Source organism: Peromyscus maniculatus, chromosome 9, assembly GCF_049852395.1.
Source record: "Peromyscus maniculatus bairdii isolate BWxNUB_F1_BW_parent chromosome 9, HU_Pman_BW_mat_3.1, whole genome shotgun sequence".
Lineage (NCBI taxonomy): Eukaryota > Metazoa > Chordata > Mammalia > Rodentia > Cricetidae > Peromyscus > Peromyscus maniculatus.
Window position 1 is genome coordinate 52,039,775 of NC_134860.1, and position 138,986 is coordinate 52,178,760.

At 50.0% G+C, this 138,986-nt stretch overlaps 7 protein-coding genes, 1 long non-coding RNA gene and 1 other non-coding gene across 15 annotated transcripts in view; 5 read left to right on the forward strand and 4 right to left on the reverse strand.

Moving 5' to 3' along the window:
- Mrpl52 (mitochondrial ribosomal protein L52) overlaps nucleotides 1-308 on the forward strand; it is a 2,862-nt gene extending 2,554 nt beyond the window's left edge. For all 3 annotated transcript variants that reach the window (XM_006988480.4, XM_006988481.4, XM_016007000.3), the window contains one exon: nucleotides 133-308. In XM_006988480.4, coding sequence (XP_006988542.1) covers nucleotides 133-279 — 147 coding nt within the window. In that variant the 3' untranslated portion in view covers nucleotides 280-308. The remainder of the gene's footprint in view (nucleotides 1-132) is intronic.
- A 2,179-nt stretch (nucleotides 309-2,487) lies between these two features.
- Mmp14 (matrix metallopeptidase 14) lies at nucleotides 2,488-13,145 on the forward strand. Its single transcript, XM_006988482.4, has 10 exons — nucleotides 2,488-2,903; nucleotides 6,549-6,697; nucleotides 6,999-7,121; nucleotides 7,459-7,766; nucleotides 8,572-8,733; nucleotides 9,477-9,637; nucleotides 9,823-9,961; nucleotides 10,086-10,236; nucleotides 10,728-10,843; nucleotides 11,209-13,145. The coding sequence occupies exons 1-10, from the start codon at nucleotides 2,796-2,798 to the stop codon at nucleotides 11,544-11,546; spliced, it is 1,755 nt and encodes a 584-aa protein (XP_006988544.1). The 5' UTR covers nucleotides 2,488-2,795; the 3' UTR covers nucleotides 11,547-13,145.
- A 17,173-nt stretch (nucleotides 13,146-30,318) lies between these two features.
- Lrp10 (LDL receptor related protein 10) lies at nucleotides 30,319-36,052 on the forward strand. Of its 2 annotated transcripts, none has more exons than XM_076544988.1 (7): nucleotides 30,319-30,460; nucleotides 30,755-30,799; nucleotides 31,409-31,556; nucleotides 33,280-33,470; nucleotides 33,579-34,596; nucleotides 34,803-34,932; nucleotides 35,031-36,052. In XM_076544988.1, exons 4-7 carry the CDS (start codon nucleotides 33,437-33,439, stop codon nucleotides 35,616-35,618), a joined length of 1,770 nt encoding a protein of 589 aa, XP_076401103.1. In that variant the 5' UTR covers nucleotides 30,319-30,460; nucleotides 30,755-30,799; nucleotides 31,409-31,556; nucleotides 33,280-33,436; the 3' UTR covers nucleotides 35,619-36,052. The 2 variants fall into 2 exon arrangements, with proteins under 2 accessions (XP_076401103.1, XP_006988545.2); XM_006988483.4 differs by having other exon boundaries at nucleotides 30,325-30,460; nucleotides 31,409-31,544.
- Nucleotides 36,053-41,834: 5,782 nt separating this feature from the next.
- Rem2 (RRAD and GEM like GTPase 2) lies at nucleotides 41,835-46,749 on the forward strand. Its single transcript, XM_006988484.3, has 5 exons — nucleotides 41,835-42,534; nucleotides 43,691-44,035; nucleotides 44,249-44,322; nucleotides 45,227-45,434; nucleotides 45,764-46,749. The coding sequence occupies exons 1-5, from the start codon at nucleotides 42,432-42,434 to the stop codon at nucleotides 46,042-46,044; spliced, it is 1,011 nt and encodes a 336-aa protein (XP_006988546.2). The 5' UTR covers nucleotides 41,835-42,431; the 3' UTR covers nucleotides 46,045-46,749.
- Nucleotides 46,750-74,744: 27,995 nt separating this feature from the next.
- Prmt5 (protein arginine methyltransferase 5) lies at nucleotides 74,745-85,068 on the reverse strand. Its single transcript, XM_006988485.4, has 17 exons — nucleotides 84,699-85,068; nucleotides 83,955-84,073; nucleotides 83,562-83,647; nucleotides 82,674-82,808; nucleotides 82,101-82,213; nucleotides 81,924-81,973; nucleotides 80,134-80,297; nucleotides 79,474-79,635; nucleotides 78,793-78,870; nucleotides 78,646-78,704; nucleotides 78,440-78,562; nucleotides 78,181-78,356; nucleotides 77,163-77,272; nucleotides 76,854-76,947; nucleotides 76,595-76,711; nucleotides 76,258-76,322; nucleotides 74,745-75,498 (listed from the first exon to the last, which is right to left on the reverse strand). Exons 1-17 carry the CDS (start codon nucleotides 84,806-84,808, stop codon nucleotides 75,346-75,348), a joined length of 1,914 nt encoding a protein of 637 aa, XP_006988547.2. The 5' UTR covers nucleotides 84,809-85,068; the 3' UTR covers nucleotides 74,745-75,345.
- Nucleotides 85,069-85,154: 86 nt separating this feature from the next.
- Nucleotides 85,155-85,227, forward strand: Trnar-acg (transfer RNA arginine (anticodon ACG)). Its single transcript has one exon. It is a non-coding gene; the product is annotated as a tRNA-Arg (tRNA).
- A 589-nt stretch (nucleotides 85,228-85,816) lies between these two features.
- LOC143267378 (uncharacterized) lies at nucleotides 85,817-97,434 on the reverse strand. Its single transcript, XR_013042391.1, has 4 exons — nucleotides 97,083-97,434; nucleotides 88,272-88,463; nucleotides 86,178-86,331; nucleotides 85,817-85,912 (listed from the first exon to the last, which is right to left on the reverse strand). It is a non-coding gene; the product is annotated as an uncharacterized LOC143267378 (long non-coding RNA).
- Nucleotides 97,435-103,376: 5,942 nt separating this feature from the next.
- Nucleotides 103,377-115,425, reverse strand: Haus4 (HAUS augmin like complex subunit 4). Of its 3 annotated transcripts, XM_076544991.1 has the most exons (11): nucleotides 114,632-115,107; nucleotides 114,241-114,331; nucleotides 112,826-112,899; nucleotides 110,938-111,080; nucleotides 110,718-110,849; nucleotides 109,971-110,105; nucleotides 106,710-106,806; nucleotides 104,721-104,866; nucleotides 104,489-104,619; nucleotides 103,976-104,044; nucleotides 103,377-103,831 (listed from the first exon to the last, which is right to left on the reverse strand). In XM_076544991.1, exons 3-11 carry the CDS (start codon nucleotides 112,878-112,880, stop codon nucleotides 103,654-103,656), a joined length of 1,086 nt encoding a protein of 361 aa, XP_076401106.1. In that variant the 5' UTR covers nucleotides 112,881-112,899; nucleotides 114,241-114,331; nucleotides 114,632-115,107; the 3' UTR covers nucleotides 103,377-103,653. The 3 variants fall into 3 exon arrangements, with proteins under 3 accessions (XP_076401106.1, XP_006988549.2, XP_076401104.1); XM_006988487.4 differs by lacking the exon at nucleotides 114,241-114,331 and having other exon boundaries at nucleotides 114,632-115,425; XM_076544989.1 differs by lacking the exons at nucleotides 112,826-112,899; nucleotides 114,241-114,331; nucleotides 114,632-115,107 and adding an exon at nucleotides 112,605-112,818.
- Nucleotides 115,426-129,426: 14,001 nt separating this feature from the next.
- Ajuba (ajuba LIM protein) overlaps nucleotides 129,427-138,986 on the reverse strand; it is a 10,242-nt gene continuing 682 nt past the window's right edge. Inside the window, exons 1-8 of one of the 2 annotated variants that reach the window (XM_006988488.4) lie at nucleotides 138,309-138,986; nucleotides 135,335-135,436; nucleotides 133,661-133,728; nucleotides 133,504-133,566; nucleotides 132,230-132,360; nucleotides 132,092-132,143; nucleotides 131,289-131,357; nucleotides 129,427-130,864 (exon numbers count right to left, since the gene is read on the reverse strand). The exon at nucleotides 138,309-138,986 is cut by the window's right edge and continues 682 nt beyond it. In XM_006988488.4, the coding sequence (XP_006988550.2) occupies nucleotides 130,739-130,864; nucleotides 131,289-131,357; nucleotides 132,092-132,143; nucleotides 132,230-132,360; nucleotides 133,504-133,566; nucleotides 133,661-133,728; nucleotides 135,335-135,436; nucleotides 138,309-138,986 (1,289 nt within the window). In that variant the 3' untranslated portion in view covers nucleotides 129,427-130,738. Of the gene's footprint in view, nucleotides 130,865-131,288; nucleotides 131,358-132,091; nucleotides 132,144-132,229; nucleotides 132,361-133,503; nucleotides 133,567-133,660; nucleotides 133,729-135,334; nucleotides 135,437-137,535; nucleotides 137,669-138,308 lie in introns of those variants that run through there. The other variant, XM_076544992.1, reaches the window with a different exon arrangement.

Below are 138,986 nucleotides of genomic sequence, written 5' to 3' on the forward strand. Positions count from 1 at the left end.
TTCCCCTCCCTTCTGTCCAGTCTGCAGCATCAATATCCAGCTGAAAACCTCTGGCTTCTGGGGACAGAGGATATCTGCTCCATGGCACACTTGAGCCCCAGATGTTATTTTTTCTTTTCCTGTCTGTTTCAGAGGCGAGTTGTACTGCTGACACAGGAAATGGATGCTGGATTACAGGCCTGGAAGCTGAAGCAACAGAAGCTGGAGGAAGAAAGGAAGCAGGAAAATGGTCTTAAACCCAAAGGGATTTCACTGAGAAGCCCACTTCCACATCAATAAAAAAACAGCTCCATTCCTGCTTTCCCAGACTCTGGCTTTCATTTCTGTGGCCTGAATGCTTTATCCCATGCAGAACGAAGCCGTTTTTCCCGCCATTTGTATTGACAGCAGAAAACCTCAAGCACCAAGAGGAACTGACAATCACTGCTGGGAGGCCTGGCCCAGAGCCCTCAGTGCTCACTCCACTCCAGTCCGGCCAGATCTGACTCAGGCTGTTATTTTGCCCCTGGTACTTGAGAACAAACCCAGAGCTCTGCAAAAGCTAACCATGCCACCACCCTACCACTTAGCCTTGCTCAGGGATTTTCTTCTTTCTACTTTCTTTTTCTTTTTTTGGTGTTTTGAGACAGGGTTTCTCTCTGTAACAGCCCAAGCTGTCCTGGAACTCACTTTGTAGCCCAGGCTGGCCTCAGCCTCACAGAGATCTGCCTGCCTCTGCCTCCCAAGTGCTGGAACGAAAGGCGTGTGCCACCGCGGCCAGCCTTGCTCTGAGATTTTAATCCTTTCCCATATTGGCCATAAGGCCGACCCAGTTAAGAGTAGCAGCTGCTCTGTGAAGGACGAAAAGGGGCAGCACCAGTTTACCTGTTCTTACCAAGGTACTTGAGTCACATCTCAGCTCATAACCATAATCAGCTCAGTTATGTGCAGTTGGCACTCAATAAATGTTTTGATGAAAAGGGCTTCCCAGAGGGCAGAGAGATGGCTTATCAGTTAAGAGCACTGACTGCTCTTCCAGAGGACCCGGGTTCAATTCCTAGCATCCACATGGCAGCTCACAACTATAACTTCAGTTTCAGGGGACCCAACACCCATGGCCAAACACCAATGCACATAAAATAAAGAGGGAATTTGCTGTGGATTTCAAAAAGGGCTTCCCATTGGAGGTCCTTTTTTCTTTCTGAGAAAGGGTCTCTATATAGCTCTGGCTGGCCTGTGTCCCGGATACATGGTCCAGGAGACACTCACTCTGGAAAGCTGACATAGAATTAAACTTGTGTGTTTAGTCTCCCGCTGAAGGACTTATGTTCTGACTGAATTCCAGAGGTTAGTTGAAGAGGGGTCTGTACTTACCCCTACACAATGCCACTGTGGCACTAATACCCACTGTCCACCCCTTGGAAACTGCCCATGACCTGGCAACCATTCGTTTTATTGATCCTGAGCCCTCCCCTGGATTCTGAAGGCAAGGACCTTTGTTCCCGGTCCAGCACTGAATGTTGGCCTTGCATCTTCCCACCACAAACCTGGTTGGTAGTTGTGGATTTCTGGAGCTTCCTACCTGACCTCCTTTCTGCCCCCTGCTTGACTGCTTCCCTTCGCTAGCTCTCCCTCCCTTCCTCTCCCCACTGCCTCCTTCCTCTCGCTGACCAAAGGCAATTCTTGGAGCTTACATTTCGCTGATGGTCGGGTTTTCTGTCTCCCACACTTTTCCTGCCTCTGTCCCTCTGCTTGGTGTCTTTCCAGATCTAGTTCTCAACCTCTTATCTCTCCCTTTCTCCCTGCCAGCTTCAGCCTGTCCTCCCCTTCCCTGCATACCTCTCCTTTTGTTCTCAGAGCCCAGCCATCGCGGAAGCTGGGCTCTAGGGAACTGTCTCCAGTGTCAAGACTTAACAAAACTCCAGAATCCTAACCTCCAACCCTTCCTCCTCCAACAATTCCAATCAGACTTTTATTTGGCTTTCCCCAGTTCTGGGACCTTGAACCCTTTTCCTATTCTGGCAGTTCACACTTAATGGAACAGCTGGATTGCAAAAGCCATTAATGAAGGGGTGGACCCCCAAATTCAAAGTAATTGTGATTGTTGTTAGACAATGGTTTTTGTTACAATTGTAAGTTTGAGGCAGGAGGAGCAGGCTGTCCACAGATCAGCACACAATTCCTCCTTGTTAGTAAATGCCCCTTCCTCACGAGCGTTGAAAACTCCATGTCACCACCATCCCTAGCCATCAGGCCTCCCAGTACTTAACACTCTGAAGTGAGACATGCTGAATACTACGGGAATCAGGCCACCCAAAAAATGCTTAGGAAGAGAAAGTCTTCCGCATCCCGTCCCCCGGGACACCCAGGCTCCTAGTTAGTTGTTGGCGGTGGCCTCAACCCCTGCAGATGGCAGCCTGCACCACAGAAAGACAACTTTTTTCCCCCTTCTCTCCTGCCTGCTCTTGGCTGTAATTGGATTCAGGCTGAAACAACCACGTCCCCACCAGGAAAGGAGGGCATTGGGGCGGGGGCGGAGGAGAGGCTGTGGGAGAAGGGAGGGACCAAAGGAGAGAGCAGAGAGGGCTTCCAACCCAGTTCGCCGACTAAGCAGAAGAAAGATCAAAAAACGGAAAAGAGAAGAGCAAACAGGCACTTTCAGGAGCCATCCCGTCACCTCCAAGCCGCCTGCGCTCTAGGAATCCAAGTTCCGTGCCTTCCGAAGACAAAGGCGCCCAAGGAGAGCGGCGGCGCGACCCCAGGGCGTGGGCCCCGCCGCGGAGCCCGCACCGCCCGGCGCCCCGACGCCGCGGACCATGTCTCCCGCCCCTCGACCCTCCCGCAGCCTCCTGCTCCCCCTGCTCACGCTCGGCACCGCGCTCGCCTCCCTCGGCTGGGCCCAAGGCAGCAACTTCAGCCCCGAAGTAAGTGAGCTCCTCCGGCCCTTCCCGGAGTTGCGCCCGCCGGGTAAGCGAGCCCGGGGGTCTCCAAGGGGACAGCCCCCGCTGAGAGCAGGGCTCTGGGGGGGTTCTGCTGCTCCGGCCTTTCTTTTCCCTCCCGATCTGCAAACTTGCAAGTCGATCCAACTTTTGCCTGCCTCCCACAAACCCCCTCCGCCGCCGCCGCCGCCTCTTTCCCATTCCCCCCTTCCCTGGAAGAACTTTGCAGCGGGGCCTGGGCCTCGCTCTCCCGGGCTCTGCGCGCACTCTGGCACCAGGCAGGAGCCTCGTAAACACTGGACTCCGCTCCGACCCCGCGCCGTCCGGGCCGGTGTCACACGCGAGCTGTTCCATCCGTTTGGCAGCGCTCAGGTGCCCGCACGGGCGCATCTGTACCAAGTGGGGCGTCGGGGGCGGCCGGGCGCTACCCGCCAACCCTGGACCGCCCTCGGTGCGGGCCTCGGGCCCTGGCGTCGAGGATCACGGCGGGCCGAACTTCCGCGCACACAAAGCTCTTCTTGTGAGCCTCGGGGCGCAGCCTGGCCACCGCCTCCACGCGTCCTCACCCCAACCGGCGCCTTCGGGGCGGGGGGGGGGGCGCTTTTTGTTGCTAATTGTTTTTCTGCGTTAATTACTGAGAGATTGGGGGCGACTCCTCTCTTGGGGGGAGTAGCTCGGCGGCGAGTGAGTTGAGGGCCGGCCTGGGTCACCCTCAAGCGTCCCAACTGACTTGGTCGCCCCCACCCCCAACCCTCCCAAGACCATAGCCCACCCCGGTCCTGAAGGAAGCTGCGTGGGAGTAGTCTGAGGAAGTTTTCCCTCCTTCTCTTATTTTGGGGTGAAGGTGGGGAGATGGATTTAATCAGCTTCTTATTTTGGGCCACCCAACCCACTCATCCTGGTGAGGACCTGGGTGTGGTAGGGAAGGGCTGGGAAGGGCTCAAAGTGCAGGATACGTCTGGATTTGACTCCCTCTGCTCTAGTCCCAGGCCCAGGCCGGATCACACCCTCCGAGGTAACGTCTCCGGGGCACACGCTGCCTGTGCCCCCGAAGAGACCTGGGGCTCCTAGGAGCGGAGCCACACTTGTCCATAGAGACTAGGAAGAGTAAAATCCTCCCTGAGACTGGAGACCGAACCCAGTTGTCAAAGAGGGGGTGACTTTCCCAAGCCTGAAGCTCCCGTCTTAGCCCCAAAGAGAGAGTGCCTAACAAAAGGAACCTCTGGAAGACTGCCCACTGCCAACTTCTTTTTCCCCTCCCCAGCCTCCACTAGGTCCCCTAGGGGAGGGCCAGCAGCCCTGGCTCTGCCCTAAGTGGGTCATGGTCGTCCCAGAGCCAGAACCACCATTTGCTTCTGGAACACAGTAGGGTGGGAAGCCGAGGGAGGGCGGGGCAGACCCAGAAGAGGCTAGAATCCAAGGCTTGATGGTGAGCTGGAGAGCCCCCACCCTCCGGGCCGCCTCGACTTTCTCCTAGGGAATATACCCTGCCCTTACTGATCAAGACAATGCCAGCCTACTGGGTCCTGCCACCCAACGTCTCCAGGTCTCTTCTCCAGGCCCCAGGCAGCGAGGTCCCTTTCACCAGGCCTCCGCGGCTCCACACCAGCTCCAGGACAGTGTGTCTGGTGCTTCACCCTTCCCCCCACTCAGCCGCAGACACCAGAGTCCTCTCCTGCGGTTCCAGTCTCAGAGTCTGTGGTTCAGGCTTTGCTCAGAGCCTGGCTCTGGGAGATGGAGAACGAAACATGCCCAGTCCGGGAAAGGAAAATGATGGGGACACTTTCTTTCTTGGCTTTGTGATACTCTTCCCGGGAGTCCCTTTTCCTTGACAAAGCATCCATTTTTCTCCACGGGGTACAGGGCAGGGTTTATGAGTCTCCTTATTTAGACCTGCCTATCTCTTGAAAGGCTGGTAAAGGGATTTACCCAGAGCTGTGATGCTTCTCCACCCGCCGGCCTCCCTTCTCCATCCTCCTCCAGAAGCATGCCTTCTCTTTGGCTAAGAGAACCTTTGCTCCTCCTAACTTCCAGCTGTGGGGGAGGGGCGGGCCACTCCTACCCTTCCCTCAGCCCTGGGGCAGCTGTTACCCCGGCAGGGGTCAGAGCCTACAGGTGAGCCGAGGAGCAAAGGGAGTTCCCTGCATACTCGGCACACGCCACAGCAGGCCTCTGGAGGGCACTGGCAGTGTGGCATCAGCCAGCACAGGTCAGGGCAAGCCTTCCGATCCGAGGGAACGGGACGTTCGCACCCTGCGAGGCCCCTCTGACATACAAGAGGTTAAACTCACCGGGGCCCTTGAGGAGGGTTTTGAGAAACAGGTGATGCTAGGGTTGTTTGGCCTTGCTTATTGGCTGGGGGAAAGGCTGGGTTGTTTACAGCTCAGGCCCTCACGTCAGCCTTGAGGGGAATCGCTTCCTGGAACGATGTTGCAATTCCTGCCCCTGTTGGGCTCAGGTCCTAAGTCAGCTGCTCCTGAATCACCCCCAGACCCCACAAAAGAGCACTGCTCTACCACCCATGCCTAGGCCTGAAGGGGGAGCAACATGTGGAGATAAATCCATCCTAATAACCGTGGATAGGGGATGCAGGACCCGAGGCAGCTTTTGCCCTTTTCCCCTCCAAATGCCCATTCTAGGCAACGTGAATCTCCCTCTGAACTTGCTATCTGGGTCATGTCTCCCTATAAAAGAAGCCATACATAGCATGGCTTGCTTGGCTTTCTGAGCCTAGATCACTAGGTCATAGAGTATTTATTTAGGGTCATGGCTGATTAGCTACCACCTCTAAAGAGCCCAGCTTCTCCATCAGCATCCAGCCTCCACCCTGACTCCTTAAAAAGATTTCTGCTGTGAGAGGTCCTCGAAGTGTGGCACCTCAGTTCCAGGAACTCCCTCACCCTGTTCAGAATCCCTCACCCTGACTCTACTACTCTACCTGTCATGGACATTTTCAAATGGGACATGCCATCTTTGCAAGGACTGACAGAGGAGAAAAGTGCTGGAGAAAATCTCTAGGGTGTGGGGATGGCTTATTAAAATGCTTGCTTTGCAAGCTTGAGGGCCTGAATTTGAACCCTGGTACCAATGAGAGAGAGAGAGAGAGAGAGAGAGAGAGAGAGAGAGAGAGAGAGAGAAGGTGGCACACACTTGTAATCTCAAGGCAGAGACAGGCAGTTCCCTGAGGCTTGCTGGTCATCCAGCCTGGCCTAAGAGGTGAGCCACAGATCCCAGTGAGAGACTGTCTGAAAAAGAAGGTGGACAGCTCCCACGGAACACACCAGACATTGACCTTTGGCCTCCACATGCATGTAAACACAAACCAAAAGCATCCTAAAACTCTCTCAGTCCATCAGTCCTTTCATTTATATGAGTACTATAGCCGGTCAGGACCAGTGGCTCTCCAGCCTTAGAGCCGTCTGCTCCCCATCACCCCTGGGGACAAGCCACACTGAGGTCTAGGCTATAGAGTTCAAGTCAACAGTTAGCCTGAGAGTGCCTGCCAGAACCAGGCCTGGAGCCCATGTTATGTCTCACTAAGCCAAGGACGCCGGCCAGATGCTGCGGAGAGGCAGGTGGGCCCCCTGGACCAAGAGGAAAATTCTCTAAGCCACACTCCTCTCCCCACAGGCCTGGCTGCAGCAGTATGGCTACCTACCTCCAGGGGACCTGCGTACCCACACACAGCGCTCCCCCCAGTCACTCTCCGCTGCCATCGCCGCCATGCAAAGGTTCTATGGTTTGCAAGTGACAGGCAAGGCTGATTCGGACACCATGAAGTAAGTTCCTGACATCCACTGACCACACCGAATACCAGAAACGCTGCCCTTGATGCTGGCCCTAGGCCAGTATCCCAACCCTCCCCCCCCACTCCCCCACCCCCGTTCACATCACTACCTGCCCTTTCCCTACACCGCCGACAGACACACACACACACACACACACACACACACACACACACACACACACAAAGCCCCACCCAACACTGACCTTGGGGCCAGAGGCCAGGACCCGGGGTCAACTGTAGCACTCCAGCCTCTCCCCTGGAAGGCCTTTTTGACCCCAGTGTTTCCACCCCAGGGCCATGAGGCGCCCTCGCTGTGGTGTTCCAGATAAGTTTGGTACTGAGATCAAGGCCAATGTTCGGAGGAAGCGCTATGCCATTCAGGGCCTCAAGTGGCAGCATAATGAGATCACTTTCTGGTGAGTCCAACAGCCTAGAGATGTGTTGTTCTCGCATCCACTACCCTTCCCTGTAGTTGTAAGATGTAGAGACAGAGGTGGCCTGCGCTAGTCTCCTCCATTCTCAGGGAGTGGGAAGGAAAATGGCTGCAATCTGGCAGAGAAGTGCCGTCATTTGGGGGATGCCCTCTAGTGCCAACACCCCTACGCCTTTGGTTCTTGGGACTGAGATATCAAGTACGCCATGGCAAGGGAAGCAGGTCTGGCAGGGTGGCTGGGCAGTTCAGTTAGTGCTGGGAGAGAGCAGGGAACTGCGCCTCCTTTATCCCAACACTCCCCGTTTCTACCCTCCTGTCAGCATCCAGAATTACACCCCCAAGGTGGGCGAGTATGCCACATTCGAGGCCATCAGGAAGGCCTTCCGAGTGTGGGAGAGTGCCACGCCACTGCGCTTCCGGGAAGTACCCTACGCCTACATCAGAGAGGGTCATGAGAAGCAGGCTGACATCATGATCTTGTTTGCGGAGGGTTTCCATGGCGACAGTACACCCTTTGATGGCGAAGGGGGCTTCCTGGCCCATGCCTACTTCCCAGGCCCCAATATTGGAGGGGACACCCACTTCGATTCTGCTGAGCCCTGGACTGTCCAAAATGATGACCTGAACGGTGAGTAAGGGAACCCTGACTTCCACCCTGGGCAGAATGTGCAATCACTTGACTGTAGAAGAATCTAAGCCAGCAGGGTGTAGTAGCCAGCCGGGTCTACATAGTAAGTTCCAGCCAGCCAGGGCTTCAGTAGTGAGACCCTGTCTCATAAGTCAATAAAGTTAAAAAATAAATCTAGCCGGGCGGTGGTGGCACATGCTTTTAATCCCAGCACTCAGGAGGCAGAGGCAGGTGGATCTCTGTGAGTTTGAGGCCACCCTGGGCTACAGAGGGAGATCCAGGACTGGCACCAAAGCTACACAGAGAAACCCTGTCTCGAAAAACTAAATAAGTAAATAAATAAAAGTGCTAAGGCAGGAGGATTGTGAGTTTGAGGCCTGCCTAGACTATATAGCAAAACTGTCTCAAAATAAACAACAAAAAGACCAACAAACAGCTAAGTACTGGTCACACAAACCTTGTGTGAAAGCAGGAATTATATTTTAAGCTATTTATAGCTGTATATTTGGTCTGCTGTCCCTACCTGACTGCCTTGCCAATCACAGACTTAAAAGCTTCCTTTCCACCCACTTTTCCAGGCAAAGATGATGCCTAGTTTCTGGGAGCAACTGAGCCCCACAGTATAGGTTTTCTTGGGATTAGAATCCTGCCCCAGGGCGCCCCATTCCACCCAGAGGCGGGTAGTGACTGGCTTTGGGCTTTCTGAACCAAACAGGAGACTGACCCTCAAGATCCGATCTTCCTGTGGTGGGGAAGCAGGGAGCCTAAGAAGGGACCCAAGCTCTCACCATCTCCATCCCAACAGGGAATGACGTCTTCCTGGTAGCTGTGCATGAGTTGGGCCATGCTCTAGGCCTGGAGCATTCCAACGATCCCTCTGCCATCATGGCGCCCTTTTACCAGTGGATGGACACAGAAAACTTTGTGCTCCCTGACGATGATCGCCGCGGCATCCAGCAACTCTATGGCGAGTTATCCATCCCCGCCCTGCTCCTGTCTCTGCTCTTGCCCCTTTTTGGTCTCTGTCCTGCATTTTATCTCCCTAGTGCTGTGACATCTGTACACACACTACATACCACCTTTTACTGCCTCTATCAGCTCCGACTTTTTAAAAGTTTTTGTATAGGTATAAGTGTAGTGTGTAGTGTGTGTGTGTGTGTGTGTGTGTGTGTGTGTACCACATACATGCCTGGTGCCCATGGAGGCCAGAAGAGGGCGTTAGATCTCCTGAAACTGCCATGTGAGTTCTGGGAACCAAACTTGGGTCCTCTGTAGGAACCACAAGTGCTCCTAATCAGTCAGTCAGCCATATCTCCAGCTCCATAGCTGCCACTTTTGAGTATACCCAAGCTAACTACTTCAACCTTCTCCAAAAACCTGTTTACACTTTTTAAAAATATATATTTATTTTTATTAGAGGTGTGTGTGTGTGTGTGTGTGTGTGTGTGTGTGTGTGTGTGTGTGTGTGTCCACAGAGGCCAGAGGCATCCGACTTCCTAGAAGTGGGGTTACAGGTGGTTGTGAGCCACCTGTCAGTGCTGGGAACCAAACTCACATCCTCTGCAAGAGCAGTGTATGCTTTAACCACTAGCCATCTCCAGAGCACCCCTACCCTCTTTGTGCCTTCTAAGGGTGCTGTCTGTTTATGTGTCTGTCCTTCTGTCCTCTCTACCCCGAAGTCTGAAGTGCCACTATTGTTCTCTTCCTCAGGGAGTAAGTCAGGGTCACCCACCAAGATGCCCCCTCAACCCAGAACTACCTCTTGGCCCTCTGTCCCCGATAAGCCCAGAAACCCCACGTATGGGCCTAACATCTGTGATGGGAACTTTGACACCGTGGCCATGCTCCGAGGAGAGATGTTTGTCTTCAAGGTGAGAGAGAAGAAGAGGGACAGAAGGGACAGAAGGACGCTCCGCAGGGGAGCTGGGTGGAAATAGTCGTAGAAGGACCGAGAACTAACGCCATGGGCCTGAGCTCAGTGGGGGAGCTTTGGGGACTGAAGAAGAAAACTAAGGACAAGACGTGATGGGCTCTCCCCACCTTGACGGGTTTCTAGGAGCGATGGTTCTGGCGGGTGAGGAATAACCAGGTGATGGATGGCTATCCGATGCCGATCGGCCAGTTCTGGAGGGGCCTGCCTGCGTCCATCAATACTGCCTATGAGAGAAAGGATGGCAAGTTTGTCTTCTTCAAAGGTAACCAGGTGTTTCATAGACTGGAGAAGTTGGGAGGGTCTCCTTGGGTGAGCGGATTCCGCTTGAGTCACAAAGACCTCAGGGTCGAGTTGAACCCAGGTTCTTCGCTCCTCTCGTACCCCAGGAGATAAGCACTGGGTGTTTGACGAAGCTTCCCTGGAACCTGGGTACCCCAAGCACCTTAAGGAGCTAGGCCGGGGACTGCCCACTGACAAGATTGATGCGGCTCTCTTCTGGATGCCCAACGGGAAGACCTACTTCTTCAGGGGAAATAAGTAAGACCTCCAACCCTTAACCTCCAAGCCTCTCCACTCAGAAACTAATAACCACCACTGCCACCCCGCATATCCTTGTCCCTAAATTCTGAAGAAAGGCCCCCTTTTCCCCCAAGGTGTTGCCCTGGAACTGGCTAAGCCTTTCAGTTGCCTAGCAATGGGCAGTTTTTCTTAGTGCTGCCTGAGTGGGATGTGACCGGGTCACCATTTCAGACCTGGTCATTTGACGCCTCCTGCCCCCAACACTGTGTCTCCACCCCAGCCACCAGGCACTGTTATTAAGGTCTGCTGGTGGCTCCTTACAGCCTGGACCGTCCCTTCCTCCTCCTCCTTCCGCCTCTTTCAGCTGCAGGCTCTCATTACTCAAAACCCCTGTCCCCAACCACGTCCAGAGCCACCCTTTGTCCCCTGGTGCACTCCGTCATGGGTCTGCTAAGCTCTGAGGGCATGCCCAGGATCCACGCCCTCTCCTTTCTCTCCCCCCCCCCCAGGTACTACCGTTTCAATGAGGAGTTCAGAGCAGTGGACAGCGAGTACCCTAAAAACATCAAAGTCTGGGAAGGGATCCCCGAGTCTCCCAGAGGGTCATTCATGGGTAGCGATGAAGGTGAGCGGGGCAGGGGAAACCGTGTGTACAAAGAAGGGTGGGCATGGGGAGCCGGGGCAGAACAGAAAGACAGAGCGTCTGCTGGGAGACATTGATGATGATAGCAGTGGGGTCCTTGTCGATCACCGGGAACCAGCCAAGTGCTTTCCTGTGTAGTACCCTCAGTCTCCCCACCCTTCCAACCTGGTGCTGTGATCGGCTCCATTTTCCACTTGAGGAAGCAAATGTGGAGGAAGGTAGAGCGGCCGAGCTCAGCGGGCCATCACGCTAACCGCGCTTTCTTCTTTGCTCTCTTTGGGGCCCGTGTGGACTCTGCCCCTGCCTTGCTTCGTGCCGCCTGACACCGCCCTCCTGATGCCCCGCAGTCTTCACCTACTTCTACAAGGGGAACAAGTACTGGAAATTCAACAACCAGAAGCTGAAAGTGGAGCCAGGCTACCCCAAGTCGGCTCTCCGGGACTGGATGGGCTGCCCCTCCGGGGGCCGACCGGATGAGGGGACTGGGACTGAGGAGGAGACGGAGGTGATCATCATTGAGGTGGACGAGGAGGGTGGCGGAGCTGTGAGTGCGGCTGCCGTGGTCCTGCCCGTGCTGCTGCTGCTCCTGGTGCTGGCCGTGGGCCTCGCTGTCTTCTTCTTCCGACGCCACGGGACCCCCAAGCGACTGCTCTACTGCCAGCGCTCACTGCTGGACAAGGTCTGACCCCCACCGCTGGCCCACCCGCTTCTCCCACCAGGACTCAGCCTCTGAAGGCGGCAGCGGCGGCGGCAGGTGGGCTGCTCTCACCCACCCTGAGCTCCCTCTCTCCCTCCAGCCTCCCTTCTCAGCCCCTAACTGGCCCCTCCTACCCTCACCCCAGCGTTGCTTCATCCATAGGTGGGTCCCCCCTGAGGGCTGAGCAGGAAGGTAGTCCCTTCTGGCCTCTGGCCCCCAAGGGAACCTCGCAGCTTGGTGTGTGTCCGGCCCTATTTGAATGTTTTCAGGGCTCTGCACTTGAAGGCAAGACCCTCTTGGCCTCACGGGCAAAGGCCAAAGGGGGTCATCTGCTTCTTTTCCATCCCCTAACTACATACCTTAAATCTCTGAACTCTGACCTCAGGAGGCTCTCTCTGGGCATGCGAGCCCTGTAAGTACCAAGTGTACCCAGTTGGCAGCCTCCTACCACTCTGACTAACAGGAATCTGAGAGTGTGTGTTGGGAGGTGGAGAGATTTCTCAGCTACCCTAAAGACTTTGCTTTAAAAAAAAAAAAATCGCTCAGTGAGGGTCTTGGTGGCTTGGACAACCAAGTTCCTCTCCACAAAGATCTGCCTCTATTCAACCCAGCCTGGAGAACTTCCAAGGAGCCTGAGCCATTAAGGACTAAAATGGGTCTGAGGAAACCCTTGGCAAACCTGGCCCCTCCCGAATGTTAGCCTTGGATGTCGAGTTCAAGGCTGGAAGAGCTAAAAGCAGAGGAAATGGCCCTGGGTGCAGAGAGGTCAAGGGAAGGCAGCAGGATCTGGAGCATGGGGGATGAGCCTGGAGGCTCAAAGCAGAAGAAGAGCTGTTCAAACGCAGGTAGCTGGGGCTGGGACCCAAAGATTGCAGCCAGAGGAGGCAGGAAATGAGGTGTGCTGGTGGCGGTGTGTGCCCGGGGGTCTGGGCAGACTGCAGGGCGCTCGCAGGCACTGTGGTACCCAGGAGTGGACACATTCTGTTGGATCTCTCAGAGAGGGTCTTAAGGACACGGGACTCACAGAGGCCGGAGGAGGCTGTCAGTGGCCAGCCTTGCTCAGTCTGCCTCACTACCCTAGTGAGGCAGGTGTCTGGGTGCTCCTGGGTAGGGTGGGCCCCTCCCTTTCCTGATGCAGGCCCTCCTCAGCCCCTGTTCCCTGTGTCCTGCCCTTCCTCTTCCCCACCCAGCTGACCCATTGGAAGTCTCCTTCAGCCACTGAAGGTGGTCATGGTACTGGGGACTTGGGAGAGTGAGACCCTGTGGAGGGGGTGAGGGAGAGGAGTGTCTGGGTGGGGGTTGGGAATAGGGAAATCGGGGTGAACGGTGCTGGAAGCCCAGCTAAATTTCTGTCTTGTTTGGGTTTTTTTTTGTTTTGTTTAATGTATATTTTTATTATAATTATTATATATGAATGCCATTCAAATCGTTCCTTTTTGTTAACAAGGGGCATGGGGAGGGGTGGGGGAGGGGGGCGGAGGCAACTGACCCCAGAAACCTGCAGGGCGGGGCTGGGTCAGTGCCCTCTTAAGGACATTTTTGACCTTGTTCAACCTTTCCACGGAGAATAAACTGTGTTTCACATTCTTTGTGTGACTATAGCTTGGGGTAGGGGTGAATTTGATGTGGCCAAGCAGGGCTAGGAACAGCAGACATCAAAAACAGCATTTCCCACAATGTGGGGCCGAGCTGGAGTCGGGGAGCAAGGCATACCCCACTAGAAGTTCTAGGAGAGATTGGCAGAACTTAGCTTCCTTCCCCCAAATCCTTAAAAGGCTACCTTTGAGACTCAAGGCTGCCAGAGACAGGAGGAAGTGGTCAAGTGAGGCCATTTGGAAAATCTTCCTAGATTGCATTATTCTGCCGTGTGATCCGGCCACAGACACTCCAGTTTCCTCCTACATCTGTCCCTGCAGCAGGGGCATTCCCATGATCACATTAGACTGAAACTCTGTGGTAGGCCGGAGGACCTGATGTTCTTCTAAATCTGGGTACGGTGGTGCACATTGTACTGTCAGCCCGCTGGAGACAGAGGCAAGCGTAGTTCTGGGAGGTTAAAGCCAGCTTGGTCTACACAAGTAAGTTCTAGGCCAGTTGGGGCGGCTACACAGTAAGACTCTGCCTAAAAATGAAAAAAAAAAAAAGAAAGAGAGAGAGAGAGAAAAAAAGGTGGTGGTTTTTCCAGGCCTGGGACTCTGATGTTGGATCAGGAGATCAGGAAGGAGAAAGAAAAGAAAAAAAAAAAAAAAAAAAGAGGTGGTCCCATGGTCTCATCTACTGGCTGTGTCCTGCTCCTGGCGGAACAGTGTTTCTCAGTTGCCCAGAAGACCCAGGACCCTCAGGTTGGAAGGGTAGAATAACAAGGCTTTGTTTCCATTTTCCATAGAAACTGCTGCCCTAGACAGGGTTCCCAGGCTGTTGACCCTCCCTTCCTCCGAAACCAGCCTGAAGGGAGGGGTCAGCCCAGTTGCTGAGTCAGCTCAGCTGAAGGAGAGGGGGGGAAGGGGGGCCCTTCTCCCGCCTTCCCTTCCTGCCTCAGCCCAGTCTTCCCTGGGCTCCTGCCCAGGTCCTCCACAGCCTGCCTTTCAGAGCCTGGCCCCACCCATTCCTCTCCTCTATCCAGCTGCTCTGCAGGGTGGTTGGCATGATTGCTTTGGCAGATGGGGTACGCCACCTCCCTGCCAGCCAGCAACCCTGACCCCAGGCATGGTCACCTGTGCCTCCCCTGCCAACAGCTGTTTGGCAGGCCTGTGTGTCTCAGTGAAGTTAGGCATCAGCCCCCAACCCCCACCCTCACCAGAAGGAATTGGGACTGATAAGGTGGCCCCGGGGGAAGTCAGGGGCATCTAGGGGTAGTCAAGTCCATGCATGTGACAAAAAAAAAAAAAACTCAAAAGATGAGCTCATGGCCCCTTTGTGTTTTTGTGGTCCACATATGGAGGCAATTACAGATGTTATCCAGAGGGAATTCTGCAAAACACAGCTGGAGCCAGTGGAAGAGCCCAGGAGTGGGGGACTGCCAGAGGGAAGAGGTGGGGGAACCCAGAGTTGGAGTGCGGTTTCCCCATCACGAGGAAATTGTTTGGCCGGGATTCTGGAATCACAAGATGCTCTCTGAAGCCAAGGGGGAGAGATGGGAACGCAGAACTGGAGACAAAGGGGGATGAGCTGGGCGATTGGTTCTGCACGGACAGGACGGTGGGGTGGAGGCAGAAGGGTCTGGGGCTGAGGATGCGCCTGGACCTGCCCACTGTGCTCCATGACGTTGCCCAGTGACCTTGGAAGATGCCTTCGTGGTCGTAAGGCCCCACTTGAGTGAGCCACCATGTCGGGATAGGGTGACAGGAAGCCGAGGGCCCTCTGGCTCCCAAGGACCTGCACACTGTTTTCACTGGCCTGGCCCATTTGTCTGCTGGGCCTGACCCAGTTTCTATGGTTCCAAGTTCCTTTATTCGAAAGCAGCTCTTGTGAGCTGGGGCAGCCAAGTGGAATATGTGAGGAGGTTTGGGCGGCCTTGGGGACGCTGGTCTAGGAAGATATTGGAGTGGGAACGAAGGCCAAGAAGGGGCAGCACTTTGCCCACCAACACACCCCACAACCTGAGGTGGGGGTCCTCTTTTCATCACTCCCCTTTGCCAGGGATCCTGCCACCCACTGGTCCAGAGCCTCCTGGGCTGCCAGCCAGGCGGACCAGGGAAGGGAAGATCTTAGAGAAGCCACACCCTCTGAAAGAGAGAGCGTGGGCAAAGGGGCATCTCCACCCACTACAATCTGCTTAGCCCTGCTGGTCCTTCCCTGACCCTCTCCCAGTGCCTCCCCCCGCCCGAGACACACACACACACACACACCACCGCAATCTAACAGACTTCCCAGCAGTCTTTCCCTTCTGCATCCACCTTGCCCTTGCTGCAGGCCGGAGAATGGCAACGGCTGAGGCCCTCACAGTACAGAGCAACACAGAGGCCCTAACACAGACTCCTTTCACACACAAAGAAGCTGAGCCCTGCAGGTCACGGTTCTTTAGTCCAAATTTAGGCCCCACATCGGGGACTAGGCCTGTGCCTCAGTGGTAGAACATTTGCCTAACCTGAGCAGTACTGAGTTTGATCCTCAGTCCTGCAAAACCAAACTAAAACCCAAACCTAACCGGGTTGTTTTTCTCGGCAAGCAAATTCTGACAAGGTTTCTTGGGCGTCTCTTCCAGCGTGGAGCCACGCAGCTGGGTAACTTCACGGGAGTGTGCTCTGGGGAACCATCAGTATATCTGTGTTTCCTTGTGGTGCCGTGAAGCAGATCAGTGGAGGCGACCGGAGTGGGCAAGAGGGGGCATGGGAGATGCGCCTCAGAAAAGGAAGCCAGTTTGCAGCCTACCACTTGGCTTCTCAGGGGCAGGGGCAGGTGTTCTGAAGGAAGAAGGTGCTACCAGCTGTCAAAAACCAGGAGGACACCAAAGCCTTCTGAGGAATGACGACCATTCTCAGAACCCCCAGAAGACTCCAGCATTAGCTCAGGCTATTGTCCCACAGTCCCTGAACCTCCTTTGTACCCATCCCCAATCCAAGTTCACCTCCTTTAGGAGACCAGTTTTCTACACCTAGACCTAACCCTAGGACTTCCTGCTTTTCCCCCCTCCATCTTGGGGAGTTGAGGAGACCCAGTGGCAGCCTAAATTGGGGGGGGGGGTGCTAAACAGCTAGGGCCTGGAAGGCAGGCAGGCCTGACTGGACAGAAACCAGCTTCCCAATGAGCTCACACATACTTTCCACGCTGGCCCAGCGCCAATGGCTTAGTGCCTTCCAAGCCTGCCTTCCCCAGCCAGGCTCAGCCCCTCTGTCCTCCCTTGCCACTAGACCTGGGGTCCACAGCAGGACCATTAGATGCTTCAGCCCAAGGTTGTCATCACATCCCCAGGGGGCAGCTTCCTCTGCATCCAAGCTGAGGCCAGAGGAAGCCCCCCACACACACACACACACAAACCAATTATCCTCAGTCATTGAGGCCATCCCAGCTTAAAAGAGATCAGTTACTTCCAGCTCACAAAGACCCATTTCTGGCTGGGGATGTACCTCAACTGGTAGAGGACTTGCCTAGCCTGAACTGGATCCCAGCGCCATAAGACGAAGATGTTGTGGCACACTTCCATAACCCTAGCATTCTGGAGATGCAATCAGGAATACCAGAAGTTCCAGCTTGGGTTACAAGGGACACTGTCTAAAGACAGACAGCTACACCTGGGTAGAAAATGACGCAGAACGCAGACAGAAGAGGAGGCACTGTAGTGGATGTCGGAAGGGCATCCTCTGAGTGCCTGAAGTAGCTCGCTGACTCAGGGACCAGATGGACCTCAGCATGGGTCATATCCTGCTCACTCATTTACTGAATTTCCCATCTCAGGCACTTCCCTAACTCCGGGAAGGATGGTGTCCAGTGGGGCAAGACCAGGCTGCCCCAAAAGAGGACCAAAAAAAATTGGCTCCTTGCAAGTTAGAGAAAAACAATAAATGATTATGTGTCTATTATATCACTTAAGAAAATAGAGCCAATATCTTTTTCGTTTGTTTGTTTTTTTGAGAGCCAATATCTTTAAAGGGCCCCTGTGTGTTCCCCAAATTCTCTCCTGTAGAGGTACCAAGTCCTTGAATGTTGTACTGTTTCCTAGCCTTTCTTGCTTTTTAATGTTTATTTTTATTTTATGTGCATGAGCATCTTGCCTGCGTGCAAGTGCCACTGCATGTGGGTGTAGTTCCCACGAAGGCCAGAAGAGGGCATGGGATTTCCTGGAACTGGAGTTACAGACCATTGTGAGCCTCCAGTGTGTTCTGGGGGCTGAACTCAGGTCCTCTTCAAGAACAGCCAGCAACCTTAACCACTGAGCCATCTCTCCAGCTCTGAGGCTCTCCTGTTTCTCTACATGGGCCCCCCTGTGGTTGGTCTTGTTCATTCCCTGTTGTTTTTCAGCTTTGCTCATGATGGTACGTGTAGCTACAATTCACTTAATGGCTGTATCAAATTTCCCTGTATAAATACCTCACAGTTTTGTAGCTTCGTATTTTCATCGGTATGTGGATTCACCAGGCTTGATCATCTTAATGCGGTAGAGCAATAGCTCACCGTCATCTCCCTTTGTATTTCTGTAAATCCTAATGAGGTTGAGCATCTTTTTTTTTTCTTTTTCTTTTTTTTTTTTTTTTTTTTTTGGCTCATTCATGCTTTTGTTTTGTTTTGTTGAGATAGGTTCTCACTATGACACCTAAGCAGCCCAAGAACTCCTGATCTTCTTGCCTCAGCCTTCTAAATACTGGGATTACAGGCCTGTCCTGCTGTACACACATACACACACAAGTGTATGCATTGATTTAGACGCACGAGCTCATGTCAGAGTCTGTCTCAAAGGATCAGAATAAAGGGTAGAAGCAAGAGGATCAGAAGTTCATGGTTATCCTTGGCTACATAAGGATACAATAATGAGTGTTGGGGGGGGGCGCGTGTGTGCATGCTCATGATGGGGGTGGGCATGCACGCACAGCACACCTTTACATGGGTTCTGGGCATCAAACTCAAGATGCCAGGCTTGTGTAGCAAACGCTCTTATCAGCTGAGCCATCTCATTTGCCCTCTTTATATATTTTTAATGCAAACCCTTTCTCAGTATTAAAAAAAAAAAGCAAAAAAAGACTGATGCCTCAGAAGACTTAGAAGATTCATGTACATGCCCCAGGCTCCAGTCACTTTGATCCCTTTGGGACCAAAGTCCCCCTTCGCTCAGCATCCAGTGAGGGACATGCAGTAGTGGGCCAGAGGGCAAGCTCGGTCCCCAGAATATTTTCTGCATCTGCTCAGTGCCTGGTTTTGTGCAGGGACGTGGTTGCCCTGAAGATACATCTTGGACACAATAATGCCTCTGTGAGTATTCAGACATGGCAGAGAATTCTTATTTACCTACCTACCGACCTATCTAAACAGGATCTCAAGCAGCCCAGGCTGGCCTCCAACTTCTTGTATAGCCAAGGATAACCATGAACTTCTGATTCTACCCTTTTTCTGTTCCCTAGAGACAGAGTCTGACCTGGAGCTCATTCCATGAGCTCCTGCATCTAAATCAATATACATACATACATACATACATACATACATACATACATACATACATAAATGGAGCTGAGGATGTAGCTCAATAGTAGAGCCCTTGCCCAGCATAAGGAAGGGCTTTCTTGGGTTGGGTTCCTAGTATGGAAAAAAAAGAAAAGTTTACGGAAAGAAATACATCCAGGGAGAAGCTTACACCCTACTTTGCCACTCCAGGATTATGCCCTCTACCCCCGGCCTGTCCTCACTCTGGGAGTTAGGCTGTGTTGGCCCAACTATTGAGGAGATTTTAAGCCTTCAAGTGCTACAGCCAGCCCAGCCTTTACCCAGTCCTGGAAGGCCAGCAAGGTTTCCCTTTCTACATCCTTCTAACCTGTATGACAGACATCTCCAAGTGTCTCACTACACTTTACTGTCCCGGGCCACAGAGGCCAACCCTCCCCATCCCCACCTTGTGCAAAACTGCGTGTAAGTTCCACAAGAAGGGAAGCTGGGAAGGGAGCTAGAGGAGCACCCGTCCCACTCTGTGGGGCCCGCCCACCTCGACAGCAGAAACCAACTGGGCAGGGTTTGCAGGGTGGTATCGCCCCCTTGTGTTCGATGTTAGGACTGGAAGTCGACCCTGGGGAACCAGAACCTAGCCAGGGTAAAGCAGGTCGGAGTCAAGGAAACCACCAACCTCCCTCCCAATTTCCCTGTTTCCTCTCTAGACACCTGTACTTAAAGGGGTGGAACTATGGGCCAGACGGGGCCCACAGCTGTTCTTAGCCTCGCAGCCACCGAGACAAAAGGTCAGAGTTTCCGTCACTGTCCCGTCCCGAGTCCCGGTGCGGGGGTTGATGGGCAGCCCTCACTAACTCAGGAACAGAGAGAGGGCAGCGGGTGCGAGCCTAAGTCCGCAGGAGGAGGCTTCTCTGCACCCCACCCCCAAGAGTTTCGAGCTGTCACACTGCCCACCTATGGGCTCCATAGACCCTGATCATTCCGAGACGTATGTGCCCGGGACCCTGGGGTCAGTAGTCCACTTAAGACTGTATTCCTGAACCCTCTCTAGCATCTAGCAAAATTCGCTTCATAAACTACCCATTGCCCTTGTCTTCTGTGAAGCTAGACATCCTGTCTCCCATGAGTCAGGGAGTTAGGAAGGAGCACCAAAGACCCTGACGACAAGCTGTCCTAACCAACGTAGGCAGGCCCCCGGCTTTTCTACCTCATCTTTACTGAGCAACTAGTAATACAAAGGGTAGTCGAACCGATGAAAAGACATCACCCAAGACTGTGACCAGCAGTCACTGACTTGTTGATTAATTCATCCCTTCAGTCATTCACGCAGCAAGTATTCCCTGAACACCAACACATGCATCACTTGTAGTACCAAAGACATAATAGAAAGCAAATGACTTCTGCTCTCCTGGGACATCTATTCTTGTGAGTGGAGCGAACAGCAAATGTAATAAATTAGGAAAATATATAATATATTGGATAGCAATACGTGGTGAGGGGGAATTTTAGATGGGGAAGGGAGATACTGTTTCGATGTGGTTTTAGATGGCGTGGCTAGAGAGGGTCCCACTGGACTCTTGGGCTACTAGCACACAAGTCATGTAGTTAGTTCTCAGGAAGAACCTTCCAAGCAAAGGGAATGGCAGGTGCCAAAAGCCTGAGATGACAGCATGCCTCTCATGAAATCTACAGGGAACACGGCAGTGTGGCTGGACAGGAGGAGCAAGGAAGAGAATTGGAAGAGCAGAGGTCAGATGGATTCCAGGGCAAGAGAACACAGTGCCCTGCAAGTCACTGTGACGATGTTGGCTTTAGTTTGGTTGGTTGGTGGTGGGGTTTTGTCTTGTTGATACAGGGTCTCAGGTATCCAAGGCTGGACTTGAACTCACTTTGTAACTGAGGACAACTTTGAACTATTTCTCTTACCTCCTGAGTGCTGGAATCATAGACATGATGTCTGGCAAGAACTTAGGCTCTTATTCTGACTAACAGGAGCCTTTGAAGTGGAAGAAAGGCCATTTTAGTACGATGCAAATAGTATTATTTCAGTAATTCAATGCAGTCTGGCCAGAGCAACCACCACTGCCACGTGATGCTTACAATAAGCGGAGACAATCCTTTGATGCTCTTGTCTTCAGGAGCTAGAAAGACTGAGATCGGTGTTAATGAAAACTTAGGTGCCTCGGGGCAGCTTTAGATCCACAATGGCCTTTTATGAAGACTGTTAAGGGAGGCAGGGCTCAGTGGTTAAGAGCACTTGCTGCTCTTGCAGGAATCTGGGTTTTATTTCCAACACTCTCATCAGGTGGCTCACAAGTGCATGTATTAACCGCAGCTCCGAGGATCCAGTGCCCTCTTCCGGTCACCACAGACACTTGCATGCACGGGATGCACATACACTCAGGTACACACATGAAAATAAGTGAATCTTTTCTTATTTCAAAGGCGGAAGTGGAAATGTATAGGAAAGGGGGACTATTTTGAACTGGGAGAAAGGCTATGCTTGCTATACTGGGGTTTAATCAGGGCGGTTAGCCTGAGTTGTGTAGAAAGTAGGGGATGTGAAGTGAGGGAAATTCAAGCGGAGTGTTGAAGGTCTCTGCGCCTGGAATCCATGGTCCTGGTACTCACATCTGGTTATTGTCTAGGTCTTAGCTGGGTCCATAGACATCTGAAGACTTACCTCCAGGGGGCTCATTCCTCCTCTGCCTGTCAAGCTTGCTCTGGAAGTGGCGGGGGCTTCTGCTCCTGAATTGCAGACCTGTTGAGCTTCTTGAGTGTCCCAAAGGCAGCAAAGTGGAAAACCGATGTCACTTGTTTTATGTTACTCTTGGAGTCGCATGCTGTCCCTTTTGCTAGGTTCTATCAAGAAAAAAAGTTAAAGCAATAGGTGTTGGATGGATGGCTCAGTGGTTAGGAGCACTTTCCTCTCCTCCATATGGACCCAAGTTCTGTTCCCAGCACCTATTTTGGGTGGTTCACAACTACCTGGAACTCCAGTTTTAGGTAGATTGGAGCCTTAGACCTCTCTAAGTGTGTGTGTGCACGCGCACACACACTGAACAGGCCTATGAATGTGGCTCAGTAGTAGAATGTAGGCATTACATGCATGATGCCCTGAATTTAGTTCCAAAGCACCACTGTTACCAATATTTAAAAAAAGAAAAAACTGAACACCTCTGTTCTTTAGCATTCAGAAAAGAGAAATTATCCCAAGGACATTTGTGGGTACAGCTTTCATTTAACAGAAACTTGGTATGATTCACAGGGAATCCACAAAAGTTTTCTTTGGAAAAAAAAACTAAATCGTTTTATTTTTTGCATACATGGGGGGGTGCACACACCATAGTAGAGGTCAGAGGACAACTTGTGGGAGGGAGTCAGTTCTCTCCATCCACCATGCGGGTCCCAGGGATTGGGCTCAAGTCATCAAGCTCAGCAGCAGATGCCTGTAATCACTCAGCCGTCTCACCAATAAAAGATCCACAAAAGCTTTAAAAGAATTATATTGGCAGAATTCCTGCTGGCTTAGCTTGAAAGAAGCAAAAATGATACAAAGCGAGAAGCAACCTTTGGACCACCAAGTTCTAAAACCAAAAAAGGAGGCTGTAAAACCTCCAGGAAGACGGAGGATAAAGAGCCCACTATTGGAGCTAAGCACTGTGAAAAATTATGCTCAGGTCTTGAGTCCTCATACCAACGGCCAAGCTGTCCCTTTCTGGACTTGGGATATCTACAGATTAGGGAGTACTTTGTATACCTCACTCCCTTTTGTGAATAGGAATATCTATGGACGTTTTCCTACGCTCATCTTGTTTCCTAGCCTGCCATTAGGTCTTGGTAATGGGTGGAAACAGGGAGGATAAGGATTCTATTGTGTTCATAGGTCTTCAGATCACCACAGTTGGGAACCCAGAAGCTGTCCATAAGGCACTAATCAAGAAGAGCCCCACTGTGTCTCGGCTTATTTTAAAGTAACAAGATTCTGGACTTTGAATTGATATGATGATGGCTTGAGCCTTTTGAGTTCCTCGGGAGTGTTAGGCTCATCTGGGTATGTGGGACATGGATCTGGGGGGGAACAGACTATGGTAGGCAGCCTTCGGGGTGGACCCAGTGATCTGTATCTTTGAACATTTCCACTCTTATGTACTCTCCTGCAGTGCATAGGGCTTCCTTGTATAACTAAAGGGATGCTGTGGAAACGACAATGTATGGCATTTAGTTAGTTAGTTTCTCTCTCTATCTCTATCTCTCTATCTCTATCTCTATCTATCTATCTATCTTTGGTTTTTTCGAGACAGGGTTTCTCTGTGTAGTTTTGGTGCCTGTCCTGGATCTCGATCTGTAGACCAGGCTGGCCTTGAACTCACAGAGACCCACCTGGCTCTGCCTCCCAAGTGCTGGGATTAAAGGCGTGCGCCACCACTACCTGGCTTAGTTTTGCTTTCTTGAGACAAGGTCTTCCTTTGTAGTCCTGGGTAGCCTGGAACTCACTACACAGACTAGGACAGCCTTGAATTCATACGGATCCAAGATCTTCCCGTCTTTGCCTCTGAAGTGCTGGGACTAAAGGGGTGTGCACCACACCGGGCCTTCTTAGTCCTCTTTCTATTGCTGTGATAAAACACTCACCAACAGCAGCTTGAGGGGAAAGGGTTTATTTGGCTGACACATCCCAGGTCACAGTCCATTGAGGAAAACTACAGCAGGAACTCTGTTTGAACCCTGGGTAGGTACCTGGAGGCAAAAAACCAAAGAGGCAAGATGCTTACTGGCTTGTACCTCAGGGCTTGCTCAACCTGTTCTTCTGCAATCCAGAACCACCTGCCCAGGGGCGCCACCTCCTACCACGGGCTGGACCCTCCCACCCCAATCAATAATCTAGAAAATACCCTACAGACTGCCTACAGGCCAATCTGATGGAGGCAACCCCTCAAAGAGATTCCCTCCTTCCAGACATGTCCAAGATTATGTCGAGCTGACAGAAACCAATCAACACACCAGGAAAACATCACTGAGCGGCATCCCCAGCCTGGGAACGTGACTGCTGAGACGGTGTCAGGGGCACTGTGCTTCCCCTTTGCTCCCTTGTGGAGTCTTCATTTGGAGGCGCCAGCTGCCTCGGCATAAGGACACTCAGATAGTCTGTGAGGAGGCTCACGTGGAGAGGGACTGGGTCTTCCTGCCAACAGCTTGCCTATTTGTCAAGCATAGAAAGGAACTCTCTTGGAAATGTAGTTTCCAGCCCCAGCCAAACCTTCGGATGACTGCAATAAAACCAAAGACAGGCAGGCTGGCTCCAGAGTCCAGTACTATTTCCAGTATGTTAGCCTGTGTGTGTGTGTGCGTGTGTGTGTGTGTGTGTGTGTGTGTGTGTGTGTGTGTGTTACTTTTCCACTCTTGTAGTAAAACACCATGACCAAGGCAACTTATGGGTTAGAGCCCATGATAGTGGAGCGAGGAATAGCTGAGAGTTCACATCTTGATCCATGGCCATAAGACAGAGAAAGAGACGCTGGATATCAAAGGAATCTGTTGAAGCCTCAAAGCCTATCCCCATGACACACCTCCTCCAACAAGGCCACACCTGCTAATCCTTCCCAAACAGTTCCACCAACTGAAGACCAAATATTCAAACATATGAGCCTAGGGGGGGGGGGCATTCTCATTCAAACCAATACAGCGTGTTCCTGTGCCTGTGTGTGTGGTGCGTGTGGTGCGTGTGGCCAGATCTGACATTGGTGTGTCCACCTCTACTGCTCTCCATCTTATTTCTTTGAGACAACGTCTCTTATTGAACCAAAACCCACCATTTTGGTTAGGCTGGCTAGCCAGTGAGCTCTGATGACCCACCTGTCTCTGCTCCCCAGTCTTGGGGTGATAGGCCTGAGCTGCCACGTCCAGCTTTTTATGTGGGCGCTGGGAATATTTGAACTCGGGTCCCTGTGCTTGCAGAGCAAGTGTTCTGATCTGCGGAGCCAGAGTCTCGTGGATGCCAGACTGGACTCACACTCCTGATCTTCTTCTCTCCACCCTGAGTACTGGTGTTGCAGACACACATCAGGTCTGGCTTAGGGGGTGCTGAGGTGGGGGGGCCGGGACTGCGTGCATGCTGCTGGAAGCATCCTACTTCCACAACCCCTGCTTCTGTTTTCGTTCTGAGACAGGTTCTTACCATGTTGTCTGGACTAGTCTCCAGCTCCTGGGATCAGGTGACCCCATTTCAGCCTCCTGAGCGATGGGACTATAGTGTACGCTGTCACACCCAGCTGGCACGTAAGCTGCCATGCCATCAGTGACATGAATCACTAAATTCACTAACTTGCCTTCTTTTTTTGTTTTTTTTCTCTTTTGGGTTTGTTTGCTGTTGTTTTTCAAGACAGGTTTCTCTGTGTAGCTGTGGCTGTCCTGGAACTCACTCTATAAACCAGGCTGGCTTTGAACTCAGAGCTCCACCTACCTCTGCCTCCTGAGTGCTGAGTGCACCACCACTGCCCGGCTTCTAACTTGTCTTTCTACAAGCAACACTTAAGTCATCTGATCTTAAATTTTTCTTTTTTTACATGTATCTATTTGGGGGGGGGGATATGAGTACAGATCCCCACAGAGGCCAGAATACAGTATTAGATCCCTGGAGCTGGATTTACAGGTGGTTGTAAAGTACCTGACATGGTGTTGGAAACCAAATTCAGGTCCTCTGGACCTCGTAACCACTAACTTCTCCAGCCCCTTAGCTGACCTTTGAGTGAACTGGTATTTTTAACTGAACTGCAGGAGTTTGCGTTTTTATCTCTCTGGCTTCGTAAACACTTGGATCCATCACTGGAGGCTGTCAGATTCTGCACACTCCTGGGGAGATGCCTCAGTGGGGGTGTTGGCTGCATCTCCTGCTGCTGTGATGGAGTATACTCACCAAGGCAACTTAGGGGGAAAGGCGTTTCTTTTGGCTCACAGTGTGAGGGTACAGGCCATGATGGCAGGGAAATGCTGGTGGCAGTAGCTTGGGGCAGCTGGCCACATAAAACCCACAGTCAGGAAGCAGAGCACCGTGATTGCTGGTATTCAGGCAGCTTCCTTCTTCTTATGCGGTCCAGGATTCAAGGGCAGGGAATGTAGGGCTTCTTCGGCATGGGTCTTCCCATCTCAATGAATCCAATTAAAATAATCCCTTCACAGGCCTGAGTGGAGGCTGACATTCTAAACCATCCCTCATGTGGTTTAGACTGGAGGCCTATCTCCTAGGAGATTCCAGAGCCTGTAAAGGTGATCAGCAGTATTAACCATCACACAGGGTAAAGAACTTGCCACTGAGACTGGATCTCCCAAACCCCTGTGAAGCGGGATCCCCGAAGGCTTGCGGCCAGCAAGCCTGTTGTAACAAGGTGAGCATGAGGAGGAGATTGTCCCCTGACCTCCACACTCACACTGTGCCATGCACACATCTATATACATATAATCGTATACATAACTAAAAAGAAGCTTGAAGAAGGCCAGGAGGCAGCTCAGCAGACAAGGGCACCTGCCACCAAGCCTGCTGACGTAAGCTCTATCCCCAGGTCCCCTAGAACACAAGGAGAAAACTGACACGTGGTCCTTTGACATCCATGTGTGTGCTACAGCACACGAACGCACAGAAAAAAATAAAAGATGAAAAGAGATCTGTAGAGTCCTTCTTCCTGTGTCTTCTGTCACTGAATTCCAATTCCTATCACCTTAAAATCTGATTAACTCACTTTCTACATCTTCAGGGAATTAATGTTTATATGTTTGTTTGTGTTAATATATGATTTGGTTTTATTTATTTATTTATTTATTTTTGGTTTTTCGAGACAGGGTTTCTCTATGTAGCTTTGTGCCTTTCCTGAAACTCACTTGGTAGCCCAGGCTGGCCTCGAACTCACAGAGATCCACCTGCCTCTGCCTCCGGAGTGCTGGGGTTAAAGGCGTGCGCCACCACCGCCTGGCCAATTTGGTTTTATTTTATGTTCATTGGTTTTGCCTGAATGTATGTCTGTGTGAGGGGGGTCAGAAGCCCTAGAACTGGAGTTACAGACAGTTGTGAGCTGCCATGTGGGTGCTGGGAATTGAACCCAGGTCCTCTGGAGGCACAGCCAGTGCTCTTAACCGATGAGCCGTCTCTCCAGCCCCTAATGTTCATATGTTGATCAGCTCTCCTAACTGGCATCAATTCTAATGTATTTACTTTGCATACATTCTTCAACCTGAAACTGCTACTTGTGCTATCTATCATTCAGCTCGTATCTCCCTTCCTATTGGCTCCAACCAAATAGTCTTAGTTTATGATACGACCCAAGGAATACTCCCCAAAAGAGGATGATTCTAGAATGATATGTTTAATTTTGGTGAACTATGCCACGTACTAGTGATGACCACTGCTGGTCAAGGAAACAGCCATTCAAAATAGTCCAGTAGAAGAAACCTGGGCTCACACACTTTGGTCACAAGACAAGAAGAAATCAAGTTGGCACTGACGAGGAAGCTTCCTCCCTGCTGAGTAGCTTCCATGGTACTGGAAGGTGCTCGGCAGACTGCTGGGGTAAGCCATATCTGCAGTCTTAGCACTGGGTGGCAGAGGCAGAAGATGAGGAGTTCAAGGTGAGCCTCAGCTACAAGAGACCATGCATCAAAACACTAAGGAGAGGAGCTGGAGAGATGGCCCAACAGTTAAGAGTGCGTGCTGCTCTTCCAGAGGGCAGTACCCAGCACCCACATACAACGGCATGTAACTCCAGCCACGGGGGATCTGATGCCCTCTCCTGGCCTCTGCAGGCACTCACACATGATGTGGCACACACACTCATACTCACATACATAAATACATGCAAATCTTAGGTACAAAAAAAGGGGAGTGTATGGGAGAAATGTGGACAGATAAAATGAAATTGCTAAAACACTGGAAGAAGGAGATGCTGAGAGGAGCTGAAGAACAAAGGAGGGAGGTGGTAAACCAGAGCGGCCAGAGGCTAAGCTACCCAACCAGAGCTGGAACCGGACAAGGAGCTCCTGACACACCCAAAGCTGAAGCAGGGGTTTAGACACATCCTGGGTCCTCCTTCCTCCTCCCTGCCCCAGTCTTCCCCCAATAGCTGAGGCTAGACCGAAATTGTTCTGAAAAGGAGCCTGGGAAATGCAGTTTGCACAAAGAGGTAGAACAAAGCCGGGCGGTGGTGGCGCTCGCCTTTAATCCCAGCACTCGGGAGGCAGAGGCAGGTGGATCTTTGTGAGTTCGAGGCTAGCCTGGTCTACAGAGCGTGATCCAGGAAAGGCGCAAAGCTACACAGAGAAACCTTGTCTCGAAAAACCAAAAAAAAAAAAAAAAAACCAAAGAGGTAGAACAATGAATCTAAAAACAGGTGAATGATGGGCAGATCACTTCTTTCCTTATTCACAAAACAATGTTTGTTTGTTTGTTTGTTTGTGTTTGAGACAGGCTCTCATCATATGGTATTGGCTAGCCTGGAATTCACTAGGGAGACCAGACTGGTCTCAAACCCATACAGATCTACCTGCCTAGGCCTCCTGAGTGTTGGAACTAAAAGCATACACCAATATGACCAGCTGTTTTAAAATAAAATCTAGTCTAGAAAGTAGTCAGGTGTTAAAAATCCTTGTTCTAGCCAGGTGGTGGTGGCACACACCTTTTAAGCCCAGCATTTGGGAAACAGAGCCAGGTGGATCTCTGTGAGTCTGAGGCCAGCCTGGTCTACAGAGTGAGTTCCAGGACAGCCAAGGCTGTTAAACAGTGAAACCCGGTCTTGAAAAACTAAAAATAAATAAATAAATCCTTGTTCTAGCTAGATATGGTGACATGTTTATAGTCATGGAGGTAAAGGCAGAGAATCAGGAATTCAAGGCCAGCAGAGGATACAAGAGACCCTCCCTAAGACAAAGTCTTTGATCTGAAGATTCTAGAATCGACCAAGTCATGTGTGACAGCAGGGAGCCTGATCCAGACAACTTGACTGAATCTTGTCTGAGTCCAGCTCCTCTACATGCTAAGAACTTGATTTAGAACAAGTTATCTTAACTATTTGTGACTCAGTTTCCTCAATTATACAATGAAGACTAAAAACAACTCTGACTTCCCAGGGGTGTGGTCACCTTTCAGCTATAAACAATGCCTGGCATAAGTGAGTCATCCCTAGAAGCATGGAAAATATTTGTTGACATTTCTTTTTATTATGTATGTGTACATGTGTGTGGTCGCATGTATGCCACAGCACACATGTAGGTGGGATTCCTTCATGCTTCATAGACACCTTGCAAGTAGCCTGAAGACAACTTTAAACAATATTTTTAGCAATTCTACAGATGAAACAAGCCTTCACTGTATGGAATTTTGCACCTTTAAATTATTTGGTGCTCAAATAATTTAAAATTGTGGGAGTGTTTCAGATTAAGATGTTCATCTTGGGGAAAATATTTAACTTCCCCATGCCTGCCTGTACTTCATTATCTGTAATATGGAAGTAACTACTGAATCTACCTCACAGGACTACTGAAGGGAGAAGCAGACTTCTCCCTGTTAAATATTTACTATGTGTGTACTAAATGTTTACTTAGGAATAAGCCTGAAATGTGGAAAAACCTCAAGTTGTTATTCTTTGTAAATATTACCCACCTGTGCCACAGGAAGCCGGTAACCTTAAGCCCACAAAATTTAACAATACCTCTTGTGACCGAAAAGAATAGCTGCTATTGGACGGGGGCGCTTCACTTCCTAGGTCTGCCAATGTGCTTAGAGCTCAATCTACATTATTTCCCTAAACGTTCACAAGTACCACAGGAGGGAGTTGCACTATCGTGAACCTCAATTTTATAGGACTGCTGAACCGAGAAGTAATTTTCTCAAGTTCACGGGACCACCAAGTGATGAAGCCATATTATGTATTTACCATTTGTGGCGATCTTACTGAGTCTCAACAGGGGAGTAAGCTGCACTGTTGGGACAAACAGTCTAGGCCCCAGCCTACAGGAAGTGTCAGTTTCCAAAGCTGGGGCGGGGGCGGGAGCGATGAATAAACACTGTACGAGATAATTATAATAGCGCCCGGTAATTGCCACAGTCAAGGCTTAACTACCAGAAGGGCCACCGGATCTCAGGGCGCTGGGTCAAGAAAATGTACTGAGAATCTGAGGGTCCAAAGACACTTAACAGTTACGGGGTAAAGCAGACGTCCTTTGGCACCAGGTTACAAGACGGCGTCCCGAAAAATAACGCGGGCGGCAAGCAAAGGGCTAACCAGACGAGCCCGACTGCAAAAGGAACCCGGAAAGGGGCTGAGCGCAGGTGGGCGGGGCCGCGCGGTGACTGGCAGGGGTGGGGCCAGGCTGGCCGCGCCCCTCGTCGCCGGCTGCTGGGCTTCGGCCGGGGTCGGCTGGGCACCGTGAGCTGTGCAAAGCCGGCTGCCTTCCCGCTCCCGGGGGCCGCGGGGACCGAGCAGCGCGCCGGCTCGGAGACGGGCAGTCCAGAAAGTTTGGTCCGCGGAGGACGCAGCGTCGAGCCTGGCAGGTGCGGCCGGGCCTGGCCGGGGCGCTCGCGGCCTGGCGGGCGAGCACGGCCGGGCACCGGCAACTCTGAAGTTGGCAAGAGGTGACGCCCCTGCTCCGCTCCGCCGCGCGCCCAGCCCTGGCATCTCGAGCCCGGGTCGCGCCGGGGCTATGCAGCCCCCGCCAGGCGGCCCCGCGGAGCTCCCTGCCAGGTAGACGAGCGGCGCCCCAGGACCCCGCCGGCACCCCTGCTCGGCCCAGGATGCTGCCGGCCCTCCTCCTTCTCCTCCTCTTCCTCGGTAAGAGTCCCCGCCCCGGTGTCACTGCCCGCCGTCCCGCGCCCTCCGGGGCGACCCCGGGCCCCCCGCCCCGCGAGTGCCGCCCCGTCGAGCCTTGGCCCGGCTCGGGCTTTACCACACCGTCCGTCCCACCCACAGCCAGGGAAGGCGACCTTTCGGCGAGGTCACGCACCTCCTTCCGGCCCCTCTACCTCTTCCTAGAAACTACCCGGAAGTCTCAGATGGGCCTCCCTCTCGAGTTGCCCAGGTGAAGAAAACTTGTGACTTTGCTGCCCTTTCTCGATCCCCCTCTAGGAGGTGCTCTGGCCCGTCCAGACCGGATCACTTTCCCAAATACTGGTGAGTAGGAAGAGTTCTTCATGTTTCCTGGTGTTCTGGGGCTTGGGGATGAAGATGCACCCACCCAAGAGAAAGACTCTCACTCCTGAATTCTGAAATAGGCTGTAGTTTTAGAATGAGGACCATCCATTATCTTCCAGGAGAATGAGGCCCAGCGTGAGCACGCACCTGGTAGTTGTTATGAACCATCTCCATTTTTATGTGTAATTTCCGTGTTTTGTCTACCCAGTTAGGATAAGGTCTTCCTGAGAATGGAAACAGTATTTCTCCTGCCTACTGCTGGATTACTTACGATGTATCAACATTACTTACGATGTTGATATTTGAGACAAAGTATGAAAAATATGAAAAGGAACGAGGGTGGCCCTCTCCTGTGATCCCAGCACTCAGAGACAGAGGCAGGAGGATCAGTACAAGGCCAGCCTCAGCCACGAGGTGGCTTTGAGGATAACCTAGGCTGCATAAGATTTTGTCTTTATAAAAAAAAAGAATGGAGAGGAAGAGAGGGATCGGTGGGCTGTACCTGGTGGGCAGGGGTCTCGGAGGTCGGAAGGCTGGGGAGGGGCAGTGTTAAAGGACGCTACCAGTGTCCCCGCCTTCTCCCTCCAGCTTGTGAGAGACCCCCAGCTGTGCTCCCGGAAGTACAGGGCACTTTACAGAGGCCTCTGGGCAGGGAAAGCCGCAGCTCCCCTGCCAACTGCACCTGGGTTATCCTGGGCAGCAAGGAGCAGACAGTAACCGTCAGGTGAGAAACAAGGCAAGTCCCACTGCTCTCCACTGTCTCTTCCGTCTCCCTCTGAAAAGTCAGGTCACCTCCCTGTGGCATTTCCATCCTCGTCAGCAGAAGGAATAGACTTTGCTTTGGTTGGGTCTGTCTGCTCCGTAAGCTTGGCCCCCTAGGTCAGTGATGGCCAATTGAAGCTGGGCTGTGGTGGAGATATTTAGCCTGGGCGCTGGCCATGTCCAGAGGACTCTAGAAATCATTCTGGGCGCAGCTAGACTTGTGCTGAGTCCTTTAATCCGTAGCATAGCCTGCTTGTTCATCGGCTTAGACTCTTCCTCGGGTGGCTGGGTCTGTATCCCTAGCTCATTGGTGGAGCATTTGGTAGGGTGCGCAGAAGTCCTGGGTTCAGACCTACCCAAACAAACCTTCCCCAGGCCTGCCTTTCTGCACGGCTCCATCTGTATTCTCCCTGACCCCTCTCCCCTCCCCTGCCCCCTCTCCCCTCCCCTCCCCTGTCCCCTCTCTCCCCTGTCCCCTCTCTCCCCTCCCCTGCCCCCTCTCTCCTCCCCTCCCCTGTCCCCTCTCTCCCCTCCCCTGTCCCCTCTCCCCCCCTCCCCTGTCCCCTCTCTCCCCTCCCCTGCCCCCTCTCTCCTCCCCTCCCCTGTCCCCTCTCTCCTCCCCTCCCCTGTCCCCTCTCTCCTCCCCTCCCTATTTTTCCTTCTCTCCTCACTTCTCCCTTTTGGCTCTCCTTTCTTTCTGTTTGTTGTTTTTGAGACAGAATTTCACTATGTAGCCCAGGCTAGCCTTAAGCTTATGCTCCATCTCATCCTTCCAAGTTTTGGGGTTTCCTGTGGAGTCACCACAGGCCCAGTATTTGTTTTTCTTTTGTCCTTTCTTTTCCTGGTTGTTTTTGTTTTATTTTGCTCTCAGCACTAGATACAACTCAGGGTCTCACACATCCTAGGTGAGTACCTCTAAGCAAGAATCCCAGCAGCCCTTACCCCAGGTCTACTGACGATCTAAGTCTCCTCACTGGGGCCCATGCCAACTGGCAGTTTGCATCACACGCTTCACTTGTTAAGAATTTACCCAGAGCCTGGTGGCACCTTTAATCACCACACTCGGGAGGCAGAGTCAGGCAGATCTCTGTGAGTCTGAGGCCAGCCTGGTCTACAGAGCTAATTCCAGGACAGCCAGGGCTACACTGAGGAAAACCCTGTCTCAAAAAAATAAATAAGTAAAAAAGAATAGATCCAGAGAGGTGCGTGAAGGAGAGAACAATCTCACGAGGCTGTTGTGCCCCAGGCGACAGCCATGGAGAGCTCAGATTTTACCATTTGGGTTGTGGAGCTGCGCCATTGCCGTTGATTGAAGTACAGGTCCAACATTTGGTCGGCGAACTGCTGGCCACTGCACTTGGTTGACGGTATTGAGGCAACTGGAAATTAATAAACCTGGCCTTAGTACTTCTTACTTTGAATAAGCCTGGTTGGTCCCTGAGCACAGTCAGTTCTCTCAGAGGGCTCCAGGAGGGGTCCCGTGGTCTGATGGTGCCACTGGCCTCTGTTGGAACTTTTCCCATTGGTTATATTTACGGCCAAAGGGTTGGCTGAGTTTTTCATTCGGAGCTTTGAATCATGGGTAAGCAAGTGTTTTGCTTTTGCTTCTTGGGCTATGGGGGGGACCTGGCATCAGGAGGGGAGAGCACCAGCAAAAATCCAGAACACCTCATGTCTTGCTCTCCTGATCCTTATAGGTTCCAGAAGCTGCACCTGGCCTGTGGCTCCGAGCACCTAACCCTGAGCTCCCCTCTCCAGCCGCCCATCTCCCTGTGTGAGGCTCCTGCCAGCCCTTTGCAGCTTCCAGGGGGCAATGTCACCATTACTTACATCTACGTTGGGTCCAGAGCCCCCATGGGCCAGGGCTTCTCGCTGTCTTATAGTCAAGGTAGGCTGAACGGGGCGTGCCCTGGGACCCTTGGAAGTGGGAGTCCCAGGGAAGAGGCAAGGCTCCCCGGAGTTCGGGTGCTTCCCAGTCTCCCCGATGCCCCTGCAGATTGGCTGCTGTGCCTGCTGGAAGAGTTCCAGTGCTTGAACCACCGCTGTATACCAGCTGCTCAGCGCTGCGACGGGATCGATGCCTGTGGCGACGGTTCTGATGAGGCAGGTTGCAGCTCAGACCCATTCCCTCACCTGAACCCGGCCCCTGCCCCGACTCCACCCTGCAATCTCACGCTCGAGGACTTTTATGGGGTCTTCTCCTCCCCTGGATATTCCCACCTGGCCTCAGTCTCCCACCCCCAGTCCTGCCTGTGGCTCTTGGACCCCCATGATGGCAGGAGGCTGGCAGTGCGCTTCACAGCCCTGGACTTGGGCTATGGAGACGCAGTGCATGTCTATGATGGCGCCGGGCCCCCTGAGACCCCTCGCCTGCTGCGCAGTCTCACCCACTTCAGCAATGGCAAGGCTGTCACTGTGGAGACCCTGTCTGGTCAGGCTGTTGTGTCCTACCACACGGTCGCCTGGAGCAACGGCCGGGGCTTCAACGCTACCTACCACGTTCGGGGATACTGTTTGCCCTGGGACAGACCCTGCGGCTTGGGCTCGGGCCTGGGGGCTAGTGAAAACCTGGGCGAGCGCTGCTATAGCGAGGCGCAGCGCTGTGACGGCTCGTGGGACTGTGCCGACGGCACGGACGAGGAGGGCTGCCCTGGCTGCCCCGCTGGGCACTTCCCCTGTGGGGCCGCTGGCACCCCCGGTGCCACAGCCTGCTACCTGCCCGCCGACCGCTGCAACTACCAGACGTTCTGTGCGGACGGAGCGGACGAGAGGCGCTGCCGGCACTGCCAGCCGGGCAACTTCCGGTGCCGGGATGAGAAGTGTGTGTATGAGACGTGGGTGTGTGACGGGCAGCCGGACTGCACCGACGGCAGTGACGAGTGGGACTGCTCCTACGCCCTGCCCCGGAAGGTCATCACGGCGGCCGTCATCGGCAGCCTAGTGTGTGGCCTGCTGCTGGTCATCGCGCTGGGCTGCACCTGCAAACTCTATGCCATCCGCACCCAGGAGTACAGGTCAGTGGGAGTCGGGGCTGCCCGCGGCGGGATGGGGGCCGAGGGTGAGGTGGGGCAAGGGAGGCAGGGACGTGACTTTGGACAAACCATGGCATGGCCTGACTCCATCCGCCCTGGCCTGGGTCTGGAGGGAGGAGGCCTTCTAGGCGGAGGCACACAGCCCTCACGGGAGTGACGAGTGACCGGGCGGCCCTCCTCCCTTCTAGCGTCTTTGCCCCCCTCTCCCGCATGGAGGCTGAGATTGTGCAGCAGCAGGCACCTCCTTCCTACGGGCAGCTGATTGCCGAGGGTGCCATCCCACCTGTGGACGATTTCCCTACAGAGAACCCTAACGATGTAAGTCATTATTCCTCCCACCCTGGGCCTCCGTCACGGCACCATGCTTCGCCCAGCCATTCGGACCCCTGACTGATGCCTGCCTCCTCCCCTTGCAGAACTCTGTGCTGGGGAACCTGCGTTCCCTGCTCCAGATCTTGCGCCAAGACATGACTCCAGGAGGCCCTTCGGGAGGCCGCCGTCGCCAGCGTGGCCGCTCAGTGCGCCGTCTGGTTCGCCGGCTCCGTCGCTGGGGCCTGCTTCCTCGAACCAGTACCCCGGCTCGGGCTGCGGAGACCAGATCCCAGGTCACCACATCTGCTGCTCCCTCCGAGGCCCCGGATGACAGCACAGGCCAGACCTGTGAGGGTGGAGCTGTAGGGGGGCAGGATGGCGAGCAGGCTCCTCCACTACCCATCAAGTCCCCCATCCCAACCCCGAGCACACTTCCGGCCCTTGCCACTGCCTCTGAGCCCCCAGGGCCTCTGCTCTCCGTGCCTCTGGAACCCTCACTGCTGTCTGGAGTTGTACAGGTCCTCCGAGGCCGCCTCCTTCCCAGCCTGTGGCCCTCAGGACCCGCTTGGACCCCAGCTGGACCTCACACAGCGGTCCTGGATCCAGAGGATGAGGATGATGTGTTGTTAATGCCACTGGCCGAGCCGGAAGTCTGGGTAGTCGAGGCAGAGGATGAACCACTGCTTGCCTGAGGGAGCCGGGCCCCCTCGGGGCCCGAGACACAATAGTGTGACCCTTTGGAAATGGCTTGGCTTCTCCGCTGGTCTACGTAGCGCAGAAGGTCAGGTGTCCCTCAGGCAGGGAGAGTGCTCCCTGAGAGCCCCTTCTGTGTATGAGCGGACACTAGGGACTCGACCGCCACCCTCTGCCCACCCTGCTGCTGTCCAGGTGGCTTTGTTAAGAAAGGCTCCCAGAGGATCGTAGGCTTGGACACTCCCCCCTTTCCCGCTCCCCACCCAAAAGTGGCCTTAAGTACCAGACTGCACTTGGCTAGAGATGCTCTAGCCCCCCCCATGGCGAGGATTTGGCCAGGCTGATGGTTTTGCCAGCCTCCATCTCTGTGGTGCCTGGCCCACTTAGAGAACACAAGTCCTTTTGTCCCCTAGCTGCATCATTGCCCAGGAAATCAAGGAAAAAGAAAAAATAAAAAAAAAAAAAATCATAAATTTCAGCCCCTGGTAAATTAGCCGTGAGCTACACTGTACCTGGCTCTGCTCATCTCTCCCTCTCACTGTGCTCCTCGTCAGAGGCTGGGGGTCAGCCTCCACTCTTCCCTCTTCCTGTTTATTTTCTAACTGCCTGCCTTTTGTTTTTATGCCGCTGAGGAGGCTGGACCATCCAAGGAGCCCTGGGGACTGTCCATCTCCATCTCCGTTCTCGGGCCCCCCTCTGCGCTGACCCACGTGAGGCTCAGAGGCAAACCTGAACTCACCGCAGGCCAGAAGTCGGAGCCCTGCCGTCAAGAAGGGTCCATTTATGGAATACTCTCAGAACACATCACAGCAGCAGTCTGTTCCCTGATAAAACCCAGGACCCACTCTCACGCTCCACCAGCCAGGCAAGGGAGGCGAGGTCTCAGCCTAGGCCCTTCCCAGCAGGGAGAGGCTGAAAGGAAGGTCAGTCTGAGGTGTGAGAGTGCTGGCGTGATTGGCCAAATCCAGGGGGTCTTCCCGGAGGAGGGCCCAAGCTGAGGCCTCCTCCATGCTGTCAGCAGTAGGCTGAATTCTAGGCAGGATGAGCAAATTAAACATGGAGACGAAGTGGAGCCCAAGCAGTGGGCAGAGCCGGAGCTCTGAGGATGGCAGCTGAGGGGAGGAGACTGGGGGTGAGTGTTGGAACCCTGCCTCTGGTGAGCAAGCTGCCCCAGATTTTTCAAAGTCCCCCAAGGAACTGGCTTCTCCAGAATCTCCCCTCTTAGGACCCTCCACAACTTGGAGCAGGGATACACTAAGCTTTGCCCTCACCCTCTGCAGAGATTGCTGCCAGGCTTACACTTTTCCCTTTGGGCACTCCTGCCCACAAAAATAATCCTTGTACATGTCAAGTGAACAAGTGAACGTCGCTCAGAGCAAGGTCCAGGACAGCCAGGTTCAGGCAGAGAAACCCTGCCTCAAAAAAGACAGTAGTCAGGCTGGCGGTGTTCTTCACTGCATCTTCCATTGCCTGGTCTCCTGCCAGAGCCACCTCAGAGCCTGCTGACTGACACCTCAATCCCCCGACCTCCAAACATCCCTTCCTGGGGTATTTACAGTACAAAAATGGGCGGGGGTGAAGGTGAGCATGCTCATGGTTGGATGCAGCAACCTCTTGCCTGGAACTCTTGAAAGCAGAGTCAATCACTCGGGAGGCTTGTGCTTAGATCACTGTACATGGAAGTTTATTCTGTTCTGGGTAAGCAGGAACTTTCTCTTTGGTCAGTCACAGTGGAGCCCCAGCGCTGGTGGGAAGGGGAACTGACCTTGTACAGACAATATAGGGAAATAGATCCAGACACTAAGTTCCCTTAAAAAAAAAAAAAGTATGTGTGTGTGTGTGTGTGTGTGTGTGTGTGTGTAAGGGATATGAGTGCCTATCGACTTTATACCAGAAGAGGGCATCAGATCCCACTATAGATGGTTGTGAGCCACCATATGGCTGCTGGGACTTGAACTCATGACCTCTGGAAGAGCAGCCAGTGCTCTTAACCACTGAGCCATCTCTCCAGCAACTCCTCCACTCTTGCCGCCCTTTTTCTTTTCTTCTTTTTTTTTTTTTTCTTTCTCTTAAAAAAAAAAAAAGTTGGGCGGTGGTGGTGCACACCTTTAATCCCAGCACTCCGGAGACTGAGCCAGGCGGATCTCTGAGCTCGAGGCCAGCCTGGTCTACAGAGTGAGATCCAGGACAGGCACCAAAGCTACACAGAGAAACTCTGTCTCAAACAAACAAACAAAAATTAGCTCTGACCCACCAAGTGCTGGGATTACAGGTGCTTAACCATACCAGGTTTCTGCAGTACTGGGGATTGAAGCCAGGACTTCATACCTGCTAGGTCTGATTGACGGCTCATCTGGGCTGGGAACTCATTCCTTCCGGGAACCCTGACTAATACATCAGGCATGCCCTCTACCAACAGCTCAAATTTACTTTGACCAAAGCCCAAGGGGAAAAAAAAAAGTTGTGTTACTGTTACTGCAGCAAACCACAGAGACCACCAGTTTACAAAAAGAAGGTAAGAGAGTGCATGAATTATAATCTTGGCCCATGCTAAGGAGGCTGAGGCAGGATTGTCATGCATTCAATGCCAGCCTAAGCTACAAAGCAAGACCCTTCTCACACGGTTACTCTGGTCGCAGTAATCTTTGGAGATTTTGCTCCATAATGCTGCTTGCTAGGGGTAGCACCATGTCATGGCAGAAGCTTGAGGTATACTAGAATCACTAATGTGAACTGTAGGGGGCAAGGAAGAGGCCAGGGTACCACACCCCCCCGGAGGTTCTCCTATTTAGGGTTACTGTTGCTGTGATGGATGAAACACCATGACCAATAGCAAGTTCAGGAGGAAAGGCTTTATTTAGCTTACACTTCCACATCACTGTTCATCACTGAAAGAAGTCAGGACAGGAACTCAAACAAGGCAGGGACCTGGAGGCAGAAGCTGATGGAGAGGCCATGCGCAGGTACTGCCTACTGGCTTGCTCCTCATGGCTTGATCAACCTACTTAGAGAACCCAGGACCACCTGCCCAGGGATGGCACCACCCCCAATGGGCTGGTCCGTCCCCCATCAATCACTAAGAAAATGCCCTATGCTTGGCATTGGAGGCACACACCCTTAAGCCCAGCACTCGGGAGGCAGAGGCAGGCAGGAGTTTGAGGCCAACCTGGTCTACAAAGCAAGCTTCAGGACAGCCAAGGCCACACAGAGAAACCCCCCCCCCCCATCTCAACCCCTCACCCCTCACAAAAAAAGGAAGGAAATGCCCTACAGCTGGACCTTCCTCCCTGCCCATGGTCCAAGACTGGTATGAAGAGGCAGAGTCCCTGTAGGAAACTTGCCAGGCTTGGCAGCTTTTGATCCACTCTCAGTATCAAAGAAATTTGAATCCAAGCACCTAAGTGAGTTCTGCAGGTAAGAAAAGCTTGCATCTTTAGGGTGTCTTCTGAGTTTAGTTTTGAGACAGGGTCTTGCTGGATAGGCCAGGCTTGGTCTTCCAACTCCATTACCTCGCCTCAGCCTCTAGAGTGGTATTTCTCAACCTGTGGGTCATGACCCCTTTGTGTTGAATGACCCTTTCACAGGGGTCACCTAAGATCATTGGAAAACATGGGTATTTACAATTCATAACAGTACCAAAATTACAGTTATGAAGTAGCAACAAAAATAAGTTTATGGTTGGGGGGGTCACCACAATAGGAACCGTATGAAAGGGCTGCAGCGTTAGGAAGGTTGAGAACCACTGCTCTAGGGGAGATTACAGATGTGATACCACACCCAACTCCTTTAAAACTGTAAACCAAAGAGAAGTATCCGGGGTGTCAGGCTTATCTGACATGTAGGACGTCCTAGATTTGATCCCCAGAACTGCAAGATGATAATAGAAAAAACAGAGCTGGAGAGACGGCTCAGAGGGTAAAGGCACTCGCTCCCCAGCCTGACACCCCGAGTTCAATACACAAGACCCAGAGTGGAAGGAGGGAGCAGCCCCCAAGTTGTCCTCTGACCTCTCTCGGCATGAATGCAGGTGCATTCGTGTGTCCATAGACATCCATAAGAAATAAGTCTAAGAAAAAAATCCAGACATGGTGGCACGTGTGTCTAACCCCGACACTCAGGAGGCGCAGACAAAAGGACCATCCTGAATTCAGTGACAGCTTAGGAGACAGTTCCAGAATTGCCAAAGATTCAGTCTCAAAAACCAAACACACATGCACACGCGAGCGCGCGCGCGCGCACACACACACACACACACACACACACACACACACACACACACACACACACACGGGGGTTGGGACGGTAGCAGAGGGGGATGTTGGAGAGATGGTTCAGAGGTCAGGACTGCTTGCTGGTCTTCCCGAGGACCTGGGTTTGCACTCAGCTCACAACAGCTCCAGGGGATTGACACCCTCCTCTGGCCTCTGCAGACACCTACATACATGTGGCGCATACGCACGTTCATACTCACGTCTGAAATGTAAGGTTTTCCAAAAGGCCAAGGGTCACTCATAGAAACGCATGGCTACCAAGGTCGCTGCTCCAAGTGTTCTTCTACTACAGAACATACTTCTTATATCAAAATTGTGGATAAAATAAGCGTCACATTAATTTCAGTTGTCAAAACAACACCGGGGAAGAGGAACCCTAAACTGAGGGATTGCCTCTGTGAGCTTGGTCTGTGGCCACATCTGTGGGACATTTTCTTGATTGCTAGTTGCTGGGGGGTCCTAGCCCACGTAGACAGTGCTCTGGGGCCCTGGACTATAGAAGAAAGGTACCTGAGCAATCCAGGAAGCAGCTTCCCTCCATGATTTCTGTTCAAGTTCCTGTCTTGTGTCCCTGCCTCGTCCTCCCCTGAAGATGCACTCTAACCTGCTAGCCAAATAAACCCTTTCCTCCCCCGGGTTGTTTTGGGGTTTTTATCACAGCAGGGAGAAGCAAATTAGAACGATAAGCTGTGATTGGAGACTGAAGGCTCTACAGAGTCGAGTTCATGAGTTACGTTAGCTCCTTCAGATCCTGCCCTGGAGCTCATCTGCACATGAGCCGCACCACACTATTCCCGGGATTGCTACTCATCTCTTCCATGGAAAAGTCCACTGAGAATGACAAAATGTATCACCAATAAAAGAAGGTTGCAAGGAGCATTGGAGAGATGGTTCAGTGGCTAAGAGCATTGACTGCCCTTCCAGAGGACCCAGGTTCAATTCCCAGCACCCACCTGGCAGCTCACAGCTGTCTGTAACTCCAATTCCAGGGGACCTGACACCCTTACCAGACATGCATGTAGGGAAAACACCAATGCACATAAGATTTTTTTTAATTACATATATATAATTAAAGTTTTTATATAACTGCAGGATTTGGGGCTGGAGGGAGGGCTCAGCGGTTAAGAACATTGACAGCTCTTCCAGAGGAACCAGGTTCAATTCCCAGTACCCTCATGGCAGCTCATAACTGCCTGTAACTCCAGTTTCAAGGAATCCAACACCTTCACACAGACATACATGCAGGCAAAACATGAATGCACATGAAATAAAAATAAATTATTTGCCTGGTGGTGGTGGTGCATGCCTTTAATCCCAGCACTTGGGAGGTAGAGGCAGGTGGATCTCAGTGAGTTCAAGGCCAGTCTGGTCTACAAATCGAGTTCCAGGACAGCTAGGACTGTTACACAGAGAAACTCTGTCTAGCAATATATATATATATATATATATATATATATATATATATATATATATATATATATATATTTAAAATGGTTGCGGATATTTAAGAGAAGGCAAGCAGCTTTGTGTAGAAGGTTGGGGGGCGGGGGTTGTCATGGCATTGGGAAGATAAAGGTGGGAATCCTAGCGACACTTGCCTGAGTGCTTTGGGGACAGGCCACCCACCAACCAACCACTCTAAACCTTTGTCATGAAAAGGAAGAGAGTTAACACCGAAGGGTACTTGGCAAAATAGGGCGAGCCAGAGAGGTGACTGAGTGCTTAGGGGTATACAGAACCTGAATGGAAGGGAGCTGGGCAGACACGGAGTAGTCAGAGTTGCTTGTACCGGCTTCCCATAGGCGCTGTCCATCACAGCCAGCTCGGCGGCTGCTGGCTAGCGCGGGCTGCGGGGACCTAGCGGAGAGGGAGGCGCAGGCAACATGAAGCCGCACAAAGAGCCTCCTCAGCGCTCTTGTCTGCCTGCCGACTTCTGTAGCTCTTACTCCAGACGAGGCAGAGTGAAGGAGGCAGGCAGTAATAGGGTGGCCGTCCCCCAGCTTCGCCATCTCTCGGCCCGTTTCGTTTTGTCAAGTCAGCCTTTCGTCAGTCTGTCGCCCTCTCTTTAGCCACGGAGCACCCACCCTAAGCCGGACAGTGAGATGGAGGCTGCAAACTGCAAACAAGGCGTGTAGTCTTGGACCCCGGAGCAGAAGTCCTCTGGCTCCCAGGGTCCCTGCTTCCTGCCACTCTCAACTCCTTTATCCACAGCCCCCTTGCTCCACGCTGCCCTCTGAAACCTCTTCGGACCCTGGGACTGCTCCGTTCTGCCTTCACCGGGCTGTGCCCGTGCGGCACATACTCCCAGGGGGAAGTGACACAAAGAAAGAGGAGGGGGACCGAAGGAGGGAATCCCGCTTACATCACTGCTCATTAGCATATGTGACCTCATCAGGAGGCGGGGCAATTTCTCCAGGTGTCTGGGTTGGGATGGGGGGGGGGCGGGGGGGGGGGACAGTATTTAAAGGGAAAAGCTGACAGTGCTGCTGAGTGAGGAACCGGTGCTGTGAGCCGCTGGGCTACACTCGCACATGCACGCCGATGCACACGGACCTTGACAGCAACATGGACACGGATACGGAGACCACGGCACTTTGTCCTTCCAGCAGCCGCCAGGCCTCCCCACCAGGGACACCCACACCAGGTGAGGGCTAACCGGAGTAGGATGTGGCCGAAGCCATGGGTGGGGGAGCTGAAGCGTTGTGGGAAGGTCGGTGCCAGGGCTCACTGTGAAGGGAAGAGCAGACGCAGCCTAGGAGATCCCTGCACTTTGGAGGTCTGGACAGCCAAGGGGGAGGGGGAAAGCTGCCCAGGTGCCCCTCCCCCAACACGCTCCGGGCTTTGCTAGAGAAACTGGGTACTTGGCCCCTAGGTTAACCTCATCCCTGGTAAGCAGAGCCGGCCAGGAGGGAAGGGGGAAGGAAAGCGGCAGCCCACAAACCCAGGAATCACCCGCTGAGGGGGCTTCCCTAAGGACCTGTTGTAAGGGTTTCTTCCAGCTCCATCTTTGGCTGCCTGCCAAATATTGATCCTGTGCTATTTATAGCCTCGCTCCATCCCCCTTTGTTGTGTCTGTTGTTGTTCCTCTAGTCACCCCAACCCTCGAATTGTCATCCTCCCCACATACACACTCTCTCCATCGCTGCCTCCCCACGAACACAATATTCTCTCCCACTCACCGGGACAAGGCAAAAATCCAGGAGGATTCTCTCTCACACACAAATATGCACTGGGGGTGGGGGGCTCACCTACCTACGGGGACACAGGAAACAGCACACTCCCCTTCTCCGGCTCCCAGCACTCCCCCTCTCCCCCCCCCACCCCACCCCCCCGGCCCCCAGCCCTAGGAACAAGGCTCCAGGAAAGTTTCTGATTCTGCCAACACCTGCCAGCAGCTCTCAGTTTGAGAACTGAGAGGCAGGAAACAATAAGCCCGTTAGTGGAGAGGTAGATCGCTTCCCAACCCACCTGGCCCTGGGGCCTGGTCTAGGGGTGTGCCTGGGGCAGTGTGAGGTGTGAGTGGTGTGTAACGCTGTGGACAACACAAGTGCCTCCTCTACCTGGCACATGTTTGGAACAGGTTGTGGCCAGGACCTACAAGGAGGAAACCATTATGCTAGCTCCTTGGGAGCTCATCACTTTGGGTTTCTGGGTAATTCCAGTACAAGAGGCTGGACTAACAATGACACTTCGTTCTTTTGGGATCATGGTCTTTATCTGCTCTGAAGAAGCAGCCTAAATTAAGCCCTCAGCAGGCTAGACATACCTCACCCACAGCTTCCTTTTCTCTCCCTCTCTAGAAGCAGACCCCACACTTCTGAAACAGAAGCCAGAGAAACTGTTGGCAGAGTTGGACCGGAGTGGGCCACCTCCTGTCCCTGGGGCCCCCAGACGAAGAGGGAGTATGCCTGTACCCTACAAACACCAGCTGCGGCGGGGCCAAGCTGTCGATGAACTTGACTGGCCACCTCAGGCCTCATCCTCTGGCTCCTCTGACTCTGTGGGCTCAGGGGATGCAGCCCCCACCCAAAAGGATGGTGTCTTTAAGGTCATGCTCGTGGGGGAGAGTGGCGTAGGCAAGAGCACCCTAGCCGCAACTTTTGGAGGTCTCCAGGGAGACGGTGCTCATGAGATGGAGAACTCAGGTATTTGGGAGGGGGCACCCTGTAGGGATGAAAGTGTTTCTGGTGTGAACAGACACTGGAGGACAGAAGCTAAGAGAAATTTCCCCAATGTTTTCTGTGGCAGTATCCCCAGAGGGGGATTCCCTGCTGCTGGGAGCCAAGGTGTTCCTGGTTACCAAGTCTCACAAGTGTTGGGGAACCTCCTCACAGGCTTTGTTCTCTCTTTCTCAACAGAGGATACTTATGAGAGACGGATCATAGTGGACAGAGAAGAAGTGACTTTAATTGTTTATGACATCTGGGAGCAGGTGAGGATGGAGATGTGGCCATGAGCAGTGGAACTGCAGGGACTTGGGAAGGGCAGGCTGGCTGAAGCTGCTGACATTGTCGGTCTTGGCTCCAACGTGGGCTAGAGCATGACTTTGCATTGTAGCATCTGGAGGAGCAAAGGCCCACCTTGGTGTGCCTATCACGGCTCGTGGCTGTGATATCCACCGTTTTTCAGGACCTTCTGGCTCAGACAAAAGTTAGAATCTGAATTCTAGAATCTCTTGAGCTTCAAGTCAGGGTAAAGACACCGGCACTGACCCATAGGTAAACACTTCAACCTGACAGTCTGATGTGACAGGAAGAAAGGACTCCACAGGATCGGCAAAGGGAGGAGAATTCCAGGCTTCTGAATACTTGAACACAATGTTACTATGTAGAAAGAAGAGACAAAGTGCTGTTACTTTTAACATTTTTAGCTCTTTATTTTGGGGAACAGGGTCTCACAGTGTGGCCCACAGTGGCCTGGAATGCACAACTCCCTTCTTGTCCCAGCCTGCTGTTGAGGGATTACATGTTTACAACATGCCAGGAATCCATCTCGGGCCTTGGTGCATAGTACAAGCATTCTACCAATGCTACATCCCAAGCCTTTACATCTTCCTCAACAACATTCTTTTCTACATCAGGAGCTTAAGCCTAAGAACGTAGACGGTTAACCTATTCTGAGATCCCATTTCCCCAGCTCTCCCACGTGGGGCTCACATCACTTTAACTTCTCCATCCTCCACAAGGCCCCTGGGTTTCGGAATTCTGCCATTAACTAGCTCCCAGTTCTAAGCAAGGGGGGGCCTCTCTCACATCCGGGTTCCTCCTGGTTGAGATGCAGGTTCCAGTGTCTATGCCTCCAGCTCTAGCATGTTGTGGCTCTCTGCTCATCTGCAGGGCGATGCCGGAGGATGGCTGCAGGACCACTGCCTTCAGACGGGGGATGCCTTTCTCATCGTCTTCTCGGTCACAGATCGACGAAGCTTCTCCAAAGTTCCTGAAACCCTTCTTCGGCTCCGGGCTGGAAGGCCCCACCATGACCTACCTGTCATCCTTGTTGGAAACAAGAGTGACCTGGCCCGCTCCAGGGAGGTCTCACTAGAGGGTGTGTATCCTGAACCCATTCTGTAATCGAAATCTCAAGAGATGATTTTCCAGGTCATTCTTCTCCTGGAGGCCTCTTACCCCTTCTGGTGCACTCTTACATTTAGTCCCTGGGTCATGGAGGAACCCCACTACCCAGCTCCTGGGGTCCTTCACTAGCCCTCACTGATCCCCCACACACAGGCACCTCGCCCTCCCTTTAGCACCTCGGTAATAGGGTCCCAACCCCGTTCTGAGTTGGGATTCAGTGGTCCCATCCCCATCACCCGCCCTAGCCACGGGCAGAGCCCTAGCCATCAGGGCGCCTGAGCTGTTGCTTCCTTCCTGCAGAGGGTCGCCACCTGGCCGGGACGCTGAGCTGCAAGCACATCGAGACGTCGGCCGCCCTGCATCACAACACTCGGGAGCTCTTCGAGGGCGCCGTGCGCCAGATCAGGCTGCGGCGCCGGGGCCAGCGAGCCGAGCCTGGCAGCCCCGACGGCCCCGCGCCGCCCACGCGCCGCGAGAGCCTCACCAAGAAGGCTAAGCGCTTCCTCGCCAACCTGGTGCCGCGCAACGCCAAGTTCTTCAAGCAGCGCTCCAGGTCGTGTCACGACCTTTCCGTGCTCTGAGCCACGGTCGCCATGGCCACTGCAGTCGCCATGGTCACCGTGCCCTCTGCTCGCCCCCTCACCCTACTCCTGTCGGTCTAGGAAACCAAATATTCCCAGGATGCCCTGGTGTGAGCGGGAGGCGGGGCCGGGTGGCTGGTCTGTCCACCGCCTCCACGCCTGGTCTGAACTGCTGACCACCCACAGCGCCTCACGACCTGCGAGTCAGGGAAGAAATCCGTGCTGCAAGGTATTTTTTATTATTGTTGTTATTATTATTAACTCACAAGAGGCCACCTCTCCTGGCAAGAGACTCCAAAAACTAGAACTGGAAAAGTGCTTTTGTAGCCTCCTGGATGGAGTTGACCTCCTTGGTACTCTGAACATGCCTTACCTTTAAGCAAGTTTTAAAGGTAAAAACCCAGAGATGACTCTTCCAGAGATGACTGAAAATGTTCTCTTATCCGCCACCCAGGTCCACTTTGCCCTTAAGAAGTTCTTAAAGGAAAGGGCCTGGAAGTTGTTCTTGAGATCGGACTCTGATTTACCCTTCTGCTATGGCACGTCCCCTCCCTTTAAGGTTACTGAAGTTTAAGGTGTAGGCAGACTCTTGCCTTTAGGTGCCCTAAAGTAGAGCTGAGTGCTGGCAACCCCTTTGGCCAGGGCCTAGGAGGCACCAGCAAGGAATCCCCCTTTCTCCTTTCCAATAAAATTTTTTTTCTATTGCATTGTGTTCATCTTGGCTTTCTGTTCTGGAAGTTCCCAGAAAAGGAGACGTGAGGGGATGCTTCTGTGACAGGCAGGAAAACTGGGAGGCCTGAGAAGCCAGGACTGGACATCTTTAGGAAAGGTAGTAGGGAGCTGACCTGGTCCTGGGGCAGGCCCTCCACAACGAGACAACAGGTCTGGAGAGAAACCGTGATACCAGAGTCCCAGGCTCCGGCTCTGGCTCCTAACTTCTTATCCTACCCCACCTTACAGGGGGCAGCTGCAGAGGCGACCTTTAGCTCCAGAGTCACCCAGTTTTGACTTGGGTTGGTTCAAGGTAGAGACTACGCCCCCTAGAGATGCCCACTAGCTGGGGCATGCTAGGGTGGGCTTGTGCCTTCCCTGGCAGGGCCCGCCGCGCCAGCTGTCACCTGCAGAGCCCGTGTGAGAACTGAAGCTGTCACTGCCTCCCCTGGGGACACCCACGCCTGCTGCCGCCTGAGCCATGAGTTTGAACAAAGAGAGCAGAGGCAGCAGCTCCCCTCACCTCTAGACATTTAGTGCAGCTACCTGAATGCTGGCGAGCCAAGCCTCCAACCCACCACACGCAGCGTCCTAGAACCTGGTAACCTGGTAGAGAGAGATGAGGTGCTTCCTAAGTCCTTGTAACTAGGGAGCAAGGCACCAGCGGAGGATGAGATGAGAATACAAATGATGGAGTTATCCTTAGGACTAGATTGAACTGTGTTTGTTAATTCCTTAAAGACCTTAGAAGGAGTTGCTCTCGGTTTTACAGTGGAGGAAACCGTTTCAGCAGCTTGCCTGCAGTTACCCAGTAAAGAGCGGGACAGGGACTCTACCTCTAGCTTTAAATTTATTTTCATTTTATGTCCATTGGTGCTTTGCCTGCATGTGTGTCTGTGTGACAGTGTCGGATCTCCTGGAACTGCAGTTACAGACAGGCGTGAGCTGCCATGTGGGTGCTGGGAATTGAACCCTGATCCTCTGGAAGAGAAGCCAGTGCTTTTAACCTCTGAGCCACCTCTCCAGTCCCTTGGTTCTAGCTTTAAATCTGCAGTTCAGCACAGATGGGGGAGGAGTACAGAAGAGAAGATGCAGGGACACAATGGGCGGAGCCATGTGGTGGCCGCGGTGAAAGTCGGGGTGTCACCTGGCTATGACAATAGTGCAGGAAGAAGGCCTGGCGCTCTGGAGCCCACAAACAGAGGAAGTTCAGATTTTAAAATGCAGGAAAACACACAGGGCCAATAAGGGACCAGATGGTTGTGCATTTGGGTTGAAACCTCGGGGACATGAAGAGGAGGGTAAGAGATGAGCACGGAAAAGATTTGGAGCCCGACCACAAAGGACCTTAAATGTCAGCTAAGGAGTTTGTGCCTAATGGCAGGAAGTGAGTCACTGAAGGTCCCCGCGTGTGCAGCATGTTAGCAATGGTCCTTTGAGACTGGGAGAGTTGTGCATGGGCTGGGACAGCAGTGAGTGGTAGGAGCTGCGGAACGGACTTCAGGGGCTAGAAACAGTGATACACAAGGAGGTGACGCTGTGTGTCACAAGAAGCACGGGCTGGAAGGTCAGACATGATGGGACTTAGTCCAGCACTCAGGAGACTGAACAGGAGGATCATGAGTTTAAACCGAGCCTGAGCTACACAGAGCTAGGGATTGCCTAGTATCCCAATCCTCCTGCGTCTACCTCCGAGTATTTGGATTACAGATTTCCACTACAATGAGATCTTTATTGGGTACTGTAGATTGAACCCCAGGCTTCAAGCATGCGAGGAAAACATTCTCTCAACTGCATTTCCAGCCTTGGTTTATTTTATTTTATTTTTTTTTAATTTGAACTGGAGAGATAGCTCAGCAGTTAAGAGCACCAGCTGCTCTTCCAAAGGACCCAGGTTCAATTCCCAACACCCACATAGCAGCTCAAAGCTGTCTGTAATTCCAGTTCCAGAGGATTTGACACCCTTGTCTGATCTCTGGGGGGGACCAGGCACGTAAGTGGTACACAGATAGACATGCAGGTTAAACACTCATACACATAAAATAATAAACTAATAAAGTGTATTATTTCATTTATTTGTGTGCTGGGGTATAAGCAAGCCACAGCGTGCATGTGGAGACCAGAGGACAGCTTGTAGGGGCTGGTTTTCTCCGTCCACTGTAAGGGCCCCAGGGATTGAACATGGCCCGTTAGGCTGCGGCAAGGGCCTTTACCCACTGATCTACCTCAGCAGACCCTAGTTTTGTTTGAGACAGGGTCTCCCACTGCACTCCAGGCCGCCTTGTACTTCCAGAAATCCTCTTGCCTCAGCCTCCTGAAACAAGTATAAACCACCACATTGAGTTTTGAACTTTTTTTTTTTTTTCCATTTTTCGAGACAGGGTTTCTCTGTGTAGTTTTGCGCCTTTCCTGGAACTCACTTTGTAGACCAGGCTGGCCTCGAACTCACAGAGATCTGCCTGCTTCTGCCTCCCCAGTGCTGGGATTAAAGGCATGCGCCAACCACCACCCGGCTGAGTTTTGAACTTTAAAAAAAAAATATTTTCTTATTTTCTGTGAATGTATGTCAGTGCATCCTGAGCATGCAATGCCTGTCGAGTCCACAAGAGGGCACTGGATGCCCTGGAGCTGGAGTTCCAGACAGTTTTGAGCCACCATGTGGGTGCTAAGGATAGCACCCAGGTCCTCTGCAAGAGCAGCCAGTGCTCTTAACTGCTGAGCAATCTCACCGGCCCCCTGGCTTGGAATTTTCAACTACGACATTTATTGCTTGCTCAAAACCAAATAAAGATAAAACCAGGAGTGAAGTGCATGCCTGTGGTCCCTGGACTTGAAAAGTATCCCTGTCTCAACAAACAAATAAATAATAATAATAATAATAATAATTTAACATAAACTGTAAGGCTGGGTGTTGTGGGGCATGCATTTAATTCCAGCACTCAGGAGGCAGAGGTAGGTGAATCTTAATTCAAGGACAACCTGGTCTACAGAGGGAATTCCAGGACAGCCAGGGCTGCACAGAGAGACCTGGTCTAAAAAAACCAAAAAAATAATATAAAAATGCAGTAAACTGTCAATGTTATGAGAAAGGAGAACCGAGGAGAGTCCTGGGCACAGGCAGATGAGAAGGCACAGAAGCCACTACCATTACCATGTGGTAGAGGAGCTAGGATTGAGCACCAGGAAGACTGTCACTCGTCAGATGTCCAGAAGGGATAAGGAACAACAGAGGTCCAGTATTCATGAGATAGATGCTTCAGGCATGAATGTCGCACACTGAAGGCGATGGCAGGACCTCCCCCAGGAGGAGAGCCACATAGCACAAGCCTCCCTCCCTCCAACTCAGCCAGTCCCATCAGCCAGACCCATCTGTGTTCCCTCCAGACGCCTACGGGAAAGAGCTCAGAACAGACAGAAGCTAAAGCCAGGCTCCCACCAGACTTGGGAGAGGTAAGGTCTTCTGGGAGAGCCCAGCAGCTCCCCTCTGCCCAAGGCAAAGTAGAAGTGTTGCCCTGGGCTGAGGTGAGCTGTCGGCAACTTGTCTTGGGGCCTAAGTTGCCTGTGGCTGAGTCAGATGCCCACAGAGCTCTTAACCACTGTAGTTACGTTTTGAAGTCCATGCTCCTTACCATCTGCTACCATTCCTGTAGCTCCGTCCACAGGCTCCCTTACCATCTCTGCATTCCTGTAGCTCTGTCCACAAGGCTCCCTTACCATCTCTGCATTCCTGTAGCTCTGTCCACAAGGCTCCTTTACCATCTCATGCCATTCCTGTAGCTCCGTCCACAAGGCTTCCTCAGTGTCCAGACCCTGTATGCTTTCCCTTCATGGGCCAAAGAAAGAGGGCGATTCTTGTCAAGGAAGCTGTCTTTCCATCCAGGCTTCTGCTATAGTTGTGACTTGAGGCCCGGCTGCGTCTAACCCCATCTAGAAACCAGAATAGGGGCTCTCCTTTCTGAAAGGGTGCCAGCATTGTGGGGAGAAGTCCTCTGGGAATCCCAGGAAGCCTACACGTCTTCTTTGTTAATCTAGCAGTTTCAATCCACACCAATCTTGAGTCTATTTTTTTGGGAATTTAATATTTCAACCATAAATGCTAGAAGACATCTTGTTCCCCTCAAGTAGTAAGCATCTGCAACATGCCATGCACTGTGCTGGGAAGACAGACACACGCACGGCACAATCTCAGAGCCTCAAGGAGCTTTCAGTTAAAGCTGGAAACGTGGGGATTTGGCCACTGGGCTAACACAAGTCAAAACCAGCAGCCACTGGAGCACACTCTTTTATTTTTTATTTATTTTCTTTTTATTTTATGTACATTGGCATTTTGCCTGCATGCATGAGGGTGTCGGATCCCCTAGAACTGGAGTTACAGACTTCTGTGAGCTGCCATGTGGTTGCTGGGAAGTGAACCAGGGCTCTCTGGAAAAGCAGCCAGTGCTCCTAACCTCTGAGCCATCTCTCCAGCCCCTAAAGCACACCCTTAACTAAAGACCATGTTCTGTGCTCTGGGACTCTAGAATTAGGAACTGGACCTAAAAGGATATGTAGGATTTGGGTCTACAAAGTGAGTCCCAGGACAACTAGGACTACATAGTGAGAACCTATCTCAGACACACACACACACACACACACACATACACACACACACACACACACACACACACACACACACACACACACACACACGATTGGCAAAAGAAGGAAAAATTCATTGTAAAACAGCATAAGAGAGCCAGGCAGTGGTGGCGCACGCCTTTAATCCCAGCACGGGGGAGGCAGAGGCAGGCCGATCTCCATGAGTTTAAGGCCAGCCTGGGCTACAGAATGAGATCCAAGACAGCAAGAACTACACAGAGAAACCCTATCTGGACAAAACAAACCAAAACAAAATAACCTAAGAAAATGCAGGGAGGAGCTTGCTTCATCTCTGTGCAAAAGGCAATCAAATCTGGGTAGATGGTGGTGTCAGGTTGTCTAGAAGCCTGAGAAGCAGGCAGGAGCATCCTTCTCCCCGGTCCTTTCTTCCTGGCCCACTGATGGATATGCCCAAGGTCCTTTCCATGTTTTTAAATTTTTCTTTTTCTTTTGAACATAGGGTCTGAGACATGCTAGGCAAGCACTCTGCCACTAATCTGGATGTCCCTTTTTGTTATAAAGAAAAAAAACTTAAATAATAAAGCTTATTTTTATTACATTTATTTACATGTGTGGGCGTGGCTGTATGTATGCATACATGCATGCCATGGCATATATGTGGAGGTCAGAGGGTAACTTGTAGGAGTCTGTTCTCTCTACCATGTGGTTCCCTGCGATGGAACTCAAGTCATCAGACTTGGCAGCAAATACCTTACCTGCTGGACCATCTTGCTGCCCCATATGTGTTTTTTTAATTTCTAATTTTTCACTTTTAATCTTTCAAAAAGCAATTTAGACAGACTCACACTCAGTTGCCCAGGCTGGCCTTTCACTCACCTTGTAGCCCAGGCAAACTCTGACTTTGCAAACATTCTGTCTCATCCTCCAATCCCTGGGATTATGGGCCTAACCCATCAGCCTGACCTGACTTCACGCATTTGAAAACAGAAGTCAGGCATCCATAACTTGCTGGCTTTGTAAAACTCAGGCTTTAAATATGAATTCAGTTCGGCCTTGCAGGCTTTTTAGTTAGCACTCAGGAAGTTGCCCTCTTTATTTTTCTGAACTTCATCTATTCCACTGTAGATATGAAATGAAGATGGCAAGGGACCTGCTGGAAGGCTAGTCGTGAGGACTAAGGCAGGGTCGGTTGGGAGGGTAGAGTGGGGAGGAATGAGGCAGACAGGTGGATCTGTGGGACTTGCTGGCCGCCCAGCCTTATTGGTGAGCTCCAGGCAAGAGAGCAGCCCTGCTCAAAGGTCAAGATGGGCGGCATCTGAGAAGCAACATCTGAGGTTGACCTTTGGCCTCCACATATGGGTGCGTGCATGCACGCACGCGCGCATGCATACACACACACACACACACACACACACACACACACACACACACACACACACGGCTGGGGATGTAACTCAGCTGGTAGAGCACTTGCCTAGCAGGAACGGGCCCTGGGTTCTACCCCAGCACTGGGAGGGTAAAAAGAAAAAAAGCAGGTAAAAGAGCAAAGCTCTTTAAACACAAAGTGTGCTACTACTCCCGAGACACAAATGTGCTTCCGGGCACGCCCTCCTGCGGGACACGCAGGCAACACAGGACTCGGGGTTGATGGCTTGAGGGGGTTTTGGGGAAAAGGCTGACAACTAAGGTGTTCCGTGTTGTGTTTTAAGTCAGAACTTGTCTTGAGACAGAGGACCTGTGCTGATTTAAAATACTTATTAGGCCAGGCGGTGGTGCGGCACACCTCTAATCCCAGCACTTGGGAGGCAGAGGCAGAGGCAGAGGCAGGTGGATCTCTGTGAGTTCAAGGCCAGCCGAATCAACAGAGTGAGTTCCAGGACAGCCACGCAAAGAAACCACTGTCTTGAAAAGCAAAACAAAACAAAACAAAAACGAATACTTATTAGAAAAAAAAAATTGCCAGGATAGGCCCAGGCTCTGGGAAGCCACAGGCAGGCGCTGTGTGTTTGTGGAAGGCGCAGAGGTTACCAGAAAAGGACGGTAACAGTACTAAGTACTACTCTAGGCTTCTTCCTTCAAGGCCAGCCAAAGCACAGATGCCTAGGTGGCGCTCACCGTGAGTTTTCAAAGCCGTCTTCATTGTGATCTGCCTGGACAGAGCTTCAGGTAAGAATGGTCGGCTAGTGACATTTGTTTTCCTGTCAATGAGGCTGACTGTACACGTACAGGACTTGAGACTGTAACCAGGAACTCATTGACTTCCCACTTCCCACCCACCCTTTCCCCTTGTAAATGCTGAGTATTTTCTAAAATGAGAACGAGGTTGGGTGGGCAGTCAACTGAGTAAGCACGCATCCCCAGGAGTAGAAAAGATGACGGTGCCAGACTAACAAATTCTAAACTCTTTTGTACTTAGCATCTCATTTAATCCTCGGAACACATTTACGAAACAGGCGCTACCATCATTTCCTCTTACGGATGGAAAATCAGAGGTAAATGAAAGACTTGAGCTTAGTCAGCTACCGGTGATAGAAGAGGGATCTGAAGCACGTAGTTCCACGGGCTTGCAGAATGACCCTGTAGTCAACATTGGACTATAGGGTGGCCATCTGCTAGCTTTCTTCAGTGTAAGGTTGAAGAGGAGGCCAAATTCCAGCACCCTTTATTCTAAACAACTGGGCGTCCGCATGCTTCGGCACTGACGGGGGGCACATCCTTTCTAGAACACTGGCAAACATTGGACAAGTGTCTGATTTCCAAGGTCATGGTTTCCCCTTTGTAAGCCCAGCACTGCCTGGCTCCTTTCCAGCCTTCAGGCAGCCTCATCCATCTCCCCATCGCTCTAAAAACAAAAGTGCCTAATGGCTCTGTAGTGACTTCAGCCAACTGCCCAGGGCTCTTGAGTACAGAATCTGAATCAGGCAGCAGAGCACCCAACTTTAAAAGTGGTTTTGAAAGCCAGTGGTGGTGGCCCACACCTTTAATCCCAGTACTCTGGAGACAGAGGCAGGTGGATCTCTGAGTTCAAGGCAGCCTGGTCTACAGAGCAAATTCCAAGACAGGGTACACAGAGAAACCCTGTCTCTAAAAACAAACAAACAAACAACAACAAAAACCAGTGGCCTTGGAGCAGACCTCCCCTCACTTCCACTCTCCCACATGATGTAAATTGGCAGTCGGCTTCACCTCGCATATTCACCGAGCTCTCAGTCAGGAAAAGTCTCAAAAGCAAGCCTGCTCTGGATGCTGGATCCAAACACTGCAAGCAACGAGAAAGGAAGACCAGAGCTAGGAGATTCTGACACACAACTCAGACCAAAATTCCTTCTTGTATCCAGCTCATCCAGCAAGTGCCTTCACCTGGTTGCTATGGAAATATCAGTCTCTGGTGGATGGCAAGCGGCACTTTAGAAGTATCGCGAGCTACCATGGTAACACCAAAAAACAGTAAGAGATATATCCTCTCTCCTAGAGGAGACAGGAATGGATGACGCTGAGGGGGGGGTAAGTTAGAAGGGAGTTTTTGTAAAGCCTGCCTCTGACTTTGAGAGGAAATTAGTTCAATAGACATATCCTGTGTGCAAGGCAAAAGACATAATGAAAAAGATTGGTATGGCGTCACCAAACTAAAATTATTGAAGAGTAATTTGCAAAGAACTGTAGATGCAGAATAAGCCATGAGCTCATACCTGTAATCCCAACACTCAGGGGCCAAGGTGGACGCCTTCTGAATGTTTAAGGCCAGCCTGGGCTACCATAAAATCCTACCTCAAAAATCCAAAACCATCCAGCGAGCCCGCCCAGTGGGTGAAGTTAACTTGTCGCTATGCCTGACAACCAGAGTTCGATGCCCAGTACCGACATAGTGGAAAGAAAGAACTAAAACCCCCACAAGTTGTCTTCTGACTCCCGCACATGTCCCCCACCCCACCCCCAACACACACACACTGAAATGAGAAAACACAGAAAAGGGCTCATGAGGGAGCTCTAGGTGGATAGTAGTTGCCGGGGAACGGAAGCAGTTTCCTCAGTGGCACAGCTAATGGTGAGGTACCCGAGCTTCTGTAAATCAGCCCCCACCCACCCACTTTTAAGTAACCCTCATTCGACTCATTGGTCCACAAATAAAGCAACAAAGCTCACCACCAACAAAACAACAGAATGATACCCACAGGAGGACAACGCTAGGAAGGCATATTAACTTCAACTAGGAGTTACGGTCTTTTTTGTTTGTTTGTTTTTCTGAGATAGGGTTTCTCTGTGTAGAAACCTTGGCTGTCCTGGAACTCACTTTGTAGACCAGACTGGCCATGAATTCATAAAGACCCACCTGCCTCTGCCTCCCGAGTGCCGAGACTAAAGGCGTGCGCCACCACCGCCCCACAGGAGTTATGTTCTTATGGGACTGGATTTTTGAACAGCGGGAGCATTCCACTGATCGTGTGCTGAGGCCCTGGATTAAATCCACCGCATAGGGCCAGGCACGGGGCGCTGGGCTGGTTCAGTAGATAACAGCCTCTGCTGCCATCTGAGGATCTGAGTTTGATGTCTGTGGAAGGAGGGAACTGACTCCCCAAGTTTCCCTCTGACACCCCCCCACACACACACACCAGTCAACCAATAGCAGTAGTTGTAGATCGAAGTGACACTTGCCCAGTGACCCCAAGGCTTCCACAGTGATGTAACAAGTGAGAGTGAACAGCTAGAGGATCTTTTGCTTGTTTGTTTTTCAAGACAGGTTTCTCTGTGTAGCCCTGACTGTCCTGGAACTCACTCAGTAGACCAGGATGACCTCGAACTCAGAGATCTTCCTGCCTTTGACTAACACAGGTCAGTTGCAGCACCTTTGAAGCCAGCCTGGGCTACACAGTGAGGTCTATGCAAGCTTTGTGCTACAGTGTGAGGCCCTGTCTACACACACACACACACACACACACACACACACACACACACACACACACACACACTAGAAGCCTGGCCTAGTGAACTGTACCTGTAACCCCAGAACTCTAGAGGCTGAAGAGGTGGCTCAGCAGTTAAGAGCACTGGCTGCTCTTGCAGAGGACCTGGGTTCAATTCCCAGCACCCACTTGGTGTCTCATAACCATCTTCAAGTCCAGTTCTAGAGGATCTAATGTCCTCTTCTGGCTTCTTCAGGCACCAGGTTCACACATGGTGCACAGACATGCATGCAGGCAAAGCACCTGAACATATAAAATGAAGAAGCTTTAAAGAGGCTGAAGCAGGATTACTGTGAGTTTAAGGCCAGCCAAGCTACATGGCAAAATTTTGTCTCAAATAAAAGAACATAGCTTTTTAAAGATTTATCTTTATTATTATGTGTGTGTGTGTGTGTGTGTGTGTGTGTGTGTGTGTGTGTGTGTGTGTGTGTGTGAAAACTACATGTGTGTGGGTACCCTAGGAGGTCAGACGAGGGCATCCGATCTCCTGGAGTTGGAGTTACAGGTAGTTGTGAGCTATTCAACATGGTGCTAGGCATCAAACTCAGGTCCCTGGAAGAACGGAAAGTGTTCTTAACCACTGAGCCAGCAGCCCTCCAGCTCCAGAACACAGCCAATCAAAGGAAGGTATTGTCACTGCCTTAGAGGAGACATAAACATAGACGACGAGACTGCCCTGGTTAGCTTTGCCAGCAACCTGACACACGAGGAAGGGGAAACCTCAACTGGAGAACTGTCTGGATCAGACTGGCCGCTGGTTATCTCTGTGACGCATTTTCTCAATGGCTGGTTTACATAGGACGGCCCAGCCCACTGTGGGTCCATCCCTAGGCGAGTGGGCCTGGGCTGCCCAAGAGAGGTAGCTGAGCAGACCAGGGGAAGCAAGCCAGTAAGCGGTTCCTCGGCGGTTTCTGTTTCAAGCACCCACCCTGTCTCCCCTCAATGGCGGACGACATCATTGATGAAATAAAGCCTTCCCTCCCCAGGTTGTTTTTGGATAGCGTTTAATCAAAACAATAGTAAACCAACCTACAACAGAGTCCAAAGTCAAGCGAGAAGCCTCCATTTAGAACTGAGGATTAGTGGGAAAATGCTAACTCTGCTGGGGAAGGATCGGGATCTGGGTCACAGTCTCACCCAACCCCTCCCACTCACCCATGCTCAGGTGGGAGAGCTGGCGGGTGGTTTCTTCCATCTTAGCCTGGACAGAAACTGCTCATTCCTGCTTCTCTCTACTCTAACACCCCCTACGGAGGGATGAGTAACACAACGCTGAGTCACACACAGTGACACCAGCTGTTACCTACTAGATGTCGCCACCTTATATGGGGTAAAAGTACAGCCAAAGGTGTCTTAAATGTTTCCTCACACCCATCGCTGTCTTTCCCTCAGCAAGAAGCCGTATGATGAGTTAAGGACGGAGTAATAAAAGGCTGAGGTAGAAGACGCAACGTTCAGAAAGGACAGCTAGCTGGGGGTGGAGATATTAGGGAGACCAAACAGAAACAGGGGCTCATCTGAGAAGGGAAGGAAACATGCCCTGTGAGTATAATAGTTTGGAAGAGTCTAAGCCAGCTCCGGCTCAGGTTCATGGCCTCAGGATGACTGACAAAAAATGGCTCCCTGGACCGCTCAAGACACATTAGCAGCCAAATCAATAACTATAGGGGACTGGGCCACAGCCAGCAGCTCCTACCTAAAAATAGAGTGCTCATTCTTTAGTTCCCTTCCCATAGGCCCCAAGAGTAAAGAAGGATGGACGGAGAAGGGGAGGGGGTGGCAGAGAAGAAGAGCCACAGGGGAAACTGCTGGCCAAGAGTCGGGAGCTAGCCCAGTCCAGTGGCCGCTGATGTCACCAGCCAGCCTCCAGGACTGCGTGATTTAGTGTAGAAAGCCATTCCAGAGGCTAACATCTCCACCCAACCGTCACCCCGCCTAGAAGCCTGAGAGCTGACAAATTAAAACCCAACGGCAATTATCCATATTTTTAGCATGATAAAGTCTTAGCATTCTGTTGCCATAGAGATCAGTAAAGAATGGAGGATCCCTACAGAGCCCTGCCCCTGGATTCGGGTCCTCTCCTTTAGGCTGGCTCCTAGGCCACGCTCTTTCCTAATTCCTGCTATGCAGAGCAGGTAGAGGAGGGTGTCCTTCTCTTGGGCAGACCGATTCCTGGAATACTCAATTCTCTGGCATTTACTGATCCCCAAATCTGTTACCCCAGGTAGAGCTACATAAAAAGTAAGGGTTAGGGCTAAGTTCTAATTCTCCATCTGGATAGTAAGCAGTTGCAGGGGGCTGGAGAGATGGGTAAAGGATCAAGGGTACTTAGTGCTCTTCTAGTACACACACAAATATAAACTTTATAGAAAGAGGAAAGGGTTGTAGACATCAGTCAAGTGTGGGGAGCCCTGATGTACAATGCCCAAGCCTTTTTGGATATTGAACTGGGATTCCCACTATAGGTCAAAAGCAGGGCCTAAAGGCCGGCTGGGTAAGGAGCCTGAGCTAAGAGGTGTCTCTAGATCACAGCCCAGCAGGTGGCAAGGCTCTCACACTGCCATCTGGTGGAAAGACAAGATTTGTCCTAAGGTGCGGAGCAAGAGACTGGAAGTGGCGGAGTGTGCCGAGAGCTACAAAGACAGTTAAGATAATGGAGGGAGCCGGGCGGTTGAGAATGTAACCCAGATACCAGTGGGACACTCCACGTGGGTGTGAAACCTTTGTCCGCTTTTCTTCCTAGAGGCTCAACCAAGAGGGTGGAAGGGCACTAGCAAAGTTTTCGAGCCCTAACCATCAAGGTTTTAGCTCAGAAGTTAACATCACGCCGAGCGGTGGTGGCACACGCCTTTAATCCCGGCACTCGGGAGGCAGAGGCAGGTGGAGCTCTATGAGTTTGAGGCCAGCCTGGTCTACAGAGCGAGATCCAGGATAGGCACCAACACTACACAGAGAAACCTTGTCTCGAAAAACCAAAATGAGAAGGAGAAGGAGAAGTTAACATCACATAGGGGTGTCCCACTAAGACCATGCCTTTTGTAGAAGCTTCTGTATGTCTGTCTGTCTGTATGCGGACACCTGGTACGAAATCCAGTGAGAAGAGCGCACAGAGAAGACAGGAACCGTTTTAACTCCTCGGATGGAGGCCTCGGGAGAGACAGAGACCTAGTGGAGAGTGACAGCCCCACCCTGTCCTCTGACTCTGGGTCAGATGAAGGCTGGCGGAGAAGCTAAGCACACACACAAAGGGTAAGAGCATCCCACCTTTCGCCAAACTCCTCACAGCCCCCAGGGATCCCAGGTGCTTGGCAGAAAAGACAAGTCCACACCTCCCCGAAAGAAGCCGGGCCTACAGCAGGCTCGATGCATATGCCCCTGGTATCTCTCCTGCAGCAGAAAGCTTCAAGGCACACCCCCATGCTCCAGTGTCTTTTCCATTCAGAAGTCCTACAGGCTTTTCTTGATAGCTTATAGGAAAAAGGTTAATTTCCTTAGTTACTGATTGTGGCCTTACCAATAGGGAAAGAATAAAGAAATTACTAGGGTGCTGAGGAAGGGCAAAGTCATCTTTGGAGATAGCACACAGGGATAAAGGTGTTTAGTGTAGGTGGAGTTCCCGTCCTCCTCATCTAGACACTGTGCGTAGCAGAGTCCATTCCCAGAGGCGCATGGCAGAAGCCCTTCTTGGTGTCTAAAAGTGGCCCCATAGGGGCTGGAGAGATGGCTCAGAGGTTAAGAGCACCGACTGCTCTTCCAGAGGTCCTGAGTTCAATTCCCAGCACCCACATGGTGGCTCACAACCATCTGTAATGAGATCTGGTTCCCTCTTCTGTATACATAAGTAAATAAATCTTAAAAAAAAATATTTAAAGCCGGGCGGTGGTGGCGCACGCCTTTAATCCCAGCACTCGGGAGGCAGAGCCAGGCGGATCTCTGTGAGTTCGAGGCCAGCCTGGGCTACCAAGTGAGTTCCAGGAAAGGCGCAAAGCTATACAGAGAAACCCTGTCTCGAAAAACCAAAAAAAAAAAATTTAAAAAAAAAAAAAGTGGCCCCATGGGACTGGAGAGATGACTCTATTAAGACTATAGACTGCTCTTCCAGAGGATCAGGGTTCGATTCCCAGCACCCACATGGCAGCTCACAACCATCTGTAACTCCAGTCCCAGGAGATCCAGTGCCCTTTGCTGGCCTCTGTGGGTACTGTGCGCATGTGGGACTCAGACATACATGCAGGCCAAACACCATACACATAAAATTACATAAATCTCAATACTAAATAAAAGTGGCCCCATTCTTTAGAGTCAGTGGCCTTGTCCTCAGAATGCCTCGGCCCACAAAATGGAAGGAAGGACAGTACAAAAGTCCATGAGAAGGCACCACACAACCCAGTGGGACTTTAGGAGGTGGTGTGCGGTGCCTGCTTTACCTGCAGTAGGGAACACAAGGCTGGGCGGTGGTGGCACACACCTTTAATCCCACCCAGCACTCGGGAGGCAGAGGCAGGCAGATCTCTGTGAGTTCGAGGCCAGCCTGGGCTACAGAGTGAGATCCAGGAAAGGCACCAAAACTACACAGAGAAACCCTGTCTCAAAAAAACAAAAAGAAAAAGAAAAAAAGAAACACAATGAGGTGGGAAGCTGAGGGAGAGAACATGAGAATGAGAAGGAACATGAGAATAGCCAGAGCAAATGACTCAGTCCTTGAGACTCCCATGTCTGGGGTCTAGTAGGTTGGCGAGCCGGGAGCCTTGGAAGGAACTGCCCCAAGTCCCAAGGTTCAGAGGTGACTCAAAGCTAGAACAAAGAGAGGCAGAGTCAGAACTCAGCATCCTTTCTGTCTAGGCCCAACCTTTCTCTCCCTTTCCCAAGTCTAGTAAGTCCGCCAGTTAGAACCATCTGGGTAAGCCAGATGATGTGGCACACACCTTTAATACCAGCACTCAGGAGGCAGAGGCAGGAGGATCTCTGTAGTTGGAGTTTTCTTTGAACCACCCGATCACAAATAATGACACAAAGACTTATTAATAATTATGAAAACTCGACCTTAGCTTAGACTTGTTCTCAACTAGCTCTTAAAACTTAAATTAACCCATTTATATTAATCTGTGTTCCACCATGTGGCGTTACCTTTCTCTGTCCTGTACCTCCTGCTCCTGTCTCTTGCTGGCTAATCCTGCCTTCTTCCCAGAGTTCTTTGTCCCCCCAGAAATCCCATCTATCCTCTCCTGCCTAGCTATTGGCCATTCAGCTCTCTATTACACCAATCACAGCAATACATCTTCACACAGTGTACAAATATCCCACAACAGATCTCTGTGGGTTTAAGGTCATCCTGGTTTACAAAGAGAGTTCCAGGACAGTCAGGGCTACATTGAGAGACCATGACTCAAAAAAAACAGGAAGCGCTGGGGTCAGGGCCCCGAGGGAACTGCTCCATTTAGATATAAGGCGGCAGCCAGGGTTAAGTTCCAGTTCTCCAGCTACAGCCCTCCTCCGTGTTCTTCACCTGGCAGGGACACTCTACCTTCTGCCAGTTTGGCCACAAGCTACAAATATCCGCCCGCTGACACCAGATCTAGCTCCTGGTCCCCATCAGGAAAAGAGCTTTCTGTGCCATCACCCACCCACTTGGTCATATGGCCAACTCTCATAGGTAGACCAGCAAGCTCGATTGTCGCGGCGCTCCTTGGGCACACTCAGGAGTCAGGAAACGATGAGAAACATAGGCTACGACTCTCATCTCCCTGGCCACATGAGTCCCCCAAGCCCACTGAACTTTCCTCGGTCCTGAGATATCCTCAGCAGAACTGCTTACCTAGGCAAATTCTTGCTATGACACAAACCTTTCATTCCCAGGCAATGTAGCCTAAAGTTCCCATTGCTCCAAAATGGTTCTCTGAACAGGACCTGTCTAGCCAATACAGTGACGATCACTTTCCAGTCCTCCAGCTCCACCGAGACCCTAAACAATGAGAAAAGACTGTCACTGCAAGAAAATCTAGTCTGACGGGTTGTTTTAAAAGTAGGTATATAGGGGCTGGAGAGATGGCTCAGAAATTAAGAGAGTATGTTACTCTTCCAGGTGACCCAAGTTCAATTTCCATCACTACCTATAACTCCACAGTCAGCCGATCTGATGCCTCTGACGCCCTAGGGCACCCACACAATATACGGCATACACTCACACAGACACACACACACACACAGACACACACACACACACACACACACACACACACACACACGATTAGAAGTCAAATCTTTGGGGCTGGAGAGGTGGCCCAAAGGTTAAGATCCTTGTAGAGGACCAGAGCTCAGTTCTGAGCACCCACACAGTGGCTCACAACTATCTGTATCTCTATCTAGTCCCAGGGGATCTGATGCCCACTTCTGACCTCCCAGAGCACCTGGTACACAGACATACATAAGGGCAAAACCTTCACACACATCAAGTAAAATCTTTTTGGGGATGTGGAGGCATGAGCCTTTAATCCCAGGAACTGGGAGGCAGAGGCAGGCAGATCTCTATGAATGAAAGGCCAGCCTGGTCTACATAGTGAGCTCCAGGCCAGCTAAGACTACATAGTGAGACCTTGTCTCAAAGAATTAAAAGAACAACAATAAAATCTTTTTAAAAAGAGGAAGACAGCCAGGTGATAGTGACGCATGCCTTTTATCCCAGCACTTGGGAGGCAGAGGCAGGAGGATCTCTGTGAGTTCAAGGCCAGCCTGGTCTACAGAATGAGATCCAGGCCAGGCTCCAAAGCTACACAGAGGAACCCTGTCTCAAAAAAAAAATAATAAATAAATAAATAAAATAAAAGGAAGGAGACATATAGTGGCATATGGGTAGAGTGTTTGCCTTACATGCACAGAGCCCCCAGGTTCAGTCCCAGCACTGACAGGTATAAATGGGAAACAAGCTGAGAGTCAGAAAGATTCTGAAGCCCTTAATTCATTCCTAAGGACAACTAAGTTTTCGTTCTCAATCAAGTACTAGGACTCTCCCAACTCAAGATCCCAGGCTCAAGAATGCCAGAAGCAAGGCTTAGCAGCTCTTGGGTGCAGCCAGAACCCTCACCCACACGTACACATGCGCACTTCGATTAAGTGACTCCTGAGAGCTGTTACTCTTTAGTTTCTTGCAGCAGCTGCAACCTAGCATGCACCGGGACTCCTGCTTGTGTGCCAGGGTTGTTGACCTAAGAGGTAACGACAGAAGCCTTTCCACATCTGGGTCACACAGAGAGTTAGACATGGCTCCTTGCCACTGTGGAATAATTAACCCGACAGATGGTCTTGTTTAGTCTGGCATTAGCTGTTCAAAGGCTGCCACGTGGTACTGACAGTTCCTGGGTAGACGGGATATGTGGCTAGCCCACCGGATACTTCTGAGGTAGAGCAAGTCTACCTTGTCTCCCACCCCTTAAACTGGTAAACAACTATGGAGAGATATGCTCCCTGGATTAAGCCCAGAAAATAGATGTGGTGGCTGGCAGCCACTGAGAGCCCGGAGTAACATGGGGCTAGGAGAACCAGTTAACAGACATGAGAACAGTTCTGTTACGGTGTTGGGGGAATATGAAATGGGCCCAGTGCTAGTCTGTCTCACTCGTCTCCCTGTCATGCTCCTCTAGTAAAAAGGTCCTCAGGATGGGACTGCTTCAGATGTGTGTGTGTCTGAGTGTTTGCCACCCATGGAGATCAGAAGAGGGCACTGAATTCCTTCAATCAGTTACAGGCAGTTGTGAGCCATCTGACATGGGGACTGGGAACTGAACCCAGGTCCTCTGGAAGAGCATCAAGCTTTCTTAACCACTGAGCCATCTCTCAAGCCCCACAATACACCAATTCTATAAAAACACGTCTTTAAAAAACCACCCCTAGAGCAGGGTGTGGTGGTGCCCACCTTTAAAGCCAGCACTTGAGAAGCAGAGGTAGGCAGATCTCTAGGAGCTCAAGACCAGCCTGGTTGTCTTAGTTAGGGTTTCTATTGCTGTGAAGAGACACCATGACCACAGCAACTCTTATAAAGGAAAACATTTAATTGGGGTGTCTTACAGTTTCAGAGGTTGCAACATGGTGGCGAGCAGGCAGACATGGTGCTGGAGAAGTAGCTGAGAGTCCTACATCTTGACTGGAAGGAAACAGGAAGTGGTCTATCTCACTGAATGTGGCTTAAGCATATATGAGACCTCAAAGTCTGCCTCCACAGGGACACACGTCCTCTAACAAGGCCACACCCACTCCAACAAAGCCACACCTCCTAGTAATGTCAATCCCTTTAGGGGTCATTTTCTTTCAATCGCACTGGTTCATATAGAGAGTTCAGGCTAGCCAAGGCTAATTAGTGAGATCCTGTCTCACAATGCGGAAAGGGCTAAAGAGATGACTCAGAAGAGCACCCACCTCCCTGTTCTAGGTATTTCCCCAGGGTCACAGTTGTCCCCCTTCCCCATTTTTTCAGCCACACTCACTTCTCTGTCTCCTCAGTAGTGGAGCTCCCCAGCTGTAATTGTAAGTCCCTGAAACCACACGAGTGGCCAGTGAGGTATTTTTGTGCGGTGTGACTTTATGGTATTCCTTGGCTCCTGGCTACCAGGATACCTTTCCATCCGAGCTGTAATGCTTACAGCACTGCCCTTGCTACCAGTGCTGTGCTGGTATCAGTGGGAAGCCCTTTGTAAGCCTTTGCTGCTCATCCTAAGAAGAGTGCCAAGGATGGGTCACAAGGTACAAAGTGCCTAACCCAGGTATCATTGAGCAGAGAGCTAGGTGGGCAAGGAACAAAATCAATGCTCTCAACTACCTAACAAGTTTTCAAACAGCTGGATCTCCCAACTAAGTGACTTGTAGAAGCAAGAAAACAACCCCAAAGGAAGAGATCAGAACAGTAGACTTTAAGATGTGTTACATTTATTTATGCGGTGGAATATTTGTTTAATGATGCAAAGATGTGTTGCATTCTTTTATGTTGCAATTATTTAACTCTGTGGAGCTGTGTTACTGTGCCTGTCTAAAACACTTGATTGATCTAATAAAGAGCTGAACAGCCAATAGCAAGGCAGAGAGAATAAATAGAAGAACAAGAAGAGAGAGGAATGAAAAAAGGAGGAGGAGAGGAGAACTCCAGGGGTCAGCTCCCCAGCCACACAGCCAGACTCTGAGTAAGAAAAGGAATACAGAATAGAGAAAAGTAAAAGCCCAGAGGAAAAAGGTAAACATGATGATTTAAGAAAAGCTGGTTAGAAACAAGCCAAGCTAAGGCCGGACATTTATAAGTAAGAATAAGTCTCCAGGTATTTATTTGGGAGCTGGGTGGCAGGCTCCTAAAAGAGCAAAGAGAAAAAAACAAAAACAAAAACAAAAAAAGGTCACTGGACATAATACATAAACAGGGAGAAAAGGATTCACAAAACATTCAAACTGATGACCCATAACTGCTCTGATTAAAACTTGATTCCAGGAGGAAGCTGGGAAATGTTACCTCCTCTTCTTTTTTTTTTTATTTAAGATTTTTATTTTATGTGTATATGTGTTTTGCTTACATGTATGTCTGTGTACCACTTGCATGCAGTGCCAAGGAAGTCAGAAGGGGGCATTGGATCCTGTGGTAGTCTGAATGTAGTTGGCCCCCATAAACTCATAGGGAGTGGCACTATTAGGAGGTGTGGCTTTGCTGGAGTAGCTGTGGCCTTGTGGTAGGAAGCATTGTAACGAATCTTTTTCTGCCCTGCCAGTCAGCTCCCAAATAATGACCTGGAGACCTCTTTTAATTATGAAAGCTCAGCCTGTAGCTTAGGCTTGCTACTAACTAGCTCTTATAACTTAAATTAACCCATTTATATTAATCTACATTCTATCACACAGCATCATCTTTCTTCTTTCTTGCACCTCCTGTTTCCTCTGCATGTCTCCTGGCTCCCCCCCACATGCCTAGATTCCTCCTTCTCTTCCTTTCTCTCCCCAGAAGTCCCACCTGTATCTCCTGCCTCGCTATTGGCCATTCAGCTTTTTATTGCACCAATCATAGCAATACATCTTCACACAGTGTACAAATAACCCACAACAAAGTGTGTCACTGTGGGGCAGGCTTTGAGGCTTCCTATGCTCAAGATACCTCCCAGTGTCACACAGTCCACTTCCTGCTGCCTTCTGATCAAGATGTAGCCAGCACCATGTCTGCCTGTACGCCGCCATGCTCCCCTCCACGATGATAATGAACTTCTGAAACTGTAAGCCACTCGAATTACATGTTTTCCTTATAAGAGTTGCCACGGTCAAGGTGTCTCTTCACAGCAGTAGAAACCCTAAGACAGACCCTATAGAACTGAAGTTACAGATGGTTGTGAGCAGCCATATGAGTGCTGGAACTGAACCTGGATCCTCTGCTGCAAGAGCAGACAGAGCTTTTATTTATTTATTATTTATTTATTTATTTATTTTGGCTTTTCGAGAGAGGGTGTCTCTGTGTAGCTTTGGTGCCTGTCCTGGATCTCGCTCTGTAGACCAGGCTGGCTTCGAACTCACAGAGATGATCCGCCTGCCTCTGCCTCTCAAGTGCTGGGATTAAAGGAATGTGCCACCACTGCCTGGCCAGACAGTGCTTTTAACAGCTTAGTTATCTTTATAGTCAAGGCACAAGTTTTCAATAAAAAGGAAAAGATGCAAACTAAAATTAGAAAACAGAGCAACCAGAATGATGCAAATCTGCACTGAGCCCTTCCCCACGTATCATCGACAATTAGAGTCTCATTGCCACTTCCTGTCCAAGAAAACCAGAGTTTATGTAACCCAGAATTATATATTATGATTAAGGAAGGTGGGCTTAACTAATCCTGCTGCACCCTTTCTTTCTGATAGACGGGTGACAGCTACTTAAATCATCAAAGTGTTTCTGTCCAGCAACTGTCTCTCCAAACGTCACAGAGCTGTCAAATTAAGAAAAATGAAAGATGCCAAACAAAGTCAATAAGATAACATTTTTAAAATGTTAGTCTGGGGCTGGAGAGATGGCTCAGCAGTTAAGAGCACTGGCTGTTCTTCCAGAGGACCCCGGGTTCAATTCCCAGCACCCACATGGTGGGTCAAACATCTATAATAGGATCTGATGCCCTCTTCTGGCATGCAGGTATACATGCAGAGCATGCATACATGAAATTAAATAAAATAAATTGTTAGTCTGGAATTATCAACACATGCAGCATAGTTAAAAATCTCAAAATGAGAATGCTGAGTTTTAAAAAAAAAATGACCAAAATAAGAGTCCATAGTTGTCTTAGTTACTTTTCTGTTGCTATGAAGAGACACCATGACCAAGGCAATTTATAGAAGAAAGAATTTCATTGGGGCTGGCTTACAGTTTCAGAGGATTAGTCCATTGTCATTCACGGTGGGGAGCACAGCGCAGGCAGGTAGGCAGGATACTGGCCAAGAAGCTGAGAGCTCATATGTGGTCCTCAAGATGCAGGCTAAGAGCAAGAGACCTGGGCCTATCCTGGGCTTTTGAGACCTCATGCCCACCCCCAGTGACACGCCTCCTCCAGCAAGGCCACACCTTCTAAATCTCAAGCAGTGACTCCCCAGGAACTAAGCATATGGTGGCCATTCTCATTCAAACCACAACACTAAATGATTCATCAATTCAAAATTCTAGAAAATAGTCTCAGAGAGCACACTGGTGATTGCCAAGGTATGTGAGCAAGGAGGGCAGGGCCGGGAGAAAAGGATTTTAAAAGGCCATAAGAAAACCTTCTAAGGAAATTGTTTCATGGGTGTTTCTATGTATTAAAGCCCATCAAATTGTAGACTTTGGCCAGGCTTGACGGTGCACACTTTTAATTCCAGCCAGCAGATCTCTATGAATTTGAAGTAAATCTGGTCTACAAAATGAGTTTTGGGCCAGCCAGGGCTACACAGTAAGACTCTGTCTTTAAATAAATAAACAAGAATTAAAAATAAATTATAGACTTTAAATGTAGAAATTTTTAATGTATGCCAACCACCCTGGGGAGGGGAGGAAGTAAACTAGGTTTGGTGGGCATGCCTGTAATCCAGGCACTAAGGAGACTGAGGCAGGGGGATAGAGAGCTTGAGACCAGCCTGAGCTACATAGTAAGGCATCCTAGCTCCAAATATGAGGCTGGTCTTGACTGTGCCAACCTGTAATTCAAGCACTTGAGAGAGAGAGAGAGAGAGAGGCAGGACCAGGAATTTAAAGTCTCCTTCACCCACATGGAGAAATTGATGCTAGCCTGAACTACATGAGATCTTGTCTCAAAAAATAATAGGGTTGATAAGCTGGCCCATCTAGTAACTCACTTAACAATCAAGCCTGACAACCTGAGTTCCATCTGTAGGACCCACGGAGGAAAGGAAGTTGTCCTCTTCTGACTGTAGGCGCACTGTGGCAGATGTGGTCACATACATGCGTACACACAAACATACTTGTACACACACACACATACACGTACACATACACTATACTAAAAATCAACAAGGTGGGAGTGATGTGTCTTAAGGGTCAGATAAAAGGCTCTGGAGTCAGTTGACTGTGGTCTGCAGCAGCTTAGCCTTCTAGGTATCATTTCCTTCCCTCTTGTGGGAAGAACGCATCGTTCCTATGTTTTTGTGAATGTGCAGTGATTTTCACAGAACTTGACACACAAAGCCACAGCTCAGAGCTGGCGTGGATCCTCGAAGCTGAGATTCCAGCATGCTAGAGGATGAATGAGGCATGAGCATCTCCAGGAATTGGAGCCACTCTGTCTCAAAACCAAAGCAAACCACCTAGAAGGTGTCGGCGCATGCATTTAATCCCATCATTTAGAAGGCAGAGGCAGGTGGATCTCTGAGTTGGAGGCCAGCCTGGTCTACAGAGAGAGTTCCAGGACAGCTACACAGAGAGACCATCTCAAAAATTTTTTTTAGTTAAATAAAAGATAGATAGATAGATAGATAGATAGATAGATAGATAGATAGATAGATAGATAGACAGATAGACAGATAGACAGATAGATAGGGATTAATTGTGTGTTATGGGTGTTTGTCTGCATGTGTGTCTGTGCACCAAGTATGTCCTCAGAGCGGTGTTGGGAATCAAACCCGGGTCCTCTGGAATAGCAACCAGTCTTTTTGTTTTGTTTTGTTTTTGAGACAGGGTCTCTCTACTTAGCGCTGGTTGTCCTGGTTTTCACTCTGTAGACCAGGCTGATCTCAAACTCACAGAGATCCACCTGCCTCAGCCTCTTGAGTGCTGGGATTACAGGAGCCTGCGACCAGCTCAGCCACTGCGCAGCTCGTTAAAAGTAGTTAAAAGCTGGGCGGTGGTGGTGCTCGCCTTTAATCTCAGCACTCGGGAGGCCGAGGCAGGCAGATCTCTGTGAGTTCGAGACCAGCCTGGGCTACAGAGCGACTTCCAGGAAAGGCACAAAGCTACACAGAGAAACCCTTTCTTGAAAAACCAAAAAAAAAAAAAAAAAGTAATTAAAAAAAAAATTCAAGGTCTCATCAGTTACACATCAAGCTCAAGGTCATGAAATCCTGTCAACAACAACAACAACAGACAACCCAGGAGTGATGGGGAGGGGCTCAGTGAGTAAGAGCGCTTTCTTTGTGAGCTTGAGGAACTGAGCTCAAGTCTCCAGCACCCATATAAAATGGCTGACGTGACTACACTCTCCTGTAACTCTATCACCCGAGAAATGGAGACAGGAAGATCCTGGGAACCCAGTGGCCAGCCCATCAGCCCAGCTGAAGCAGTGAACTTCCAGTTTATCAAGAGACCCTGTCTTAAAGCAATTAGGTAGGGACCAGTAAAAACCAGCTAGGACATCTTGCTTGGTGCCAACAGCACACACAACACATACAAAACAAAACAAGTTTATCTTCCTCTCTAAATAAAATGCTTGTGACTTCAAGCATTGCTCATCTTTAGTCAGCCATGGTGACCCCTACCTAGACTCCCAGCACTCTGGAGACTGAGGCAGGAGTACTAAAAGTTTGAAGCCAGTTTTTGCCACAGCATGAGAATATCTTAAGACATGCACAAAGCTTTCAGTTAAAGGAGCTGAAGACAGACTGGGGCTAGAGACGGAGCTCAGCTGGCAGAGTATTTGTCCAGCAGTCAAGGCAGGAAGCCCTAGGTTCCATCCCAAACACTGAGGAAAATGGGACACCATGTCCCACGAAATCAAGCACCCAACAGGTAGAAGCAGGAGAATCATAAGTTCAAGTCATGGGCAGCTACAAACTGCTGCAAGCCGCAGTAAAATGTAATGGGATTCAGTTACTATCACAAAAGCTTATGCTTGGAAAAGTCAAGGCCTTCTCCAAAGGTCAAGCCATGGCTTAAGAAGTCTTGATGATATTTTAGCTTTTGTATATACATATTAGCTGGTTCCTAAAATGATTTTCTTGTGTGCTTCCAAGAACTCCTAACAGGGTATTTATCTAAAATGCCTATCAAACATCCAAGGCCAAATGAAACAATACCTGTCTCCTAGGTCAGGTGGATAGCTTTATTTCTTGTGCAATTTAGGGTGAGACCCTCCTTTCTTATACAACCTTACTTCTTACCTAACCACTTCTAGGAATATAGATTGAGCACACAGACCCCCTTTCTGATATACTAACCAGTCATTAGCACTCAGTTGACCTCCTCTTTTACCACTCCCATTTTGGGTTGTAAAAGAAAGCCTGGTGGTCACTGCCTGAGGAAAATTCTTACCTGCCTTTATGACCCTGTAAGAATTCAAGCCTGGTGACCTTGCTCTGCCAGAGGATTGCTATTGCTTGGGTTTATAACTGGATTCCTGAGAGACTTGGGGGGATCAGAGAGGTATAAAGAGAGAGAGGATGATTTTTGAGGAGAGAACTTGAAGACGAGGCAGAGACAAGAGAAGAGAAGAACTAGATGGAAAAGAACTGGAGAGGAATGAACTAGATGGGAAGAACTAGATTGAAGGCTAAAAGAGAGGACCAGAGGAACAAGATGGAAGATGAAGAAGAGCCAGATGGGGAAGAACAGGATGAGGAAGAAGAAGATGAGAAAGAAGGAGATGTAGGAGAGCTAAGATGGGAAAGAACTAGATAGATGAGGACCTAGATGGGGCAGAGCTAAGATGAGAGAATTGAGATTGAAGATAGAGGAGACAACAGATAAAGGTAGAGACAAATCAGGCAAGAAAGGAGCTAGGCATGAGAGCAGAATAGAAGCTTGTAGAGAGAGAACTAACACAGAATAATAAAGTGTATGCACTAAGGAGTTTCGTGTACAGAGATTCATTTCATATCCTCAAAGATTAATTATCAGCTGGTTGTAGATTCTCCCCGGCCCCTAGGTATTCCATAACATACCAAGTTCAAAGCTAACTTGGACTACAAGAGACCTTGTCTGTAAATATTTAAGGAGACAGGGATGTAACTCTGTGTGTATATAGTATGCTTGAGGCTCTATGAGCAATCCCCCCAAAAGATCTTTCACTGAAGTCGACAATCCTGCATATATGAAGTCTTCATTTACAGCCATTTAAGCACAGACCTATGTAGTCATGTACCACATGACATTTCTGTCAACCATGGGTAATATATACCTGAGTGATCCCAGATTATTCTGTTTAGTGAAAGAGCTATCAGAGATAAATACAATATGATGATCCAATGAGTAGGCAGTCTTTTGCTGCTAATCTGAATAAACTGGCATGCCAGACGTGGTGGAACACGCCTTTTTCAGGTAGACCTCTGAGTTCAAGGCCGGCCTGGTATACACAGTGAGTTCTAGGACAAGTAAAGCTACACAGGAAACCCCATCTTGGAGAAAAAAAAAATGAGCAAACTCTTTGGATTGTTTTGGTTTTGAGGAGGTCTTGCCTTTGAGGAGGCAACTGTGGCGCCCAGGCTGGAATGTTAGTGGCTATTCACAGGCACAGCCCCTCTACTAATCAGAAAGGGAATTTTGGACCTTAGTTACTTTTCTATTGCCACGATAAAACACTATGACCAAGACAACTTACAGAAGAGTTTATTGGGGCTTACAGAGGGTTAGTCCATGACCATCATGGTGGGGAGCATGGCAGCAGGCAGGCAGGCATGGGGCTAGAGCAGTAGCTAAAGGCTTACTTTCTGATCTATAAACAGGAAGCAGAGAGAGCTGGCTGGGAATGGCATGAGCTTTTGAAATCTCAAAGCCCACCCCCAATGACACTGTCCTCCTCCAACAAGTCACACCTCCTAATCCTTCCCAAACAGTTCCACCAACTGGGGACCAAGTATTCAAATGTATGAGCCTATGGAGGCCATTCAAACCACTACTGATCCATTCTGTTGCTCATCCCTCCTTAGGCAATCCTAGTGGTCCTTCACTCCCAGGAAGTCACTACCAAATTGATGCTGGAACTTGTGGTGATCAGTGGCAGAGTGCATTATGGCCCTGAACTTCAGAATTCAACCAATCCTCCTCTCTCAGCCTTGCCCTGCCAGGCCTGACAATCTCATTGGGTTTAGTTGGGTTTTTCTAGAAGTTCTACAAGCAGTAATGTTCCAAATATCATGCATTTTAAGGTGGTAATTGTCAAGACCTCTCAATGCCCTAACTTATGGGTTAAGATCCCTTAATTATGTGCAGGAGTGTTTTGGCTGCATGTCTGTGCACCATGTGTGTGCCTACTGCCCATGAAGCTCAGAAGAGGACAGTAGATCCCCTGGAACAGGAGTTTTGGAAGGTCGTGAACACCATATGGATGCTGGAAATTGAATCCAGGTCCTCTCTGAAAAAAGTTTTTTTTGTTTTTTTTTTTTTGTTTTTTTGTTTTTTTTTTTGAGACAGAGTTTCTCTGTGTAGCTTTGGAGCCTGTCCTGGAACTCACACTGTAGACCAGGCTGGCCTTGAACTCAAGAGATCCACCTACCCCTGCCTCTGGAGTGCTGGGATTAAAGGCGTGCGCCGCCGCTGCCGCCGCCGCCGCCGCCGCCGCCGCCGCCGCGCACAGCTAGTATTCTTAACTGAAGAGCCATCTCTCCAGCCCTTCAAGGGCTTTAAATCCCACCCACTATGCACTGCAGGCTACTCTTCCATCCCTGCCCCCAAAATCATATTAACCCCCCACAGGCATAGCAGTGCCTGGGCGTTGTCAGATGAGACCACAGTGCTGAGGGGCAGAGGAATGCTTAAAAACCAATCAGCCACTTCAGGAAGAATTTACCATATACTGGGAGCTTGAGGGATGATGGTAGCACCTGGGTGAAGTCACTGACCTAGGCCAAACACGTCTAAGGTGCTCTGGCAGGTGCTTTGGTGTTTTGGTAGGTGCTTTGGTAGTGTGCTCACCACTCAGTCCTTGGTTAAGGAAGGGAAAACAGACTTTATTCCCTTGATATAGATGCTGATGGAACCTAATTCAAAACCTTGGGCAGAGCCAACGGAGGACATCCCTGACCACGTAGACCTACTGACTAGAAGAGGTAGGATCTGTGTTCTCGGAGATGGTTTTGTAGGGCCCCACACCTCCATCCTAGGTGGGCAGCTACCCAACCCTCCAGACTGTCCCTCCTGACCTCACTACTTGGGACTTGAATATTGCCAGATGCCTAGGCCACACTGCTGTCCACATCAGCACCCCACATTACCCCCTACTGCAAATGAAACTGAGATCATTTCCCAGTGACACAGATAATAGGAATTATTCTCTTCTAAAAAGAAAGGAACTGGGGCTGGAGAGATGGCTCAGCGGTTAAGAGCACTGACTGTTCTTCCAGAGGTCCTGAGTTCAGTTCCCAGTACCCACAAGGTGGCTCACAACCATCTGAAATGAGATCTGGCACCCTCTTCTGTGTTCATAATAAATAAATAAATAAATAAATAAATAAATAAATAAATAAATAAATAAATAAATAAATAAATCTTTAAGAAAAAAACTGATGATGCCAACTTTCATCCCTAACTCCTGGAGACTTCAGCTGCCCAGTCCTGCACTACCCCAAAATCTAATGGCTATTAGAGACAAAGTGCTAATTGGGACATGTAGCAACATCATTTCACTGTACTGATTTCAAAAGGCCCTTTGTAAAATGGACAACCGGGCTAACTACTCTGTGACTTTACTGGAGACACCCGGCAATCCATCTAAGGCAGGCAGAAGCTAGCTAGCTTACTCATATCATGCTTCCTAGAGAACAGACTAATGGCCCTAATGGACCAGTCAGAAAAAAAGCCTACATCCAGCAGTCTCAGGGTGTGGGGGTGAGGGGGTGGACACAGACATGACTCCGGACCTCACAGGTTACCACTGAGTACTCCATACTCTACTACCGAACAGCAATGGCTCTCACTCAGTCTCTTGGGTCCCTTTGGGTCTTGGGTAAGGCTAGAGCACAGACCCGAACATGTCCAGATGTTAGTGAGGTAGAGGGAAACAGGCAGGAGCGGCAACGTAAAGCAGCAGAGGCCATAACTTCACTTTATTTCTATTTCCTTCTTACACAAAACCATCCAAACAACAGCAGAATAAGGCAAGGCAAAGGCTGGAAGTTTGTTCAATGCACATGTTCTCGGGGCTGCTCCACAAACCTTTTCTTTTTTTCTCCGGACCCCTGCTCTGAAGGCTGAGTACCTGTTCATGTTGCTTCGTATCCAGCTCTATTAATTCTTCAGGCCCTAGCCAGAGGCCTTTGGAGATTGGTGGCTTGTGTCCCATCTGTTTGTTTGTTTTTTTCCTTTTTGGAAACAGGGTCTCACTATGCAGCCCTAGTTGGCCTGGAACTCACAAGGTAGACCAGGCTAGCCTTGAACTCACAGAGATCCGCCTGCCTCTGCCTCCAGACTGCTGGGATTGAAGGTGTGCGCCACATTGCTTGGCAGTCCCGGAAGGCCTACCCTTGCCCACCATGACATAAGGTAGGAAAGCAGACTGAAACGTTCCTCTCTGACGGGTGAGGGTCTCTCAGATGAACTGTACCAGCAGATGTTCTGCACCTTCTGTGCTGGAGGAACAGAACTCAAAGCGTTTCCAAGGCTCTGACACTGCACTCGGGGCTAGAGGCCAATGGTATAGGAGCGGCCGGTAGGGTTGTGAATAGAAGAACAGACTGGTGCTGTCACCGCCCACTCATACCACACCTTCTTAGAATTGCTGCAGCGCCAGAAACGCACACAGATGCTTTGGCCTTCGCGCACCGTGATGGGCTGCTGGAATAGGAAGAAGACAGGGAGATTCAGGTAGAGCTGATGGACTATACTGGTAATGGACTAGGGTAGGCAGAGATTAGATGACAAACAGCCAAGTGGAGGGTACAAACCTATAACCCCAGCACTCAGAGGGCTGAGGCAGGAGGATCAGGAATTCAAAGCCAACTTGGGCCATAATTCCAAATCCTATTTTAAAACCAAACAACCAAAGATAAACACAACAAAGTATTCTGACCTTGCCTACTCTGTCAAAATATGGACCACTCAGAGGGTAAACAAAGGGTAGTGAATGCTAGGAGCATGTACAAGATTCCATGAAAAGACCTAAGAGGAAGCCAAGCTACTCTAGGAGGTCTGGAAAACGACCCACAGCAGGAATTTCCAGGGAACCTAGGTTAGTTAGCAGGGTGGCAAGATGAGCAAAGACCCATACAGGCAAAGCAGAGAGGAATGAAAAATCCCCCAAACCAGCTCTCACAACATCATCACCCAAGGGCAGTGGGAAGGCACTGAAGGGTTTAAATGGTGAGGCAAATTCAAATGAGAGCTGTAAAAAGTGATTCACGTCCCAGGTAAAGACTGGACAAGAGTGCTCTGAGATGTGGGGAGTCCACTTAGGGGACCCCAACCGGGATGTACCAACTTCTCAGAGCAGGTGACAGAGCAGAACGTGGGTTATAGCCAACTATCTGAGGAACAGGAGCAGAACACCACAAGCCAAGTTATCCCTCAACATACAGCCTTACACGTGATGCCTACCTTAATGGGGAAGAGGATGGGAAACCATGAGAACATCCCAGGAGAGTGAGTCTCTGGACGGATACCTGTGGAGACAGAATAATGGAACCTAGAGGTCTCCGCCTTCCCTCTTACCTGTGATCTTCTGTGACCATAAACAGGAGGAATCCAAGATCCCCATTCTCTGACCTGGTTCCCCACCAAATTCGTGTGCTGGCCCTAAAGTAACATCCACTCAGATTCAGCCCCAGCCTCAAAAGCTCGAAGGAGTCAAGCTTTCTGGAGCAGTCTCAAGAACGTGCAGACTGAAGGAATGTCCCCAGTGCGGTGATGCCCTTACACCGTCCCAGACACTCACTCAGAGTGATGTCCCGATAAAGCACAGTCTCAAAGTAGCCGGCAAAGCCATGCAGCACCGTGTTCACCTCCACAGGAAACTCCAAGGTGCAGTAGCGGTTGTTGTCAATCATAGGATCTGTTAGGAAAGGTGTGGCTGGGTGACAAGGGGCCAGAAGCCGGAGAACTTGGTAAAACCTGAATAAGCTCTAGCACAAGAGGACTAGACGTGCAGACTGGGACAGCGCGGGGCGGAAGCGGACGGCCGTGCATGAACCTACCGCGGTTGGGGTGGCTGAACGTGAAACAGGGCTGGGGTGCAGACAGCTGGTGGAAGTTGTGCAGCCGAACCACGTAAGGCATCTCAAACTGTGCCTGTACGGAGAGAGAGCAGAGCTAGAGGACACAGACGGGGTGCCAACTTCCCCAAGAAAGCTCAAACCCCAGGGCCAAAGAAGAGGCAAAGACACCGCTTCACTTCAAACACTTCCGTCAGTCCCAATTTCTCTTTTACTTCTTCATCTGCTCCACAGGAAGAGAACAGAGAAGACGAACGAATATTTCCCCCTTCCAGGAAAGCAGCTCTTTACCTCAGGGTCCCGGTCCTTCTCCCGACAGGCTCGGACCTCATTGTACAACTTAGAGGAAGAAATGGGAGCCAGGAAGGAGGTATATTCTCCAGGGATGCTCACACCATCGTCTACGGAGCAAGAGGGTCCAGTTAGTTTCCAAAGGGAGGGAAACGGCATGCTTGCACTAACTGAAGGCCCAAGCAATGAAACAAGCCAAGGCTGCCCTGGGCATGGCAGGAACATGACAGGTTGATGTGCCATAGGGATTTTGCTCTTAGGCTAATTTAGAGCCACAGATTAAAAGTAAAGAAACGTAACATAGTCACGCACTCTTTAGCAACAGAACAAATCCTGGGTGAGTGTAAAACCACTATGTGAAAACAACAGTCCTTACACACACCAAGGTGACTATGATGGATGTCCCAATGACATAATCCTACGGGACCACATCATGTACACAGCCCACCGCTGATGACTATCATTAGGCAAGGCAGGACTCTAATCTGGTGGTTTTGAAATTTTATGGGGATCGTAATAATCCAGGAACGTTCCCAATGAACATTAAGCTCAAGTACCCCTTATGGCAGAGACTGTACCCAGAGCCTCATTTTAATTAAATGCTCTGTGGCCAGGCCCTACCCATGGTCCTCAAAGTGCATACATATTATGCCAACTCAGGGAGTTCACAGACCTTAAGTAGTCCACCCACTTATGGCTCTCTCAGAAGTTTTGATATCTGACATCATTTTCTTTCTTTCTTAAAGATTTATTTTATGTACATATGTGCCTTTATTCCAGAAGAGGGCAACAGATCCCACTGTAGATGGTTGTGAACCACCACGTGGTTGCTGGGAATTGAACTCAGGACCCCTAGAAGAACAACCGGTGCTCTTAACTGCTGAGCCATCTCTCCAGCCCCGATATCTGACATCATTTTCTAATCTAGCAAGCAGCAATTCGCAGCCGAATGATCTGACTTCCAAGGCCGCTTCCTGGACCAGCCATCCACTGCCTCATACACCCAGCCTGGACAAACCTTTCAGGAAGTGCTGTGCTCCATCCAGACACTCAGGTGACAGCTCATTGTCGGCGAAGGAGCCCAGCAGCTCACTGACGATGATGTCCGCTTTCTCTGGAGCCACCCATTCCCGCATGTCTGATGAGACCACAGTCACCTGGCTCCCCCATTCTTCAAACTGCCAGTTCTCTAGCCTGAAACAGAGGGGGCAGAGTAAGAACCGGGGCTGGAAATGGGGACCCAGGACAAGCTGCCCAGCAAGCGGGCTGCTACTCACGTCACCACAGCATTGGGGTTCTTCTCCACAGCATACAGCCTTATCCGCCGGTCAGCCTGCTTGGCTGCCCGGAGAGACGCATTCACCAAGGGACCCCGGCCTGCACCCAGTACCATTAGCACCCTAAGAAAAGGGAAGAGTCAAGCAGACTGAGCAGATGGAGAAAGAGGCGTACGGCTCCCTGGGACCAGAAGGAAAGCACTCACTGGACATTGGTCTCCTTTTCTTCTTCCGGTACTCGGTCTAGCAAACATTTATAGATAGCCTGGGGGAAGGACAGAAAACCTCAGAGCTATGATCCCTTCTCCACTGATCTTCCCCTGTGCTCTGCCACCCTGGAGCCAACACTGTACCTGCTGATATTGGGAGTACTTGATGGGGTCCTTTTCAAACACTTCATATGTCTGAGATTCCAGATTGTCCATCAGTGGCTGATAAAGGAGAAAAAGAACAAGTTGACCAGACTTTGGCAAACGGCCAAGATATCAGAAATCTCCCATTGCTTCCTGAATTTTCACAGGATCCTGGACCACCTACTCTCAAGAGATAGCTCTTGCCTCATCTCTTGCTATCATCATTATTATTATTTTATTATTATTGTGGCTTTTTGAGATTTTTTTTTCAATTAAAAAATATCCGTGTTGTCAGGTGGCAGTGGCCCACACCTTTAAAGCCAGCATTCGAGAGGCAGAGCCAGGCGGACCTCTCTTGAGTTCGAGGCCAGCCTGGTCTACAGAGTGAGATCCAGGACAGGCACCAAAACTACAGAGAAACCCTGTCTCGAAAAACAAAACAAAACAAAAAATGTGCGTGGGTCTTCTCCCTGCATGTATGTCTGCACACCACACACACACACAGGCAGTGCTTGAGGAAAGGGCACCGAAGACATCAGATCTCCTGGGACCACCGTTGTGAGCCACCACGGGAGTGCTGGAAATCAAATCCAGGTCCTCTGGAAGAGAGGCTAGTGCTCTTGACTGCTGAATAACCTCTCCAGTCCCTTCTCTCACCTTTGTGAATGTGCCCCAACCTACCTGAAGTGGGGACTGCAGATAGTCTTCATAGCCTTTGGCAAAGAGTTCGTACGCATTGGGTGGAGGACGGTTTTGGCTTAAGTATTCCAAGTACTGGAGGTAGGAGCAGAATTCCTTCTCTGAGTGGTGGTTGGTACCCGTGATGATAAACTGCACTTCCAACTGTGAGAAGTCAGACCGTTAGACCCAGCCCACAGACCATGACTATCACAAATTCTGGTTTACGACCAAAAGCCCTGACATGAAATAAAACCCACACCAACAATTCTCCAGCAGCAGTTCAGGACCAAAAAAGGTGGGGCTCTAATAAGTCTATAAAGGTCTCCTTTGCCATATAAGCATCATCCTGACTCAAACGGCCACAAGTGAGGGGCCCTGCAGGTGTCATGGCAGGCAGGGAAACTCAGTTCTGCCTGACTTAGGCTGGCTCAAACTTTGAGTCTAATGCCAGGTGGCTTATGCCAGCATATTTAAACACAGTAGAATTGGAGAAAAAGTTTCCTGGTATAATACAACAAATTTCTCATGAAGTTTGGTTCCTTCTCCAGAAATCACACACAAAAAAATAAAATAAAATAAAAAAAAATCACCTATGCCTCTTCCAGAGAGAAAATGTCATGCACAAGTGAACAAGTCAGGAGCTACCCTTGGGCCACCCACCTTGAGGAGCCGGAAGATCAGCCTCTGCTGCATCTTAGAAAGAACAGGAAATCCCTTCTTGTTGGTTAGGAAAATGCTGGTGGGAAGAATCGCTGCTTTGATGGGCTCTCCGAGCCAACGGTCGATGACGTGACTGGACGGGAGGTCAGCCCCGATCTCCAGAGCTGCACAACGGAAGAGAAAGGCCTACCACCTGCTGTGAGGCAGGGAGTCCTGCCTTCCTGGGGTGCAAGTTTTTTCCTTCTGCTGAAAACTGGTGGTTGAGCCCAGAGAAAGCAGCCAACACACACACAGAACTCATCTATTTCTTCCCCTTTTCAGACAGGTTCTCACTGTATAGTCGTGGCTGGCCTCGAACTCACAAGAGATCTGCCACCCACATTCTGGGATTAAAGGTCCATGGGAATAGAATGGCCAGTGCTGGTTCTATTTTCAGAGTGGGTCTCAAGTAGCCCAGTATAGCACTGAACTTCCCATGAACTTCTGATCCTCCTGCCTCCACTTCCTAAGTGCTGGGGTTCAGGCATGTGCTATTACATCTGGTTTTATGTGTGCTATGGATCTTACTTAGAGCTTCATGTGTATATAGGCAACCAAGTGCTCTACCAACTGAGTTACATGCCCAGCCTCATGAAATTGTTGATCCTTGTATTTTTTTAGATTTAAATTTTATTCATGTGCACATGTGTGTATGTATGTACATATAGCATGTGTATGCCATATGTGTGTGTACATATTATGTGTGTGCCACATGTGTGTGCACATATACCGTGTGTGTGCAGGTGCCCATGGAGGCCAGAAGAGGGAATCAGATCCTCTGGAGCTGGAGTTAATAGGCAGTGTGAGACATCCAGTGTGGGTGCTGGGATCTGAGCTCTGGTCCTCATGACAGAGCAGCAAGTACTCTTAACCACTAAGCCACAGCTCTAGCCCTGAAACTGCTGGGGGTTTGGGTTTTTTTGTTTGTTTGTTTTTGTTTTTTGAGACAGGGTTTCTCTGTGTAGCCCTGGCTATCCTGGAACTCACCCTGTAAACCAGGCTGGCCTGGAACTCACAGAAATCCGACTGCCTCTGCCTTCCGAGTGCTGGGATTAAAGGCATGCACCACCACCACCACCACCACCACCACCACCACCACCACCACCACCACCACCACCACCACCTGGCTGTTTTTGTTTTAAAAACATGATCTCGCCGGGCGTTGGTAGCGCACGCCTTTGATCCCAGCACTCAGGAGGCAGAGGCAGGTGGATTTCTGTGAGTTCGAGGCTAGCCTGGTCTACAAAGTGAGTTCCAGGGCAGGCTCCAAAGATACACAGAGAAACCCTGTCTCGAAAAACAAAACAAACAAACAAAAAAACCCCCACGATCTCACTTGTGTAGCCCTGTCCTGGAACTTTCTAAAATGTTAACTCTTATTTCTGTTTTTTGTTTTGTTCTTTGATTTTTTTTTTTTTTTTTCCAAGATAGGGTCTGTGTAGCCTTGGCTGTCCTGGAACTCAGTCTGTAGACCAGGCTGGCCTCAAACCCATAGAGATCCATCTGCCTGCCTCCCAAGTACTAGGATTAAAGGCGTGTGCCACCACCGATCGGCTATTTTTTGTTTTTTGCTTTTTTGTTTTTTAGATAGTCTGTCTACATAGTCCTGTCTATTCTAGAACTCACTAATTAGACCCGGCTGGCCTTGAACTCAAAGAGCTCAACCTGCCTCTGCCTCCCAAGCCCAGGGATGGACCTGCTGACTCTTGCTCCTAGGAGGTTCCCGCTCTCCCAGGACCCCGTGGACTCACCTACTGCGATCCTCTTGCTGTAGTCACACAGAGTGCGGAAGTTATGCCACCTGCCCAGAGTCGGAGACAAAAACACCGTCAAAGGCCCGCGGCTTATCACTCAGGGAGCTCTTCCCCCGCACCCCATATTCCTCACCCACCCCATGCAGGCACAGCAGCCCGAGGAGACACACGTACCACATCCACGTCTTCTCTTCCCCGCTGCACTCCTCTGTGTGTGTGGTTGGGGCATTCTCAATCACATCGTCCCTCAGGTCCTCTGGGGCCACCAAGGGCACCCTCATCCAGAACTGCATATGAACAGGCACTGCTAGTTAGAACGCTGTTTTGAACTAACTGGGTCCAGAAGCTTCCCTCAAAAGATCTTGATCCAGATCTCAAGTTAATCTATTTATTTGCTTTTCTACATGTGATTACACCTGTGTTTAATATCTTATACACATCCGTATGCAAATACCTACCTTTTGTTTTAACGAGAAAAATGAAGCATTTTTCTATGACTTGGTTCTGTTTTACAGTGCTAAGACTCACACCCAGAGCCTCCTGTATGTCAGGCAAGTGATCTACAACTGAGCTGCACCTCCAGCCCCCTAGACTCTGTTCTGAAACTCTCCACACAGCCCTCTGAGATGGGGACAGGGGAAGAGCAGTACTGACATTTCAATCTGGCCAAATACTCTGAGGCATAACTAAGCAAAAGGCACTTCACACAGCTGACCATCGTGATATCCAGCAGGAAAGAAGCCATACCATGGAAGAGTGGTGGCCAGTGTGGATGTGGTTGGTCAAAACTCTGGCCAGGTTTGTGTTATCTTCCTGATTCAGGGGCAAGAGGAAAGCTGGAAGGCCCAGATACGCCCCAAAATTCAGCTCCTGTAACATAGCCTGAAACACAAGGAAAGAGAAAACCATTAAGAGCTAGGAACCAAATACTTTTGGAGAAGTTAAAACTGGATCTGACATTGTGGCCTGGGCTGTTCTGGAATTCACTATGTAACTCAGTTTGGCCTTGAATTGGAGGCAATCCTCACTCAGCCTCTGAAGTCCTAAAACTAGCTCTGTAGCCCAGGCTGGCCTTTAACTCACAGAGATCTGCCTGCCTCTGCCTCCTGAGTGCTGGGATTAAAGGCCTGAGCCACCACCACCCCGCCTATTTTTATCTTTTTGAGACAGGGTCTGTCTACAAACTCCTGGCTATCCTAGAACTATATAGACCAGGCTAGCCTTGAACTCAAACTTTTTTTTTTCTTTTTGAAACAGGGTCTTAGTATGTAACCCTGACTGGCCTGGAACTCTCTATATAGACCAAGCTGGTGTCCACTCAGAAATCTGCCTGCCTCTGCTGAGTTACAGATGTGAACCACCATACCCAGCATTAGACACTTTTAACTGTACTCTGATTTACCAGGTTCTGGAGGACTGGGAATTACTGTCCTAACCCAGTTTGATGACACAACTAATTTCTTTCCTTTCTCCCCCTCCCCCCTTTTCTTTTCCTGGCTTGGGACTCTCAATCCTCCTCCATTATCTTCCTGATGTGAAATAGCCTCCCAATGCTGAGGTTACAAGTAGGTGCCACAATACCTAAGTCATACCTAATCTTTAAAAGGACCCCACAGAGAAATCCAACTGCCTTACCGCCTCAGAGTTCCTTCGGATCTTCTCCACTTTTGAGTCTGGATGAATCCACGGAGAAAGCTTGCCCACAATTAGCGTATTCCAGTCTGCACTCCCCCACCCAAGAAAAGACAAAGACTCAATGAGGTCTGGCCTTTTCTTGCTCAATTTCTAGTTCTCAGCAGGAAATAAAGAGCAGAGGTGAAAACAAGCCTTTTCCTCTCAGATATAGGGATACCCTGATGGAGAATGGGGGACTGTGACTTTTAGTAAGTAAATAAGGAGGAAACAAGAGTTACCTATATCACAGGGGCTAACCAATATAACCAAGTCAGAAAAGAAGAAAAATGAAGACCTATAAAGCATTAGTTATTACTGACTCTAATAATAAGGGGCACATGGGATGGTCCCTACCCCTTCCTGACAGCAGGAGGTCTGATCGTGTCTGGGGGCCAGGCCGATTCTTAGCAGGTTCCTGAGTGAACTCCCTCTTGAAACGCGGATGGAAGACAGGCATGCAGAGGAAATCAAACCTACAACCGCGACAGACTCAGAATTATCATGGAAAGTGAGGACCCAGAGATCCAACCAACTGGGTTTCAAGTATCATGATTTTGCACAGTCCTATCACGCCATCAGTCACCCCACGGGCGACTGAGTCCAGCCCATCGTGGGGCACATGACTTGCACTACACTGTGCATCCGTTTCTTTCCCCAAAACACAGCCACGAAAAAGATGAATGAGAAAAAAATGGACATCCAAGCCACGGAGCACTCGTTCTTCCCTGAGAACTCTGGCTTTCCAGGAATGTCAAATCCAGATTTGTCCCAACGCTGCCCATGCCTCCCGCCCGCCAGATGAACCTCTTCTCTCGCTTGTCCCTTACACTTGCTTCTACTCTCAAATAATCTCAGCCTCCAAGGCCCTGGGTGGGCTGCCTGGCGTCCCTTCTTCAATTTACCCAACAGCTCCCCTGATGTTTGGACCCGGTGACCACACGCCTCCCCGAGTTTCATCCTCTGGTTCTCGGGACCGAAGTCTTCCCCACTCAAGGAGTCATGGTGTCTCAAGCCCTCCTCCCCTGCGGGGAACTAGTCTGCCCTCCTCGGTCCCCAGATTTGGATCCCAGATTCCTCTGGCGGAGGCTCAGCCCTCACCCCTGCTTGGCCACAGCACCCAGGGTGTCAGCTATTTCGGGGACGCAATTCAGGTCCCTCCCGCTGGACACGCGGCTGCCACCGGCCCCTCCGACTGCCATCGCCGCCATCTTTTCCCTCGCGCGGCCCACGCCGGGATTCCTTGATCCTGGGGACCAATCACCAGGCCGAGAACAGTCCCCGGGAGGCGGGACAAGTCGCCTTAACAACCAGAGCGTCTTCACAGCTCCGGAGCGGAGGCGGAGGGACCGAGCGGCCGCTCCCGCCAATCCACAGGCCGCACGGTGACGTCGGCGTGGCTCCCCGGTTCTACCAATGACAGACTCTCACTGGTGACGCTCTGCCGTCTCCCAGAATGCCCTGTCCGGCTGAAGAGTTCCAGGGAGACTACAGGTCCCATGCAACCCTGCAGGCGAAGCCTGAAGTAGCATCACTGGGCCGCACTAGAGCGTCTGCGGGCCAGTGGCGCAATGGATAACGCGTCTGACTACGGATCAGAAGATTCCAGGTTCGACTCCTGGCTGGCTCGTTGGGACTGGTACTCCTTTATTTGCATCCCTTGCTAATAGTGACGAAGCTACTAGTTATAAATTAATTTTCTTTCCTCGTCTCTCAGCCGCCTTATTTCTTAAAGTATTTTTTTTTTGCTTTCCTCGTCTCTCAGCCGCCTTATTTCTTTCATTATCTCCTCACGCTGTTATTTTCAGGTCTTAACCTGGTTCGGATTTGCAGCCATCCTACGCTGGCGTTTCTCATTCCTCTTTTCAAAGCTGTATCTTGTATCTGGGCAAGTGAATCTGAACATGAAAATTCCGGTGAAATTTTATCAGTTAAGACGAGCTTTGTCTCATTACTATGCTACACTTAAAAATAGACTGTCGTAACTTAGCCACTAATTCCTCGTGATTCGGTCTCCAACACAGATGTAAATAAACATCTGCGAGCGCGCACACACAGCCCTCGGAGAAAAGGGATTCATGAGAGATTACAGTGCCCTGGAATCGTGAAGCTGCCTCGCCGCCGAGGACCAAGAAAATCTGCGTTTCCCCGTCCACAGCTGGAAAAGAAGCCAGCGACAGCGACAAGGAAGGACCTAGGAAGGGAAATGGGGAACACATACCTGAAGGCAGGAAGCCCACAGATGCTGAGGGTCCTCCAGGCCAGTCTAGTGGAGGCTTTTTCTCCGCTGACGTTCCTCTGCTTGTGTCAGAGTGCTAAATAAATAAACAAACAGACATACAAATTAATAATAATAATAATAATAAACACCTAACCAGGACGAAGAGACCTTGACACCACCTCCACCACCACCACCACCACCACCACCACCACCCACCACCCACCACCCACCCACCACCACCACCACCACCTCCACCACCACCACCACCCACCACCACCACCACCACCCACCACCACCACCACCACCACCACCACCACCCCTTTTGCTGCCCCCGGATCCCATGCAGGAAACCATATCACATTCGGTTGCATGCTTCATTAGGCTCCCATGGACTGTGACTGTCTCTCAGACATTCTTTGTTTCCAATGATTGTTCATTTTGATGAGTGCTGGTCAGGCATGTTATAAGATGCCCTTGTGTTGGAACTTGTCTCATGTTGTTCTCATGATTAGACTGGGAAAGAAAATCAGAAACAAGCTGTCATTCTCTCCCTCCCTCTCTCCCGCCCCCACCCCCCCTCCTCCTCTCTCCCTCTCTATTCCTCCTTCCCTTCATTCCTCCCTCTTTTCTTTCCCTGTTCTTGATTTTTTGAAACAGGGTTCTCCTCTGTAGCTGAGGCTGGCTTAGAATAACCCAGATTGGCCTCAGACTTTCAACAATCATCCTGCCTGGTGCCATTTCCACCACATATCAAGGATACGTTCTATCAGCACGGCTTATAACTGTCAATGTTATCATCTGGTAGAAGAAAGGGATTTCTCAACAATATACTAATTCTCCTACCAGGTACAGTCATGATACCTACAGCCCTGCTACTTGGGAAGCTGAGTCTGGAAGATCTCTTGAAACCAGCCCAGACACACACTCACTAGCTCAAACACACACAAATTCTCTGTCTCTGTCTCTGTCTCTGTCTCTGTCTCTGTCTCTGTCTCTCTCTGTCTCTCTCTCTCTCTCTCTCTCTCTCTCTCACACACACACACACACACACACACACACACACACACACACACACACAAGACATGATCTCTTTCTTTCCTTCTCCACCAATGACAATTTTCCATACTATACTTTTCAGAAGGAGGTCACCCTGCACACCCCTGCCCACACCTTGGGAATGGAGAGCTACCGGTCTTCTGTAGGGAGCAGAAGTGCAGAATTTATTTGCAATTCCTCCCTCCCCGAAGATCTTTTCAGTAGGTGGATGTCTATGGGAAGTGAATGCTCTGCCCACAATCCAACCAATAAAAAAGCTGTTGGGGAGGCTTCCTTTCTCTCTGCCTCAGCTGTGCCCAGCAAACTACATCCACGGAAGACTTGGTAGGTGTTTGTTCTTGAGACGCTAAGTATCTAGTTGTGGACCCTCTGTTTCTGGGGTCTCATTCCTGATAGCAAGGTAGTGCTTGCTCCATTGGCTGTTAAAAATCCATAGGTGAGAGAGAAAGAAGGAAAACTTGTGAAATACTGTTTTTTCACTAGTTAAACTAATTTTCAAGAGTATGGACATTTATGGGGCTGAATTTCTTCCATCTCTGTTGTCTTTGTTCTTCGTTAACTGGCTTTGGCCACCAATAAGCAGCGTCTGGGAATTCTGTACCACATTGCTCCTGCCTTCCTACAATCTTTTCCGATGGCCCTGGGGAGGGGGAAAAGCCCATAACTACAGGGTTGTGTAAAGCAAGAAGGGAAGGACTGAAAGAGAGACACAGAGCTCAGGTCAGTGGAGGTGGCCCCATGGGCACAGTGCTCACCACACAAGCCTGGCGACCCGGAACCCTTATCAAAGAGGAAAAAAAGAATCCCCAAAGTCGCTCTCTGACCTCAGAAGCTTGCAGATCTGAGCTGTACAACAGGATGGGGCAGGGGCGGGGCGGGGCTGGGGGGAGGGAGAGGGGGCTTTGCTGGGATGAAGACAGGCATGGAAGAAGGCCAAACAGTCTAGGTAAGAAATAAGGTTGCAATGAATGTGGCCAGCTTGGTCTATAGTTTTTCAGGGCAGCCAGGGCTACACAGAGAAACTCTTGTCTTGAAAAACCAAACACCCCCCCAAAATAAATAAATACAAACAACAACAGCAACAACAGCAAATAAGAAATAAAATTACTTTTCCAGTAGACTCTAATGACAACAGACCAGAGCATTGGAGACTTTTGGGAAGGGGAGGGGAGGGGAGGGGAGGGGAGGGGAGGGGAGGGGAGGGGAGGGGAGGGGAGGGGAGGGGTGAGAGGGGAAGGGAAGGGAGCGGGTCCCCACTCCCAGATAGCGCTCCCTCCCTTCCAGTGTTCCCTGTCTTCAGGCTTGGTTTGATTTGACTGCGTTTGTTCTTTGTTTAACACCTCTGTCAAGCTCGCCCCCTCCTCCCCGCCCCCCCACCCCCACCCACCTTCACTCACCTCCGCACCAGCCTGGCCAGCAGCACACTCTTCGACACCTACATAATGGCCGGGTCGACCCTCCTGCTGCTCCGAACTGCTTTTTACACTCAGAGCTCTCCTCTGGCTATGAAAGTGGCGGAGTTACTGAGGCAAACTAATCTGTGCCGATTTGCATTTTCTTCCTTGTCATCTCTATTATACAGTATTAATCTGCCAAGACAAATAGAAAGCAGGAGCTGTTCTAAACATAGAAGAAGATAGAAAGCTACTCAATTAATGTACGAAGCAGAAACACAGCCCGTATCAAAAACTGTCAAAAGCAGCACCCAAAAAGGCTCTAGATCAGTTCTGTCTTATGGATATAAAACTCCTGAGATATTTAGAATTATTTAAAAAAAAAAATCAGTACATTGCTGTCGTGATTACACAACACAACCAAATATTGCTTATCCCAAAAATTAATACAAAATTTGATATTAGAATATATATAGATATAGACAACAGGCAGAGCATTCCGGAAGTCCAGCAGATACACATGGGGTGGTTGCTGGACACCTGCTAGAGGGAGGATAGGAGAAATGTGTTTATGGCATGGTGTGATAAGACAGCCAAGATGTGGGGCCTGACAGCATCCAGGCCAAGGCTATCCAGATCACAGCATAATGCTCCTGCTACTCCCTACCATACACTGGATCAAAGCCCCAAACTACAGGGATGACCAAGAACTTCGATAAGACTTTCAAGTTTAGGATATCTGATTATCAGTTACTATGATGGCCTTGCAGACATTATGTAATATACCTGGTGGCTGTTGTGGCCACTGCAGAGAGGCACTTGACTATCTATTACAGAGTCAGCCTTTGACATCCAGGAAGCCAGTTTCCATGAAACGCCAGCATCCCATCTGTGTCAATTTTTTTTGGAGACAGGGTTTTTCTGTGTAGCTTTGCACTTTTCGTGGAACTCATTCTGTAGCCCAGGCTGGCCTTGAACTCACAGAAATCCACCTGCCTCTGCCTCCCGAGTGCTGGGATTAAAAGGCGTGCGCCACCACCGCCCACCTGTGTCTATTTTTAAAGACAAACAGAACACGCCAATTGGTTTTGGAGAACTGTTATTCATGACATCAAACCCCCAGATCCAGCCAAAGGTAATTTTCACCTTCAAATGTCATTGGCCCCATGGAACCAATACTTCAGCTCCTCAAGATACCTATGTGGGGGCTGGAGAGATAGCTCAGTGGTTACGAGCACTGACTGCTCTTTCTAGATAGACCTTGGTTCAATTCCTATCAACCACGCTGCAGTTCAAAATTGTGTGTAAGTCCAGTGCCAGGGAATCCGACATCTTCACACAGATATGCATGCAGGCAAAACAGCAATGCACATAGAATAAAAATAAATAAAAAAATTTTTAAAAGACACATATGTGATGAATGGAGAAGTTAATTGTCTTTCATCTGGCCCACAGCACCTTTGCAGCTGTGGAGCCTGATGGTAGGGTCAGCTTTCGGGACAATGATTCCAAGACAAAATTAAAGACTTTCTAGCAGTGAGCTCAATGCACAGTGGCCTGCTGCTTCAATCACAAGAGAAGCATGTTTGCAAAACTTCCGGCTATGACTGGTCCAATGATAGAAGCTTTATAAACACCAAAAGAACATTTCCATGCAAAATACGGCCGAAGAGCTGGAGTCAAGGAATCAAAAGTAGTGTCCTGCCCCTGGGGGCTGTTGGGGTCTTCTCCCCACTCTGCCTCATTTCTGCATGAACTGGGGTCCACGGCCATGGATGGGCCAGCAACCTTGGATGTGGGTTTCCACCTCTGGAAGAAAGACAAGCCTGGCTACTTGCCTGCCTTCCTTTCCACTCCCTGTTACAGCTTTCCTAGAAGTCTAAAGTGACTGAAATTCTCACCAAAGCCACGTCCTCATGACAGTGTTCTGCTCAACAGTGTGTGTGCTCAAAAATGTTGAAAAACCATCTATCAGCCTGTACCATGTTTTATAATAAAATATTTTGAATATGGCCAATAAAAGATATATTGTCAGGGGCTGGAGAGATGGCTCAGTGGTTAAGAGAGTATACTGCTCTTTCAGAGGACCTGAGTTTGGTTCCCAGAACCCATGTCAGGTGAATCACAACAATCTATAACTCTAGCTTCAGGGAATCTGATGCCACTGGCCTCCTTAAACACCTGCAACCACGAGCACATCCCCCCCAAGACACAAATACATACACATAATTAAAAACTAACTAAATAAATATTTTTTTAAAAAAAGACATAGTGTTTTAGTTAGTGTTCTATTGCTGTGAAGAGACACCATGACCAAGGAAACTCTTATGAAAGAAAGCATTTAGTTGGGGCTGGCTTCAGAGGCTTACTCCACTATCGTCATGGTGGGGTCCGTGGTAGGAGCACAGTGACTCACATGGTGCTGGAGCAGCAGCTGAGAGACACTGGACCTGGGGTAGGCTTTTGGAAACCTTCAATCCCACCCCTCAGTGACACACTTCCTCCAACAAGGCCACACCTCCTAGTCCTTCTAATCCTTCCAAATAGTTCCACTCTGGTGATTATTCAAATATATGAGCCTATGAGGGTCATCCTTATCTAACCCACCACACATATCTACTGTGGAATAATCCTTCTCTACGCTGTGAAAATGCATTGCTCTCATTGTTAATAAAAAGTTAATTGGGGGCTGGATCGATGGCTCAGAGGTTAAGAGCACTGACTGCTCTTCCAGAGGTCCTGAGTTCAATTCCCAGCAACCACATGGTGGCTCACAACCATTTGTAATGAGATCTGGTGCCCTCTTCTGTGTACATAATAAATAAATAAATAAATAAATAAATAAATAAATAGTTAATTGGCTGATAGCTAGGCAGGATTTTTGGAGCAGACAGAATGTTGGGAATAAGAAGGGCAGAGTTAAAGGGTCTTGAGCCAGACACAAAAGAAGCAACATGGAAAGTTCATAGATGAGGTAATTGAGCCTCAGGGAAGCACATAGATTAATAAAAACAGGTTAATTTAAGTTGTAAGAGCTGGCTCGAGACAAGCCTAAGCTATCGGCCGAACATTTATAATTAATAATAAGTCTCTGAATGGTTATTTGGGAGCGGCTGCTGAGACACAAAGAAACCCTGTTTACACATATCCTCTATAATTTACTTATAGAAAGCTAGCCTTGGTGGTTTTTACACACTGGGACAAAAGATTAACCAAGAGAAATGCTTTGTGAGGGCTTTACTTATGCATATGGATGTTTTGTCTCCATGTACATCTGCACACCAGAAGAGGGCACTGGATCTCACGAGACAATTACAGATGGTTGTGAGCCACCATGTGGTTGCTGGGAATTGAACTCAAGACCTCTGGAAGAGCCGCAGTGCTCTTAACCACTGAGCCATCCCTTCAGGCCCTCATTAAAGGCCTTTTTAAAACCACAAAGCAAGTTAGAGAATGGAAAGTGGCAATGGGTAAGTAAATCATCCATGCAGTGACATCTTAAGCAGCCATTAAAGTCAATGTTGCCAGAGAAAATTGAATAACGTGGGGAAGTGCTCACAATATTACCACTAAGTGACACAGATTACAAACTGCATGCAGAATGACCTCAGTTGTGTGGAGAAAGCAACATTTTCCAATTTTTCAGTGATGAGCATGTTTATATTACATTGACAACATTTCTAAAAGTTACGTATAAGCCCAGGCTCGGCTCCTGGCTGCCCTGCTTCATTCACCCTCTTCCTCGCTAGGCTTCTGTGGCTGTCTAACCTCTGCTGTGAATAACATGACCATCCCCCTAGGCAGACATTTATTATGCTTTACCACACATCAGGTGTTTTACAAAATATCATCAGTCCTCTAGATATAACTGTGTAAGGTAAGAATTATTGCCGGGTGGTGGTGATGCACGCCTTTAATCCCAGCACTCGGGAGGCAGAGGCAGGCAGATCTCTATGAGTTCAAGGCCAGCCTGGACTACCAAGTGAGTCCCAGGAAAGGCGCAAAGCTACACAGAGAAACCCTGTCTTGAAAAACCAAAAAAAAAAAAAAAAAAAAAAAAAAAAGAATTATTAATGTCCATTATACAGGTAAGAAAACAGAGATAGGTGTTTCTTGAGTAAAGTGATACTTAACTGTGGGAGAGCCAGATGGAAAAGAGTCTAGTTTCTGATTCCAAGGTCGTTGCTTCCTTTTTTTTTTAAACATTTATTTATTATGTATCCAGTGTTCTATCTGCACATATGCTTATAGGCCAGAAGAGGGCACCAGATCTCATTATAGATGGTTGTGAGCCATCATGTGGTTGCTGGGAATTGAACTTAGGTCCTCTGGAAGAGCAGTTGGTGCTCTTAACTGCTGAGCCACCTCTCCAGCCCGCTTCCTTTTTTTTAAACAACAGTATTTGTCAAAATGTGGTCCAAGAAGCCGGGTGGTGGTGGTGGTGGTGGTGGCGGCGGCGGCGGCGGCGGCGGCGGCGGCGGTGCACGCCTATAATCCCAGCCCTCAGGAGGCAGAGGCAGGCAGATCTCAGTGAGTTTGAGGCCAGCCTGGACTACTGTTGTAAAATATTATTTTAACTAGGCAAAGATGTGTTACATTTGTTTATGCTGCAGAATGTTACTCTGAATGCATAAAGGTGTGCTGCACTTGTTTATGCTACATTTGTTTAATCCTGTAAGGATGTGTGTTTAACTATGTAAAGATGTGTTGCACCTGTTTCACCTTGCCTGCCTAAGGCACCTGATTGGTCTAATAAAGAGCTGAATGGCCAGTGGCTAAGCAGGAGAAAGGATAGGCGGGGCTGGCTGGCAGAGAGAATAAATAGGAGAAATCAAGGCTTGAGAGAAAGAACAAGGGGAGAAGATAACAAGGGATACACCCAGGGCAAGAGGCCAGGCGGATGCCAGCCAGACTCACAGAAGCAGTGGAAGTAAGATCCACAGAAGGAAGAAAGGTAACAAGCCCTGAGGTAAAAGGCTGATAAGGAGAAACAGGTTAATTTAAGTTAAAGGAGCTAACCAGAAATGAGCCTAAGCGAGGCCAAGCATTCCAAACTAATAGTAAGTCTCTGTGTCATGCTTTGGGAGCTGGTTGGTGGCTTAAAAGAAAAGGCCTGGTACAGTCTACAAGGGGAGTTCCAGGACAGCCAGGACTGTTACACAGAGGAACCCTATCTCGAAAAACCAAAAGGAAAAAAAAAACAAAACAAAACAAAACAGTGGTCCAGGAACAAAAATGTGCCAAGGACCTCCTTTGTGAATGGAGACCAGATTGATTTCCTTACCTTCAGTCACGTACTGTCGCCACAGAAGAACCAGCTCCTTTGATTAAGCTAGACATCTGAGCGATTTGTTAAACTATGAAGCAATGTCACCAAAGCTAAATAAATAAATAAAAATAAAAGACAGGCTTCAGGCACGGTGGTCCACACCTTTAATCCCAGCACTCGGGAAGCAGAGGCTGGCAGGTCTACACCGTGACTTCCAGGACAGCCAAGGCTACACAGAGAAACTCTGTCTTGAATAATAATAATAATAATAATAATAATAATAATAATAATAATAATAACAATAATACTTTCGGTACATCAGCAGCACTTTCGACATCCTGGATTTTGTGGACCAAGAACTTCTGGATGCTGCTGGCATGGCGATGCACGTTTTGTTCTCTGTCCCCTCAGGAGTGGTGTCCGGCACCGGTCTCGGTCCTTTGAGTAGTCTGCATGCCCTGATGTCTATGACTCCGTGCTTACCCATTATGGGTCTAACTGGTGCCATATGAACTTCTTGGTTCTCTTACTGACAATTAGACTTCACAAGAGGTCTCATGACAACCATGATGCCAAAATAGCAACCATCTCTCTGGGTAGCAATAGGAAGAAGGCACAATGGGCTTTTTTTAAAAATGGGGGGGGGGGAATTAATAAGAGACTGGACAGATGATAAAGTGGTTAAGAGCACTTGTTACTTTTGCAGAGGATTCAGGTTCTGCAACCACTTGGGGTCTGTAGCTGTTTCCCCTGGTGGAGGGTGGGGTGTCTGCTGCCCTCTTCTGGCCTCCTCCAGCACTGCATGCACATGGCGCATAGACATACCTGTAGGCAAAATACCCATACGCATAAAGTAAAAATAAACACAGATAAAAGAGAAATGAATTAATAAACAAAATTTAGTTACTTTGTTTTTTTGTTTTTTTAGTCAGGGTTTTGCTATGTAGTGATGACTGACCTGAAACTGTGTAGCAAAGTTGACCTTTGACTCTTGATGATGGTCCAGCCTCTGCCTCCCAAGTGCTGGGAATCCAGGTGTGAACTTCCATGTGCAGCCTACAATACTTATAAATGTTCTCAGTTTTATTGTTGTTGTTGTTATGGTGGTGGTATGTGTGTGTTTGTGTGAGCTTCTTGTTTATGTTTGTTTGAATTAAGATTGAAACTATGTAACCCCGCCTAGCTCACCCTCCTCAATGCTAGAAGTAAGCCTGGCTCAGTTTTAATGTGGGGAATGTCTATTGATAAAATGTATGAGATGGAGATAATGGCTCATGCCTGTAACCCCAGAATTTAGTAGGCAGAGGCAGGAGGATTACTACAAATTCAAGACTAATGTAGACTACAGAGAGAGACACTGTCTTGAGCAAAAACAAAAAGGAAAAGTATCTGAGACCTAATAAACTTCCAAAGCCTTGGGTTTGTTATTTAGTTTGTTTTATGTGTATAAGTGTTTTGCCTGCATCATGTATGTGCACCATGTGTGTGCCTGGCACTCACGGAGGCCAGAAAAGGGCGTCAGGTCCCCTGGAACTGGAGTTACAGACAGTAAGCTGCCATGTGGGTGGTGGGAATTGAACCTGGATCTTTTGCAAGAGCAACAAGTGCCCTTAACTGCGGAGCCATGTCCCCAGCCCCTTGGAGCCTTGTTTAATGGAAAGGGATTTTAACCAGGCTTTGTTCTGGCCCCAGTGTGATCACGGCTACTTTTTCCAGTGACCCTAGCTCAGCGTCCCTTTCAAATTTAGGATTAAATGAAAACCAGAACCCTGTGTGATGATGTTTAATATGCTGAGTTGGCTAACGTGTAATACAAAAATGTGCAGATTTATCTATGCACAAGTGCAGCCTGCTTCCTTTGCATATATATATATATATATTATTAAATTTATTCTGTGACAGCTTGGCCCATGAATACAGTATACCTAGTGTGGGGCGTTTACCCACCACCCCCACAGTTCCCCAGAGTTTTCTTGAGTGTGAGCAGCAGGAAATACTAGATAGAAGGATTTATTGCGGAAAATATCGCTGAGATAAACAGATAGAAAATAAAGGATAGCCTCGAGAGGTCCTGGAACCTTTTCCAATGGGCCCCAACTGGCTCTGCCCCAGGGTTTTTATAGAGACGCCAAGGGGTGGAGCAAAAGACCTCCTCCCCCAGCACAGCCAAGTGCAGACCATCTCAGACACCTGCGCTCAGGCCCGTGGTCCTGATCATCCTGCTGGGTAAAGCCACGAGGAACCTGAGAATGGGCTCCCACAACCTAGATCATATCCAACCCTCATCATCCCTCCCAATCTCCCTGGACCCCTGAATTCACCCCCCCACACACACACCCTCATTTTTTTTAAGAACCCATTGAGTCCAATTAGTGGCTCCTACATGCTCATGGGTGTGGGGCCATCCATTATAGGATGGGTAATATACCAGCAACCACATCCCCAAAGAAAAATTACTTCCTTCCCACCCACCCCCTACCCCCCCTACCCCCCCACCCCCCCACCTCCCACCCCCCACCCCCCACCCCGCAGTCAATTGCCAATAGCTCCTCAGCTAGGAGTGGAGCTCATGAACCCCTCTGTCATCCATGCTGGAGTGACCCATGCTGGAGTGTTGGCCGGTGTGACCTTGTGCAGGTCTTGTGTAGGTAACCACAGCTGCTGTGAGTTCATGAGCCATGTCCTATCATGACAGCATTTCACAGCATGTCTCCGTCTGCTGTTCTTTTGTTTTGGTTTTTCTCTGTGGAGCTCTGACTGTCCTGGAGCTCACTCTGGAGCCCAGGCTGGACTTGAACTCACAGAGATCCGCCTGCCTCTGTCTCTCGAGTGCTGGGATTAAAGACCTGCGCCACCACCACCCGGCTGCGTTCTTCCTTCTTTTTATATACAGCCCTGCTGAACTCCAAACTCACGATCTCCTGCCCCAGGCTCCCAAAGGCTAGGATTACAGCGTGAGCCACCTTGCCTGGCAATTGCAGCCGTTTGAATCCCAGCTACCACGCTCGCCCCAGAGCGAGTCTGTGTGTTTTCCAAGCTAACTCTAAACCGCAGAGGCCTTAGAGCGGCATGTGGAACTGTGCAGGCACACCCAGCCCAGAAATGCTCCTGACTCTTGGATAGCAGCCTAAGATAACCAGGTACATTCTAGATAGGATGAAATCTCTTTTGTCCTAACCCACTAAAACATGCCTCTCCTTCAGACTCCAACTGTGAAGATCTAGCTGGGCTTCCTGGTTCTGGACCACACTTTTGTCGTTAAATCCCCAAATAAACTGCATTTTGTGCAATTCCATATCTTACTCAGAACGTAAAAGGAAACCCTGCTTGTTTCCTAAAACCCCTCGGGGGTCCCTCCGGATTGATGATACAGTGTCTTCCTGGGTGCCCAGGGATCCTGCTCACCGTTGAAGATGACCAGGCCGGCCTCTAGGGGGCGATGTTTTCCTACCTTTGGTGGCTGGGAATGCTGCAGGACCAGGCTTCAAATTCAACCTTCCTTGAGAACACCTATGTTATGTGTCTAAAACGCTGAGTTTTCTTACCAGTGTGATCTTACTCCACTTTCTGGGAGGTGATTTCCTTCACTTAACAGACTGGCAGGAGGCGAGTACAGGGAGCTAGGACCGCCGCAGAGTGTCGGGGAAACGGTAACGCCTTCCGAACAGTGAGGAGAGGGTGGCCAAGCCACCAAACCTTAGCTGTCCGTCACCTTGCCTGCTAAGTCGCCACATGGGCAAAGCATGGAAGGACTGGCAGGAAGCAGAGCAGCGTTTCCTTCAGGGGTAGGCACGCCTTCTGTTCCTCTTCTTTTTCTGAACTGAATTCATGGCATACACCCTTAATCCCAGCACTTGGGAGGCAGGAAGATCTCAGGGAGTCTACATAGAGAATTCCAGGCCAGCTAGAGAGCTACATTGTGAGACCCTATCTCAAACACACACACACACACACACACACACACACACACACACACACACACACACACACAAAACGCCTCCCCCCCCCCCCCCCCGCCAAAAAAAAAAACAAAACCATATTCATACACTTGGTAATTACTTTTCCATAAAATAAATGAACGCATTAATTTATAATAGTCCCCAAAAGCAAAAGACAGGGGCTAGGGAGACAACTTAGCCATTAAGAGCACTTGATGTACAAGTGTGTGTTCAAATTTGCAGCACCCAAACCAAGAAGATGGATTTGGAGCTGGAGAGATGACTCAGTGGTTAAAAGCACAGACAGCTAGCTCTCCCAGAGGCCCAGAGTTCAGTTCCTAGCACCATGTCAGGCAGTTTTTTGGGATGGACACCCTCCTTTGACCTCCATGGGTACCAGGCACATACGTATCGTACAGGCATACCTGTAAACAAAACACTCATACCCATAAAATAAAATAAATAAATCTTTTTTAAAAATGTTCTTGGAAGACAGGGTTTTCGGCTGGAGAGATGGCTCAGAGGTTAAGAGCACTAACTGTTCTTCCAGAGGTCCTGAGTTCAATTCCCAGCACCCATATGATGGCTCACAACCGTCTGTAATGAGATCTGGTGCCCTCTTCTGGCCTGCAGGGATACATGCAAACAGAACACTGTGACATAATAAATAAACAAATCTTAAAAAAAAAAAAAAAAAAAAAAAAAAGACAGGGTTTCTATGTGTAACAGTCCTGGCTGTCCTGGAACTCGCTTTGTAGACCAGGCTGGCCTTGAACTCACAGAGATCCGCCTGCCTCTGCCTCCCAGTAAGGAACGCTGCTGTCAGGTGTGGCTCCTTCTTTCTTACCATATACACTGTGAGCCTCTTTTCATCACACGCCTCTTCTTTTTAAGCAGAACTTGTTATGTAGCCAAGGATAACCTGAATTTTCTCCTTTCTTTCTTTCTTTCTTTTTGTTTGTTTGTTTTGTTTTGTTTTTTTGTTTTGTTTTGTTTTGTTTCTAGAAACAGGCTGTCACTATGTCTTAGAGTCCTGGGACTATGTAGACCAGGCTGTCCTGGAACTCACAAAGTTCTGCCTGCCTCTGCCTCCTGAGTAGTGTTGGGATTAAAGTTGTGGACCACACCTGGCTACAACCATGATTTTCTGATCCTGACAGGCAAATGTCTATGCAGCAGGATGACAGATATGCGCTACCACACTGGCTTTATGTGGATTGGCAGGAACCAAAATCTGGTATTCACCATTTCGAGGCAAGTCCTTTCCCTACTGGGCTCTCTCCACAGTCCACCACAGTTCACACAGTGCTGGGCTTGAACCCAGGGCCTTACTCATGCTAGATGAGGAGAGTCTACCAAGTGACCTCCCTGGTAGAGGTTAAAAAGAAAAATAGTTTGCCAGGGCAGGCAAGATCTTTACTACTAAGCCTGATGGCCAGTGAGAGCCTCGGGTCCATATGGTGGAAGGAAACAACCAGCTCCCCATGAGTTATCCTCGGACTCCCACACTCCCCACACACACACACATTCACACTCACACTCATTGTCCACACGCACACACACACACACACACTCAATGAAAAAAAAATTAAAAACTAGCTCAACAAAACCGTCTCAGGCAAATGCTTGATTTTCCGTGAGATCTCTGAAACAGAAGAAATAATTCGCTGTTCATCTTCACGCCCCTTGGGAACAGGGCGGGAAACACACTGCCGTGGACGCTTTTCTCAAAGACCAGCACTCCAAAGCCTCCGGTGAAGCTATGGGATGTCTTTCTCAAATTTTGGTCACACAAGTGAAAGCCTGACCACTCCTCTTTCTTGACCTCTCCTTCCTCTTTTCTTAGTTGCTTTTTCCAAAACCCTCTCCCAATAAAGTCTAGATCAAATCTGCCCTCCTCCCGAGGTTCTACCTCACATGTTCACACTCACCGCGCTTGGCTGGCAGGCACATTGGTCCACACTCCGTGTTGCTTTCCATTTGAAAGCTGTTGTGTGTCTGCTAATGTTGGTCTTCTGAGTGCTATATATTTTTTAAGTAATCTCGGTACATAGCTCAGGCTGATCTTGAACAATCCAGGTTGGCCTCAAACTCAACATCCCCCTGCCTGCATCTCCCTAGTACTGGCATTATAAGCATGCACCACTACGCCTTATGTATACGTGTGCTTGTGTGTGTTTGAGTAAGTGTATGCCATGCGTATTTGTGTGCTGATGGAGGCAAGAAGAGGGCATGAGATCCCCTGCAGCTGGAGTTACAGGTAGCTGTGAGTTTCCCAGTGTGAATGCTGGGTATCTGCGAGAGCGTTGAGCACTCTTACCCACTGAAGCATCTCTGTGGCAAGCCCATTTGTTTTTTAAGTTATCATCCTTATTATTTCAAATACCAAGATCTAATTAAATAAGGAAGCTTCGTGCTGTCACACATAGCAGGAAGAACTATTGTGTGGTTTTTGAAGTTTATTTCCAGATGCTTCTAACTACCTAGAGAAAGTGTGTTTGGGGGGGGTTGTTTTGTTCTTTGAAGATTTACTTTTATTTTTTATTTATATGTGTGTGTTCTTGTGTGAGTGTCTGCACATGCCCTAAGAGGTCAGAAAAGAGCATTGGGTCCCCTGGAGCTAGAGTTAAGGAACTCCAGTCCTCTGGAAGGATGCCCACCTTTCCAGCCCCAACAAAGTGTGCTGTGCTGTTGTTTGTTTGTTTGTTTGTTTGTTTGTGAGACAGGGTCTCAGTGTATAGCTCTAACTGGCACGGAACTCACAACGATCCAGCCTCTGACTCCAAAAGCTGGAATTAGAGGTGTTTACCATCATGGTAGACGCAAGAAAATGCTTTCATACATTAAAGAAATCCAGCCGGGCATGGTGGTGCACAACTTTAATCCTACACGAGGGAGGTAAAAGTAGTAAGATCTCTGTGAGTTCAAGGCCAGCCTGGTCTACAGAGCAAGTTCCAGGTCAGCTAGGACTACACAGTGAGACGCTGTCTCAAAAACAAAAGAAGCAGAGTCAGGATTGCTGCAAGTTCAAGGCTAGCCTGACCACATAATGAGACTTATTTCAAAAGGAAGGAACGAAGGAAAGGAGGGAGGGGAAAAGAAAAAGAAAAAGAAAGAGGGTCTAAAGAGATGACTCAGAAGTTAAGAGCACTTGCTGTTCTTCCAGAAGACCCAGGCTCTGTTCCCAGCACTCACATGACTACTCACATCCATCTGTAACTCCAGTTCCAGGGGATCTGATCCCTCTCTGGCCTCCACAGGCACTAGGCACGGATGTGGTGCACAGGTATGCTGTGCATGCCAGCAAAATGAAAACAAGCTTCTGCCCTCCACCAAAGAATACCCTCCCCCAAAAAAAGCCGGTTGCAGTTGGTGGTAGGGTGCTTCCTGAGTGTGCACAAGACTGGAGTTCACTCCCCAGTGGGGAGGAGGGGGAGGAAGGTGAAAAGAAAAAGACCAGGAAAAAAGTTAACCAGGAAGTGCATACCTGTAATTCCAGCACATAGCAGAGGCATGAGGACTGAACTGAAGGTTGGCCTGGGCTACAGAGTGCGACCTCGTTACATTAAATATATGAAGAAATAGGAGAAGAGCACACATGCACACAACCCTCTAGGAGCTGAGGCAGGAGAACCATGAATTTGAGGCCAGCCTTGGCTACATAACACTATTTTAAAAAAGAAATTAATGAAACCTGACATGCAAATGTAAGACATTAGATTTTTATTGGACCTGAGATCAGGAAAAGAAGTTTGAGAAATTTGATGACCTGGATAATAGTCATTATGGAATTATTAACTTTTATGAATAACAATTTTATTCGTTATAGAGAGGAATGCCCTAGTTTTTTTAACAGTTGCCTCCTGGAATCTGTAACTTCCTGTAAAATGGTTCAGGGAAAATGTATATATTTATATCTGAATCTTTAAGAGAAGTGGGGAAGGGGGCATGGCTGGAGAGATGCCTCAGTGGTCAAGAACACTGCCTGCTCTTCTAGAGGACCTGGGTTCAATTCCCAGCACCCACATGGCAGTTCATAGCTGTCTGTAAGTTTAGTTCTAGGGGATCCGACGTCTCTTCTGGCCTCGGCCTGCACCAGGTCCACAGATGATACACGTACACACATGCAGGCAAACACCCATATCCGGAAGATCATAACAATAACTTTTTGTTGTTTATTTATTTTTTTTTTTGAGACAGGGTTTCTTTGTTAGCCTTGGCTGTCCTGGATCTCGCTCTGTAGACCAGGCTGGCCTCAAACTCACAGAGATCCACCTGCCTATGCCTCTTGAGCGCCAGGATTAAAAAGGTGTGGGCCACCACCACCGGGCTAAGAATAATTTTTAAGCAAAAGGGGAAGGAAAAGGAGCCAGAAAAAAAGAGCAAAATGTTATCAATATCAAATGTAGATTTAAAATATATTGGTATTCATCCTGTTATTTTTTTCAATGTTTCTACAGATAAAACTTTCTCTAAGGAGTTTGGGAGAGAAATTGCTTCCGTGGACCAACATTTGCATACAGATAGTGGTCGGCACCATTTACAAAAGGTTTAATGGAAAGTACAAGACTTTGGTTCTTCCCAGGCCAGACCTGACCTTCATTTGACCTCAGCAGAAGGCTCCAGGTGCTTGCTCGGGACCACGGTTTCACAGCTTCCCAGTGAAGCCTTCTGCTCCTGCCCTGCTCCCAAGCCGACACCAGCAGCCCCCTGCCTGGCCTCAGCTAAGCGGACCATAGAATTGTGTCCTCAGTGTTCCCACTCTTACTTTTGGAGAGGCATTAAGTCCTTATGCCACAGGAGCGGACGTGGCTGTGTCCGGGGATGAGCCGGATGCCTGGCTGCTGTGGAACATTTGTTTAACTAGGCAAAGATGTGTTGCATTTGCGTTAAGTAAAATGAACTTGGGGGCTCAGAGAAATGGGAATTAGCAACTAGTTGGCGGGAAGTAGCAGGGAGGGGTGGAGCGTGTGTTTTTTAGGTGGGGTGGTGTGGAAGGATGGGGGCCTCTGGGGAGGCCGGCTAAGAAAGTCAGCCAGTTGTTGCTCTAACTCTCTGAGCTGCAGGTTTTCACCCTGGCCTTTGAATCTTGAGTTGTATTCGAACGCTAAGAGATTTAGGTAGAACTACCTTTGGCGTCAGCAACAGAGCCGTAGCCTGGGGGAATTTGTCCCCAGGCTAAGGCCTGAGTAGCAGGGCTGCTAGCAGTTTCAGGCATAGACACTGTGGTAAGGGTAAAAGAGCAGCTGGCTGCTTTATTATCATTGCCCCACTGCAAACCACAGTGACGAAATAGTTTCCAGTCTTCCTGAGCACCCAGCACGCCTCTGGAGAGTGTAGACACGTCCAGATCCAATCCACTTCCTCTCTTCCTCTAGGACTCAAGGGCAGGCTGGCACATCTGCCTTTGTTAGGATTCCAGTTCAGCTCTATCTCTGGATCCACTGAGTTGTTCTGCCTTTACTGTCTCGGTCACTGGTCTACTGCTGTGAAGAGACACCACAACCACAGCAACTCTTAACTGGGGGGTGAAGTCCACTAACATCATGGCTGGAAGCATGGCGACATGCATGACTCTAGAGCAGTAGCTGAGAGCTATGTCCTGATCCATAAGCAGAGAACCTCGACCTGGCATGGGCTTTCAAACTCCAAAGCTGCTGCCAACCCCCTTTCCCCAACACACACACACACACACACACACACACACACATACACACACACACAGGCACGCACGCACACACACATGCTTCCTCCAAGGCCACACTTCCTAATCCTTCTGATCCTATCAGAGTTCCCTCCCTGGTAACTAAGCATTCAAATATATTGGCCTATGGGGGCCGTTCTTACCCACACACACTTCAATGCTCTTTTTCCATCTTTGCAAGGAGAATGACTAAACTCTTTAAACATAATATTACTACTTTATTCAGAAAATAATATTACACAGGGCTGATGCAAACAGATATCCATAAAATTATATAAATCTGACAGCTACATCGTCCAGAAAAGACCCAGTCATTGTGAACAAGGAAACCAGGAGGCTGTCATAATGACTGCAGTGTTTTAAGCAAGTGTCCCCACATTCCCTTACAATGGAGGTGGTCCGTTGAGCAGGAGGAGAAGGTGGCGGCCATGTAGACTCCATGCCTCCTGGCTCTGCCTACACTCAACTCAGCGGTTAGGCCTTGCTAAACTCCTGGAGAGCCCAACGCTTGTTCTCCACTGCCTGTTTGAGCTGGGTGTACTCCTTCACCAGGCTCTCAAAGTCTTCTCCCAGGACCTCGTAGGTTTTCAGGGCCAGTCTCGACTTCTCCATGTCCTGCTCTTGTAGGCGAATGGCTCCCTCCAAACGGTCCCTAAGAGCCCCGGCAGAGAAAGTTCAACAGAAGGACGTAAGTCCTCAGACAATAGACAAGTGCAGGAACATGTCACCATGAACACATCGGAAGAGCCGGGGGACAGGCCGTGAACAGCTGTGTCTGGTTCTTAGGGGCTCTTACCTAATGAGACAATGCACTTCCACTTTCTCAGCACTGTAAGTGTCAGACAAAATCTTCAGCTCCTCCATCCTGACAGAGGGAAGAGAGAAATGTTCTAGAGAAGATCCCAAACCAAACAAGAGTCTAGGGGCCAGCAAGAGGGTTCGGTGGGTAAACACGCTGGCTGACAACTCAGTTTAATCTCTGGAACCCATGTAAAGTTAGAAGATGAGAACTGGATCCACAGAGTCTCCTCTGACCTCGACATGCACTGTGGGGCATGCACACCTTTAATCCCAGCACTCGGGAGGCAGAGCCAGGCGAATCTCTGTGAGTTCGAGGCCAGCCTGGGCTACCAAGTGAGTCCCAGGAAAGGCGCAAAGCTACACAGAGAAACCCTGTCTTGAAAAAAACCAAAAAAAAAAAAAAAAAAAAAAGAAAGGCTAATTATACTGCCGGGTGACACTTCTTGGGACCCACTGTTACTCGGCCTGGCAGAGTGGCAGGGAGACAGAACCCAGGCTCACGGCTCACCTCATCTTAAGGATCATGGCACTGCACTTGATTTCCAGGTACTGGGCATTGATGCGGTCCAGCTCAGACTGAGTCTTCAGCCGATGCTCCTGCAGAAGTCTCTGCAGCAAGGTGAGGCAGCGGAGAAGCACCTGAGCCCCGAGGGGGGGAAGGACAAGCACGCCATGAGAAGCCTTGGCTTACCGGAAGGGCTCCTGGGTCAAATCAGGAGAGCAGGCCACTCCCCACAAACCTGGGAGTAGGTAGCCCTCTTCTTCTCCAGCAGCACCAGCTGCTCCTTCTGCTGGCTCTTGGCCTCCAGGCATTGCTGCTTCTCTCCCACCAGGACCTCTGACAGTTTCCACACCTTCGCGGCTTTCAGCGTTTCTCCATCAGTATCTGGGCGGAGACAGGAGGACAGGAAAGCCCAGTAGATACCACCCTACAAGGGTCCTCATCAGCCGGACGGTGGTGGTGCACATCTTTAGTCCCAGCACTCAGGAGGCAGAGCCAGGCGGATCTCTGTGAGTTTGAGGCCAGCCTGGTCTACAGAGAGAGTTCCAGGACAGCCAGGGCTTCACAGAGAAACCCTGTCTTGGAAAAAACAAAAACTTTACTAATGCCCTGTCCTAGATCCTAAGTCCTCCTTCTTCCCTGCTTTTCCTCTTCTTTTTTTAAATTTATTTGTTTTATGTATATGAATGCTTTATCTGCATTGTATGACTTTATGCCAGAAGAGGGCATCAGACCCCACAATAGATGGCTGTGAGCCACCATGTGGTTGCTGGGAATTGAACTCAGGACCTCTGGAAGAGCACTCAGTGCTCTTAACCACTGAGCCATCTCTCCAGCTCCTCTTTCATGCTTTTCTAACAGTGTCTGCATCTTATAGTTAGGCTCTCCCACGCTGTAGCCCAGGCTATCCAGAATTCAAAGTAATGAGCCTGCTACAGCCCCTGGGGAGCTAGGTAGTCCCGTGTTTTTGTTTGTTTGTTGAGAAAGGGTCTCACCACATAGCCCTGGCTGCCTTCGAACTTACTATGAAGACCGGCTGGCCTGGAACTAAGAGATCCATCTGCTTGTGTCCCAGAGTGCTGGGATTAAAGGCATGGGCCATCATACCCAGCTTATTTGGGTTTCTTTTTAATTATGTAATGGGGGGTGGGGTGCATGTGAGTACCGGTTCCTACACAGGCCAGAGGTATCACAATGCTCCTGAAACTGGAGTTACAGGCAGTTGTGAACTGCCTACTGTGGCTGCTGGGAATGTCCTCTACAGAACAGCCAACTGCTCTTAACTGATGAGTCATTTCTCCTGCCCAAGCCTTGAATTCCTTTATTTATGTGTTCTGTATTTTTAAATGCGTACACGTGTGTATATGGCTTTGTGCACGTGTGAGTCCAGAAGAGGGCATCAGATTTCTTAGAGCTGGAGTTCCAAGTACTTGTGAGCCTCCTGACATGGGTGCTGGGAATCGAACTCAGGTCCTCTGCAAGAGCAGGGGACTCTTAGCCCCTGAACATCTCTACAGCCTGTACTCCACAAAATAAAGACAAGGAAGACACAGATACACTGAACTTTGCTCACTGCCATTCTGATCCTTCTGAAAAAGCAATTCACCTTTTCCTGAAGCGAGAAGACGCCGCCCAGCTCAGCACCTTCACATCTAAAAGGAGTCCTTATGAAAGTATTTGTTTTAATCCTACTACCTAGGAAACAAACATTTCTGATTCTAAAGTCTCAGTCAGAGTAGTCAAAACTGGGCATGGTGGGTCATGCCAATAATTCCAACACTTGGGAAACTGCTGTGGAACAATCCTTTTCTACACTGTGAATATGTGTTACTCTCATTGGTTAATAAAAAGCTGATAGGCCAGTAGCTGGGCAGGACGTTAGGCAGGAAAGCCAAACTGAGAATGATGGGGAGGGCGGAGTCAGAGAGTTGCCAGAGGCAGAGGGAGCAGGATGAGAATGCCTTACCAAGAAAAGGTACCAAGCCATGTGACTAAACATAAATAAGAATTATGGGTTAATTTAAGTGTAAGAGCTAGTTAGTAATAAGCCTGAGCTACCAACCGAGCATTTATAATTAATATTAAGCCTCCCAGGCAGATCTCTGTGAGTTCCGAGGCCTGCCTGGTCTACAGAGAGTTCCAGGACAGCCAGGGCCACACAGAGAAACCCTGTCTCAGACTTGTCTCAAACCCTTATCAAAGGCCTGGACAGGAGAGGCACCCTCACCTGAACTGGGGTCGTGGTAGCACAGCAGAGTGAAGCTCTTCCGCTTGAGCTGCTCCTCCACCTCCAGCTGGAGCCGAGCTCTCATCCACACAAAGTCCTAAAAGAGAGCACACAGACCACTGGCACTAGGAACACCTCGCTAATGGACCTGAGGACACGGACCGCCTCACAAATAACCAAAGAAATGGCCTCAGAGAGCATGGGATGGAGGTATTTGGGGGACCAAGGCCAGAGACTACATGAAACCCTGCCTCCAAAACATAAATCCTAACACTAGGCAAGCAAATTATGCTATATCCATACAGTGAAATCCTACCAATGGTTCTGTTTGTTCTTCCATGGTGGGTATGGAACTTAGGACCCTGGGCATGCTAGGCATGGGCTCCACCACTGAGCATCTCCCCATCCCTGGGAGTGGTTTAAGCTGATACAATGAAACTATCAAGCACCCAGTGCCTAGACAATGTTCAGAGACAATGTTCAATGTTTTATTTATCTATTTATTATTGTTGTTTTCTTATTGTTGTTGATTTTTTTGGTTCTTTGAGACAGGGCCTCTCTACATAGCCCTGGCTGTCCTGGAACTCACTATGTAGCCTAGGCTGGCCTCAAATTCACAGAGATCTGCCTCTGCCTCCCAAGTGCTGCAACTACCGCCTTGGACCACCACACCTGGCTTTGCTGTTTGTTTTCTGGGATACACTTGTTATACAGGCCCAGGCTGGCTTTGAACTCACAACTCTCTGCTTCAGGCCCCAAGCGCTGCGTTTATAGGCATGAGCCTCTACTCACTCTGTTTTGTTTCTGAGACAGGGTCTTACTGTGTTGTGTGTCTCTGGCTGGCCTGGAACTAGCTATATAAACCAGATTGGACTCAAACTCATAGAGATCTACCTGCATCTGCCTCCCGAGTGTTAGGATTTCTTCTTAAAGATTTATTTATATGTTTATGTCTGTGTGGGGGAACATGTACATGGGAGTGTAGGTACCCGTAGAGTCCAGAAGTGGGTGTCAGAACCCCTGGAGCTAGAATTACAAGCAATTATGATCCACCCCAGGTTGGTCCTGGGAAGTGAACTCAGGTCCTCTGCAAGAGCAGTATGTGCTCATGCACTGGGCAGCCTCCCAGCCGCAGTCTCTACTTTTGAAATACCTCTACTGACTTGAGTCTTTTTATTTTAAAGGCAGTCTCATGTAGCCCAAACAGGCCTTAACTCACTAAGTGGCCAAGGATGATGCTGAACTTCTGGTCATGAGTTGAGAACAATCTGAAGCCAGTCTGGCCTACTGAGTGATATACCCTGTCTCAGAAAAACCAAGGGGATGGGCCAGGACAGGCAGAACACCCCTTTATTCACAGCACTCACTCAGGAGGCAGAGGCAGGGGTATCTCTGTGGGTTCAAGGCCAGCATGATCTACATCGAGAGTTCATCCAGCCACAACTACACCGTTAAGTCTCGTCTCCCAAAAATGCTTTTAAAAGGGGCAAGAATGTGAGACGGCTCAGTGGTGGAGAGCACTGGGTACTCTCCCAGAGGGTCCGGGTTTGCTTCCCGGCTCACAACAGCTGTGACTCCAGTTCCAGGATGCTGTGGGGTATCTGATCACAGTGAACCCCAAGACTTCGCTATGTACATAAAATCAACCATACGTCAAGAGACACAGCAAGCAACCAGTTGGCTGGAAGTAGCGATACACAGTGAGGGGAAGTCGGGAAGTTGGACAGAGACCCACAGGAAACAGAAGGGAGGGACATCCGGTTGGAAGAATTTGTTTGTTTCAGAAGGTGTAGAAGAAACCCTTTTCCCGAGATGACTGCAGAGGAAGGTCATCCTGCTGCTTTCTTTTCTTTCTTTCTTTTTTTTTTTTTTCTTTTTTTTTGGTTTTTCGAGACAGGGTTTCTCTGTGTAGCTTTGCGCCTTTCCTGGAGCTCACTTGGTAGCCCAGGCTGGCCTCGAACTCACAGAGATCCGCCTGGCTCTGCCTCCCGAGTGCTGGGATTAAAGGCGTGCGCCACCACCGCCCGGCTTATCCTGCTGCTTTCTCTGCCTCACGGAGCTAGCGGGTTTTCACCCCAGCATCTGATAGAGACTTAGTTAAAAAAACATTTGGCTACCGACACTGAGGCAGCAGCAGAGGACACAGGACTGGAAGGCTCGGCCGGGCCTTGGCCTCAGCCGCAGCAGGCTCAGGTCAGCCTATGTGCTGTAGAGAAAGCAACACGAGGAGATCCAACACCCTTTCCTGGCCTCCTCAGACGTGTGGCGCAGAGACGTAGGCAAAACACTCGCATATATTTGAAAACGAGAGCGTGGGCAAGGAGAGTGTAACAGCCTCAACATGATTTTATAACAGCACTGCATTTCACTCTTGCAGTCTCTGCTTGAGTGGCAGAGCAAAGTGACAATGGGGACTTTGTGCACCTCATCAAGCTGTATCTCAGTAAGACGCACACACTGTGTGGCCATGGAGGCCCTGAGGCCTGCCTCCTTCGGGAGTCAGCCTGGTGCAAACAGGACTGCCCTGCCAAGCACAGAACGAGTAACTGGAGCCCCGAGACAGACAGAAACACTGCCAGGGCTGGGCAAACGGGGCGTCTAAAAGTGTCTGTCACAGACTCAGATGTGGACGCCGTGAAGGAACACCTGCTAAACCCGAGAGGGCAGTGACAGAGCACCCCGCGCATCCAAGCATCATGAAAATGCTCTAGTTTCAGGCTGGAGAGATGGCTCAGTGGTTAAGAGCACCCACTGCTCTTCCAGAGGTCCTGAGTTCAATTCCCAGCAACCACATGGTGGCTCACAACCATCTGTCATGAGATCTGGTGCCCTCTTCTGGCCTGCGGGGATACATGCAGGCAGAATACTGTATACATAATAAATAAATAAATCTTTAAAAAAAAAAAGAAAAGAAAATGCTCTAGTTTCAAACCAAAACAAAATGCAGTGCTAGGTGTAGTTTTTCAGATATTCCATTCTTGTGTGTAAGGTTTTCCTTGAGTCTGACCACACGACGTGTGTAAGTAAGGTAAAGCGCTGGCCTAGCACACAGGAGGCCTTGGGTCTGATCCCCAGTACCTCACAAATCAAGCATGGTGGTGCATGCCTGCAGGCCCAGCTCTTGGGAGGTATAACCAGGAAGCTCCAAAGTTCAAGGCCAACCTGATTAAACACATGAGACCCTGTAGGAAGAGATGAAGAGACAGAGGGGCAACTGAGATACGAGAACTGCAAAGACGTGCTCCAGTGTCTGCTTCCCACCTGTGAGGGTGGCATGAGTCCCAGGAGGTCAGCCTTCTCGAGCCCCAGCAGCGGGGGCATCTCCGTCTCCTGGCCAGGCCCTGAAAGCTGTGTGAGTTCAGTCACCAGCAGCCGCTGTTCAAGGGTCTCATGAAACTGAGAATAAGAAGACAAAAAAAGAAAAGAAAAAAAGATGACTATAAAACTTTTGACTTAGCTGGGCAGCGGTGGCACACGCCTTTAATCCCAGCACTCAGGAGGCAGGCCTATCTAAGTGAGTTCGAGGCCAGCCTGGTCTACAGAGTGAGTGCCAGGACAGTCAAGGATACACAGAGAAACCCTGTCTCGAAAAACAAACAACTTTTGACTTGGCCTTTAATCTCAGCACTCAGGAAGCAGAGGTAGGCAGATCGCTGTGAGGTTGGGGATAGCCTGGTCTACATGGCCAGTTCCAGGACAGCCAGGGCTACACAGTGAGGGTTACACCCTGTGAGGGTTACACCCTGTTCCCCTCTCCCTCCGCCCCCTCCCCTCCCCTCTCCCTCCACCCCCTCCCCTCCTCCCTCTCTCCCTGTGTCCATTCTTCCTTCCCTCCTTTCCTCTCTTCCTCCGGGGTCTCACCGTGTTGCCCAGGCTGGCCTCACACGCCCGCACTATGGTTCTTCCCACAGCCTCCCAAGCACTGGGTAACAGTCTCACGCTGCCACAGCCGCTACCCTGGTGGCTCTCATCGCTGTAACCAACACGACCCCACTCCTGCGGCCTCACCTTTTTGTCTTCCGACGTCAGATTCGTGTCCTGTGCCTTCACATAGTAGTCCACAAGCAGCTCTTGGATGACGCGCTGTAAGATCTCGTACCTCAGCCAGGCTGTCTTATGCAACCGGACTTCATTCCACGCCTCCAAAGAAGACAAAACCCCCGTCTGAGACTCTCCCCTCTCCGGGCCCTGCCCTCCCTCCGGCCATCCCTTCTTCCAGGGGCCTTACCTGAGCCTGCTCTTTCGCCAGGGCGAGGCTTAAGCCACTTTCATCCAGATGCTGTGAGAGGCTGAGCAACAGCTTGCTGAAATATGGGTTCTGTATCAGGTCCTCTTCAGTCAGCGCACAAGGAGGAAACTGCTTGTCACACACTAAAAAAATGACAGAGCAAACACATGGACTCCTTGCTTTAATTGGGCATCACATCATTTACTTCTGAAACAAACAAAAAAAAAAAAAGACAACCCTGGCTTTGAGTAGGGAAATTCTCTAAATACCTTTGATTTAAATGGAAAATAAAGCCAGGGCAATGACATACATCTGTAGTCCCTGCTGCTCGGGAGACTGAGGTAGGAGGGTCCTTTAAACCCAGGAGTTTGAAATCAGCCTGAGAACACAGGGTAAGGAACAAACAGCCGCTGTTTAGATGGCTTAGCTGGTACTAAGGGCACTGTCACCAAGCCTGACGACCCGAGTCCCTTCCCCGGAAACCACACGGTGGAATGAGATCACCGACCCCTGAATCGTGTCTTCTGATCACCACGCTTCAGCGCTCACACAAATAAACATAAAACAAGTATTTGGATGGCACACACTTGGAATCTCAGCATCAGGGAGACTGAGGCAAGGGAAGGAGAATTAGGAGTTGGAGGCCGGCTTGGGCTAAGTGACTTCCAGAGGAGCCTGTGTGACCTTGTGAGACCCTGCCTCAAAACACAATCACAAATAAACCGGAAATGATGCTCAGATCAGCCAGTATTTACTTTATCTATAAGGACCTTAACCAAGGGGAAACAAGCGTCTGATAAAGTGAGGTGTACGCTGCCAGGATTCGCACACGTTAAGCAAGGGTTCTACCACCAGCTACAGCCCCGGGCCAAAGTTAAGGTCTTGGTAAACGGCAAGGCAGAAGTAGAGGGTAGAACACGTGCTTGCTGAAGACTTGGCTTGCTTCCTGGCTCAGAGAGAGAGAGAGAGAGAGAGAGAGAGAGAGAGAGAGAGAGAGAGAGACCCTTTAGTACAGATCACCAGTAACCAAAATGCTTCATCCACACAAAGTTACTAGAATCTTTTTTTTTTTAAGGTGTTCTATGTAGCCCCAGGCTGGCTTTGAATTTGTGATCCTCCTGCCTCACCCACCTAAATGCTGGGATTACAGGCATGCAACACCGAGCCTGGCCAGAATCATTAGAGTTCCTGAGGAAGAGGCGGCAAACCAGACCTGGCAAATCCCAACTGTGGATGAGACCTCACCAGTCTCGTAAGCAAAGCTGAGAAAAGGTGGAAGAAATTAACTGCCTGCTTAGAACTCTGTCCTTGTAAGCAGAGCTGAGTAACCAACCCATGTGGGCACAAATCATCACAGGAGTGAGAGAACCCACAGGGGGTCAGTGTCCTCCAGTTACCCCATCTGCTCAAGGCCCCTTCTTTTCCAAAATCTCTCGCCCAGGGGCTTTCTGAAGAGGTCTTTTACCATTACCCACCAAACACAGAAATGTTTCCTTTTTGGATTATTATATCCAAAGTCATTTTAGGGAATAACAAATCTTGTACAATCTCTGAACTGTGAGGTGGAGGCAGGAGAATCGGAAGTTCAAGGCCAGCCCGGGCTACACGAGAAACATGAACACACCAGCAGGGAAGACGCCGTTAAGGGACAGGCCAGCCACCTTTACCTTGGCAACAGGTTGCCAACACAGTGCGGCACACGGCATCTACCGCACAAGCGGATACTGAATCCGCAGGAACAGTTGGTCCAACCCGCTTCTCAAACCAAGTCCTCCGGAGCCTCCTGAATTCTGCCTTCCTCAGAACCGGGGGTGAGCCCTTTTCATCCCGGGAGGCAAGGCTCCAGACAAGAGCCCTGGAGAAGCCCTCCGCAGACATCTACCCGTACCTTGCTGCAGGATCTCCACCCCTTCTCCAGGTGAGCAGAAATCTCCGGATGCCATCTGGCTTTCTTGGTGGTATCTGTTTGGAAGGAAACTGCAAGATGAACAAACCCCCGGCCGCTCTGGGTCACACGCTACCTCAGGCAGTCTCACAAGCCCAGGCTGGACTCAAACTCCGTGCCACGGAGGCAAGCCTTGAACTTCCGATCTTCGACTGCCTCTGCCTCCCGAGAGCACCCCCACATCCTGCTCAGAGATGTTTCTTCTAGAGAAGGGCTATATCAAACATCAGGGGTCCCACAACCAAAGTGCCAGAATACCTTATATTTCAAAAATATTTCAAGAGACAGGCGGATCTCTGTGAGTTGGAGGCCAGCCTGGGCTACAGAGTGAGTTCCAGGACAGGCTCCAAAGCTACACAGAGAAACCCTGTCTCAAAAAAACAAACAAGGGGCTGGAGAGATGGCTCAGAGGTTAAGAGCACTGACTGCTCTTCCAGAGGTCCTGAGTTCAATTCCCAGCAACCACATGGTGGCTCACAACCATCTATAATGAAGTCTAGTGCCCTCTTCTGGCCTGCAGGCATACATGCTGTATACATATTTAAGAAATAAATCTTAAAAAACAAACAAAACAAAAAGAAAGAAAGAAAGAAAAAAGAACAGAACAAAATGTCTCCCAAGCTGTCCAAAAAATAAATATCTCTTGCCTCACCCCCAGCCCACCCAGTCCACTGAGGTCTAAAGGAAGGCTGCCCCCTAGCAGTACAAACTGCTGCTGCACTCATGTTCCCAGGAAACTGGGGAGTGGGGGGGTCCAAGTGTGCCTCTTCCCCAGGGACAGCTCAGCTATGGAGCGTCTCCCTGGCGTGGGGCGCTTCTCTGATCGTGTCCTCTCATGGAAGAGCTGTTGGTCTGGGGACACAACCGCCTTTCCTAGAACAACGCTAGTCGAGTGCACCCAGAGGAAAGGGCTCCACAGTGCGCTGCAGCCTGCAGGGTGGAGACAAGCATGGGTGTTTTGCTGGAACCTGGAGTGCCTTGAAAAGAATGTCATCAACAGAGGGCGGTGAGAAACTGAACAGGAGCATAAACATCGCCTGCCCATTCTTTCCCGGTGTTTGCTCCCCTCTGACCTCCAAGAGGTGGCTGCGCCCCAAGCAGGGCTGACCCTGAAGCTTCTTAGGACTTAACGCTTCAGGTCCACAGAACACTGGTTTATTCGCTCCTTTTATGAATCACATGAAAGCAACTAGTCGTTTGTTTTGTAACGCTGATGCAGCTGAGGAAGTGCGATGCTAGGCCTTAATTTGTGGCTCTGCCACCGCCCCCCCCCCCCCCATGTTTCTGTGTGAGGCTAAGGGAAACGCTTTCTGGTGCCAACCCTCTTCCACCTGCAAAACCGCGATAACGATTCTTACCTTGCATTCTGAATTAATAACAATCGACTTGTCAACAAAAGCTATTTAGTTAAGTTCAGTTTTACCAATTCAGTTTATTGTTGAGCTACGCCTGCAAAGAAAGTTTTGAGGGCCAGTGAGGCACACAGCCATGAGGGTTTTCAACCGGCTCGGGGGTCCTCGGCGGAGCCGCCGGCCTTCAGTGGCCACAGGACCCGACCTCAGGCTGCACCCCACCCCGCGCAGGCTGCGGGAGTCCCAGGCGCGGGGGGTGGCCAGCTTCCAGCCCTCCAGCCGTCCCCGCACGCTGCACTGGACGCAGATGGATTTTTCCAGGTGTTTTCACAAGAGGTGACCCTTACAAGGCCCGAGATAATCAAGATGCAGAACGCGCTCTCCGGCGCCGACCTACCGTCTGGGCCGCCAAGGAGTCCAGAGGGCGAGCGCGGCCTCGCCGCGAGAGCTCGCGGACGTCGAGAGCAAGCCTGCACACCCCGCTGGCCGAGCGCCGAGGCCGGGGACTGCCGGGGTTAGACGATCCCGCCCGTAGTGTAGGCGGAACCGGTCTGAGATCCGCCGGGCCGCGGGGCGGGGCGGGGCGGGGCTGCGCTGGGCGGGAACGGAGGCCCCGCCCCGGGAGCGCGCACTCGGCTCAACCGCCTGGAAGTTGGCAATTTACCGGTTTCATGGGGCTACGGCACGGAAGGCTATGGTCAGAGGTAGCGGCCCGGCCCGGAAGCTTAGGTGATTCTCGGACAAATCGCACCTTTACCGGCTTCCTCTCGGATGTGTTTTTTGTTGTTGTTGTTGCTGTTGTTTTAGATTCATATATATATATGGTCTCGCAGTGTAGCCCTGGCTGTCCCTGTCTTGGGACTCGCGTAATAGACTCTGGATCTCTGGAACTCCAGAGATCCGCCTGCCTCTGCCTCTCCAGCACTCAGTGAGGGTCTCAGGCTACCGCACCACGGCTGGTTTTATTTTTTAATTTATGCAAGTGGGCGCGCGCATGCGCCACACGTGTGCAGTGCTCACGCAGGCCAGAAGAGGGAGTCAGAGCTCTGTGAACCGATATTGCAGGGGCGTGTGAGCCGCCAGGTGCCGGTTCTGGGACTTGAACTCAGGCCCTCTCTCCAAGAGAGGTCAGTGCTCTTAACCACTGAGCCATCTCACCTGGCTATTGAATTTCTTAGCCCAGCTTCCTCTGCCCTCCCCTTATTTTATTTTTTGATTGTGTGTGCTACGTGTGCTGTGGAGGTCAGAAAACGTTGCGGAAGTCGTCAGTTCTTCCCAGACGTAGGTTCCGGGGGTGGAACTCAAGTCACAGGCTGCTCCTTTACCCATTCAGCCAAGTTAACGGCCCTGCCCTCGCCTTTATTTCTCATTCTTCATTCAAGCCCTACTCCTGCCTACACTGGTTTTGCAAAACTAAGGGACCTAATCAGGGAGTGAGTTATTTTAAGAAATAAGATGTTTAGCTGGACGTGGTGGTATTACTCGTCCTTCATCCCACCTACTCTGGCGGCTGCGTCAGGAAGATCTTGAGTTCAAGGCCAGGCCTGGGCACCATGTTGAAGTTGTCACCCCCACCCCCATCAGAGTGAAAGATTTATGAAATAAACTGCTTCAAAGTTACTAGCTCTCTTTTCCAAGCTTTGTTTGTTTTACTGTTATTTATGGGGAGGGGGGTGTTTTGCCTGAATGTCTGTGTGGACCACCTGCATGCTTGGTGCTCTCGGATCCCCTGGAACTGGTTACAGTGGCCACCATGTAGGTGTTGAGAATCAAACCCCGGTTTCTAGAAGAGCAATGGCTGAGCTGTTTCTCTTACATAAGAGAACAAACAGGGTGGAGCAAAGCGTCCTAGGAGATGGAGCTGTTCACCTCTTTAGAACAAACTAGGGCGCAGGCCTTTAACCTCAGCCCTCGGGAGGCAGAGGCAGGTGGATCTCTTAGTTTGAGGACAGACACTGGTCTACATAGAGAGTTCCAGCCAGGGTTGCATCAGGAGATCCCGTGTGTCCCACACACACACACTAAAAAAAAAAAAAGGAAGAAGTAGAGGTGTCCACTAGTATACACAGAGGAACGATTCAGTGCAGAAAGATTTTATGCCCTTGGTCAGAGCATCAGCTGCCATGTTTCGTGTTTAATGCTAGAGTGCCCTGTCATTTTCCAAGGCTTTTAAAAATTGTTTATGCTCCCTCAGTTCCGCAGCGCAGCCTCATTAAATGCCAGGCCTACACGCAAACAGTGCTCAGGACAAAATAGCAAGCATCTACTAAAATTTCATCTCCCAAGTCTTCAAGTTCTTAAATACTGAACTTCAAGGCTTTGGCTAAGGATTCTGAAGCACACGAGGCCCTGAGAGGTGAAGGTACAGAAGCCTGCCTTCCAGAAGGATGGAGGAGATAGTCGGGGAAGCCTTGCATTGAACAGACCTCCATAGACCATTATCTCTTCCCTCTTTGTCCCTTTCCAGCCATGAGACCTTGGGCTACAGCTCTCCTTCCTGTCAAAGGGGGGATAACATATTTCTAGTTACTCCAATCTCTTAGCATTGATGTAAAGATCAAATGAGATAATGGCTAAGAAAGACTATGAAAGTGAGGTGTTTTATTAAGTGCCCTGGGAGACACAAAGATAAATGTGACCTAATTCCTACCCTGAGGAAACTCAGAGCCTATTGAGAAGACACACATGAGAAGGAAAGAATCCAAGGCAGTAAATAGGTGTCGAAAGGGCAGTTTAGATTATAAATACCAGAGAAACTTCAAGAGGGGACAGACATTTCTCTGCAGAAATAGATAGGAAAGACTGTGAAATAAATCTTATTTTCACTGTACCTGAAAGGAGAGAGAAAATTGAAAACATTTAGAATGAATGAAAGAGTCCAGCAAACTGAGGCAGAGTCGGGGTATGGCTGTGTTGTAGGTGCCAGGACACTGGGTCGTCTGAAAGTGTGGGGGAGGGGTTCATGGGTGAGCTTTCTTTGAGAGTTCACCCCCTAGACTCTAGAGGGCCAGGAGGTTAGAGCAGCAGCCTCGCTGTCAGAAATGCAGCGAAGGCTGAATGGTGACGCAGACTCTAATCCCAGCACTGGGAAGGAGAGACATGAACCTCAGTGAGTTCGAGGCCAGCGTGGTCTACATAGTGAATTCTAGGACAGTGAAGGCTATGCAGAGAGACCCTGTCTCTCTAAACAAAACGAGCAAAAATGGAACTTCAGCAAATGAATGCAAATCGGACCACCCGGTGTCCTTGAGCAAGACCCCCCCTCTCTATAGCATGCTTCCCGTCAACCTCCTTTCCCCACATATTTTTTTTAATACTCATTCTAGTATTTTGGCAAAAAAAAAAAAATTTTTTTTTTCTAAAACAAGGTTTCTTTGTGAAGCTTTGGTGCCTGTCCTAGATCTCGCTCTGTAGACCAGGCTGGTCTGGAACTCACAGAGATCCTCCTGCCTCTGCCTTCCGAGTGCTGGGATTAAAGGCAAAGGCTGGAGCCACCACGACCCAGCTCGGCACCAAATATTTAAAGAGTTTTTCTGTAACTGTTCACTATCACAAAGCAGCTGATGAACACCGTCCAGAAGTCCTCGGTGTCCAGCACTGCAGCCCACACCACCATTCCCAGCGGTCAGGAGGCGGAAACCGGGAGGATCCCAAACTTGAGGACAGCCTGGGCAACTCAGTGAGATCATGAATTAAAAGCAAAGAAAAAAGGGATTGGGGGTGTGGCCAAGTGATGGAGAGCTTGCTATGAACGTGTAACATCCTGGACTCAATCTCCAGTGTCATAGACAGACATGTACATACATACATACATACATACATGTGTGATTGGTTTTTATTTATTTTTGAGACAGGCCTCAAGTATTTCAGGCTAGCCTTAAACTTACCAATACAGCCCAAGGCTAGCCTTGAACTCCTGATCCTCCTGCATTCACATTTGATTATTCACCCAAGTAAACAGTCAAATTTAAAAATAAAAAATAATAAAAATAGAGGGCATAGTGGTAAATACCTTTAATCTCAGCACTGGGGAGGTAGAGGCAAATGGATCTCTGTGAGTTCAAGGCCTGTATGATCTACATAATGAGTTTCAGAACAGTCAGGGCTACCTAAAGAGACCCTGTCAATAAATAAATAAATAAATAAATAAATAAATAAATAAATAAATAAATAAATAAATAAGGCTGGAGAGATGCCTCAGTAGTTAAGAACACTTGCTGCCCTTTCAAAACACCTAAGTTTCATTCTGAGCACTCACTTTGGGCAGCCCACAACCACCTGTAACTCCAATTCCAGAAGATCCAACACCCTCTTCTGCCCTCTGTGAGCCTCCACACACGTGTGTACACACACACACAGACACATACATGCACATAAATTAAAAATACTATAGGGTGGGCCAGGCAGTGATGGCGAACACGGTTAATCCCAGCACTCTCTGTGAGGCCAGCCTGGGCTACAGAACAAGTCCCAGGACAGCCAGAGCTACGCAGAGAAACCCTGTCTCAAAAGACCAAGAAAATAAAACAAAACTATAGGCTGGATGTCATAGTGCACACCTTCAATCCCAGCACTGGGGAGGCAGAAGCAGGCAGACCTCTGTGAGCTGATGCCAGAGTGCTCTACAAGGTGGATTTTTCTAGAACTGTATGTAAGTGGAATAAGATTAAGATGTGTTCTTTGTGAGGTCTGATCACCATAATTATTTTGACAGATCTTGCTGTGCAGCCCTGGCTACTGAGATCAAATGTGTGCACCAACAAGAACAGCCCGGTGATGCCTCTTTGTGGCCGAGGGTAACAAGAACTCTCCAAAAGCCTTGGTTTGTCTGGGTTTGTACTCAAGGAGGAGCTTCCTCCTTCCCCCCAACACCTACCTGTACTGCAGGATGTAGCAGCACCCACTGGGTGACAGAATGAACTTCCAACACTCCCTCGGCGCTCCTCCCCCTATTTGCTTTATTGGTCCAAGAAATGTTGGGCCTTTGTAGGCTGCTGTCTTCCCTGAGCTGTGTGTCCTACCTTCTGCTCTGCCACATACAAAGCACAACCATTCAGTTCTTTTTTTTTTTTTTTTTTTTTTTTTTATAGATTCTTTTTTTTTTTTTTTTTTTTTTTTTTTTTGGTTTTTCGAGACAGGGTTTCTCTGTGTAGCTTTGCGCCTTTCCTGGAACTCACTTGGTAGCCCAGGCTGGCCTCGAACTCACAAAGATCCGCCTGCCTCTGCCTCCCGAGTGCTGGGATTAAAGGCGTGCGCCACCAACGCCCGGCCAACCATTCAGTTCTTAACTGCCCGCTAATGATGAAGGCAAGAAGAAGCCTGAGCTAGATTCCTGCCAGGCTATAGGAGCAATGCAAGACAAATAACCAGGCAGAGCATCTATTCTCAGTTAACGTTTTCAAGACATTGCTCCTAACCCAGGCTTCGGGAAGCCTTTGTGCATTTTAACTTGGAGATACACGGAAAGGGGAACCTGAGAAAAGTCTACTTAACCTTTCAGCCTTGGATTGGTTGCATTGTTTAAAATTGCAGAAAAGAGTGGAAATTTACAGGATGCTTGTAAATCCTAGTCAGGAAACAAAATGGTTCACTACAGAAAGGGTCCCAGCCCGTATTTAGTATTCTATTAGCGATACTAAAGGGAGCTTTTAAGTCCAATATGCTCAACACTAAAAGTATGGGCTTTCAATGACGAGTTGCAAAGCTCGGACATGAAAACAGCTGTGGGTTGGCATGGTGGCTCTCACCTGCCATTTTGGAACTCAGGAGGATGAAGCCAAAGACTGTCTCGAGTTCAAGGCCAACCTGGACTGTGATGAAACCCTGCCCAAAAAGACAAAAATTAACTGGGCAGTGGTGATGCACGCCTTTAATCCCAGCACTCAGGAGACAGAGGCAGGTCAATCTTTGTGAGTTCGAGGCCAGCCTGGTCTGCAGAGCTAGTTCTAGGACAGTCAAGTCTATACAGAGAAACCCTGTCTCAGAAAGAGAGAGAGACAGAGACAGAGACAGAGAGACACAGAGAGAAACAGAGAGAGACAGAGAGTGAGAGAGATGGATGCTCTACAGCACCCACAAAGACTGACCAGACTCAGTGGCTCCCAATAAACAAAATCAACAACATCAACAAATAACAACAACAAAAGCCTTCAGGATCAGTCTGCTCACAAATCACTTGTTCAGAAAAAGTTATGAACATCAGCTGCACCACTCAGACAACATCTGATACATTATGGACTGAGGAACGGAGTGTCAGGCAATTGTTTCCAAGGCATTCATTGGAAATGAGGATATTCAGAGGGACAAAGATTCATGATTAAGCTAGAAAATGTCATGACCATTGTAAGCGCACAGTTTGAGAAGAAAACAAGAAAGGTAAAAGAAAATATGCAATCAACCTGTGACTTCAAATGGAAATTTCAAGACAGATGTTTATAATGTACCATTCTGGCAACAGCTTAGCACTTCTGAGGGAGTTCTAAGCTCCTGCCCCTTATAGCCTCAAGGGCTTGCTGGCTGTTTACCAGAACTTGTTACACAGATTTTCACAGATCGCAGTGAGCCTGCTTTACCCTGAGATACTACTGAGAGCTGGAATATCAGCTAGCCCTGATAGAAGTTTTGGACCTCAAAGAAAAGCAAAGAAACTGACTCAAAAATAGGACAAATTGAAACCATTTCTGCCAGAGGACTATGAGATTGTGAACAAGGGGCTTTTTCAGGAGAGGAAGGCTTTTGAGAAACCAGGCATGAAGCAGAATGCACACAGTTGCTGCTGTGACTGTGTGTGCTGTTGTAACTTGACCAAAAGCATGCGCCATGCTGAGGAAAGCATTTCCCTAGGGGGCTGAAGAAAGGCCTCGTCATTTAAGAGCATTCATGGCTCCTCCAGAGGACCCTGATCAACTCCCAACACCCACATGGTGGCTCAGACTCTGAAACTAAAGAGCCAGGGGATCCAACACCCTCTTCTGGCCTCCATGGCACCACATGTATGTGATATACAGAAATACATGCAAACAAAACACCCATACACATTAGATACGTAGTAGACAGACAGACAGATATAGATGGATGGATGGATGGGTGAGATGAATGGATGGATGGATGGATGCATGCATGCATGGATGGATGCATGGGTGAGTGGGTGGGTGAGTAGACAGACAGACAGACAGACAGACAGACAGACATTTAGCTAGTAAGCAAGCTAAGTTGCTGATGAACAAGGTTTTCTCCCTTAAAATTCATGTACTAACTTGGAGAAGTAGGCCATCCCAAGGGCATTTGGAGTTTCATGCTTGAGAAGAATTTACACTGTGATCTTGAAACGCCTCCTGAGATTAAAGCCTTATGATAGAAAAAGCAAAAGCAAGAGGAAGCTAGCAATTGAGTACACGCTCCATATTCTCTTTACCAGTGAGAAATTTAGCTCAGTTAATTTACAGGATGCACCCATGATAACTAAGGAGGTTATTGCATTTAAGTTCATCATGACCAAATCAAGCACAGGTGATTCTGGAGTGAACTTTGGGGGTGTGGTAGGCCTTCCAAAATGAATGTAATGGTTCCTGTAAGTGGTTAATAATGAGATGAACACTCACGCCTTTAGTCCCAGCACTCAGGAGGCAGAGGCAGGCTGGTCTCTATGAGGTTGAGGCTAGCCTGGTCTACACAGCCAGTTCCAGAACAGCCAAGGCCTGTCTCAGTGAGACCTTGTCTCAGAAAAACAAGCCCAAAACAAGAAAAGCAGTTAATAATGGAAGGTTCTATGCCTGGGAAGCCCATTGGAATCATCCAAATGAGGAATTACTGACCTAAAAGTCTACAAGGACCGGGCACGTGTGCACTGTGTGAAGGTCAGCCTTAAAACCGGTGAGGACTGTGACAAGCCAAAAAAGGAATACACAAAGAAGTCCAACGGATCCAGTTCCTAAGCTGACCGGACCCGGCACTCAGGGTACACAAACAGAAAGTGGGGATAAGCTGCCCTACTGGGTGGTGACAGCACCATGGGCCCTCTTGGGGTTCCACAGAATCTCACTAGGTAGCTCGGACTGGCCTCAACGTACAAGCCTCAAGCCATAAACTCTCAGGTGCTGTGAGTACAGGTGTGGGCCGGCGTGATCTCTAGTGCTTATCCTGTTCTGTATTTATATTTCATAAATGCACAGGCATTTTAAAGAACAAATAGTATTATTCTGTACATACAATTTTGGTACATGTTTATTATGAATGACTTTTACTTTTTTGTTTGCTTTTGGGGGTTTCCTTCCCTCCTCCACAGGGTCTCATGTAGCTCAGGCTGGCCTTGCTTGAACTCGCTATGTAGTCAAGGACAACCTTGAATTTCTGATCCTCTCACCTTGACTTCTCAAGAGCCAGGATGAGGATGACAGGTGTGCACCCCCCCCCAGCCACCTTTTAAACACACACACACACACACACACACACACACACACACACACACACACACTGTCTTCCTCAAGAGCACTGTTTAGAATGCCTTCTCAACTGAATTAATTCGGTTACTTCCAGGCTCTGTAACTCTAGCTCCAGGGGAGCAGATGCCCTTTTCTGGCCTCCATGGGCACTCACACACATGTTATATGCCCATACAGACACATACACATAAATTATAAATAAAATAAAATAAATGACCAGGCATAGCAACACACACCTTTGATCCCAGCCTTTACGGGGCAGAAGCAGGCAGATCTCTGAGTCTGAGGCCAGCCTGATCTACAGAGAGTTCCAGACCAGCCAGGGCTTCACTGTGAGATCCTGTTTCAAAATATAAAGTTAAAAAGAAAAGTCTGGTTGGGGTGATTGTGGTACAGGCCATTAATCCCAGCACTCAGGAGGCAGAGGCAGGTAGATTCCTGAGTTAGAGAGGCCAACCTGGGCTACAGAGTGAGTTCCAGGACAGCCAGGGCTACATAGAAAAAATGTCTGAGAGAGAGAGAGAGAGAGAGAGAAAGAAAGAAAGAAAGAAAGAAAGAAAGAAAGAAAGAAAGAAAGAAAGAAAGAAAGAAAGAAAGAAAGAAAGAAAGAAAGAGAAAGGCAAGAGAGGTTAGCTTAATTGGTAGAGTATGTCTTTAGGATGCATTGGCTTTGGACTAGGTTCCAGGACCACTGTCCCCTAACATACACCGGATAGTCTGGCTGACTGAGTTTGTACTAGTATGCACAAGGCCTTGGGTTCAATTCCCAGCACCAATAATAGCAATAGACCTCTCTATGCATAGACTCTGCACTTAGCAACAGAATTTCTTCTGTGGGCTGGCACTTCCTGATCTGCAGTCAAGCTGTACAGCCTCGCTCATCAGCACTCTGTACCCTGGGATATTAGGTCTTTTATTCATAACCATCAATTACTTTACACTCTCCTTGACAAGTTGCTTATAATCTCAAGCCATTTTATGTGTGTGTTTGTCTCCCTGGCTAGACTGTGCCCTTCAAGGGGAGGAACCCTCTTCCAGAGCATTCTTTTGTTTTGCTCGAAAGTGCTTCTGAGGGCACTTTGGCCACAGTTAGTTCTAATTAACAACATAACAAACACAAACCAGAACAGTTTTAGTTTCTGTTGCTTGTGTCCCTCAGTCTCCCCAAATCGTCATTACAAAGTGCTTTTCTCACAATGAATGAGCCTGTGTCATTTACCTGTGGTGGCGCCACTGGGGTAAGGGGTGAGGGGAAGAGGTGAAAGGTCCTTCATTCACCTTCTGGAGTCGTAACGCACCATCTAGCTGTGTGACCCTGGGTGAGTCACATCACCAAGAGATGCTATTTTTGCTTCTGGTGTGTGTGATGGATGTGTGTGTTTGGGTATGTGTATGGTGTATGTTATATGTGTATGATAGATGTATATGTGTATGATGTATGTATGTGATGTGTATATACGTGTGTGTGGTGTGTATACGTGTGCGTATGTGTGTGTCTGTGTATGTGATACACGTACAAGAGTGTGTTCCATACACACACAAGGCTAGACCGGGTCACGGAGCATCTTGATCACTCGGTCTTAACAACTGGAGACAGGGTCTCTCACTGAAGGTGCTTGGTGTAGACTGACTGGCCAGTCATCCTCAAAGACGCAACAGGCTCTGTCTCTACCATGCTTGGGTTACAGTGCACACAGCCATGCCTAGCATTTCACCTGGATGCCAGGGATTAGAACTCAGATCCTCATGCTCACATAGAGCAGGTACTCTTACCCAGTGCACCATCTTCTTGGCTCGTCTATGTCCTCATTCTAGAAGGAAGGAGACTGTCTTCTCTAAAATCATGCCCTATTTGGCCCTCACCCATTAAAGCTAACCAGTGCTCTTCCTTTTTGCTGGTGGCAAAATAATATTCAATACACAGTAAAAAGAATTTGCTGGACTAGCAAAATAGCTCAGTGGGTAAAGGCCCTTTACCTGATGACCTGAATTCAATCCCTGGGCCCCACATGGTGGAAGACAGAACCAACTCCAGAGGGTGGGCCTCTGACCTCCACACACAGGTGGTGGCAGGTACATGCCCCTCCCCCATAAAATAAATCACTGTAAAAAAAAATTTAAAAAATAGAACCAGGCATGGTAGAGCACACCTTTAATCCTGATCAACAGAGACAGGCAGAACCCAGGACCACCAACCCAGGGAAGGCACCATCCATAATGGGCTGTGGCACCCTCTCCCATTGATCACTAAAGGAGAAAATGCCTTACAGCTGGAGCTCATAGAGGCATTTCCTCAACTGAGGCTCCTTCCTCTCTGATGACTCTGGCTTGTGTCAAGTTGACACACAAAACTAAAGGAAACAAAACAAAACCAAAAAAAAGGAAAAAGAAAAGAAAAATCAGGAGGGAGGGCCTGGAGAGTGGCAGTTTATGCAGAAAGGATCTGGATTTGGATTCAATTCCAAGCACAGTTATGTAACAATTTCCTCCAAGATAAAACATGCCATCCTGCAGGAAGCTCTTAAAGCTTAGGAAGGTAAACAACTCATAAGATCTTCAGGAAGTACCTGAAACTAACCAGATTCACTAGACCCCTCCCTGCAAGAGTAAACCATGAAAGCTGCGTCTCTCTCCGATGAAAGGAGGATGAACAGCAAAAAAGATTTCAGACAGTTGGAGCTGCAAAGAAGACCCTGAGACCAGTCCACAGCCTGGAAGAAGCAGAAACCAGCAGAGCTGCGGGAAGAGGTGTAGACCAGACTCACTTGGAAAGGACGCTCTCATGTGTGAGCTGCCTGCAGGCTGTGCAGTGTGCCCGGGTTTCCCAGCTTTTGTGAGCTGTCACCCCTGCTGGGGGGGGACCTTGGTGATGCAGCTGTCTTGGAGTCATTTCTGTAAGGAACCCCTCACCTGAATGCCAGCAAGTAACCCTAATAAAACTCCTGCTTGACCAAGTTGGACTTTGGTGATATTGGTACCGCGGTCTGCCGTGGGTTTCCTATCTGGGCTGAATAGATGTGTGTGTCACGTCTCCCCAGGAAAAGTTTTGTCAACACAACAAACACCCACATGGCAGCTCACAACCCTCTGTAACTCCAGCCCCAGGAGATCGGATGCCATCTTCCGGCTTCCATGGACACTGCACGAACACGGTGCGCAGACATACATACAGGCAAAACACCTGAATATAATTTTTTAATTAAAAAAATATATTAAAAAAATAAGAGAATTTGCCAAGATGAATGCGCACACACGTTTGTAATCCCAGCGCCTGAGAAACCAAATCCGAGATTGCTACAACTTCCAGGTCAGCCCAGGTTAGTGGGAGGATGGCCTGAGCTGTACAGATGAGACCAGTCCGCTTGTGATGGCAGACAGTCACCAGAGGCTGGTATTTCACTTTAGAAACAAGGTCTGGAATCTGGAGTTGGCTCAACAGTTAAGAGCTTTTGTTGCTCTTTCAGGGGACCCAGGTTCAATTCCCAGCACCCACATGGTGTCTCACAACCATCTGTAACTCCAGTTCCCGGGGATCTTCTGGCCTCTGCTGACACCAGGCATGCATGAGGTGCACAAAATAATAAAATCAACAAATATTTTTAAAAAATAGAAAGAAACAAGTTCTCTCTGTGTAGTCCAGGCTTGCCTCAATTTTAAGACCTCCCGGCCTCTCTTCTGGGCGCTGAATTAAGGCGTGCCCAGCCTAGCCATCTGCTCTTATTTTCAAGGCCAAGACTCAACTCCTTTATAACTGAGACTGACAGTGGGTTTCCTAGGATCCCTTTCTGGCATAGCTGAGACCCAATCAGCAAAGTCAGAGGGGACAGGACCAGAGGACTGAGGTTGATTAGACTCTCATCACAAGGCCACTGGGCCGAGCCAGGTCAGCTTTCAGGTATGGGTGCTTCAAAACAGGGAGGAAAAAATGTTTCCCAGTGCTGGAGAGGTGGTGGCTCCGTAGGGAAGAGTGCTTATTGCCCCTAGAGAGGACCTGAGTTCAGTTCCCAGCACGTACATCAGGTGCTTACAACCGCATGCAACTCCAGCTTCGGGCTATCTGACAACCTCTTTTGGCCTTTTTGGGCACCCATACACACACACACACACACACACACACACACACACACACACACACACATACACACACACATTTCAAACAAGAGCTAGAGAAGTGGCCCAGCAGTTAAGGGTGCCAGCTGCTTTTTCAGGGGACTCAAGTTGGATTCTCAGCACCTGCATAGCAGCTCACAACCGTGTTTAACTCCAGTGCCAGAGGCCCTGATAACTTCCTCTTCTTGTTATCTGAGAGCACCAGGCACAGGGGGTGGATGCTCTTACATACACACAGGCAAAACATTCATAAAGTTAAAATACAAAGTTAAAAACTCTCAAAAGGTATTGAGTTTTTTTTTTTTTTTTTTTTTTTTTTTTTTTTTTTTTTTTTTTTTTTTGGTTTTTTCAAGACAGGGTTTCTCTGTGTAGCTTTGCGCCTTTCCTGGAGCTCACTTGGTAGCCCAGGCTGGCCTCGAACTCACAGAGATCCGCCTGGCTCTGCCTCCCGAGTGCTGGGATTAAAGGCGTGCGCCACCAACGCCCGGCTGGTATTGAGTTTTAAACAAAGTGTTTTGGCTAACCTTTCTTTTCCCCATCTTTTTCATTCCAGCTCTTGTGTTTTCTCGCTTTGTTTTGTTGTTTTTGTTTTGTTTGTCAGGGTCTTCCTACGGAGCTTGGGCTGCCCTGGAACTTGCTCTGTAGACCAGGCTGACCGGGAATTCACCGAGACCCATTTGCCTCTACTCCCAAGTGTTGGGCCACCCCCCCCCCCAGCTGCTTTCTTTTTGCTTAAAGGTACAGTCTGAAGGACTGCGTGTAACAGGCTGATGTACTTGGAAACAGCTTACTATCTCCTGAAGTGGCCTGGCTCTCAGGGTAATCTTTCCACTTTCCTGGCTTCAAGAGCTCCGGGAGGCAGAAGTCAAGACTCTATACAAGAAAAAGGCAAAGGAGCCGGGCGGTGGTGGCGCACGCCTTTAATCCCAGCACTCGGGAGGCAGAGGCAGGCGGATCTCTGTGAGTTCGAGGCCAGCCTGGGCTACCAAGTGAGTTCCAGGAAAGGCGCAAAGCTATACAGAGAAACCCTGTCTCGAAAAACCAAAAAAAAAAGAAAAAGGCAAAGGAAACCATTTGAACTCACTTCCCCCTGTGCTCAACTCCATCCATTGGTGATGGGGCATATGCTAGGCAAGTACTGTTCCATTGAGCCATCACCCTTTAGCCCAGGTTGGCCTCAAAACTTTTGATCTTATCTCAGCCGCCCCTCCCCCACCAGGTGCTAGAACTAGGTACATGCCACTATGCTAGATGCCAGAATTTTTAAAAATATTTATTCTTATGTGTATGAGTGTTTTCTCTACACTTGTCTATGCACCACATTCATTCCTGGTACCAGAGGACGTCAGAAGGCATCGGAGTCCCTGGAACTGGAGTTACTTACAAAGGTTCTAAGCTGTGATGTGGGTGCTGGGAATAGAACCTGGGTCCTGTGTAAGAGCAGCAAGTACTGTTAACTGCTGAGCCATCTCTCCAGGCTCTCCTTTATCTACTTCCTGAATGCTGAAACTACAGATGCTAGCCCATGGGTCCAGTCCATCTTACTCTCATTCTTTTTACATAATTTTTATTCTGTGTACGTAGGCCACACTCCAGAGGGACCAGAAGTCAGTTCATGGGAGTTGGGTCTCTCCTTCTGCGGGTTCTGGGGGTTGAACTCAGGTCATCAGGCTTGGCAGCCAAATGCCTTTACTTGCTGAACCACCTCGGTGGTCCCCGTCTTATCCTTGTTGGGTTCTTGGTGACCAGAACTATCCAGAGCAAAGAGCTCAGATCAGCTGTCAAGCCTGACCCTTACCTTGCAACTTCCACCTCACAGAGAAAGCCTAACTTACTGTTCTTCCCCTTTCTCCATCTCAGTACTGGTATGTTAGTAAACATGGAGTGTAGAAGTTAGCCATAGTCTCCCTATTGCTGCACCCTTGACGCCATCCCACCAGTCACCAGCAATCGCAAGCTGTATAGACAAGTATTAAGAGGGGCAATCTTCTAGTAAAAAGGGCATATGGGGACTCCGTGTTGACACAGGGTAGCTGGTTGCTCCCCTGCTGCAGCCTGTCCCTCTGGCAAGAAGTTTTGGGGAGTCTCAGGCAGTATTAGCATAGACCTAGATGGGAAGGAGCCCATAGGGGAGAAAATGGAGAAAAGACCAAAGTAGAGTTAGATGCGTTTCCTCTATTCAGGACCAAGAGGCTGAGTGTACAGCTGTACAAGCTTGCCTTTTCCCCAGCCCAGTGGGAAAATGTCCTGCTCACAGGACCCTTGTAGTTACTCATTCAATAGTTCAGAAGTCTCAGCTGGAAATGAGCAACCCAAATCTCAGAACGTTTCTCCAAAAATACATTTCCCCAACTGTATGTATCTATTCTTTCCTCACTTGGAGACCCTGTCCAGTAATTCCCAGAATGGCTGGCACAGTGATCCTTGATCCCAGAATCGCCCCCAAAAGTGGGTCTTCTGTCCTCAGGAATCTGTCATTTCCACTCACTTGTTTATGGTACAATGACATTTTAACAATACAGATGCGGAAGTCAGACCAATACACCAAAACCATATGGAGTTCCACTCAATTTTCAAGGCATACTTACAAATGAACTTATAACAAATATCAAAGTAAGAAACACAATACACTCACAAAATATCTGAACCAATTGTTATTTATTGCTAGATTTAAACTTTTTTTTTTAAGTGTCCAAGAAATAGATCACATAGGAAAAGACACTCATAAAGGCAGGGAACAATCTTATCACTTACAAAGTGCCACAAAGTTGAGAAATGTAGGTTGCTAATAACTCTGAAGTACTCTTGATGAACAGGCAGAAACCACTGAATGCTCAGTGTAATGAAAAGAACAGAACATTTAGGCGGCTATGAACACACTCACAAGGGGATGGAGCTCTTGTCAACCTGCTCATCAAATGCACTGAACGTGCAGCCAGTGAGCGAGCTGACTTTTAAGACATCTGGCTTTGGGTGAATTCAAGTTTCAGCCAAGCGGACTAGAACCAAGTCAAACCGTTCTGTTCTCTCCGGCTTCCGCAAAGCCTTGAGTTGTGGGGCTGTAGCAGATCCAAGGCAGGATCCCTTTAAGAGGTGGGCCTCAAATGATAAGCTACTGCTAGGGAACTAAGTGTAAAAGTCACCTGAGAAAAAAAAAGGAGTCGGAGGGAGGGGCACAGAGGCACGCGGACACACATGTATCCGCACATGCTGGGCTAGAGGGCTCAGTGCACTTCAACCCAGGAGCTGGGCTAGCCTGAAGCTTCCTGGACATCCCACCCAGAAAGTTTCATACCCAGAGACCTGCTCATGACGTCCCCCCCAGCGAAGCAAAACAGCAACCCAGGACAGGCCCCACTCAGCCTCCCCAGGTCCCTGAGAAACAGGCAACACAGGCAGCAGGACCCCCCCACCCCCAGAGCTGGTCCCCGTCCCAGCAGACAGATGGGGGAGCTCTCCAGTCCTTAGGGAGACAGCCAAGAAATGACTCATGGCATTAAGTCCAGGGCTTCCAGCCCTTCATGCAGACCAAGATAGGACACTGTGGGAAAAGCCTGGCTGACCCCGGGTGTAGGGTACAACAGACTGGGGGTGGTTTCTGTGATGCCCTCTGGTGTGATCCAGCACTAGCACACTGCTCGACTAATAACAGAAACATACACTGGAAATATACATCAGAAGCCGATGTTGATAAAGTACCGGAACCCACCCGCGTGTGCTCCGAGGCACAGGCTGAACACGAGGAAGGCCAGTCAACCCTCCTGGCACACAGAAGGTCGGTCCCTCCTCCACAGCCTATTTGGAATGTTAGGATCTTTGGGTCTCTGGCCTTTGGGGCCTCCCCAGAGAACTCTTCACAAGGACTGCAGAGTGCATTCCTCGCCTCGGCTGGCCAGAGAATTTCTCCACAGGGGTGATGGCGGTGGCGGCGGCGGCAGCGGCAGCCAGACAGCTCAGATATAGTTGGTGGGGGGCTGTCGGGCACTGAGTCGCTGCATGTGACAACCATGGCAGAGCAGATGTCCATCGAGAGGGAAGCAGCAGCAGCCTTCCTCGTCGCTCAGCTGCATACGGCAGTCCTAAGGAAGAAGGCAACGAATTCACAGCAGCTCGGGGCTCCCTGCACACCGAGGCCATCTTGGGGGAGTCTGCCCTGCTCAGGAGCCGACTAGCCAATGACTAGGAAGAATGCCCCACCCCCAGGCAGGGTGAAGACCCCAGAGACACTTCATCTGGACACCAGGTGTCGCTGCTGTTGCAGAAAATAATGACCCAAGCCCCATCTCCAGCAGTTAGTCCACGCTGGGGAAGCCACCTTCAAGAGATCTCAACAATGAGGACCAGGAAGAGTAGCTGGAGGACAAAGGAGGCTGGACACAGGTCACAACAGTGTCCTAGTTCTCCGTGTCCTGCATCACTTCCACAGACGCACAGTTATTCCCAAGACTGACTCCCCCTCCCAAACTCCAATTTTCCTCCATCAGCCCCAAATCCAATACTTACCTCACAGTGGTAGCACTCAAAGTGATAATCACGGTCCATGGATATCACCCTCACAATGTCCTCACAACCCTGAAACAAGGAGAGCCCCATGGAGGGGGGGGTGAGTACAGCATAGTGTCCCTCAAAGTCGTCATCCCAGCCACAGAAACCCCACCCACCCCACCCCTGCTCCAACAGGCAGATAGATCATACAAAGGCCTCTCTGCAGTTAGATGCAATCCCATGTAGCTTTGAGATGTTTTAGCAACACCTACCAAAAGTGCTATCCCTAACCACGGCACTGCTCCAGGACAGTGCCACACAGCTCTCTAACGAGGTGCTCGGCCTTACCTGCTACCCACACTCGTGAAGAAGCAGGGGAAGGGTGGGGGGTGGGGGAAAAGACATGGCTGAGCACAAGTCAGGCTAAGAAAGAGTTTTTTGGCTTTTCTCCGAGCACACTCTGTCCATACACAGCTTAAATAGTCTCTGACTCCATGTTTTTGTTTTTGTTTTGTTTTTTTATACCAGCTTAAGGAATAGTTTCACCCTTTCCCAGTCCCTGTATCTGGTGACCTCGAGAGCCTTGTTCTCTGGACAGGGACAGAAGATATGGAGCCTGGGCCCAGCAAGACTATCAGGCATGTCTGGGTCCGGAAGTTTAGGTCAGGGCGGTGACCCCAAGAGCAGAGTCACACGGGAAATCTTCATGGAATGTGAATTCCTCAGAAGTACCACTTCCCAAGGGAGGCCAGGCTGCATGTCCCCACCTCCTCCCAAGGGGCAACAGTACTGGCTGCCCTGCGGAACTCAGACATACTGACCTCTGAGGGGAGGATGGGTTGTCCACAGGCTGCACATTTGGGGGCGTAATTTCTGAAAGAGAGAAGACAGTGTAAGCTGAGGTTGAGGGGTCCCTGGGCCCAGTCCCCTATCTCCCGCCACCCCCAGGTTAGACTCACTTGTGGTAATCAGTGACACAGTACACCTGGTTGGAGAAGTCCACTGTGAAGGGGACGCCGTCCAGGCACTTGTTACAAACGACGCATCGGAAGCAGCCCGGGTGGTAGGATTTCCCCATGGCCTGTAGGATCTGGCTTGCGGGGTGGGAGGAGGATCAGTCTCCGTTCAGTCTGCTCCAGCTACCCATTAATGTTCCTTTCCAACCCCCTCCTGTCCTAGAAGAATGCTACAAAATTTGAGTGGACCCAGGCGGCTTAAAATAGAGGGAAAACAAAACAAAACAAAAAACAACCCAATCCCTGAAAAAGGTCTCAGAAATTTCCAGGCCTGTGGATTTTTGCTGCTATTTCTTGGAGACAGGGTCAAAGGTGTCTTAGACTGGCCTTAAAAATAGTTGAGGATGACCTTGAAATCCAGATCCCCTTGCCTCACTTCCAGAGAACTGAAATAACAGGTGTGCATGCACCATCATGCCTGGTGTGTACGGTGCTGAGGACGGAACCCAGGGCTGGTCATGTACGGCCTTCGCTCGACTAACAGAACAGCCTCAGGCCACACCTAATCTTTTATTACAACTCAGGTGGGTGCCAGAATTTTTATTTATTTATTTTTCCGTCCTTTCCAGGTATCTACTAGATGGCCATAGTTAAGAATCACCAATCTTGCCTGGCGGTGGTGGCACACACCTTTAATCCCAGCACTCAGGAGGCAGAGCCAAGCGGATCTCTGTGAGTTCGAGGCCAGCCTGGTCTACAAAGCGAGTTCCAGAAAAGGCACAAAGCTACACAGAGAAACCCTGTCTCGAAAAACCAAAAAAAAAAAAAAAAAAAAAGGATCACCAATCTAATTTTTTCATGCTTTCTTTGTTTTTCAAGACACCAGAACACCCACTCTGTAGACCAGGCTAGCCTCGAACCACAGAGAGTCACCTGCCTCTGCTGGGACTAAAGGTATGTACCACCAAGCCCAGCTCCAATTCATCCTTTTTATGCAGAAAACTGAGTTCCAACTGTTTCCAACCAGTAGCAGAAAAGGAAGCACATCCATCCAGCTCCAGCTCAGGCTGGAGGGCAGGCAATGTTGCAGTCAGGGAGGGGACAGGTCCCAGAAGCCCAGCAGGGTGAGACTAGGGTCCCAAATGCTCTCACAGGCAGCAGGGTAGGCAACATGGGGCTGCTCTGGGGAGGAACCTTGGCCGCCTGCTCTTATGTTTCCGAAGCCACCAGTTCCCCCTCACTTCCAGGTCCCAGCTGAGGGCGCACGCATTGCTTACCTTCTCTAAAATCAAGTGGCCACAGACACAGCACTTCTCAGCTGCCTCCTGAAACCCCGAAAACTAGAGAAGGGACGAAAAGAGGTCTTCACCAAGCTGGAAATAACAATGGGACCCAACCCGACCGGCCACCAAAGAGTGGCCCCTGCTCGCTCACCAGGTAATCCTCCTCACAGTAGACAGAGCCGTTGACACTGTAGAAAGCCTTGCAGCGCAAAGTCCGTCCTAGAAGCAGCAGACAAGGGGGGCTGGAGCCTATCTTTGGAGCCCACACATAGGGCTTTTCCTCCTCTGGTCCCTGCTCCCCAATGTTGCACAGGACAGTTGGACCTGGCCCTTAAAGCTTTCCCTCCTAACTGCTCTCTAGTCTTCCTTCCCAAACAAAAACACCAACACCCTATGCATGTGGAGACTGAGGCAGGAGGATCAAGAGTGTAAGGTCAGCTTGGCCTACACAGTAAAGCCTGCCTCCAAGGCGGGCAGGGGATAGATATAAAAATCCCATGATACAATTCCAACTGGCTTTGGCCTCATTGCAGCCCAACAACCTTTCTGTTCCCTGCTCCTCTAGCTCCATAGCTGTCGGCCACCCACACCGCTTCCGTGCATGGGGAGCCGCGGAGAGGGCCAAGGTCAGGAAGGCTGGTGTGCCTGGTAAGCAGCGCTGACCGGGTGTGACTTGATTTGCAGGGAGTATTCACTGGTCCCAGGCCTTGCGCTCTGGGACCTTCTGACCTAGGGTCTTTGTTTCAGTAGGTATCCGGCTCACGTCTGTCTAGCTCCTTCCTGCCACAGCCTCTATGGTGGTCAGGACATCTTGGGAGTTACTGCTTTGTACGGGAGCTCAGAGGAATGCAAGCGTCTTCGGGGTCGGAGGCGGCCCGCGATTCTTCCTCAGGTCACCACGGGCCGTCTGTTTCCCTTTAGACCAACATCCGCAAAGCTACTCACTCCCTACCCTAAGGTGTAAGTGGTCACGGATAAGCAAGGCGCGAGGGCCGGGGTGAAGAATGGGCAAGTTTCCCATTGAATCCCCTCTGCGGGGGAGGGTGGGGGTGGGGGGTTGTCCAGAAGAGCTCACTTACATGACTTGGGAGAGAAAAGGAGAGGACATACCCGGAAGAGGCCCAATGAAAAGGACAGCCAGATCAGCCCAGAGAGATGCAGGCAGAAGCTGGGGGGAGAAGAGAAGAGCTGAGTGCTGGAGCCAGACAGGCCGAGATAGGAGATTACAGGGTTAGCCAGAGAATCAGAATGGTAAGCAGTGGTAAACGGATAATGAGAGGTGAGGGAGGGTGTGGTGGAGGAGCACCCCACAGAGGGCCTCCTGAGCTAACAGCAGCAGCAGACATTCCTGGAGTGTGATGTCATCAGCTTGGCATGGCCTGGTGGCCTCCACTCCAGTGAGGTGGCTGAACTCTGACCAGCCAAGAGAAAAACCCCCCTCCCTGCCCACCCCCCAGCTCCCCGTTCCCCCGGCCCACACCCGCCCTTCCCACATTCCAGTCTTTCACTGTCGCCCCAGGCAACTCTGCGGCCCAGGACCAAACCTCACCAAGGAGAGGTGGGGCGGGAGCCCAAGGCTTGGGCCAGCAGGGAGGCGCGAGGAAAAGGGAGGTTCAGAGAAGAGCAAGGAGTCTGGAAGACTAGAGAACTCGGCGGACCCAGGAGAGGGAAAAGCCAGGTGGCACTCAGACGGGCACGTAGGAGAGACAGGGTAGCCAGGGTAGCTACGGGTCCTGACAGGTGCTCCTTTCCATGAAAGCGTTCGGCTGGTGGGGGGAGGGGGTGCAGGGGGAGGGGGGCTTCTGTCGCAGGTGGACGGACTCACCACAGGAGCAGCAGACAAAGCACTGGGTGTGGTAGAGGCTGTCCAGGGCCTGGCAGGCATTGCTCTGCCCGTAGATCCCTTTGTTACACTTGATACAGGTGCCTGAGGGGAGAAGAGCTGGTCAGTGTCACGCCCCACATCCCCAGCTCGAACCCGGGCACCCCCAAGCTCTCTGGAACGTGCCTGACTGACGCCATGGCGAAGGACCCCGTCCCCTCAGTGTCCGAGGGTAACTAGAAATGGGAGGCAGTGGGTGGAGGTGCAAGCTCCTCCTCAACCTGGAGAATGCTTGCCCGCCATGTGTAAAGCCCCGGGTTCCACCCCTGGCACCGAGGAAATGGATGTGATGGTGAACGCTGGAATCCAGCAGTCGGGTAGAGGCAAGGGGATGGGGAGCTCAAGGTCACCTAGGCTACACAGCAGTTGAAGCTATGAGAACATGCCTCAAAAAAAAAGAAAGAAAAGGAAGGAAGGAAGGAAGGAAGGAAGGAAGGAAGGAAGGAAGGAAGGAAGGAAGGAAGGAAGGAAGGAAGGAAGGAAAGAAACAGGGTGCAGCCAGATTTTGACTAGGCAGATCCATTCTTCTCAATTAATGGCTATTCTCTGAACACCTATTTGGTGCTTGGCACAGAACCTAATTTTAAAAAAAAATTGTTAAGTTCAAGATACTTTGTTTCTTTTCGGACAAGTGGGCAGGAAGTGGTGGGAGATCGAGATGCGGGTAAGCAGGGGCTCAACAGCACCTGTAAAAACTTGGTCAAGAAAGCAACCCAGGCCCACGAATCTCTCTGCGACTTCAGTTTTTACCCGCCATAAAATTCGATCTGGCCCAGCAGAGGGTCTTCTGTGCAGATGGGCCCTGTGAACACTTCTCTAGGGAAGTCACTGCTGAGAACATGGTTGGTTGGGGCTTCAGGGGCCAGGAGTGTTAGTGGGGGGGGGGGGGCGTTTGTTAGCAGACCATAGCATGGCCTTCCTGCCACGTGAACCAGGGCTTAGCTGCTCTTCCCTGGCACTGGCCACTAACATACCTACTACACCTGGTTCTGGAACCAGCCTTTCCTGGGTGTGTTCATCCTTCCCTCCACTCCCCAATTCCAGGCCCATGACTGAGGGCTAAGACCTGTCTTTGGGGAGCAGATCCCAACGGGCCTGCCCCACCTTCCCCCCTCGGCACACCGCCACGCTCCCTGCCTGTTGGGGCCCATCCCAGTCTTTGCCCAGGGGCTTTGGGAGCTGGTGCAGCAGCTGCGGCATCTGATGGGCCCGGGCCTGTCCTGTTCCCACCCTCTGGCAGCTGGGCAGAGCTGAGGCCAAGGAAGAGGGCCCCTCACTAGAGACAAGCAGTGAAAGGCGCCATCGGGCTAGCATTGGGTCAGGGGCAACCTGGCCTCATCTCTGAGTTCAAAGGGGCTTCTCCTTCCTCATGACCAGAGAAACTTGCCCAAGATTGCCATGCCAGGGGGGGGGGTCCGGTCGGAGCCACGGACACCGTGGAAAGAGGAAGATGCTCGGGCATGTTTGCCTCCCCTCCGCGCGCAGAACGTCCCACACCTAGCGTCTCCCTGCTAAGTCATTCCACTGTACTTTCCGAGGTCCTTTCTTTGGGCTGATGGTTTAGCCAGTGAGACTTCTTCTCTTCCCAGGTCTCTCGTGGGCCTCAAAAGGAAATGGTTAAATGGGGCCCGGCCACGGTTCCCCTTGATCAAAGAGATTTAGATCATCTATTCTGAGACACCCCTGCCCTGCCCCCCTCTTCCCCAATAGGTGAAAGAAAAAAAATGTGTGTGTGTTTATGTATTGAAATCTCAGTCCCTACCTGCCTACCACGGTATTACCTTTGAACTTCCTCCCAATTATCCTCTCTATCCCTATTTCTAGCCATGGGGGTGGGGGGACTGGACGGGACAGGGAGGAACATGGTGGGAAACGGAGGGTACTTGGAAAACCAAAAGCCCCAGAGTTAGTGGGACTGTCCTCCACATTCAAATCGTAACTGCTTTATATAATTAAGTAATATCTGTGGGGTTTGATTAACACCCCACCGCCCAGCTTTAACAACCAATCAATACTTCTTGAAAAGAATATTGGAGAGGCTGTGTCCAGGTTTCCTCAACAGGAGCAGGAAAGGAGGTCTACTTGCTCCTGAATGCTGGTCAAGTTATGGGGGGCGGGGGGTGGCGCTCAAAGTCAGTTAATACCTGGCAGTCACACAGAGCAGGTATCTACCCAAGGGTAATGGTCTCCGGGTGGTCACTGGTTTTGCCCTGCCTTCCGGAGGTACTGGCCTATTTTAAAAGGCCAGGGGCACACACCTCACCACCAGGACTAGGGAGAGCGGGGCAAGGCTTGAGTGCCCGCTTTCCATCCTAGGGAGTTCAGATCAACCACCCAGGCTCCATTTCCCCGACAGCAGCCACGACTGCGCGGGAGCTGGCCAACACCCCCAACTCCAACACCCGCTCCCCACCCCTCCGCCTGGCGGGCGTCGCCCACGGCACCTGGAGCGCCAGGGCAGGAGTCGGCACGCACGCGGCCGCCCGCCCCGCCCCCCGCGCATTCCCCGAATTCCTACGGGCGGAGCAAGGAGCGGGTGGGGGCGCGGCACGCCGGAGCTTGCAGGAACCCAGCCGCGAGGGGGGCGCGGGAGGATGCTCTCCGGGCCCCGCAGCGCCTCCTCCTTACAAGGCCTCCTACTGCGACAAGCCGAGGTGCTCCGATGCTTGAGAAAAATGGGACTCCCGAGAAAGTCAGGAGTTGAATTGTCAGGAATCAGTAGCCCTGTCCCATTAGAAACCTGGCCAGAACGAGCAAGTGCTCTATGGTCCTCCCTCTTCCATCCCTCTGGCCTCTTTTCTAGTCCGGGGTCTCCGCCTGCAACCCCCGGCCACCGGTAATTTGGGCCGTCGGGGCGCTGGGCAACCGCATGCGTTGTCAGGTCTCTCGGGTCCCTAGCCTCATCTCTCCTACTCACCAAAGTAATCTTCTCTGGCCTCTGGCTCCCGCATCCGGACTCGGGAGGCCTCTGGAACGAAGGGACCAGGAGACTCCTCCAGACCCGACGGCTCAATCCCCGAGGGTTCCCCGCGGGCACCGGCTTCTCGCCCACCGGTAGCCACCGTCAAGCGCAGCAATGCTGTTAGCTCGTCCTGGTAACGGGCCCCCGCGGCGCAGTCCCCGTAGCCCGTCACCGAGTGTCGTCCGGGTTGCGCCCCACGTCTCTCCAAGGGCCCCGCTGTCCCCACCACGGCTCCGGCTAGAGCTCCGGGGCTGCCCAGGGCAGGGGGGTACGAGTGGCGGCTCTCCTGGCAGCCGAACCCCACGGGCCGATGAGCGCACAGTCGGTCGAGGGCGGCATGGAGCTCCGGGTAGGCGGACGGAACCCCTCCAGAGGAGTAGCCCGCCGGAGCAGTAGTCAGGGGGAGGCCGAACAGGCACGGCCCCGCGGGCAGCGGGCTCCCGTGGCGCTGGTCGTAGCCCATGCTGATGCCGCTGGTCCGATTGCTGCACGGCCGGCTACCTCCGGCTCCGCTGGCCCCCGCCCCGTCCAGCAGCAGGCTGCCCCGGGGGCTCGACGGCTTGCTCGCATCGCTGGCCGAGCTACTGGCGAAGCTGGAGCGAGGGCTGAGGGCCGGGACCGTGGTCTCCAGCC

What these genes read in the sequence shown, in the direction of transcription:
- Mmp14 (XM_006988482.4), top strand. Translation starts at nt 2,796, where the DNA reads ATGTCTCCCGCCCCTCGACCCTCCCGCAGCCTCCTGCTCCCCCTGCTC. An exon ending in CATAATGAGATCACTTTCTG is followed by an intron (nt 7,122 to 7,458) that starts GTGAGTCCAACA and finishes CCCTCCTGTCAG; the next exon opens with CATCCAGAATTACACCCCCA. An exon ending in TACTTCTTCAGGGGAAATAA is followed by an intron (nt 10,237 to 10,727) that starts GTAAGACCTCCA and finishes CCCCCCCCCCAG; the next exon opens with GTACTACCGTTTCAATGAGG.
- Lrp10 (XM_006988483.4), top strand. Translation starts at nt 30,424, where the DNA reads ATGCTGCCGGCCCTCCTCCTTCTCCTCCTCTTCCTCG. An exon ending in CCTTCTCCTCCTCTTCCTCG is followed by an intron (nt 30,461 to 30,754) that starts GTAAGAGTCCCC and finishes ATCCCCCTCTAG; the next exon opens with GAGGTGCTCTGGCCCGTCCA. An exon ending in GAGCAGACAGTAACCGTCAG is followed by an intron (nt 31,545 to 33,279) that starts GTGAGAAACAAG and finishes TGATCCTTATAG; the next exon opens with GTTCCAGAAGCTGCACCTGG.
- Rem2 (XM_006988484.3), top strand. Translation starts at nt 42,432, where the DNA reads ATGCACACGGACCTTGACAGCAACATGGACACGGATACGGAGACCACG. An exon ending in TCATGAGATGGAGAACTCAG is followed by an intron (nt 44,036 to 44,248) that starts GTATTTGGGAGG and finishes CTTTCTCAACAG; the next exon opens with AGGATACTTATGAGAGACGG. An exon ending in TTTATGACATCTGGGAGCAG is followed by an intron (nt 44,323 to 45,226) that starts GTGAGGATGGAG and finishes GCTCATCTGCAG; the next exon opens with GGCGATGCCGGAGGATGGCT.
- Prmt5 (XM_006988485.4), bottom strand. Translation starts at nt 84,808, where the DNA reads ATGGCGGCGATGGCAGTCGGAGGGGCCGGTGGCAGCCGCGTGTCCAGC. An exon ending in CCTCCTGCTGTCAGGAAGGG is followed by an intron (nt 83,648 to 83,954) that starts GTAGGGACCATC and finishes GGGGGAGTGCAG; the next exon opens with ACTGGAATACGCTAATTGTG. An exon ending in GAAGAGAAGACGTGGATGTG is followed by an intron (nt 81,974 to 82,100) that starts GTACGTGTGTCT and finishes GACTCTGGGCAG; the next exon opens with GTGGCATAACTTCCGCACTC.
- Haus4 (XM_076544989.1), bottom strand. Translation starts at nt 112,815, where the DNA reads ATGTCTGCGGAGGGCTTCTCCAGGGCTCTTGTCTGGAGCCTTGCCTCC. An exon ending in CTACCACGACCCCAGTTCAG is followed by an intron (nt 104,867 to 106,709) that starts GTGAGGGTGCCT and finishes GTCTCCGCCCAG; the next exon opens with ATACTGATGGAGAAACGCTG. An exon ending in GCCATGATCCTTAAGATGAG is followed by an intron (nt 104,045 to 104,488) that starts GTGAGCCGTGAG and finishes TCCCTCTGTCAG; the next exon opens with GATGGAGGAGCTGAAGATTT.